The 134,877-nt window shown below is 54.9% G+C and overlaps 10 protein-coding genes across 29 annotated transcripts in view; 3 read left to right on the forward strand and 7 right to left on the reverse strand.

Annotated features, from left to right (window-relative positions):
* The first annotated feature begins 287 nt into the window (after positions 1-287).
* Positions 288-2,038, forward strand: Pcp2 (Purkinje cell protein 2). 2 transcript variants are annotated; one of them, XM_026414970.1, is made up of 4 exons: positions 288-338; positions 912-1,026; positions 1,190-1,314; positions 1,919-2,038. In XM_026414970.1, exons 1-4 carry the CDS (start codon positions 288-290, stop codon positions 2,036-2,038), a joined length of 411 nt encoding a protein of 136 aa, XP_026270755.1. The 2 variants fall into 2 exon arrangements, with proteins under 2 accessions (XP_026270755.1, XP_077651957.1); XM_077795831.1 differs by lacking the exon at positions 288-338 and having other exon boundaries at positions 918-1,041; positions 1,202-1,314.
* A 67-nt stretch (positions 2,039-2,105) lies between these two features.
* Positions 2,106-3,583, reverse strand: Pet100 (PET100 cytochrome c oxidase chaperone). The gene is made up of 4 exons (XM_026414971.2): positions 3,475-3,583; positions 2,731-2,817; positions 2,557-2,589; positions 2,106-2,250 (listed from the first exon to the last, which is right to left on the reverse strand). The coding sequence occupies exons 1-4, from the start codon at positions 3,508-3,510 to the stop codon at positions 2,167-2,169; spliced, it is 240 nt and encodes a 79-aa protein (XP_026270756.1). The 5' UTR covers positions 3,511-3,583; the 3' UTR covers positions 2,106-2,166.
* Positions 3,584-3,791: 208 nt separating this feature from the next.
* Positions 3,792-12,834, forward strand: Xab2 (XPA binding protein 2). Its single transcript, XM_026414954.2, has 19 exons — positions 3,792-3,863; positions 5,051-5,199; positions 5,479-5,602; positions 5,864-6,061; positions 6,834-6,968; positions 7,055-7,219; positions 8,286-8,430; positions 8,837-8,988; positions 9,074-9,193; positions 9,329-9,460; positions 9,546-9,677; positions 9,751-9,864; positions 11,091-11,253; positions 11,332-11,522; positions 11,699-11,821; positions 11,938-12,109; positions 12,315-12,444; positions 12,547-12,656; positions 12,741-12,834. The coding sequence occupies exons 1-19, from the start codon at positions 3,813-3,815 to the stop codon at positions 12,800-12,802; spliced, it is 2,568 nt and encodes an 855-aa protein (XP_026270739.1). The 5' UTR covers positions 3,792-3,812; the 3' UTR covers positions 12,803-12,834.
* Positions 12,835-13,937: 1,103 nt separating this feature from the next.
* On the reverse strand, positions 13,938-28,526 carry Camsap3 (calmodulin regulated spectrin associated protein family member 3). Of its 8 annotated transcripts, none has more exons than XM_026414949.2 (19): positions 28,379-28,526; positions 22,908-23,161; positions 22,261-22,383; positions 22,086-22,181; positions 21,877-21,909; positions 20,932-20,979; positions 20,533-20,671; positions 19,852-19,991; positions 19,684-19,777; positions 19,559-19,613; positions 19,287-19,360; positions 18,899-18,968; positions 17,318-17,540; positions 16,041-16,180; positions 15,638-15,945; positions 15,169-15,268; positions 14,775-14,887; positions 14,577-14,695; positions 13,938-14,492 (listed from the first exon to the last, which is right to left on the reverse strand). In XM_026414949.2, the coding sequence occupies exons 1-19, from the start codon at positions 28,524-28,526 to the stop codon at positions 14,187-14,189; spliced, it is 2,583 nt and encodes an 860-aa protein (XP_026270734.2). In that variant the 3' UTR covers positions 13,938-14,186. The 8 variants fall into 8 exon arrangements, with proteins under 8 accessions (XP_026270734.2, XP_026270730.2, XP_026270736.2 ...); XM_026414945.2 differs by having other exon boundaries at positions 17,318-18,803; XM_026414951.2 differs by lacking the exon at positions 21,877-21,909.
* Positions 28,527-51,891: 23,365 nt separating this feature from the next.
* Pnpla6 (patatin like domain 6, lysophospholipase) lies at positions 51,892-74,980 on the reverse strand. Of its 11 annotated transcripts, none has more exons than XM_077796600.1 (36): positions 74,934-74,980; positions 74,397-74,488; positions 73,825-73,883; positions 73,651-73,719; positions 73,233-73,320; positions 73,017-73,099; positions 72,760-72,857; positions 70,447-70,587; positions 70,193-70,352; positions 69,830-69,910; positions 69,512-69,640; positions 69,179-69,259; positions 68,935-69,097; positions 68,535-68,618; positions 68,014-68,123; positions 67,708-67,875; positions 67,533-67,610; positions 61,884-62,089; positions 61,275-61,406; positions 61,059-61,182; positions 60,583-60,696; positions 60,312-60,387; positions 58,880-59,023; positions 58,648-58,711; positions 58,195-58,363; positions 57,860-58,042; positions 57,628-57,746; positions 57,273-57,429; positions 56,810-56,926; positions 56,657-56,726; positions 56,299-56,415; positions 54,036-54,337; positions 53,140-53,256; positions 52,847-52,943; positions 52,645-52,760; positions 51,892-52,160 (listed from the first exon to the last, which is right to left on the reverse strand). In XM_077796600.1, the coding sequence occupies exons 3-36, from the start codon at positions 73,846-73,848 to the stop codon at positions 52,086-52,088; spliced, it is 4,056 nt and encodes a 1,351-aa protein (XP_077652726.1). In that variant the 5' UTR covers positions 73,849-73,883; positions 74,397-74,488; positions 74,934-74,980; the 3' UTR covers positions 51,892-52,085. The 11 variants fall into 11 exon arrangements, 10 of the variants coding, with proteins under 10 accessions (XP_077652726.1, XP_026270729.2, XP_077652727.1 ...); XM_026414944.2 differs by lacking the exon at positions 56,299-56,415 and adding an exon at positions 56,096-56,212 and having other exon boundaries at positions 58,880-59,020; positions 73,825-73,970; XM_077796601.1 differs by having other exon boundaries at positions 58,880-59,020; positions 73,825-73,970.
* Positions 74,981-75,172: 192 nt separating this feature from the next.
* Mcoln1 (mucolipin TRP cation channel 1) lies at positions 75,173-83,756 on the reverse strand. The gene is made up of 14 exons (XM_026414968.2): positions 83,619-83,756; positions 81,526-81,731; positions 80,585-80,752; positions 80,342-80,507; positions 79,751-79,859; positions 79,427-79,523; positions 79,123-79,222; positions 78,779-78,885; positions 78,514-78,663; positions 78,274-78,375; positions 77,848-77,970; positions 77,236-77,451; positions 75,476-75,606; positions 75,173-75,378 (listed from the first exon to the last, which is right to left on the reverse strand). Exons 1-14 carry the CDS (start codon positions 83,647-83,649, stop codon positions 75,342-75,344), a joined length of 1,743 nt encoding a protein of 580 aa, XP_026270753.1. The 5' UTR covers positions 83,650-83,756; the 3' UTR covers positions 75,173-75,341.
* A 1,579-nt stretch (positions 83,757-85,335) lies between these two features.
* Znf358 (zinc finger protein 358) lies at positions 85,336-89,070 on the reverse strand. Its single transcript, XM_026414955.2, has 2 exons — positions 88,977-89,070; positions 85,336-87,101 (listed from the first exon to the last, which is right to left on the reverse strand). The coding sequence occupies exon 2, from the start codon at positions 87,061-87,063 to the stop codon at positions 85,408-85,410; it is 1,656 nt and encodes a 551-aa protein (XP_026270740.1). The 5' UTR covers positions 87,064-87,101; positions 88,977-89,070; the 3' UTR covers positions 85,336-85,407.
* Positions 89,071-94,259: 5,189 nt separating this feature from the next.
* Saxo5 (stabilizer of axonemal microtubules 5) lies at positions 94,260-103,857 on the reverse strand. The gene is made up of 10 exons (XM_026414931.2): positions 103,765-103,857; positions 98,305-98,364; positions 97,590-98,163; positions 96,583-96,686; positions 96,397-96,497; positions 96,054-96,166; positions 95,865-95,974; positions 95,416-95,617; positions 94,906-94,991; positions 94,260-94,484 (listed from the first exon to the last, which is right to left on the reverse strand). Exons 1-10 carry the CDS (start codon positions 103,855-103,857, stop codon positions 94,260-94,262), a joined length of 1,668 nt encoding a protein of 555 aa, XP_026270716.2.
* A 2,385-nt stretch (positions 103,858-106,242) lies between these two features.
* Positions 106,243-112,189, forward strand: Pex11g (peroxisomal biogenesis factor 11 gamma). 2 transcript variants are annotated; one of them, XM_026414966.2, is made up of 5 exons: positions 106,243-106,320; positions 107,730-107,918; positions 109,337-109,515; positions 111,065-111,127; positions 111,591-112,189. In XM_026414966.2, the coding sequence occupies exons 1-5, from the start codon at positions 106,261-106,263 to the stop codon at positions 111,823-111,825; spliced, it is 726 nt and encodes a 241-aa protein (XP_026270751.2). In that variant the 5' UTR covers positions 106,243-106,260; the 3' UTR covers positions 111,826-112,189. The 2 variants fall into 2 exon arrangements, with proteins under 2 accessions (XP_026270751.2, XP_026270752.2); XM_026414967.2 differs by lacking the exon at positions 106,243-106,320 and adding an exon at positions 106,886-107,169.
* A 1,690-nt stretch (positions 112,190-113,879) lies between these two features.
* Positions 113,880-134,877, reverse strand: part of Arhgef18 (Rho/Rac guanine nucleotide exchange factor 18) — a 21,265-nt gene continuing 267 nt past the window's right edge. Inside the window, exons 1-19 of the mRNA XM_026414969.2 lie at positions 134,765-134,877; positions 133,843-133,955; positions 133,584-133,724; positions 131,840-132,090; positions 130,910-131,035; positions 129,159-129,276; positions 128,080-128,328; positions 127,042-127,118; positions 124,026-124,204; positions 123,130-123,221; positions 121,557-121,739; positions 120,314-120,451; positions 119,749-119,858; positions 118,965-119,021; positions 118,830-118,877; positions 118,254-118,724; positions 117,137-117,470; positions 116,244-116,369; positions 113,880-116,165 (exon numbers count right to left, since the gene is read on the reverse strand). The exon at positions 134,765-134,877 is cut by the window's right edge and continues 267 nt beyond it. Of these exons, the coding sequence (XP_026270754.2) occupies positions 116,005-116,165; positions 116,244-116,369; positions 117,137-117,470; positions 118,254-118,724; positions 118,830-118,877; positions 118,965-119,021; positions 119,749-119,858; positions 120,314-120,451; positions 121,557-121,739; positions 123,130-123,221; positions 124,026-124,204; positions 127,042-127,118; positions 128,080-128,328; positions 129,159-129,276; positions 130,910-131,035; positions 131,840-132,090; positions 133,584-133,724; positions 133,843-133,955; positions 134,765-134,877 (3,087 nt within the window). The 3' untranslated portion in view covers positions 113,880-116,004. The remainder of the gene's footprint in view (positions 116,166-116,243; positions 116,370-117,136; positions 117,471-118,253; positions 118,725-118,829; positions 118,878-118,964; positions 119,022-119,748; positions 119,859-120,313; positions 120,452-121,556; positions 121,740-123,129; positions 123,222-124,025; positions 124,205-127,041; positions 127,119-128,079; positions 128,329-129,158; positions 129,277-130,909; positions 131,036-131,839; positions 132,091-133,583; positions 133,725-133,842; positions 133,956-134,764) is intronic.

The raw sequence follows: 134,877 nt of genomic DNA on the forward strand, positions 1-134,877 counted from the left end.
GTCAGCTCTTGGGGCCTAGTTAGTAAGTGCCGCTGGGTCTGGTGAGGTTCACACCCAGGCTACCCTCCCTCCCACCCTGTGCCAGGCCCAGCAATATTCTGGGCAAACAATTATCTGGATCATCTTTATGGGGCTTAAGCTTGGGTGGGAGCAGATGGGGCATGAGCTGGGGATTTGGGACTAGAGAGGGTATCCACTCCCCCCACATCCTGGTTGTTTAAAAGGCCTTCCTGGCACAGGGCTGGAACAGAGAAGAGCAGAAAGTGGAGTCCAGTGGAAGAACAACAATGGAGCAGGGAGAGAAAGGAGAGGAGGGGGGCTCAGACCCCTCGAGCCAGGTAAGAGCGCCCCACCCCCACCTCAGCTCCTCCAACTCTCAGAGCCTGAAACTGACAGGACTAGTTAATTTGTAGGGCACCTAATTAGCAAGTGAGTCTCCGGGGTCCCCTGACCCATTTGTCACCACATGGAGGTGCTGATGGGCAGGTTTATGAACTGGTCCCTAGCCCCAAGGCAGAGGGCAAGGATCCTGGTACTGACCCCTAGAAGGTGGCAGGTGCTGGGACTTAGGGGTGGCTCCAGAGCCCCATTTTCTTCCTTTGTGTCCCAGACCCCAGCCCATCCCAGTCAGGACCCAATCTAGGACGGCAGGCAGGACGCTGTCACAGGCAGGCCTGTCCCTAGAGGTGGCACCACGTGAAGTGATGCTGCTGGCTGGGGCCCCTGGGGCAGGGACCAGCATCAAGGAAACTCATGTCTCATTCAGAGTAGCTCTGCAGAGCAGCAGATCGACAAGGACCATGGTAAGAGCTGGCAGAGCCAAGAGGGCAGGCTCAGGGACGGGTTGGGAGCCAGCTCACTGGGAGAGAAGGGGAGGAATCCCCCGTCAAACCAAGTGTGTCCGTCCCCAGGCGGGCTCACCAGACCAGGAGGGTTTCTTCAACCTGCTGAGCCACGTTCAGGGTGGTCGGATGGAGGAGCAGCGCTGTTCGCTGCAGGCCGGTCCGGGCCAGACTTCTGAGAGCCGTGAGCCAGGGCCTGGGGATGCTACCTGGTGGTGGGAATGGGGGAAGTACAGTGTGCAGGGGCAGCCTGTGGGGTTCGGGTGGGGGCGGCAGGGAGATGACCACGCCAGGCTCCTCTGGAATCCGTCTATATGTTCATGGCCATGTGTTTCTGCTCCATGCAGAAGACGGCTCCACACCCGAGATCGACAGTCTCATGGACATGCTGGCCAGCACCCAGGGCCGCCGAATGGATGACCAGCGTGTGACAGTCAGCACCCTGCCTGGCTTTCAGCCCATTGGCCCTAAGGTAGGTGATGTTCCATCAATGCTGATGACACCTACCAGGCTGTACTCTCTAACCTTGCTCATCCCTGGCCAGGAGTGAATGGGACCCCTCTCTCATCTCTGTCCATCTTCTGCTGAGAATTCAGTTAAGAAGACCAAGCAAGCCCCAGATACAGCAGACCTGAGAAGGGCTCAAGGTCACACAAGGGCCATTTAGTGTCAGAGCTGTGGCTGAAACTCATGGCTCTTGCCCCTACCCTGTCTGAGGGTTTTAAGAAAGAAAGAGGGAGAGAACAGGCCACCTTCCTGGGGCGACATCTCAGGGAGGAGGACACGGGAGCTCACTCACATAAGGAGCACATCCACACATTCCCACGTACCTATGCACAGCTGAGTTCTGATCAAGACCCCAGTAAGAGCCCTAAGACCTGCCACCTCACACCCAAACACCACCCTAAATGGCAGATAATGAAGCTAAACAGATTTCTCTATGGGGACAGAGGGGGCAGTCACACAGGAGGAGGAAGGGCACGGATTCCCATCAGTACCTTCTCTCCAATGTTTGTGTCATCTCTGACCTGTGCTGCCCTTGGTCCTCCCTCTGGCTGATACCTTCTCATCCACAGGACGGAGCGCAGAAACGAGCTGGGACCCTCAGCCCTCAACCCCTGCTCACCCCTCAGGACCCCAGTGCTCTCGGTTTCCGCAGGAACAGCAGCCCCCAGCCCCAGACACAAGCACCCTGAGGGCCCAAACTGTCCTGGGCCCCACTGGGCCCCTGAAAGCAAACAATAAAACACTAGCACAAGCAACAAGGAACTGAGTATGTGTTATTTCATGGGTGAAGGGGTTGGGACTCAAGCATTTGGAGGCCTCAGGAGCTCTGCTGGGCAGCGCGAAGGAGTTTCTCCTCCCGCTGCTTGCGTATCCTCTCTTTGAATTCTTCTAGCTCTTGACGCTGGAAGTGGGAAAGGGATGGGATGGGAAGGAAGGAGGGGGTACATACTCAGGTGCTGGACCCTCTCCCACCACCCTGTCCCTGGCTTCAGATTTCAGTATCTAAACTGGATGCCCCAGGCCAATTATAGGGAATCTAAGTGAGACCAGCTTCATCCCTCAAGAAGCCAAAAAAAGAAATCATATGCCCTTCTTCTCTCAGTTACCTACCCATGGTTAAGGGGAAAACTTCCATTCAAAATGCATCATGGCTATGGGGACCCAGACTCCTCTCTCCCTCTGATGGGATGAAAAGGAGGTTACTTACCTGGCTCTCCTTCTCAGGTGGCCACAGCTCCCTCTGTGGGGACAAAGTCACAACTGAAGGCACAAGCCAGGAGACTCAAGAACCCCACACCTAGGTCTGGTCCCCAGTACGCTGGTGCCCCACCCACTTCACCAACCGCTTGAATGAACAGGCGAATAATCTCTCTATGCCCACCTTGCGCTGTATGACATAGTCCTCAAACCACTCAGCCTGATTGGAAATCCAGAACATAGCCACAGGGAAAGTGAGGTAGAGTGTCATCTGCAAAGGCAGTGGGTACATGAACAGGGCCTGGGACCATCACCCCAGGAAGACTGCAGTGCCTGGAGGACAGACACACTCTCCGGCAGAATCCAGGACTACCTCCTCATGCTCTCCCCTATGAACCCCAGAACTCCCACTAAGGGTACAGAAAGCCTGGTCCCCATAATCCAGGAGGCTTTATTCCTGTGAGTCCCCTCCAAGTCTTTGTCTCAAAGAACACACAGATCCCAGCAGCAGCACAAGAGCATTTACTACAAAGACACCTTCTTGAGACCTCATTACTCCCCTAATCAGATGCAGGGAACACCTCAAAGCCAGAAGTTCTCAACTTTCAAAGTTCTTAGCTTCCCTAAGTCTAGGAGTCTCCCTGTCGGAGGCGCCCGCCCATCCACCAGTATCTGGAGCTTTCCTTCACTGAGCCGCCTGCCCACCCCCGAGAGGCCCTACTCTTAGATTCCCCAAATCCAGACGCTCCACTCCGACCCCCACAATGTAACGCCCCTCCAGAGTTCCCAACCGTCAAAGTCTCTCTCAAGTCTCCAGTGCGTTCTCCCAGGAGCGGCTCCCTCTTTGGAGTCCCTACTCTGTACAGCTTCGCCCCAAAACCAAGGAAATCTCCCAACCAGTTACCTAACCTACTCCCGAGTCACTGACCCGAAACACCTCCAGCTTCACCCCCATCTCGCTCATCTGGGTCTATAAACCCACTTCCGCCCAAAGCTGACCCCGCAGCAGCTAGACAGCCGCTCATTGGTGTTTCCTGAGTCCCGCTGCTGAAGCTGATTGGCCCATCAACCCCAAGATGACGTAATGTTCGAGCGCCTCATCCCCGCTTCCGGTCGTTGGCTCAGTCCACACGGAAGTCAACAACTCCAGCCTGACGGTCGAGAAGGGTACAGCCAATCGGAAACGAGTCTGGCTCGGAGGGGCGGGCCTTCAGTGGGAGACGTCTTTAAGTGCGCGACCTCGCCTGTACCTGGAGAGCCGGGAAGATGGTGGTGATGGCGCGCGTCTCGCGGCCCGAGCGGCCGGACCTTGTCTTTGTGAGTTCGTGGCGGGACTGCGGGTGGCCCGCGGGAGCGCATCGGGGCCTAGATGCCGCGGGGGATCGGGACCGGGACGCCCGAGGGATTTAGGACAACACTGTGCCTTTCCAAGGACGGGATGAGGGGAATCCCTGACGGGGCCGGATGGTGAAGTCCCAACCGAGCTGGCCACAAGTAAAGATCTAGTGTCAGAACCGGATTCCCGGTGGCCTAAAGAAGGAGCTGCTGCCGAGGCAAAGGGGCAGGAGTTTCGGGCTGGGGGCGGAAATGGGGGGCACGCCGGGAACTGGGGAGAAGGGAAGTTGCATAACTGGATCTTGACCCTGAAAGAACTGGTGTTTGAAGGCAAAGGAACCAGGTCAGGTCTGGTTTGTGGGTAAAGGCTTGCGTTCGGCAAAACATCCTATGTCTGGTTCCAAGTGTTATGGTTTCTGGGGTAAAGGCCTGGTGTGGGGGAGCTGCAAGAACCCTGGAGTTTGAAGAAAGGAATTGGTGATGTGGAGCCTGTGAGGCAACGACCCGCGAGATCCTAAATAGCCAAAGATTTGATGTCTGGAGTCAAGTCTACCATTTTCATCAGATCTTGGCATCCAGAGTTAAGGGCTTCACGTCTGGTCCATACATCTCTTTCTGGAGCAAAGGCCTAATCTCCAAGCCTTGGGGCAGAGTTGAGCTATATTATTGGCTGGTGGGATCTTAGGAGTTCAGCAGTTTGGTGTCTGGTACCGAGAACCCTAGTGACTGAGATAAAGATCTACTCACCTGGCTTGGAATGGTTGTGGCAGTGGGAGCTGGAGGGTCCAAAGATTTGGTGTGTGGCAAGAGGTGTTGTGAGGAGGTAAGGCAGAGACCTGGCATCTGGACCAGGGCCCTGGTATATAAGGAGCCTGGTGATGTGGACCAGCAAGTAGGTGGTGTGATTTGAGAGGGCTAAAGCTTTATGGCCTCATTATCTGGTTTAGATCTCTACTACTGAGAAGTCAGACTAACTGGGCCAGATCATGGGCAAAGGTCTGAACCAGCATCCTGGTGTCTGGGCATCTGGTGATTTGGATTTGATGGTGGACAGTGAGATCTGTGATCTGAGTTTAAATCTGGAGGTTGGGCATAAACCCCAGTGGTGGGCTGCTGCTGCCCTCAGACTCTGAGGGTAGCTCTCTCTTTTCTTTCTCTGGCCTTTGCAGGAAGAAGAGGACCTTCCCTATGAGGAGGAAATCATGCGGAACCAGTTTTCAGTCAAATGCTGGCTACGCTACATTGAATTCAAACAGGGAGCTCCCAAGCCCAGGCTCAATCAGCTGTATGAGCGGGCACTCAAGCTGCTGCCCTGCAGGTAGGCATACCTCTAACTGACCTGCCAACCAGGTCCCATCCCACTTGTCCAGTCATAATGGAACTGGCAAATAGATCCCAGGTGATTGCTATGTGTTTCCATCACTGGATGTGCATCCTCTGATAAGCCACCGCACTTCCCTAATGTCCCAGTCCTTCCCTCTCTTCCTGAGATTTGTCACCCTTCCTTAGTGCCTTTCTCCCCAAAGTTACCTCCTGGGATAGGAGGAAGGGTTCTGTGGGTTCACTAATGAATTGTCTGTCCCTTCCTATTCCCCAGCTACAAACTCTGGTACCGCTACCTAAAGGCACGTCGGGCACAGGTAAAGCATCGCTGCGTGACTGACCCTGCCTATGAAGATGTCAACAACTGCCATGAGAGGGCCTTTGTGTTCATGCACAAGGTGGGGAATTGGGAAAAGTGGAGCTCAGACTCCACAGAGGTGGGCAAAGCAGGAGGGATGAGCTCAGCATGGAAGGGGTGGAGGATTAAAGTCCTGTTGCCTCTGCATGAGATGTTGGTGCAGAGTCAGTCCTGGGATTGGGATTTCTGAGCTCTGCCATATTTATGTTCCAGATGTGATTGGGCCATAAGACCTCTGGCATCTGTGGCCAGGCCATGGAGCCCACAGCTCTGACCTGACCATCTTTTCCCACAATTCCAGATGCCCCGTCTATGGCTAGATTATTGTCAGTTCCTGATGGACCAGGGACGAGTCACACACACCCGCCGCACCTTCGACCGTGCCCTCCGGGCACTACCCATCACCCAGCACTCTCGTATTTGGCCCCTGTACCTGCGCTTCCTGCGCTCCCACCCCCTGCCTGAGACAGCTGTGCGAGGATATCGGCGTTTCCTCAAGGTGAGCCCAGGGGGCTGGTTCCCCAGGTTGGAGTTCACAAATGGTGGTTCACTGGGACACTAGCCCCATGCAGATGTCATCCAGCAGACAGGATATGGATATGGGGAGAGGGCTCCTGGAGGCACCTAGAATTTCTGATTCTTTATTTTCCAAGTAACTTGCTAGCATCTGCTCCACATTATACATAGGGAAGATGCAGGGGACAGAGTAAATAAGATAGATGGTTGTCACCTGCATGAAACTTGCAGTCTGAGTGGACGGGTACACAGGAGTTGACTGTGTGAGCCATAGTAAAACTATGCCATGGGGAGGGCCAAGAATGGGAGATAACAGCTATGGGATGTGTAATAGGCCTTTCTGTTGGGCAGAGGTACAGACAAAGTGGGGGTGGGACATCATTTGCTCAAACTTGGACCATTTTTTACATGGCAAACCCTTTGCATGATGTTGTTTGGATAGGGGCTTGTGACAGAAGCAGTCCTGGTTTGTGTAGAGCAGACCCTGGGAGACTAAACTGCAGCATTCAGGACTGGGGTTGGACCAATGGGATCAAGACTGAAGAAAAGGGCTAAGACCAGACCAGTCAGGATTGAGGCTGGAATAGTGACCCAGGCTGGACCACCTTGGGGCTGGGGCTGGGTCAGAAGGGCAGGCTCTTGGCCAGGAGGACAGTGGTGGGTAGGTGGGTTATAGGAGGCCCAGAGGCAATGGATCAGGAGGGAGGTGTGGCCCTGTGGCGCCTCTGACTCCAGCGGTGTTGGTGGGTCCCCAGCTGAGTCCAGAGAGTGCTGAGGAATACATCGAGTACCTCAAGTCGAGTGACCGGCTGGACGAGGCTGCACAGCGCCTGGCCACTGTGGTGAATGATGAGCGCTTTGTGTCCAAGGCCGGCAAGTCCAACTACCAGGTGGGCCTGTGAGGAGATGGGGACAAGGCAGGAGGGCTCCTCCCTCCAAGACCAAGGCTAAGACTCCCACACCCTGCTCCCTGCAGCTGTGGCACGAGCTGTGTGACCTCATCTCCCAGAATCCGGACAAGGTGCAGTCCCTCAACGTGGACGCCATCATCCGCGGTGGCCTCACCCGTTTCACCGACCAGCTGGGCAAGCTGTGGTGTTCGCTGGCTGACTACTACATCCGCAGTGGCCACTTTGAGAAGGTGCTTGGGCCCCTTAGCCTTGCATGTGGGGCAGGTCTTCCTCTGACACTTGGGGGACATTCAGGAACGTCGGGCATGGGCAGAACACACATGCAGACGTACTGTTTGTGATGTGTATACACACACGCGCCATCTTGATAGAAAGGCCAGGCAGGGCAGCCCTGCAGCTGAACACACCTGGGGCCAGCACATCTGGGTTCAGGATCGGGCTCCTGGCTGTGTGCCCTTAGTCTTGCCAAGCCTGGCTGCCCCTACCTGGGTTCCCTTGCCTGTGAGGAGTTATCTCTGAGGTTCAGCAGAGCACCAAGCAGGTTCCTGATGTGGGGGTCCATCCCTCAGGGTCTTGTGTGCCTGGTTGTCCTTGTCATGGTGCTCTCATCATCGGGAGTGGAGTGTCAAACTTGGGACAGGGGAGTGGGTGGAGCTTTGGGAATCCCCAGAGGGCTGGCTGGGGCTCCTGTGGTCTGAGGGAAGGTGGGAACAGGGCTGGAGTGAGTGAGTGGGGGAGCAGAAGCAGGAGCAGTGCAGGGTGGGAAAGGGGAGTGAGGGCCTTGCAGGCAGGGGTGACTCTTCTGCTCCTTCCACAAGAGTGTCCTGCCAAGCCCAGCAGGGGCAGTGGGCAGGACCAGGCAGGGCCGGGAGTGGAGAGATGGAGCCATGAGGGGGTGGGGCTGGTGGTTGGGAGAACACGAGGTGGAGAAAGGGTGAGGTGGGTGTGAGGGGTACTCAAGAGCAAAGGTGGAGCCCTCTGTGACAAGTAAGGGTGTGGTTCCTGGGGGAGGACCATGGCGACTGGCATGGTGTTGGCCTTACTGGGTACAAAATGCTTTACACTGGTGTCTCAGTTGAGCCTCGAGGTCCCTTTGTACAAGGGCTGTCACCCAGTTTACTGAGGACTCTGCAGCTCCCAGGGCAGGGAGGATGGGAAGTGCTTCATGCCACCCCTCAGAGCCTGCAGGTGCTGGGGCACCTGGAAAGGCCTTGCAGGATCCCAGCGGTGCCCGGGATGGCGAGCTCACGTGCCTCCCCCTGCCAGCGCTTCCCCCTCACTGCTCCCATCCCACAGGCCCGGGACGTGTACGAGGAGGCCATCCGCACTGTGATGACCGTGCGGGACTTCACACAAGTGTTTGACAGCTATGCCCAGTTTGAGGAAAGCATGATTGCCGCCAAGATGGAGACTGCCTCAGAGCTGGGGCGGGAGGAGGAGGGTGAGCCCTGCGGCAGCCTTCGCTGGAGGCACTGAGGATTGGGTGGACCTGGAGGGTGGGGGAGAGGGCGATTCTGATTGGCCAGGACAGGCAGTGAGTGGGTCTCACATGGGGACATCTTCAGGAGGCTCAGCCAGGGGCGTGTGGGGAGAGATGGGGGAGGGAGGGTGGTTAGTGGTGTTGGGGGTCCTGGAGCAACAAGGGCTGGACGCACTGCCCAGGCTCAGGTCAGAGCCTGGCAGAGCAGGGGAGCAGGAGGACTGGTGCAGAAGGAGAAGCTTCCCGAGGGGCTGGGGCTGGAGCCAAGGCGGTTGCTTGGCTGGGGGCTGGAAGGGGCCAGGAGGCCAAGCAGCAAGGCCCACACCCCCACCTCCCTGGCCCTTGTGACCACCTCTGTGGTTCCCAGATGACGTGGACCTGGAGCTGCGCCTGGCTCGCTTTGAGCAGCTCATCAGCCGGCGGCCCCTGCTCCTCAATAGTGTCCTGCTGCGCCAGAACCCACACCACGTCCATGAGTGGCACAAGCGTGTGGCCCTGCACCAGGGCCGCCCTCGGGAGGTATGTACTGGCCCCCTGGCCCCAGCCCGCCCCACCCTCACCTATAGGGCCCGCCCCAGCAGCCTGGTTGACTCTCTTGCCCCAGATCATCAACACCTATACGGAAGCCGTGCAGACGGTGGACCCCTTCAAGGCTACAGGCAAGCCCCACACTCTGTGGGTCGCGTTTGCCAAGTTTTATGAGGACAACGGGCAGCTGGACGACGTAAGTGCCATACTGGTGTGCATGTGTGAGCGGGTGTGAGCACAGCCTCATCTGTGGGTGCACTTGCACGTGCACTCTCATGGTGGGGTGGTGAGATTGAAGGGTCCCAGCCTGTCCTCTGCCTGTCCCTGACAGGCCCGCATCATCCTGGAGAAGGCCACCAAGGTGAACTTCAAGCAGGTGGATGACCTGGCAAGTGTGTGGTGCCAGTGCGGGGAACTGGAGCTCCGGCACGAGAACTATGATGAAGCCCTGCGGCTGCTGCGGGTGAGGAGAGGCGCAGGTCACCGGTGGGTGCAGTGGGCAGGACAACCCCTGAGTGCCCCTCCCACTGCTGCCATCTCCCTTGCAGAAGGCGACAGCGCTGCCCGCACGCAGGGCTGAGTACTTTGATGGCTCAGAGCCTGTGCAGAACCGCGTGTACAAGTCCCTGAAGGTGTGGTCGATGCTGGCCGACCTGGAGGAGAGCCTGGGCACCTTCCAGGTCAGCTGCCGTGGGGAGAGGGGTGGGGACTGCCCAGCCTGGAGCATGCCCCAACCCCTGCCTCTCCCCACAGTCCACTAAGGCTGTGTACGACCGTATCCTGGACCTGCGCATAGCCACGCCCCAGATCGTCATCAACTACGCCATGTTCCTGGAGGAACACAAGTACTTTGAGGAGAGCTTCAAGGTGAGGGCACACGGACATGGAGGTCCCAGACTGGCTGCTCCTAGTGTGGGGGGCACGGTGTGTGTGCTCAGCTGTCACTGTGGTGACCAAGTGTCCCAGAGTAGGGGACTCAGAACAGCAGCTTTACTCTCAAGGTGTAGGAGACTAGAGGTGCGGCAGGGTTGGTGCCTCTGGGGCCTCTCATCTCAGCTTAGAGATGCCTTCTCTCCCTGTGCCTCATGTGTCAGCCCTCTGTGTGCATTTGTGTACTGTTCACTTCTGTTTTTGGTACTGGGGATTGAGCCCAGGGACAATTTACTACTGAGCTACCCACCGAGCCCTTTTTTAATTTACTTTTTTTTTTTTGAGACGGATCTTACTAAGTTGCTGAGACTGGCCTCAAACTTGTGATCCTTCTGCCTCAGCCTCCTGAGTAGCTGGCAGTACAGATGTGCACCACTCCACCCAGCCTCATCTTTTACAAGAACACTAGTCCACAGTAGATCAGGGCCACTCTAACTGCTCATTTGAACTTAGTGCCTTCATCTCCAAACAGGCTTGTGTTCTGAGGTTCTGGGTGTTAGAATGTCAGCATGGTCATGTGGGAGGCCACAGTTCAGCATCTAACAGGCAGTCCTGCCTCCAAGTACATGGGGCAGGATGTTGCTAGCAGTATGTGGCTGTCCTTCCATTTCCCAGGGGACAGGTTATAGGTGGGGGGTTCTTACGTGTCCATGTGTGAGAGGCCCCACTCCACCGCCAGAGTGGTTGGGAATCCCATAAGCAGACAGATGGGGAGGGCACCCTGGGCACCAATGTCTGCAGAGGTCAGGAACCACCTCTACCTCACCTATAATGTCACCTAAGAGGTGACAGACACCATATTGAGACCTGCCACTGCTTCCCCCCCCCCCCCCAGTGGACACAACATCTTTATTTTATTTTTTATGTGGTGCTGAGGATCGAACCCAGCACCCCGCACCTGCCAGGCGAGTGCGCTACCGCTTGAGCCAGCTACCGCTTGAGCCACGTCCCCAGCCCTGAGACCTGTCACTTCTTTATCCTTAGATCCCTGCAGTGCGTTGAGGGAGACAGGGCAGCGCATGTATGTAGGCAGGCTGTGAAGTGGACGGCAGGGGCCTGTTTGCTGAGCCTGAGGGAGACTTGGCAGCCTCCTCCCAGGACCACCTGAGGGTGACAGGGTGGTCAACCCCCTGCACACTCCTACACTTGCTCCCCTGGAACAGGCCTACGAGCGTGGCATCTCCCTGTTCAAGTGGCCCAATGTGTCTGACATCTGGAGCACCTACCTGACCAAATTCATCGCCCGCTACGGAGGCCGCAAGCTGGAGCGGGCACGGGACCTCTTTGAGCAGGCGCTGGATGGCTGCCCACCCAAATACGCTAAAAGTGAGGAAGCTGTGGACTCCCTGGTGCCTGGGGAGGTGTGGCGGGCTGGGCTACTGACCCTCTCCTCCCATCATGCAGCCCTGTACCTACTGTATGCGCAGCTGGAAGAGGAGTGGGGCCTGGCCCGGCATGCCATGGCTGTGTATGATCGTGCCACCAGGGCTGTGGAACCCGCCCAGCAGTATGACATGTTCAACATCTATATCAAGAGGGCTGCTGAGATCTACGGTGTCACCCATACCCGTGGCATCTACCAGAAGGCCATTGAGGTACCCGCCAGCAGGGGTCCCTGAGTGGATGAGGGGCGCCTGGTAGGCAGAAGGATCCTGCACGTGGGGGCTGGGAGCCCACGCCTCATTCTGGAATCCCAGGGTTGGTGACAGTGTTGGGATCCTTCCAAGCCCCCTCTGCCTCATGCCTGCCTTCTTGATTTCCCGGCGCCCAGGTGCTGTCGGATGAGCATGCGCGGGAGATGTGCCTGCGGTTTGCAGACATGGAGTGCAAACTCGGTGAGATTGACCGCGCCAGGGCCATCTACAGCTTCTGCTCCCAGATATGTGACCCCCGGGTAGGTCTGGGGCCAGCAGGGATGGAGGAACAGGCACCGAGGAGGTGCAGCCCAGCAGCTGGCTCACACATGCACTCCTGTCCCCCCGCCCAATCCCTCCTCTCCCACCGCCACAGACCACTGGGGCATTCTGGCAAACATGGAAGGACTTTGAAGTTCGGCACGGCAACGAGGACACCATCAGGGAGATGCTGCGGATCCGTCGCAGTGTGCAGGCCACATATAACACACAGGTCAACTTCATGGCCTCGCAGATGCTCAAGGTGTCGGGCAGTGCAACAGGCACAGGTGAGCAGCTCCATCACTCCCCTGCCATGGCCATGTCTGCACCCTGCTCTCAGAGTACCACCGTCCAACCTTGACCTCGTGGGCCTGGGAGCACTGAGAGCTCAACCTGGCCTTCCTTGCCTCCACTGGGAACTCCTTGGGGACCTTGGGGTGTGTGACATGCCTGAGGGAGAACCACTGAGTGTCTGAACCCCTGTCCCTCCAGTGTCTGACCTGGCCCCTGGGCAGAGCGGCATGGATGACATGAAGCTGCTGGAGCAGCGGGCAGAACAGCTCGCGGCCGAGGCTGAGCGGGACCAGCCCCCACGGGCCCAGAGCAAGATTCTTTTTGTGAGGTGAGGACCTGGGCAGGACAGGGAGCCAGCTGTGCTGGGCAAGGGAAGGCACGGGGGAGGCTGGTGAGGCCCCCTGCTGAAGCAGCATGGCCACTCTCCCAGGAGTGACGCGTCTCGAGAGGAGCTGGCAGAGCTGGCTCAGCAAGCCAATCCAGAGGAGATCCAGCTGGGTGAAGATGAGGACGAGGACGAGATGGACTTGGAGCCCAACGGTCAGTGACCACCCAAGTAGTGGGCAGGCCCGGGGCCGGAACCCCTCCAGGGGAGTAACCCCCCCTCTCCCTCCTTTCCCACAGAGGTTCGGCTGGAGCAGCAGAGCGTTCCAGCCGCTGTGTTTGGGAGCCTGAAGGAAGACTGACCCCTCCCGCAAACCCCCCACAATACAGTCTATTTTTATGTCACAGTCTGTGCCTTCTCCTTGCCACTAGGTGCTTCAAGAGTTGCCAGTTCAGGAGCGCCCTGGCCCTGGGCCCTGATTGGCTGGTGAGGGAGGTGGGGCAGCCGGGCCCCAGGCCAGATAGACACCCTGCCCTCACCCTGCAGAGCCAGTTCTGGACGCTGCATGGCCAGTCCCACTACCACCTGAGGCCTCCAGTCAGGGCTTCCCAGATGCCTCCTGGAGCCCAGAGCCTGGGAGCACCTGACCCCCACTTCCCAGGTCTCACCAACGCCTGCTCACCAGGACTGTCCTGGGGCTCTGCTCCACAGTCCTGAGCTGTGGGGTGTGGGGCGTGGGGCAGGGGGCTCTGGCCCAGCTCTGTGGACTTATTAGCAAGGTGCTTCTGTCCCTGGCAAGGAGCCAGGCCATGTCCGGGGTGTGGTCCTTAGTCCTAAGCTCTGGGAAGCCACAAGCAGGCTCTAAGCTATTAAGGGGTTTTAGGCATCAGGGGACATAATCCGATTTCTGCTTTAGCAGGTCACACAAGATGCTGTGGGCAGGAGGCAGCTGGGGACGTGAGGAGGTCCAGGCTGTTGGATTGGACTCGGGGTAGTCATGGGACCAAAGAGCACTTTAGGCGGTGAGCTGCCCAGGACTGGGCAGTGGCAGGGAAGCCAGGCCCTGCTCGACTTGGGTAGCCACACGAGCCTGCACCTGAGACGGCTAGTGCGATGCCAGGAAGGCAACTGGATCCTCAGACGCAGGGCTCGGGAGGGCAGCACAGAGGCCCTGGCCCTCAGGCAGCAACAGCACAGAAACCAGGCAGGCTGGCTCCAGGGGGAGGCGAGAGGACAGGAGGAGTTGGAAGTTGGCCCTGGACCAAATGCAGGAAAGGCCAATAACAACAGCCACACAGGAGGAAAATGGGGAAGCAGAGGAGGCCCCGGGAGAGGAGCTGGTCATGAGCCTCCTGCACCAAGATATCAGCTGAAAGGCTACTGAACACCCTAGGAGGAGGGGTGTTGGGGCCATCTAGGGGGCAGAAGAGACAAACTAGAATTAGTTCAAGAGAGCAGGAGACCGAGACCCAGCCAACCTTGGGGAGGTGACAAGGCTCAGCTTCTCTTTACATTATTTTATTCAAGAAGGTGGGGAGGACAGACAAGGGGACTGAGCTGAGCCCTGAGTCCCTGAACCTCCCAGCTCAGTCCCCACAGTAGGACCGGACTCAAAAGTTAGGGGGTGAGGACTCCAGCCCCACCCATACAAGGTCGGAGACAGGACCCAGGAATACTGACCAACTGTCCTCCAGGGGGCGGCGGCCAAAGCTCAGGGGCCCAGCCCAGGCACACCCAGGGTGGCGCTATTTGGGGGTGCTGCCGCCCTTCTTGGGAGTGGTGGGCTTCTTGCTCTGCCAGAGATGGCCCTGGATGGTGAAGGCGTCCACGCTCATAGACATGGTCTTGGCGGGAATCTGAGTGAAGCGCTTGCGGTCTGAGTTGTACTTGTAGATGCCTTCCACCATGGCGGGGGTGACAGTTCGGGGGCCATAGCCCGCCAGCCGAGACAGCTCCTCCGTCTCCCCAGACAACGTGTAGAGCGCCCGGAACTGGCAGCTCGAGTCACGGAAGAGGATCAGGAAGTGGTTGGCCTTGCTCTTCTCAATTTCCTAGTGGGTGGTGAGAGCCGTGAGCCAGCCAGGTGGGACCACTGACCCCTCTCCTGCCTGGCAGCTGGGCAGGTGCAGGCTCACCTCAAGAATGCGGTTCTTCTGCGGCTCGTTCACCTTGCCCGCCAGGCAGCAGTGCGACAGGGCGTTGTGGATGATGAACTTGTTGGACTTGGCGCTGGGCTCCTTGTACAGCCTTGGACCTGGAGGGAGGAGGTCAGCAGGGGCGACCAGGGGCCAGGAGGAGCCTGCTGCTCACACCTTGCCTGGGGCCACGCTCACCTGTGTACTCGGGCACTGACGCTGGGGAGGAGGCATTGCTGCCATTCTCCCAGTCGCGCTCTCGGCTTCCGGGCAGGCGGCTGGGGGACATGAGGCCAGATGGGGACGGCGCCCTGCAGCAGCAAAGGGGTGGAAGGAGTGAGGTGGTAGCAGAGGCGAGCCTAGCACACGCAGAGGACACGGACACTGACACGGGCCAGATAGCCCGATCCGTGCTCATCCCTAGGCACCACAGGCTCCAGGGCCCTCGGCCAGACGCAGGCAGCCCCAGCCTCACTGCGCAAGCAAGCGTGCCTCTGTCCCAGGGGGCATCCACACCCAGGCCACGCCCCACTCCAGGCATAGGGGGTGCACACACCCACAAGCTCTGGGCAGTCACCCCACCAGAGCTCACCGCGACGTGGGCCTTTTCACACCGAGGTGATTGGGGGCCTCATTGGCCACAGTGGACAGGGACAGGGTGGACTGAGAGTAGATCTTGCTGAGCCTCGAGCCTGGGAAGAGACCCCACAGGTCAGCCCCACCTGAAGCCCCCATCTACCTGACCCAGCAGCTGCGGGGGTACAGGCAGGCCAGCCCTGCCAAGACCCCAGCCCTCTGCAGCCCCCCAGCTCAGGCCTCCCACACCCCCGCAGTGAGGGGGCTTTGTCCAACACCCCCAAGAGGGCCTCACCAGCCACGGAGGGAAGGCCTCCCCCCCCTGTATCCCCCCAAAGGCAGGGTCAACCCCCTTGGGGACCTTACCACTCATGCCCACCCCTGCCCAGCACCCCTACAGACCCCCTCCCCACACATCCATGGGGCCTCCCCCAGAGAGCCCCAGAAAGGGCCCTGGGCAGGCCCCACCCCCACAGTGTCCTCACCCAGCAGGCCGCGGGCTGGGCTTCGTGCCAGGGCCGAGTCATCGCAGCAACCAGAGCGTGGCCGGGGGGCCCTCCGCCCGCCGCGACCCGGCCCCCCGGTCCCCGTGGCCCGGGGCCGCAGCACCTTATCAAGGTCGTCCATCAGCTTTAGCTGGGCCCGGCGTTCATACTCAAGTCTCGTGAAGTCCCCTCGCCGGGGGCCCACCTCCTCCTCAGCTGGGGCCCGGGCAGCGGGGATCTGGGTGGCCACTGGGGCCACAGGAGCCGTGGGTGCTGCAGGGGCGGGGCCAGGGGCCTCCTGGGCCAGTCTGCAGAGGAGGGGAAGCCAGCAGTCAAAACGGCACGGGGTCCCTGGGGACAGGAAAACCAAAGGCAGGGGTCCCCCAGCCGGGCCCAGCCTCACCTCACAGACTCCTCCCTCCGCTGCTCCTTCTCAGCCTCCTGCCACTGTTTGCGTCTCCGGGCCTCCTCTGCTCGACGCTGCTGCCGCTCTAGGAGGCTGGCCCGCTTTTGAGCCATCTCATCCTCGGGCTTGTCTTCGTCCTAGGGGAAGACACAGTCCAGCTGGCCAGCCCTCCCCTGCCGTGGCTGGAATCTCGTCTCCACTGACCCAGCTGGCCAGCCACTCATCCATCTTTTATAAACGCACTAAAAGGATTTAACTGCCTACTTTACACTGCCCTATGCTAGGTATGAGGGATGGGCAGGACTGTGGCACTGCTCGTGCCGAGTGCTTAACCCAACGGAGAAGACAAGGAGCACCGGGCAGGTGAATACCTCGAGGAGGAGGGTATGGGGCCCTGCAAGTCTACACTGCAGGGAGAGGCCTATCCTACCCTGGGGGCACTGAGGAGGCTTCCTGGGAGAAGCACCCCTGGAAATGACAAGGGCTTAACTGGGCAGGGGTGATGGGTGATAAGAGCCGTTCAGAGAAAGCAAGTGCAAAGGCTCTGAGGCCAGAACAAGCCCAGCAGAGGTGTGAGGATGATGTGGCTGGGATGCACAGCTCACAGGGAATGGTATAGGACACGGTCAGAGGTGAGCAGAGCCCAAAGTCATGGGGAGGACTTTTATCCTAAGAGCCAAAATTGCTGAATGCTCAGTGGAAAGTGAGTGGGATTGGAAGGAGGTAGCAGAGATGGGTCAGGAGGTGACCGCACTGGCTACCATGATGGTCCAGGAAGCAGGGGCCATGAAGAGGAAGAGCACAGGACAGGATCACAGAGAGGAACTGGTCACTGGGAAGAGGTGCCATGGAAGACCTTGCCCTGTCTGTCCACCTACCCACTCCTGCCCATCTGCCCATCACCCACCCATCCTTCACCTACCCACCAACTACCTGTCCATCTGTCTACCATCTAGTCTCTGTCTCTCCACCCACCCCATTCATGTGTCCATCTGGCCACCCACCCCCATCTGACCACTCATACCTGGCTATCCACCCTTCTATCCACCCATACAACCTATCCGTCCATCTACCCAACCATCTACCCGCCCACCCACCCACCTATCCGTGCATCTGTCCAACCCATCTATTTACCCATCTTTCCACCCATCCATTAGTAATGCCCTGTCTGTCTGTCCAACTATCCACCCACCTCTTCCAGGCCCCACGCACCCCAGATGTGTCCTCACTTCCTGGCCCGGCCATTCTGTTCCCCTGTCCCCTCTGTGACTCACCTTATAGAAGAAGCCAAGGCCAGCCCGAGGCTCTCCCTCGGAAGAGGCTTCTTCCTCTAAGGAATCCTCGGCCCCAGGGGGGCTCCCATCGCCCTCCTCCTCGGCAGCAGGCTCTCCCAGGCTAGCCAGGGGGATCTCGATGAGGCCAGGCCTGGCCGAGGGCTCCTCGGGAGGTGTCCCCTCCGCCAGGAGGATGGAGGAACGCGTCTGTACAGGCACCTGGCTTGGTGAGAACTTGCGCAGATGAGGGAGGCTGTCCACGTCGTGGGGTGGGGTGAGCACCCTGGTCAGGGGTGCCAGGCGCAGCTCCGCTGGCCGGGCATGTTTGGGGCTGCGAGGTGCCGGGCTGGGGCCAGGCCCCGGACTTCGACGAGCAGCGGGAGCACGCCGGGCAGGGCTGGGGGAGGCAGCTTTGGGCCCCGCTGTGGGGCCAGGAATGACCCATGCAGCAGGTGGTGGGGCAGGTCCAGGGGCCTCCTGGGGGGCCAGAAGCCGCTGCTGCTGGTCCGTGAGCCTCTGCATGTCCCGCTGCAGTGAGCTCAATGCAGCACTTAGCTTGCTGACTGCTCGGTTGTAGTCCCCCAGGCCCTCTGGGGGCACTGGGCCCAGCTCTGGGGAGAAGGTCACTGACTTAGGCCGTGAGGATGGCTCACCCTGGCCCTCACCTGCTGGCCGCTCGCCACCAGGGGCCAAGCCTGGCTCGGCCTCCGCCTCAGCCTCGGCCTCGGCCTCAGCCTCCCCTGCGGCCTCCCGCGGCTGCACCTGTAGAAAGGCGCTCTTGCCCAGCCGCTGGCGGTGCTTAGCAAAGATGGCCTCAATGCGCCGCTTTTGGGCCTCTATGGCTCGGCGCTTCTCTTCCAGCCGGGCTCCCAGCTCACTCATCTCTGAGCTCAGGGCCTCAGGTGCTGCTGGAGTGGACGTGGGGGACCCTGCTCCGGCCTCAGCCTCAGCCTTCACCAGCTGCTTTTTGCGTTCAGCAAAACTGGTCATCTTCACCTCAGAGTTGGCCGCCGCTGGGGATGAAGCCACCGCCTTCGGAGACCCCTCGGATGGGGCTGGTAGTTTCAACACCTCCCCCGAGGGGCAGGGAGATGGTTTTGAGGGGGCCTCTGGGTGGGACACGTAGACGGGCGCTTTGGCAGGCCCATCAGACAGCGGTTTCGAGGCCCCCTCGGGCAGGTAGGAGGGGGCCAGCGGCGGTTTGGAGAGCCCCTCCGGGGAGTGGAGGTAGAAGCTGCCGTCGGCGGCCCCGTCCGGGAGCAGCCGGGGCTCGGCACTGTGGATGATCTGCAAGGCCTCCTCGATGGTGGGCAGGTCGCCAGGCTCCGGGGGCGGCTGGGAGGGCGGCCGGGCCGGCACGGGTCTCGGGGGACCGAGACTATCCGAGCTGACGGAGCGGAGCAAGACGGGGTCTCCCATGACGACATCCACGTCGCTGTCCAGGCCAAAGGGGGTGCTGAAGGACACAGCCTGGGAGAGGGGACGGCTGGCGGCCAGAGGGAGGGGTCAGCCCCCAGGCCGGCCTCCGCCCTGCCCCGCCCAGCCTCCTCCACTGGCGCCAGGCCCTTGAGACGTGCTCACCTGAGCTGGCGGTTCCAGGCCTTGCCAAGGGCCTCCATGTGGGACATGGACGGAGAGGACTTCAGGGAGCCTGGGGAGGGGCAAATGATCACTGTGGGGTCACTGGGGCCCTGGGTGAGGTCAGCGTCCTCTGCAAGGTCACCAGATGAGTCACTGATGGGTCATTATGTGTCTAGTCAGATGAGAAGTTTCCAGAAATGGGTCCCGGGGGCCCTTTAGTATCATTAAGGGATGCTGAGGAGCCACAGGAGAAGTCCTGGGGGTCACCTTGGGGTGACAGCGAGACCCAGGGCGGGGCCACTGGAGGGGTCATTGAGAAGACATAAGGTCAACTGGGGCAGTCTCTGGGGGTGAGTCCCTCACGGTAGAAGCTGCCCCCATTCCTCACCTGTGGATCCTCGGAGGGGGGACTGGGGGCCGCCAGGTGACAGGAGCGGGTGACGGAAGTTGAAGACAGGAGAACTGCCGGGAGACAGGCTTCAACCTTGGACCCCGTGGCCACCTCGCTCCCCCACTGCCACGTCCCCTCCCCACCTTGCACCCCAACTGCCGCCCCGCCCCTGCTCCCCCCCACCCTCTCGCCTCCCGGGTATTCCCGCCCCCTCCCCAGCCCCTGGGGGGAGGGGGAGAAGCCCACGGATGCACCCCACAGGACCATACCTGCTGCCACTATTGTTCTGAGGTGGGGAGGCCTCAGTGCCCCGGGGGGAGGCAGCTGTGACACAGAAAAGAGGGTCAGGCATGGCGTGGCCCCCAGCCCCACCCAGAGAGCGGCCAAAGCTCACCATGCCCGTCCGGCAGGTCCTTGGCCTGCACAAAGTCAGGCTTCAGCACCTCGAAGCACATGAACATCTCGGCCAGCAGGACCACCAGGTTGACCTGCAGGCGGGAACGGGTCAGCGAACAGGCCACACCTCCCTGGACACCCGCCCAGGCCCCCGAGGCAGCCTTACCTTGAGGGGCGGTGGGACATAAAGCAAGTCCTCAAGGGACAGCGGGCAGCCACGAGGAAGGCGGGAGGCACAGAAATCCTGCACCAGCTGGAGATTGTACAGGCTGTCCGCCACAGACATGGGGTCCTTGAGGCACACCTCTGCAGGGACAGGAGGCCTGGGTCCCCGGCTCTAAGGGGAGGAGGAAGGGGGCCCCGGGGAAACCCAGCAGCCAATACCTGAGGACCTACAATGGGCTGGGTCTCGTGCCAGGTGCCCTCTGGAAGGGGCCTACCAAGACGGACCGTGCCTCCAGCCTTTGACTCTGCCTGGAAGACTACACCCCCAAGAGCTCAACTCGGAAACCTTTGTCTGACCACCCGTCACTCCCTGGGGCACCTCATCCCAAAGGTACTTCTAGATGAATTTATTGTCTCTCCCTGTGTCCACGGGCATCTGTGGGGTCAGGTGAGACGTGTGCCTCTACCTATTCTCACAGGATCCCTGGCACACAGTCCTGCCACAGGCAGAATTCTTTGAAGCCCAGAGAGGTTTAGAAACTTGTTCAAGGTCACATAGCTGATTTCAGAAGCTGCACGCATAACCACCACGTCACCCTGGTCTCTCAGACCTGGGGACAGAAGCCTGGGGGCTGGGGCTGAGGACACCAGGCTTCCAGATGCGGCTGGCCCATTCGCTCACCCTCAAGTCGTAACAGCTGGGGGCAATAGCAGTGGATGGTGGCGGCCAGGGCCGCCCCGCTGGCCAGGTCCTGGAGGCTCGTCACAGTTGGGAAGCAGGGGGCACGACGGGCCACGGCACGGTCCTTGCGGTATCGGATCTGTGGAGAGGACCCAGGTCAGATCAGGGGTCAGGCGGGCCCCCCAGGTCAGCGGTCATGCAGGCTGGGTGGGGAGGCCTGGGGTTTCCGCCACGAGGGGGGGGCGGGAAGCCGGGGGTCCCAGAGCCAGATGGTGGGGGCCAGCCTGGAGCAGGGGAGGGGCAGCAGCGAGAGGCAGAGGAGGTGTCTGCGAGCAGGCAGGCCAGCAGCAGGGGCTGGGGACAGGGACTCCTGGGAGCCAGGAGTGGGGGATACATTACCATGGGGGGTTTGTTCCCCGACTCCTTCAAACAGAAGGCAATTGCGTGCTGGGGGGAGAGGAGCAGCCGTCAGCAGGGCGGGAGGGATGCTGACCTGCGGGCCCCCAAGCCCACCTCCGAGGAGGGGAGTAGTCCTGACCCCTGTCCTGAGCGCTGGCCGTCCAGCTCCCTGACTTGTGTTCCGGCCGGCTTTGGGGACCCCAGCTCCTCCCAGCCATGAGGGACCCCACAGAGCAGCCTCCCATGCAGGGAACCCTCCTCCCATATGAAACCCAGGCCCCAGCTTGAGGAGAGGATGCAGAGGAAGCAAGTAGGCAGGAAGGGAACCCCCCAACCCAGACCCCAGGGTGGGGGTAAGGCGTGAGCAAAGGTGGGGAGCCATCCAGTCCAAAACTCCCCCCACTTTCCCCCTGTCTATCTGTTGCAAAGACAAATTCCATGAAACAGAGAGGTTTAAATGCTTGTGCGAGGACACACAGCTAATTAGGGAAGACAGATTCAAATGTCAAGCTTCAAGAAATGGGCTTCCTCTCAAAGCCGGGATTTTTTCCTTAGGGAAACTGAGTGCCTTGGTTAGGAAGGTTTAAGGCTCTTCCTGTTGGCTGGGGAGATCCCCCGTGTGTCCTGCCCACTGGGTTCAGGATGGATTGGGGTTCCCCCCACTTCAACTAACAACAGGGGTCTGCCCTCTTAGTTAGTGGCAGAGGCTTTGCCCTGGTGACTCACGGGAAGTTCACCGACTGCCAGTTCCCCAGGTGGGCTGGCCCTCTCGGGTAATAATCAAGACTGTACCCTTCCCTTGGTTCACTGGGGGGTCCTCCCCAGCCCCACCCCCTTTGCTCACAGCTAGTGGAAGAGAAGAGGATGCAGACAAGCAGGCAGAACTGAACACACAGACAGCAACAGCAGGGCAGGCAGACGGGGCAGACAGACAGCCCCACTTACAGGAACCAGCTTCCAATACCAGCGCGTGGGGCACTGAGGGGCAGAGAGGGGTACAGCAGGGGCCGGTGCAGGGGAGAGGGCAGAGAGAGAGAGAGAAAGAGAGGGAAAGAGAGAGTCACCTCCAGCCACCCCCAACCTGGTCCTGACCACCCAGCCCTCTGGCAGCCAACCATCCATCATTCTTCAGGCATGCACTGCCCTGGCCTCACCGAGGGCTGCACCGGGGCTGCCCCATCTGCAGGGGCAGCAGGAGACACACGCTGGGCCGCTTCTTGCTCTGTCTTTTCCTGCAGCCTCCTGACAGTCTGGGGGCCAAGGAGAAGTTCAGAGCTCTGCTCGCAGGATGGTCCTGGTCCCCACCCATCCTGGCCCAACCCCACCTACCGTGTCCACCCAGAAAAGGAGCTTGTGCTCCAAGCTGGTCAGAGCCAAAGGACCAGGCAGCGTCTTGGTCCACTCGAAGGAGAAGGCAACCATGAGGGCATCAATAACAGCTAGATGGGCTCCCTGTGGGGGTAAGGGCTAAAGAATGAGACCAGAAGGTAGGGTGGGGGCTCCCTTGGCTAGAAGCTAGAGGCGGAAGGGGGGTGAAGTAGGAGGGGATCAACGGGCCTGGGGGGGGGTTGGTGCGGGTCCTTGCGGGCTGTGGTCCTGGAAGAACCACTCAAAATGGGCCGGGCCTTGACATCAGACCTAGGCCTCAGCACAGAGCGGGCCAGGCAGGGAGGCTTTGGGGCCAGAAGTGTGTCGGGGGGCGGAGCCAGGCCTGGTAGGAGGGGTGAGGGGCGGGGCAAGGCTTGGCAGGAAAAGCCAGCCTGACGGGTGGAGCTACCCTGATGGGTGGGGCTTTGTGGGAGGAGCTACCCGATGGGTGGAGCTTGAAGGGAACAGCTAGGTTTGGTGGGTGGGGCCCCGAGGTGAGGGCCAGGCCGGGTGGAAAGGCCTTGGAGGAAGGTGGGCCCCAGGACTCGGGGTTCAGGGAAGGAACCAGGCCTGGCGGGAAGGACCCACTGGGCAGGGGCGGAGCCTACCATGAGAATGGGCTGGTGTCTCAGGTCAGCCTCGCGCACAGGGCGCTCGGGCAGTGCTGGCACTGTGCCCCTCCGTGCCAGCAGGGCCAGCAGTGCAGAGGGGCTAGGAGGTGTCTCGAGCTGCGGCAGCGCCTGGCGCCAGGCCCGGCAGTAGAGCTCGGCCGAGAGGAGCAGCCGCGTCACCGGGGGCTTCACGTGCTCCTGCGCGTACTGGTCAGTATAGAAGGGCTCCCACAGCTCCGGGGGCACGTGCTCTGCAGGGCATGTGGGAGGGGCATGCCGGGAGTCAGGGCCACAGACACCACTCACAGTGACAGGGCCCCAACTAAGAGGGCGATCTGGGAACCTAGCGGAAAGGAGGGAATGCGAGCCGTTTGCCGCAGGAAGGAATGAGGGTCCTGCGCAGGCAGAGAGGGCTGTGCTGGCCCAGGCCAGAGGCTGGGAGAAAGGACAGTGCCTCACAGAGACGGTGGGCTGTGGGACAGCGAGGGGAGGCCACAGGGAAAGACAAGACCCTGGCAGCCCAATCGCAGAAACCTACCCGTGCGCACCGGGCGCTGGCTTCACAAAAGCCCTTCTCAACCCTAGGAAGCAGCCAGGGCGCCTTACAGAGCAGGCACAGAGAAGGAAAGTAACCGGCCCAGGGCCACACAGCTCTCCAATGCCAGACTGAGAAGCAAACCCACACCCCAGCTTGGTGGCTGGGCAGGGTGAGGTGTGAGGTGGGGGCAGGGCATGGAAAGTGGGAGGTGACAGAGGCCAGAGCTTTGAGGGAACTGAACTTGGTAACTAAAAAGAGGCGGAGGGGAAGAGGAGGAGGCATGTAGGGCTCCAAGGGGCCTGAGGGAAGAGATAGGGGCAATGGGATCAGTGGCTGAGAGGGGAACAGGAGGGACAGCAGGTGAGAGGGTAAAAGCAGAGTGTGAGGGCCTTAGGGACACCCTGGAGCAGAGAACATGAGGGGATGGAGCCTGGAGGAGCGGCGGGGTCATGTCAGAGGTGGCCACCAGAATCCTAGGTAGGGGGCAGAAGTTGGCATAGGCTCCAGGGTGGAGAGGAGAAAGCGTGGCAGATGTGGGGAGTCCAGGAGATGACCGCGGTCAACATGGGGGACGCTGCCCATGCTGCTGTTCCAGGCAGCACATCTCTTTTGGAGCCTGGGGTTCTCCATGGGTCTGAGAGAAGGGGACGGGGGCTTGCATCAGACCAGACCTCTCCCAGGTTGCCCTCTTCAAAGCCAGGCTCCAGTGAAAGGACCCAGGCATCCTCGACAGAACTCCTTCCTGCCACAGCTCCTTTCCCACCTCTTGAACCTGCACTTGACCTTCCCACTTAAGCCCCACCCCTGTGTAGAGCCATTCTTCTCCAGCCTCCTGACAGAAGAGGGATTTCCGGGCTCACTTCCTCCTCCCTCTGCCTCCTGCCCCTTCCCTGCCGATTCAACCCCCTGGACCTGGCTTCTGCCCTGTTTCCAGCCTCCCCGCCACACATCTGGGGCCTGTATGCGCCTGGGCTCTCTGCCCAGCACCACCTCCTTCCCCCTGGGGTCTCTGTATATATACATGGACATGCCTCACCTCACCCCTTGACTGCTTCCATATATCTGAGGACTGTTACCTGCTGCTGCCCAGGCTCTGGGTTCCACTCCCCCCCCCACCACCAAGGATCTTTCATTATCCTCAACATCTTGCTCCAAACCTCCTGCTCCTCCCTGTCCCCATCACAGTGACAAATCACCATTCCTTTTTTTTTTCCTTTTCTTTCTCCTCCTTGCAGTGCTAGGAATGGAACCAGGGCCTCGTGCATGCTAGGCAAGCACTCTACCACTGAGCTTATCTCCAGCCCTTTTTAAATTTTGAGACAGGATCTTGCTAAATTGCTGAGGCTGGATTTGAAGTTGCAGTCCTCCTACCTCTGCCTCCCAGGTATCTGGGACTAGAGACAGGCACCAGTGCACCCACCTTCCCCACCCCACCCCACCCCACCCCCAGGGGTTGAAGCTCTGCCTCTTAGTTACATCCCCAGTCCATTTTATTTTTTGAGACAGAGTCACTAAATTGCTGAGGCTGGCCTCAAACTTGCAATCCTTCTGTCTCAGTCTCCTGAGTCACTGGGATTATAGGCGTGCACCACTGCGTGGGCTCCTTCTTTATCCCCACTCACATCCAATCAGTCCTCTAGTTCAACCCTCTGACATCTCCCAAATCCAAACCCTCCTATCTCCCCAGACCCTGAGATCAGCCCAGTGCACTTCCTGCTCCCATCAGTAAAATGTAACAAGTTTCTTTCCCCTAAGACTTTTCTCAGGGCCTTCAACCTTCAAGATGATTAAAAAAACAAAAACAAAAACAAGTGAGCTAAGCTACTGATTGCCAAAGTTTCTCAAGCAAGCACTCCCTCTGTACCAGTGTCTTCCTTGACCCTATTTGTGTTGTGGGAATGGCTGTCATGTGCATTTTAGGATTTTAACAAAATCCCTGGTCTCTAACTAGATGCCAGCAGCACCTTCCTCTCAGGTAGTGACAACCAAAAATGTTTCCAGACACTGCCAAGTGTCTTCTAAAGACCAAAACGTCACAAGATGAGAAACACTGCCCTATGCTACAAAATGTTTATTGAGCATCTACTGCAGAGCAGAGCTGTCCTATGGAAATACAATGGGAGCCACATAAGTAGTTTTATGAAGTTTTCTAGTAGCTATGTTGAAAAATTAGAAACAAGGAACATTAATAGTGTAGTTTATTCAACCCAATATGTATTCAAAACATTATTTCAACATGTAATCAATAAGACCATTATGAGATATTGAGATATTTCACTTTTTTTTTTTTTTTTGTACCAAGTTGGATCCAGTGTCTAGTTTACCTGACAACACATCTGGATTCAACCAGCCACACTGCAGGTGCTCTCACAAGCATTTGGGGCTAGTGGCTAACCTACTGGACAGCAAAGCTCTGGGGCACAGTGTTTATTTATATTGTGCCCTTCAATCCATCCTGACACTTTCCTTACTCCATTGTTCAGATAAGAAAACCGAGATCCAGAGAGCTGAATTAAACTTGTCCAAGATGGCACAGCTAGTAAACTGCAGAACCCACATAAACTGCTTCCCTCGCACATCTTACTGATGTTCTGATTTCCCAGACTTATTTAACATAGAAACTTTCTTATCTCCAAGTGTGTGCTCTGCTGAGGCCATCTGCCTGCATTCCTGCAGAAGCCTCTCAGTTCTGTACCTCAGGGCCATCAGAACCATTCCTTCCCCAGCCTCAAGCCCCATTGGGCAACAGCACATCTGATCTTGTCAGTTCCCAAACACCTGCTATGGCTCCCCACTGTCCTCAGATCCCCGCCTCCTGAAGTCTCAGAGTCTCCCTCATCTCCAGCCTCCCCCCACCACCGCTGGGACCTGTGCGTTCTTCTGCGAGAACTCCTTGCCCATCCACACCCCCTGCTTTACAGAGACTCCTTCCCCTGGCAAACTCCTACACATCCTTCAAGACTCAAGCTCCTCCTCCTCTGGGGAGCCTTCCCTTCTCCCTCCCTCCCAGGAAGATTTGAGGGATTTCCTCCCCCCAAAGCATCACTGCCAGCTCCACACCGTGGAGCTTATCACTCTAAGCAGCCACGATCCGGTTTCATCCCATCCCCCCTCTCCTGTATCCCTCCCCTGTACTCCACATCCTGAGCACCCAGCACCGGCAGGCACCTGACAAGCACTGGTAGAGTCGCCAAGTTCATGAATCCAGAGCGCTCTGCTCCCCTCCATTTCAGGGAGATGGATAGGAAAGAGGCTGAACTTGACCCTCAGGGTAGTGGCAGCCACCCGAGGGTGTCACACAGCAGAGGGAGCTGGGTCAGAATACAGCAGGGTGAGTCAGAGCATCAGGACGTTAACAACCCCCACAGGAGGATCTGCTTTCTATTCTGTGAAACGGGATAGTAACCCCTGTTCTGTCTCCAGCCAAGGAACAATGAATGATATTCATAGTATTAATAAAAATCACCTTTCCAATCACACCAGAACCAACAGAAACCATTTAGCGCGTACCAGTTGCCAAACACGATGTGATTCCTCGGTCAGTACCTCTTTGATGCCTCCCAGCAACCTTGCCCAAAAGGTACGGGGTCTCAATCCCCAGTGGGCTGTCCTGCCACATGTGTGTACCCCACAAACACTTTCAGGCATAGATAAATAAGTCCATGAAAGCCTTCCTTTACAGAGAGGGACACAGAAGCTCAGAACTGAGATAATTCCTCCCCATCCTACAGAAGCTGCCACTCAAACTCGATTCTGACTTGCAAAGTTAAGCTTTCTATAGCCTCATAACCTTGGATGTGAGGGGGCTAGGCAGTCCCGGGTCCCAATCCTCAATCCTTTCTTCCTCTAGCAAACCCCTGGGGGTAGGTAGGCCTCAGAGTGGGTCATGCATGGAAGGATACTAGGGGAAAGTGGAAGGGACAGGCTGGAGCGGAAGCAGGAGAGGGATAGCTGTCACTGAGACCCACACCCAGAACAGGTTGGTCTGGGAAGGCCACTGAGAAGGGGGATGGGCTGTGCCCAGCCAGTGCCAAGACCAGTAGGCAGGACCAGTGGGAAGGCAGGGCGTCCCCCCACCGCTCCCCGGAAGGCCCAGACCTTAATTAACCCCTGGAGTCCCCAGGGCCAGGCCCCTGCTCCCAGCTCTGGTCTAGGGCACTGGAGCTGCCCAAAATCAAGACAGTGAGCCCAGAGCTTCTCACCCAGAGGACCCACCCGCATTTTCCCCGTAGGGGTGGCCTGGGTTATTTAGATATGCAGGCCTGGGGAATGCCCTAAAGGGAGAAGGCCCTGAGGCGGAGGCCCCCACCCGGGGCAACCCTGGACAAACCCTTTCGCTTTACAGGGCTCGCCTGCCTCCCTGGTAAATGGGGCAATAAGTCACAGCTGCCAGCTGCAGGCCGGGCGGTGGAGGCAGGGGGCTCCCAGAGCTCGCCCCGCCGCCCACAGCGCAGGCAGGGCCGACGCGGGGCGTGTGTCCTGCCGGGGAGCGTGCAGAGCTGTGGACCCCAGCGCTTACGGCCCCGCGGGAGGCCGAGGACAGTGGGGAGGGGGTCATCGAGGGCGCGTGATGTGTGTAAAGAGAGGAGGGCGTGCAAAGCCAGCTGGGGGGTGTGGGAGGCGGGTCCCAATGGCCGGCACCCGTCGACCCCACCCGACCCGCAGATCCCGCCCCGCTCACCTGGGACTCGGGACGCCAGGGTCCCTAAGGGGAGCTGTGCCGGCGCCCCACCCCCATCGCGCTCCCGCAGCCCAGTGGGCAAAGTCCACCGCCCCGGCCGAACAGGAAGCTCTGAGGCCCGGAGCAGCGGGCCGGGGCCCGGGGACCCCTCGCGACCAGGGCTATTGTTCCCACGGCCCTGGCCTCCCGGGCCGGGCGCCCCGCCCCCCGCACCTGCCGCGTCCGGCCCGCCGTCCCCCGGCCGGGTACCTGCGCCCCCGAATGCGGCCCGCAGCACCCACGCCAAGCTCGCAGCAGCCTTGGCCCGCGAGAAATCGTACTGGTCCAGCGACTTGATCTCGGGCACCAGGAAGGTCCTCCGCAGCGGCCCGGGCCCCGCGGGCGCCGCCTCCACCATGGCGGCGCCGGGGCTGCGGGCGCCGGGTCCGCGCTCAGGCTGGGCTGGGCTGCGCCGCGCCGCGCTCGTGCCCTGGCCGGGCCCGCCGCCGCCGCCGTTGCTGAACCAGGTGCGGCCGCAGGCGCGGGCGACGCTGCGTCGGCCCCGCCCCGGGGCGGAGCCCAGGTGCGCTCCGCCCCCCGGACCGGACCCGGACCGGGGCGGGTCCTCTGGTCTGGCCTCGCCTCGCCTGGCCTCGCCTCGCCAGGCTTTGCCTGGCCCCCAGCTGCCGATGTCCAGGGCCCGGCGGGCGGGACTGCAGTGATGGAGGGGGAGGGGCGCTGCGGAGGAGTGTGTGTGTGTGTGTGTGTGTGTGTGTGCGCGCGCGCGCGCGTGCGCGTCTGGGGCACTGAAAAGGATTAGGGACCCTCTGGATGCGTGTGCAGGCCTGAATGTCTACACTCAGATCTGTGAACACCTGCGCGGGCTTGTAAAGACTGGCCAGTAGGCAGCGTGTGCGTGGGTGCACCTGCTTCTAAGGCACAAGAACCTGTGTCCTCCTATCTCTGTGCATCTCTAAATATATTTGGGTAGTGACTTGGAGGACGTCTGCGTGTGTATATGTGTGCCTGAGTGGGACACTGCATGTATGTGTAAGAGTGTGTATATGTGTTTTTAACTCTTGTGTAGAAAGATCAATATTAGGTAGATATCTGAGAACAAAAGAGTGAGGGTATCTGTTTTGTGAGTGTATATATGAGTGTATTCATTGGTGTCTAAATGTGTTTGTACTTTGTATAAGTGTGTGGTTATGTTTGTGTCAATGCAGGAGCATGAAAGAGAAATTGAGAGTGAATGTATGCATTTGTGCAGGAGTGTGGCGGTATCTAGGAGTGTGGATGTATAGTCGTTAATGGGCATATTTGAGAATGTCTTTGTACCTGGGTATCTGCAGTACGTGTTGGGAGAAAGCTCTGATCCTGTGTAGATGAGGACACTTTTGAGTCTAAGTGGATTTGTATATGAGTATGTGAATGTGGCTATGCATACCAGTGTGTGTATACGAGAAACAATTTCTGGGTGTTAGTTTTGTACACATGTAATCAGTCCTTTGTATTCTTAGATTCTACATCCATGGATTCAACCAACCAGGTATTAAAATATTTAGAAACAAAAATGCATCTGAGCCAGCCAGGTGGCAGGTGCCTATAATCCCAGTGGCTCAGGAGGCTGAGGCAGGAGAACTTCAAGTTCAAAGTCAGCTTCAGCAACTTAGAGAGGCCCTAAGCAGCTCAGCAAGACCCTGTCTCTAAATAAAATACAGAAAAGGCTGGGGGTGTTGCTCAGTGGTTAAACACCTCTGGGTTCAGTCTCTGGTACAAAAAAAAAATGCATCTGAGTTGAAAGAACAAAGCATGTACATTCTTTTTTCATGACATTACTCCATAAATGATACAGTGTAGCAACTATGTAGACAGCATTTACATTGTATTAGTTGTTCTAAGTCATCTAGAGGTGATTTAAAACATGGGAGGGCTGCACATGTTCTATGTAAGATTTTGCCATTTTATATAAGACTCAAGCACCTGTAGTTTGGAATCTGCAGCAGGTCCTAGAACCAATCATCTTCAAATACCAAGGGATGACTTTATGTGTGTTTACATGTAAGTGTACCGTGGCTTTGAGTATATGATGAGGGTGACAGGTTTTGTAAGTCAAGAAAGTGGGTATAAATGTTCAAGAATTCCCATTTCTGAGTGTGTTCATGAGAGTGCACACATGCACATTTATCTAAGAAATGTATATTTGTGTACTTGAATGTATTTATGAGTGATATGAATCTGATTGTTTCCATATGAAGGTGTGTGTTATGTATGCAGATATGTATGCACATGAACATAATTGTGTGGATATATTTGTATACATTTGTTTACCATTTATTTGTGTGTTCCATTGTAGTTTTCTGTCAAAACAGCTGTGTAGCCGGGCGTGGTGACCCATGCCTATAATCCCAGTGGCTCAGGAGGCTGAGGCAGGAGGACCGCAAGCTCAAAGTCAGCCTCAGCAACTTAGTGAGGCCCCAAACAACTCAGGGAGACCCTGTTACTAAATAAAATACAAATAAGGCCTAGGGATGTGGCTCAATGGTTGAGTACCCCCAGGTTCAATCCCCAGTACAAAACAAAACAAAAAACCCACTGTGTGACTCTTAGCTGTGTAAAATTGTGAATGCACAAGTGTTTGTGTTTGCAAGTATTAGATCTTTCCAGATCTATAAGTCCAGGTGTGTATACATGGGTGTGACTGTGTAAATAACAAGTGTACACATGTATATGAGTTTGTTCTCTTTATGTATCAATTTCTGAGTGTATTTGTGTGGTTAGAGCTGGGTGTTTACATCTGTGTAAATTTGTGGAAATGCACATGGATCTGTATGAGCATTCAAACCCACAAGGTGGGCTGGGGATGTGGCTCAAGCAGTGCACTCACCTGGCATGCGTGCGGCCCGGGTTCGATCCTCAGCACCACATACAAACAAAGATGTTGTGTCCGCCGAAAACTAAAAAATAAATATTAAAAAAAAAATCAAACCCACAAGGTGACCAGATACATGCATGTGCATGTGTTTTCTGAATATAAACCAAGTATCTGAATGAACCTCTGCATATGTATGTGTTTGTGGCATCTGGATATTAGCAGATGACTGTGCTCAAGTGTATGGGTCTGTATGCCTGAGTGGTTGTGTTCATACATACGTGTATTTTTTTTTTAATTTCTTTTTAGAGAATTTTTTTAATATTTTTTTTTTTTTTTTTAGTTTTCGGTGGACACAACATCTTTGTTGGTATGTGGTGCTGAGGATCGAACCCGGGCCGCACGCATAGCAGGCGAGCGTGCTACCGCTTGAGCCACATCCCCAGCCCCATACGTGTATTGATTTGTATTGAGGTGTATTTATGTGTCTTATACAAGTGAGACTGGGTGGGCAACTTCTGAGCAAATGTAAGTATGTGATCTATAACTACAGAGAGGATTTCGATCACACAGAGGGCTACATAAGTGCTTTAAGATAGAAAAAACATCATGCCTACCTCCAAGACACCCCACCCCAGATGGTGGCCCCTGAGCAGGCCCGGGTTGAAATTCCAGAGTCCTGCTGCCACATGTTGCCCGCGTGTGTTTAGGTGTGGGTCTCATGGTCTAGAGCGTGTGACCAGGCAAGGGTGTGGGTGTGCCGAGAGAGGGGAGCTGGGCGTGTGCCCTCCTGTCTGGATGTGCCTGTGCCAGATTGGGTGTGGGCACACAAAGGGCCAGTGTGTGTGTGTTGGAACACACGTGTGAATGTGCATGACGCACGGGTCGCGTGCCTCGGATCCTGTCCCAATCCCTTCTAGCACCTGAACAGGGTCGTTTCTGCGCCAGGCCTCCGTTTCCCAATCTGCAGCACTTAGGGGGATCTAAGGCTCAGGGCAGGGGGGTTCCGGGCAGGGAAGGGTGCTGGCCTCGTGCTCAGTCCCTTCTGCACGCCAGCTCACACTCCCGTGTTTGCTCTTTCTGGGAAAGTTCCCATGACCTCCACGGACCCGGGAACAAGGTGCCTCCAGCTGCTTGCTGCAAACACTCTAAGGGCGCGAAGAGAACACGCACCTTTTCGGCCCCAGGAGGGGGCTCTGGGCCCAGGCCGCCCTGGGCTGGGAGGCGCAGGGGGCGTAGGGGGTGGCGAGGCAGCAGGAGCCGGCTCGGTGCCCCCGCCCGGGCGCCAGGGGCCTCCTGAGGCCCAGCCCCCACACCGGGCGGACCGGAACGCCAGGCTGGGCTGGACCGCCCCACCCACACGTGGCCCGCTGGAATCGAGGTCCCACCTGCCCCCGGGGGCCTGTTCCTGCGGCGCAGGCGGCCTCAGACACACTGGCTCCCCTGTGCGCGTGGCCCCCTCCGCCCCTCCTCAGATTCCTGCCTCCGCCTCCTCCCTCACCTGGAGCCTCCTGGGGCTCTCACGCCTTCCAGCTCATTAGAGGCCCTGGTTATTAGGCTGGGGGTGGCGATGACTTAGAGGGTTTGTCGACCCGGGGTTCAGGGGTCAGGTCTGGGGGGTGTATGGATCCCTATAAAGTCATCTGCAAAATCCCGACCGTGTGCATTTGGCAGATCTTATTAACAGGTAAGGTGGGTTTATGCGCTCTAGAACTGGCACCGTTGCTTTTAATCCCAAACCCTTAATGGCTCGAGCGTTAGAAGGAGCCTAACACAATGATCTCTCCCCCACACATACCACCCCTCCTGTCCTCTCTTTCTGTCCCCCTGGGGCCTCACTCTGTTGCCTTGAGCCTCTGGCCTCAAGCAGTTCTCCTTCAGCCTCCCTGGTAGCTGGGAACACAGTAGGGGAGCAGACTTTGAGCCCAAGTCCCCGGGATCCCAGGTCCCCTGGTAAACACACGCGCTGTCCTTCTATTCCAAGGCTGGTGTCACCATCTCTAAACATCTGTGATCCTCACATGGAGTTGGGGAAGGGCAATAAATTTGGGGATCTCAGAGAAGAGGAGGTCTGGGGTCCCCTCTTGGTACCTCCAGCCCAAAATGAGCTGTAGGGCCAGGCCACTGGTAGCCCCTCTGAAGTTCAAATCCGTGAGTATTATCAGGACCTCTAGGGACCTCCAGGAGATATGTCCATAATAGGTCAACCTAACTTTTGATGTATGTTGTGGTACATGCCAAGGGCCCTGTCTTTGTGACGCTTGCATTTAGTAGCAATGTACAGCGAGGAAATATGTGAACGAGAACATTTCAGCTAGGGATAAAATTTGGGGATATGGCTAGGGCTGCAGCTCTGTGGTTAAGTGCATGCTCAGCATAGGCCAGGGTCTGGGTTTTGTTTCCAGAACCTTCCCCGTCCCCAAATATGGGGAGGATAGTAAAGCAAAACTAGGGAGATAGAGGCAGCTGGGTGGAGCCCTGCACCGTGGTGGGTGGAGCCCTGCACCGTGGTGGGTGGAGCCCTGCACCCTGGCGGCTGGGGGAAACTTTTTTCTGGAGGGGTAGGGAGGGCAGCCACTGGAACAGGGGAAAGAAGCCTTGGGAAAGAGCACTCCAGGCAGAGGGAATCCCCAAGCACAGGCCCTGGGCAGCGACAAGCTGGCCTGTTCAAGGAAAGCCCTGAAAGGAGGAGCAGAGAAGGAGCTGCTGTACCTTCTTAGGAAGAATTTCAAACTCCTTTTCCTGGGGAAAAGCCCTTCTTTGTTCTGATCCGTAAAAGGCGATCAAGGGGGCTGGGGTTGTATCTCAGTGGTAAAGCACTAGGTTCGATTCTCAGCACCACATATAAATAAATAAAATAAAGGTCCACAGACAATTAAAATAATTAAAAAAAATATTTTTAATTGTAGATGGACTCAATATTTTTATTTATTTATTTTTCATGTGGTGCTGAGGATTGAACCCAGAGCCTCATGTGTGTGAGGCAAGTGCTCTACCACTGAGCTACAACCCCAGCCCTAAAATGATTTTTTTAAAAGGCAATCAAGGTATATTTCTGCCAAATGTGGTGGTGGCACATGCCTGGGGTCCCTGTGAGTCAGGGACCACAAATTCAAGGACAGCCTGGGTAACTTAAAGAGACCCGATCTTAAAATAAAAGTAAATGAATCAATGTGCTGGGATGTAGCTCAGTGGTAGGGTCCCTGGGTTCTATCCCCAGTATATAAAAAATAAATAAATAAAACAAAGCCAAAACCCTTTGGGAAAAAAATGAATATTAGAAAAACTGTCCTATTCAAGAGAAATCTAGGAAACACAACGATTAAATGTCATGTGGGGGCTGGGATGTGGCTCAGTGTAAGTGTTTGCCCAGTATGCTACAAGACCCCGGGTTCCATTCCCAGCGACACACACACAGAGTATGTGACAACCTAAAGGGAGTCCTGGGACAGAATAAGAATGTTAGGGGAAAACTGGAGAATCTGAACAAAGTATGGACCTTAATAACTTTAATAACAATGTATCAAAGTTGGTTCATTGATTGTTACAAACATACCATACTAGCTTAAAATGTTAATCCTGAGTAAAGGAAATTGGAAACTCTGGTGTGTGTGTGTGTGTGTGTGTGTGTGTGTGTGTTGTAGGAGGGCAAAAGGAGAATATGGAGACTCCTAATATCTGTTTAAATTTTTATAAATTTGCAACTATTCTGCATGGCTGGGTGTAGAGCATGTGTCCAATGTGTGTGTTCAGGCCTGAGAACTGCAAACCAAACAAAGTTAAAGCAAAAACTAATCCTTTAAAGGTCTATTAATAATAATAATAATAATAATAATAAAGAACTTAGAAGATATGCAAAACTCGAGCCCAGAAATCCTAAAATTACTGTCACTTACTGTTGAGTTTCTGAACACTTATTATTTCCTGCACTCTCTCATTTGAATGGTGAGCAACAGTTTGAGACCTGCATGGTCTGTGGATCACATTTCAGTGCTGGCACTGGGTTTCTCAATGTCTGGGGACCCAGCAGCGTTCTTGACTATGGGGGCCGCCCTGCACGGTTTAGCAACATCCTGCTTGATGTCAGGAGAAGCCCCTTCCAGTCGTGCCAACCCAAAGTGTCTCCAGATGTGCAAATGTTCCTCCAGTGGGCATAATCACTGACCCTGAAAACCATGCACACATGTAGGTGACAAAGCAAGTCTGCAAATTTGGACAGAAAGACCCATCTCATGCATACCTGTGCATCTGAGGGGGGCCCCCAAGGGACCCATGTTTCAAAGCAATCAACAGCTGTCATGAAGACCATAAAGCTAAAGAGGCCAATCTCAGGGAGTGGTTTCGGAGCCAGAGAGCGCAGGATTCAGTGGATTCAGAATTGACAGGACTTGCCAATTAAAGTACGCAGGAGGGCAGGAGAGCAAGGGAGGAGCCTTGGAAGATGCCCAGATCGCTGCCTTTCACAACTGGGCAGATGGCGGTGCCATGTGCCGAGATGGGGACAAGAGATGAGGGGCTGGGTTGGGTGAGGATGGTGAGTTTCGTCTTGGACAGGTTGAGTTTCAGGTCGCTGCAGGCCATTGGCAGGGGCAGAAGCTTGTCCTCCTCTCCAGTCATACTGAGGGGTAACCCATGAGCCTCTGTGAAGGGATGAGATCCCCCGGGGAGGGACTGGACCCCCATTCCCTCTCTCCAGTGCAAAAACAGTGAGATCTGGAAGCAGCCTGAGATCCCCTGCAGCAGGTGAGTGGATAAAGAAATGGCTGTTCACTGGCACAGCAGTGTGTTGCTCAGTGCTGAAGAGAAGTGGCATCCAAGCTGTGAAAAGACAAAGGACGCTCACGTGCATGTTGGAGCATCTGTTGGTGTCCACAGGGGACGGGTTCCGGCCCCTCTAGCGGATACCCAAATCCGAAAATCCTCAAGTCCCTTGTATGAAATGGCCCAATGTTTGGGCCTCTTGTGTGCTTTAAATCATCTCTCGATGATGCACAACAACCAATGCAATGTCGAAGCTGTGGAAACAGTCGTCACCCTGTGTCACTTAGGAACTGATGACAAGAAAAAGTCTGAGCAGGGTCAGTGCAGGCACAATTGTTTTTTCAGATATTTTTAATCTGCTGGGGGTGGAATCAGAGGCTACAGAACCCACAAAGATGGAGGCCGACTCTATGAAGGGAAAGAGGCCAACCAAGAAAAAGCCACATAGGACAGGACTCCAGCCGCATCGCATTCTGGAAGAGTCAGACTGAGGAGCGGGAAAAGGATCAAAGGTTGCCAGGGGAGAGATGAGTGGGTGGAGCACAGAGGATTCTGGGGGCAGTGGAACCCCTCTGTGTACCATGATGGCGGGGACATGTTGCTGTGTGCCTGTTGACAGTGACATCAAGAGTGAGCCCTGAGGGAACCACGGGTTTCAGTGATAATGATTTGTCCATGGGGGTTCATCAGGGTGACAGATGTGCCACTCAGATATGGGACATCAACAGTAGGGACAGAATGTGTGTGTGTGTGTGAACTCTGTACTCTGCTCAGTTTTGCTGTGAACCTAAAATCATTCTGAAAATGAAGTCTGTCCTGAACACACACTCATGTGGGGACCCATCAACACTCTACCAAGACATGCTCGGGCACTCCTGAATGTGCCTAGTGGTTCTTGCACAAATGCCGTCACGAATACAAACAACTTCACACACACACACACACAAACGAGTGCACACTCAGGATTGGTGTGGGCCGGGGAGAGAGATCCCTGCAAGCGTGCCTGGGTCACTTGCCCGTCCTTGATGGGAAGAAACATTCTGTCCACCCGTGGCCTCTTCCCCTCCCTCCCTCTGGTAGGAGGAGGTTTGGGGGCCAACCGAAGCAAAGCAGTAACTTTTTAAGTTTGAAAGACAAACACCAACCTGGGTGGGGAGAGGAGGCGGGAGGAAGTAGTCGGAGAAAAGAGGGGGTCCGCTGTCCCTGGGCCCTCTGGCCCTTACACGTGCAGCTAAGGGACACAGAGGAGAAAGTGCATCACATACAAACCCACGGCCTTCAGATACGTGAGCTGGCCAAGAGCCTGCAGCTTGGGACCCCCAGCTGCACAGGTCTGCGCTTCCCAGTCATGGTCAAGGCTTGGAATACAGGCGTAAGAGTTAGGGAAATGGCAGCCACAAGGAGAGGGAGAGGTGGGCTGAGAACAGAACCCTAGAGAACCCCAGGAAGGGGGATGGAGGAGGAGGAGTGTCTGGGCTCCTAGAGGAGGCTGGGAGGAGCACAGGAGAGAGAAGGGCCTGGGGAAGGTGGGCGTGGTCAGCAGCACCCAGAGGTGTGTGTTAGAAGTGACCTTGGAGGAAGCCACTGCTCTGTGAGCGGCTCAGGGAGGAGCAGTAGGGAGTCAGCAGGGGGCTGGGGTGCAGCTCAGGGGTAGAGCCCACGTCCAGTGTTTGGGAAGCCCTGGGTTCCGTCCCCAGCTGGACACACACACTCCGCCTGAACCTCACGCCTTTCCCCTGCTCGCCGCCAGGCTGTTCTCTCCCACAGCCCTCTTCTTCCTCCTCACTGGGTGCTCTTTGCCCACCTCCTCTCTCTCCTCTGTCTTGCAGAATTGTAGGGTCTTGGAGATAAAGGAACCTTCAGCATCAGCCACTCCGAAGCTTTACCCAGAGCTCAGGGAGCCCAGCCCTTTGGTCATGTCCAGCCGTCCCTTCCTCGGGGCAGAGGAGGTCCTCAGTTGCTGTTTGTGGAATCTGTTTCTCTGCCCTCCTAGAAGGTTCTCAGTCCTTGACCTTGTCATCCTCTCTGTCACTGCCCTCTCCTCACTTCTCAGTGCTCTATTATGCAATGTGTCCTAGACCGGGATGTAATCATCAAAGTGTGGAGTAACTCATAGCAACCATGGGCTTTCCTTTGGAGTGAGTGCATTAACACAGCACGTACTATGTGCGGGCAGCTGAGGGTATGACCTGGAGAAATACAGACCTCTGTATTCCCTGGAACTTCCGTTCTAGTGGAACCGAGATACCATGAGTCATTCACTATAACTGTGATGAAGGGGTGATGACAGGTACTCAGCATAGCAAGGAGGTCTTTTTAATTTTTTTTTTTTTATGTGGGGTGCTGGGGAATTGAACCCAGGGCCTTGTGAATGCGAGGTAAGCACTCTACCAACTGAGCTATATCCCCAACCCCCATGCAAGGAGGTCTTGATGTTCAATATCCTTGTTACACCTGGATAGATAAAACACCAGACAGATAATGCCAACAAACTGGTGTCTTAGTGGTAGCATCTTATCACAGGGAGGGGCCTTGTGAGATAGGTCGTTGAAGTAATGGCTCCAAATTTATCCATGTCTACTTGTATCCCAGGCTCTCAGTGAGCCTGTCCCCAGGCTGACGTGGGGCTTGGCCGTGTGACTTCCTTGGGCCAGTATAAAATGAGCCAAGGCCTGAGAAGCATTCGCTGGCAGAATAGAAGAGGGGCTATCACTCTGCCCCTAAAGACATTAGAAGGTTAAGGAAGGGACTCTGTCAACACCTCTGTGTCCATAAAGTTGACAATTTACATGACACAGATACGTTCTCTGGTTGGCAAAGCTTACTTCAGAAGGTATAGACAACTGGAATAGTCCTGTGTCTATTTGAAATAATGAAATGTATGATTAAAAAAAAAAACTGGGGCTGGGGATATAGCTCAGTTGGTGGAGTGCTTGCCTCACATGCACAAGGCCCTGGGTTCAATCCCCAGCACAAAAAAAAAAAAAAAAAAAAAAACTACCTACAACTGAGACTCCATGTCCAGATGGCTTCATGGGTGAATCCTACAAAAATACTAGAAAGAAATTATTCTGATTCTACCCAGATTCTTTCAAGAAATACATGAGAGAACAACTCCCAAAGCTAGGAAGGCAAAAGCATTATTAACTTTTGAAATGGATTTATCATGTTTGTTTATTTATTTGGTACTGGAGATTAAAGCCAGGGGTGTTGAACCACTGAGATACATCTCCAATCATTTTTATTTTTTTTATTTTGAGACAGAGTCTTGCTAAGTTGCCTTGAACTTGCCATCCCTCCTGCTTCAGCCTCCCAAGTCTCTGGGATGACAGGCATGTGCCATCATGCCCAGCTAAGGCAGCATCGTTTTATTGCCACAACCAGATAAGGGCTCTGTAAGATAAGAAGACGACAGACCCGTATCCTTCACGAACACAGACACAAACAATCCTAAACAAAATATCAGCAAATGCAGTCTGGCTTACAAATAAATAAATAAACAAATAAGGAAAACACATTATGGTCAAGGGTAGTTTACCCAGGAAGGCAAAGTTGGCTCAGCATTTGAAAATCAGTGATGTAATTTGCAATATTGAGCCGTTGAAATAAGAAAAATCATCATCTTGATTGACAGAGAAAAATAATTTGACAAAGATCAACATTCACTTATGATACTGGATAAATTCTCAACAACCTAGGGAAAAAAAGGGAAATTTCTCTACTAAATATAAAGCATCTATGAAATACTGCTAACACACTGAGAATCAAAGACAGAGTGTCTTATCCTCAGATCCGATATAAGGCAAGATGTATGCTCTTAGCTACATCCAACATTGCATTGGAGATCTGGGTGTGGTAGTGCATGCCTGCAATTCCAGCTACTTGGGAGGCTGAGGCAGGATTATCACAAATTCGATACCAGCCCGAGCAACATAGTGAGAAATGGCTGAAAGTAAAATTTTCAAAAATGGCTGAAGCTGGGGCTCAGTGTAGAGTGCTCACCTAGCATGCTTGAGACCTTGGGTGGCATAACATTTTTTCTTTTCAAAGATACTGTTTAGAAAATGAAACCTATGTAACTTCTAGACAGAACTTAAGGGATTCAATGTAAGAAATTCTGGACCATGTGCATTCTGTAACAAAATCCCAAGTTGGTCACAGAGAGATGAGAAGAATTCATGGAAACTTCCTTCAGATGGAATTCTAAAAGATGTCCCAGCTTACTCTCATCCCTGTCAGTATGCATGAGGAAGGGGCTGGTCAAGTTAACACTCTTCCCTGACAAAAACTCTCAAGTCAAAGCCAACACCATGCTAGGGGGGAATTCACACAAATATTTAAAAAAGAGTTGAGGAAACCCAATATCACCCTCAGCATATAGATTTGTTCTAGAAGTGGTAGTCAATGCAATAAGGCAGGAACCAGAAATAAGGTAATCATGGGAGAAGAGAAACCATTCATCATCAGCATGTTCTCTTAGAAAAGCAACTGAAAATTATTAGAACTAATAAGTATGGCCAGCTAGAAACTAAAGATGAAAACAAAACTCAACTGCTTTCCTAAATACCAGAGATATTTTTTAATTTTTTTTAATATTTATTTTTTAGTTTTCGGCGGACACAACATCTTTGTTTGTATGTGGTGCTGAGGATCGAACCCGGGCCGCACACATGCCAGGCGAGCGCGCTACCGATTGAGCCACATCCCCAGCCCTCAGTTATTTTTTACATGCTCATTCTCAATGGTAACAGGGTAAAATGAATGAGTACACAAGGCATGATGTTAGGAGAGACCTAACAGAAGGTTTGAATTGAGCAGAGAACCAAATCCTGTCATTGAATGGAGAATTCCATAAGGTTTTGATTTTCTCTGAATTGATTTATAGGTTGTCAGTACTGTCTAAACCTGCAAATCAATAATTTTATAAACCTATAAATCAATCTATGTAGGGTCTGGGGGTGTACCACACATGCTGATTCTGCATGAGGCCAAGCTCCAGTAACAAAAGCCTCTCAAAAAAATTCCAATGGGCTTTGGAGAAGGTATTTGGGGAAAGAACTCAAAAACTGATCTAGGAAATGCCTGGAAGAATAAACAAGTAAGAAAGTTAAAATAAAATTTCGGAAAAAATTAATGAAACTACCTGAAAATGATAATGTCAATAGTGTGATAGTATGATAAGGATGAATAAATGATAAAAGAAAATAATAGGGGCTGGGGATGTGGCTCAAGCGGTAGCGCGCTCGCCTGGCATGCGTGCGGCCCGGGTTCGATCCTCAGCACCACATACAAACAAAGATGTTGTGTCCGCCGAGAACTAAAAAATAAATATTAAAAATTCTCTCTCTCTCTCTCCCCTCTCTCACTCTCTCTTTAAAAAAAAAAGAGACAAATGGAAACATAATTAAAAAGAAAAAAGAAAATAATAGACTCTAAAGGGTTTTGTTTTTGTTTTTGTACTGGGGATTGAACCTAGGGGTGCTTAATCACTTAAGCCACATTCCCAGCCCTATTTATATATATATGTACACACACATGCACACATATACATACATACATATACATACGTGTGTGTGTGTGTGTGTGTGTGTGTGTGTGTGTGTGTGTGTATAAGACAGGGTCTCGCTGGTCTTGCTGAGTTGCTTAGGGCCTCGCTAAGTTGCTGAGGCTGGTTTTGAACTCACAATCGTCCTGCCTCAGCCTCCCAAAGGACTGGGATTATGGGTATATGCCACCACACGCAGCTAGACTCTAGTTTCAATCTATGTCTTCATATCTTTCTATGTATAAACTATAGTATAACCCATTAATAAGATTTAATAATATAGTAAGGATGGCATTTCAAATTAGTAGAGAAAAGATGGAATTTTCGGTAATTATGACTTGGGAAACTGCTTTACCATTTGGAGAAAAGCATAATTCCAATCTTATCATAAAACAACAAAAATTCCAGATCAATAAAAAATTAAGAGCATTAAAATGAAGCCATAAAAGAAGTTTGTATAAAAATATTTGCCACACAAATTACCATGGGCTGATATCTTTGATACAGAGCAAATATCTGAAACGAGGGTAGAATCAGCTGGTCATAACAGAGACTATGGTTTGCAAAACCAAAAGCATTTATGAATGGATCCTTTACAGAAAAGGTTAGGAGTGCACTGATGTCAGAGATGACAAAACTCAGAGCCACAAGTCATTCTGCCCAGAGGGTCTACAGTCATCGTCTCATTTAAGAAGGCAGACCACGAAGCTCAGTGTAGTGGTGCAAGGGCATCTGTGCTCCCAGCTGCTTGGGAGGCTGGGGCAGGCGGGTCTCTGAGCCCAGGAGCTCCAGGCAGCCTGGGTGGCCCAGTGAGAAGCAGGGTGGGCGCTGGGAATGTGGCTCAGGGGGAGAGGAGACAGTTCAATCCCCAGCAACCCACAAACACACAAACTTTTAAAAACCTGACCAGTGAGCCAACTTTATCCTCCCGTAACTCAGCTTACTTATAAAAATAAAAAGCAGAGTAGGATTATTACAAGGGTTAAGTAAAAGAAAGTGAGAAACAGAATGAGTCTTGGTCCATAAAATCGCTACGTGACTGTGAGCCATCTGTTTTAGGTTATATCAGAAGATTTTTAAATTGCTCTCCCAGTCTGGTGTGGTGGTGCATACCTATAATCCCAGCATCTCAGGAGGCTGAGGCCAGCCTGGGCAACTTGGGGAGACCCTGTTTCAAAATAAAAAATTAAAAAGGATGGGGATGTGGCTCAGTGGTAGAGGGCTCTAGAATCCAATCCCTGCTGCTGTAGAAACGCAAAAAGAAAAAAAAAATGTGTACACACACACACACACACACACACACACACACACTCATGAGTCTCCTATCTGCTAGGGGTTCTTTCTTTCTTTCCCACACTGGGCTGGAACCCAGGGCCTCGGGCATGCGCTCTCCCACTGAGCTGCTTCCCCACAGCCCCTGTATCTGGTGCTTCCAACTTTTTCTGAAACCAGGCCTTGCGTCCATTGCTGGGGACGTCTAAGCCATTACTACTTTTCTCCAGGGCAACTTGGCAAAATGCACCAAGCACTATAACAAAACCATTCGGTTTTGACCCAGGACTTCCATGTCTAGGCGCCCCCATCACCACCGAGAACATAAGCAGAGGACGCAGGCGCCTATCCATTTATTCCCTCAACCACACACTGGGCCTGGCATGAAGAAGTCATGCAGCTGGGCATGGTGGCAACAGAGCAAGACCTTGTTCCCCCAAAAGGAAGGAGCTGGGGCGGTGGAGCTCCCTGTCATCCCAGCCACTGGGGAGGCTGAGGCAGGAGGATCGCGAGTTCAAAGCCAGCCTCAGCAAGGGCAGCGCTAAGAGCCCCCGTCTCTAAATAAAATACAAAATAGGGCTGGGGTGTGGCTCGGTGGCTGAGGCCCCTGAGTGCAATCCCGCTACCACCCGCACCTCCCAAAAACGGAAGGAAAGAAAGAGGAAGGGAAAGGAAGGGAGGAGAGGAGGGCAGGGAGAGAGGGGTAAACCCAAGAAGTACCCGAGATTCGCACCCGGGGCTGGGGCCTGGCTGGGGCAAAGCATCGACCTGGCGATCCTGAAGCCCTAATGCTGTCCCCAGCACCTCAAACCCAACCCCAAAGGTCCCCTCCCGGCTTCACTGACAACACCCTGGAGGGAGGGTCCCGATTGAAAGGGAAATTCAACTGTAATCCGCACGACCTTTCCTGGGGCCAAGTCAGATGGGGACGCGTCCCCTGCGGCGTCTGGGTCCCCCTCGGCGCCCCTGCAGGCACCCGCCCGGGCAGCGCTGTGCTCTTGCTAACGCCCAGCGCAGCGGGCTCCTCCCCACCGAGCACCGAGCACCGAGCACCGAGCACCGAGCACCGAGCACCGGACAGGGTTCCCCGGGTTGGTTCCCCGGGTGGTTCCCCGGGTCGGAACAGGGGTCTGCTTATTTTTCTTAATGGCCTTCCCACAGTCGCTGCTCCCGCGTTTGTAAAAACCACGCCCTCATTGCCCGCCATCGAAACCCGGTCCCTTTCCCACTTTTGCAAGCAACGACATCACTGCCCCAAATGCCGAGCTGAACATTCATCCTTCGACGCAAACATTCGTGGGGATCCCTGGCTGGAGGAAGACTGGCTGGCCCAAAGGTGAGGTGCTTTTAATTTTTTTGTTGGAGGACAATCAAATTTCCTTTCCCCTTCCCCCAAAAAACTCATTTATTTACCCAACAGTGTGTTAATGGTTTATTTATTTATTTTGCCCAAATCTCAGTAAGACTTGATGGGCTAATATTTTTAGCCTTTGCTAAATTAAGGTGTGAAAAGCAAAATCTGCCTGATGGCTACTGCAGTTGGGCATGCAGTTGTTTGTTTATTGCTACATGTATTTCCAGCTTGTTTACATAATCTGGACGTCAATCCAGGCTATATAGGGAAGCATCATGATGTAGGGGTTAGGCATGAGCAAGCTCTAAGGTTTATAGGCTGTGTGACTTTGGGTAAGTCACATGACTTCTCTGTTTCTTATTTGTAAAATGGAGATCATAATATTAGCTATCCCACAGGGTTGAGGATTCCATTCCTTGAGATATATAAACAGACTAGAACTGTGTTTGGAATGTAGTAAGCATTCAATAAACATTAACAGGGTGGGGGAGAAAAATAAAAAAGGAAAACCCCACAAAGACTGATCTCTGCCTATAATTTGTTGCAAGCATCCCCTTCCAGACTGTTGCTTTATCTTCTTTGTTCAGTGTGTTTTTAACCCATCCAACCTGCCTTGTGTTCATGTCACTGAGTTTCAGTAAGAGCAAACCCAGAACATTTAAATTGAGTGCAAAATAAAAACTGACTATGGGAAAATGGAGGAAACCATTAAGAGAGCTCGTGTCTGGGTGGTGCAATGATTTTGTGTGTGTGTGTGTGTGTGTGTGTGTGTGTGTGTGGTACTTGGGATCACACCCAGAGCTGTGCACAGCAAACACTCTACCTTTGAGCTACACCCACAGCCCTCTGTGTTTCTTATTTTGTCTCACTAAGTTGCTGAGGCTGGTCTCCAACTTGTGATCCTCCTGCCTCAGCCTCCTGAGTCACTGGAAGTACGAGTGTGCACCATCACACTCCACTCCTATGACTTTTTTCTGTGCTTTCCAATTCTTTTTGGTGTGTGTGTGTGTGTGTGCATTTGTGTCTGTGTGTTTGATGCTTGGTTGAACCCAGGGCCTCCACGATGTTAAGCCTGAGCTACATCTCCAGCCTCCGAATGTTTTAGTGAATCTTTATTTCCAAATGAACACACATGACCATTGTTTTTATGTTTCTTTGTTTAACAAACTTATTTTAAGCACACAGATAATGATTTTATAATGAGAAACATACCCTCGCCCCCCCCATCCTTCCCTAAATGTTTTTCCTGAAAGATAAAAAAGCAAGGACCCAGGCTCAGTGGCACATACCTGTAACCCCAGCTATTTGGAGGCTGAAGCAGGAGGATTGTAAGTTCAAAATTAGCCTGAGCCATTTAGCAAGATCCTTTTGTAAAATAAAGGCTGTAGCTCAGTGGTAGACCACCTGTGATGCCCTGGGTTCCATCCCGAGCACTGACTACAAAGGAAGGAAGGAAGGAAGGAAGGAAGGAAGGAAGGAAGGAAGGAAGGAAGGAAGGAAGGAAGGAAGGAAGGAAGGAAGGAAGGAAGGAAGGAAGGAAGGAAGGAAGGAAGGAAGGAAAAGAAAAAGAAAAAAAGAAGAAGAAAAGGAAAAGAAAAAAAGAAAAAGAGCAAAGACTTCATGGCTCTTCCATACTGACTCCCAATTAAGCAAAGGAAACTCCAACCCCGGGGACTGATGCTCAAACAATGCAGCAGGATCGCCCCCTGGTGGCAGAAAAAACGAAGCCGATCAAGGAAGGTGTGGGCGTGTGTCCCTTTGGAAGGACCTGTTTGTTTTACTTAAATCTCAAAAACATCTTTCGAGGCTAGGACTACAATAAGCTAGAATCTATGGGTGACAAATCTGACTCTAGGAGCCAGATGTGGTGGTGCACACCTGTAATCCCAGTGGCTCGGAAGGCTGAGGCAGGAGAATTGCAAGTTCAAGGCCAGCCTCAGCAATTAGGGAGCCTCAAATAGTAAAAAAAAAAAAGCTGGGGGGAAGGGGTTAGGGATGTGGCTCAGTGAAAAATTGACAAATTACCCCTGGGTTAAGTCCCCAGTATAAAAACAAATCTGAGCAGGAGAGGTTATGACCGGTCACCTACAGACAAGGCCATCAGAATCCTCCCCTGTGCAAGCCAGGTCTTTATTGTTAATCAGTATTCTCTGCTCCCCAAAGCCAGTCACCCCAAAAAGAGACCCTGTCCTCAGTTAGCAGTCACTTTCCTTTCCCCTTCTCCAGCTCCTGACAACAACTAATTTGCTTTCTATCTCCAAGACTTTGCCTACTCTAGATAGTTCATATCAATAGATTCATGAAAGAGGTGGTCTTTTATGACCGGCTTCTTTCACTGAGTGCCTTGGGCTTGGGGATCATCTGCACTGTCACATATATCAGAGGGCCATTCCTTTTCGTGGCCAAATAATATTCAACTGAATGGAATATTTGTGATTGGCTTATCTATGCATCCACTGATGAAGCATCTGAGTTGTTTACACTTTCTGATTATTATGGATCATGCTGCTATAAAATTTTGGTGGACATGTTTTCTTTTCTCTTGGGTAATTGCCTGGGAGTGGTGTTGCTGGGATCTCTGTGTAGGGGAGGCCTTTGTTATGGTGGTGGTGGTGGTACTGTGGATGAAACCCAGGAGTGCTCTACCGCTGAGCTACATCCCCAGGTCTTTTTATTATATTTTGAGATAGGATCTCACTCAGTTGCTGGGGCTGGCCTTGAACTTGCAACCCTCTTGCCTCAGCCTCCTGAATTATTGAGATTACAGGTGTGTGTCATAGCACCCAGCTAGGGGTGGTACTGGAAATTGAACTCAGGGGCACTCAACCACTGAGTCACATCCCCAGCCCTATTCTGTGTTTTATTTAGAGACAGGGTCTCACTGAATTGCTTAGGGCCTCACTTTTGCCAAGGCTGGCTTTGAACTTGCGATCCTCCTGCCTCAGCCTTCCAGGTCGCTGGGATTACAGGCATGTGCTACTGCGCCTTGCTTAGGGGAGGTCTTTTGTTGTGGCCTATCAGATGTCCTGGGGCCACACCTAGTTGGTGCTTGTCTCCACCTGGCCATTTCCAGAGACTGGGCTGAAAACGCAAAGAAAACCCTCTTGTGAGTCTGGCTCCTTCAGTCTCTGACCCCACCTCCTGCTGTTCCTGTGGGCTGCAGGGCAGTTCCACTGACCTGAGCTCTGGTCCTCAGCGGAACTCCAAGATGTCCTGGCACCAGATGAGCCTCGAGCTCTGGACACAGAGAGAGGCAGCCTGGGATGCCCAAGAGGCTCCAGCCAAGGCCCATCTCCAAGTCTGCCAGGTGCCCGGAGATGTTTTCTGGGTGTGTGTTAGGGCTGTTTCCTGCCCCTTATGATCCGCCCCATGTGATCTGTTCTGACCAATGAGCAGTGAGCAAAAATGTGCCATTTCTGAGCCAGAGGATTCAGTTGCAATGTGAGGTCCTCCCCAGATGTCTTTCCTCTGCTCAAGTGACCTGAAACAGTGAGAGGGTGGCTGTCCCCTCTCCTGGGGATGATCTACAGTCAGGGTGTTTGTGTGGGGGAGGGTGTGGATGTGTGGTGAGGATGTGACACCTGGGCTCTGCCCACGCTAAGCAGCACTTTACCCCTGAGCTCCACCCCCAGCCCTTTTTATTTTGAGATAGGGTCTCACTAAGGTGCCCGGGTTGCCTTCAAATGTGCATCTTCCCCCTTGGTCTCCTGAGTAGTTGGCATCACAGGCATGTGGGGTCCTTTGGTAGAGTGACATAACCTCACTCATCCTGGCTGATACACCAAACGACGCACATAATGGCACGTGAGTCCAGCCAAGTCTCCCAGGCTAGTTTGCTAGGGCTGCCGCAGCTCACCATGTGGCCCAAACAACACCAGGGTATCATCTCACAGATCTGGAGGCTAGAAGTCCAAGATCAAGGTGTCAACCAGGTGGTTCCTTCCCAGGGCTGCGAGGGAGAATTGCTCTGTGTCTCTCCTCCAGCTTCTGGTGGTTCCAGGCATTTCTTGGCCTGTAGAAGGCATTTCTCCTTATCTTCACACCGTCTTCTTGGTGTCCAATTTTCCTTTTGTTGTTGTTGTTGTTGTTACCAGGTATTGAACCCAGGAGTACTTAACAACTGAGCCACATCCCAGCCCTGCCCCTTTAAAAAAAAAATATATATATATATGTGTGTGTGTGTGTGTGTGTGTGTGTGTGTATGTACATATGTATATATATCATGTTGTATTTAGACACAATACGTTTATTTATTTTTATGTGCTGCTGAGGGCCTCTCACATGCTAGGTGAGTGCTCTACCTTGAGCCACAACCCCAGCCCATCCCCAGCCTTTTTAATTTTTTATTTTGAAACAGTATCTCACTAAGTTGCTTAGGGTCTTGCTAAGTTGCTGAGGGTGGCTTCAAACTTGTGACCCTCCTGCCTCACTCTCGAGCCACTGGGATTACAGGGTGCACCACTGCCTGTAGGGAGCCACCCTAAGGACCTCATTTGAACTGGGATCTCTCTACAGACCCCCATCTGGGGATGCGGTCACACAGTGAGGTCCTGAGCAGGAGACTCCAACACGAGTTCAGTTCAGCTCGTCACAGGCTCCGTGGCAACTCTAAGGTGCCAGGGTCCAGCCCGCCTGGAGCGGAGAGAGAAGGCAGAGGAGGTCGACAAGCCTGAGCAGGGAGGGGGCCTGCCACCCTAGTGGCACACTCGGGCTAGGTCCACGGAGGCCTTCCCCCATGAGGACCCAGGGCTTCCCCAGGACTGGAAACTTCCTGGGAACGGCCTAGGGTGGCAGGTACGTTTGTGATTATGAATCCCAGTGGAAGGGGCTGGGATTCGGTAGCCGAATATTTGCCTGGCATGAGCAAGCCCCTGGGTTCAGTCCCCAGTTCCACACACACAGGATGAATATGAATCCTGGCTCCATGTTCTAATCATTTGTCACTGATCCCCTTTCTGATCTCTGGTTTTCATTTTTATAAAATAGAATAACAACAACACTCCCCACAGAGCTCTTGTGAGAATTCAGAGAATTCATCGTGCACCAAGCTGGGCACGGTCATGAGCCTGTGGTTCCAGCTCTGCAGGATGCTCAGGCAGGAGGACTGCTCGAGTTCAGGAGTTCAAGACCACCTGGGCAACACAGCAAGATCCCATCTCCAAAGCAACCACAAAAAGAACAGGCATGTATCAGCGCGAGGCCTGATGTGTGGCGCGGTCCATAAACTGTTATTGCTATTGTTATTTGTGGCATTAATTTGTCTGAAGGGAGAAGAGAAATGAGGTTGCTTCAGGGTGAGGAGTGTCTCCAATTCCTAGAGCCAGAGACACCTCAGGAACTGGCCGTCTTCAGAGCTTGGTCTCAGCCAGCAAACATCTACCAAACACTTACTCTAAGCCAGGTGCTCTTATACACAAGGTTGCCCAGTGACAGGATTTATAGGGGAGCATCATTGCAGAGACTGGTGATAAACAGGGAAACAACTGTGAAGAAATACTGTACAGGTAGAGAATGGGGGGGGGCAAATGAGGCAGGGGTATTTTTGACTGTGGCTTCAGGCAGTCTGAAGATGTAACATTTGAGGACAGATTTATTCAGTTACACAAAGAATAAAGAGTAAAGGCCTTGGAGCCAGGAATCAAAGGACAGATTGAGGGCAAGAGGCTGGTGCTGTTGGGACATGGAGAGGAGGACGCGGCGGCTCAGCTGGGATGGAGGCATGACCAGGGGCACATCTTGGGCTGAACCTTGCGCTTAGCGTGCTCTCCAAATCCAGAAATCTGGAGGGGCTGAGGATGTTGGGGGCTCCGAAGGAGTGGCTGCGGGGGGCCTTGGGAGTACCTCGGACAGCGCCTTCACTGTCCATGGTGCTGACGGCCACAGAGAATGACAGCTGGTAGGACTTCAAACACAGTGCGGAGTTTTGAGGTTCCTCAGTTAACACCCACCCACCAGATGACCCGGGAATCCCACTCCTGCGCACATCTCCAAAGAAACTGGAAGCAGAAGCCCAAAGAGATACTTGTGGGCCAGTGTTCACAGCGGCATGATCCACACAGGGAAAAGGTGGAAACAATCCAGCTGTCAGCCAAAGGATGAATGAGCACAACAGGGCAGAGCCACACAGTGAAATATGGCTTAGTCACAAAAAAGAAGGAAATTAGCCAGACGTGGTGGCACATGCCTGCAATCCCAGGGGCCCAGGAGGCTGAGGCAGGAGGATCACGAGTTCAAAGCCAGCCTCAGCAAATTAGAGAGGCCCTAAGCAACTTTGTGAGACCCTGTCTCTAAATTAAAAAAAAATAATAATAAAGGGCTGGGGATGTGGCTCAGTGGTTGAGTTCAATCCCTGGCACCCAGAAAAGGGTGAGGGAGGAAATTATGACACACACTGTAAGGTGGCTCAGCCTCAGGACAGGATGCACAGTAGGCTAGCCAGTCATGGAAGGGCAAATGACCCCCTCCTGAAGCCCCCAGAGGTTAGACCAATAGAGACAGAGAGTATCCTGGGGGTGCCAGGGGTTGGGCTGGGGAGTCAGTGCTTAACCAGGGCAGAGGTTCAGTTTGGGAAGATGAGAAAGTTCTAGAGATGGGTGGTGGGGTCAGCTGCACGATAATGCAAACATACCAAGTGCCACCAGTTTTTACACTTAAAATGGTTACAATGGTGCATCAGTGTGTCTATTTTACAACACACACACACACACACACACACCATCCTACAGGACTTCCAAAGCGCCAAAGTGGCCCTGTGCCTCAGGCAGTCCTCGGCCATAGCTCCACTCTGGGCTCAGCCTATGTAGGGCCCTGATTGGAGCCTCAAGGGATCCAGGCTCAGGCTGGGGTCCCATAAAAGTAACACCTGAGAAGGCACAATCACCTCTTCACAGGAGAGATGACCAGGTTTCATAGATTAAGTGACTTGCCATGGCCACCCATGAGGTCAGGCTGGGATCCCCGCAGGCAGCCTGGATCCAGTGTCTTTTTTAACGGAACGGGCAGTGAACCAAAGTCCTGGATCAGACCTCAGCACAGTGGGGACCAGCTCATTCTGTATGACCTCAGATGAGCACACAGTAGGGACAATGCCTGGGAGCCCCTAGAGGAGAGTTCTTGAGCCCTGTGTCTGTGTATATCTGTGTGTCTGTGTGCCCCTGTGTCTGTTTGGGGCAAAGTGGAGCTACCCTTTGGGAACTGACTCAATAGTGCACATCACACACCATTCAGCACAGAGTACCAGCGCACAGTAGGACTAGTCAAGGGTGTTACGGCTTGATTATGAACTGTCCCCAAAGACTCAACCAGATGACTGGCTGATGAGGGCTCTAACCGCATCAGTGGATTAATCCATTTGATGAATTAATAATTAGAATGGACATTGGAAGCTGGTAGGAAGTGTAAGAGGGAGACCTAGTGGAAGGGAAGGAGTCTTACAGGGCATCCCTGGGGACTATATCTGGCTCCTTCCTCTGTGTTTCAGACTTGACGACCTCAAGCTGCTGCACACAGGACAGATGGGCACACAGTAGGGACAGTGCCTGGGAGCCCCTAGAGGACAGTTCTTGAGCCCTGTGTCTGTACCTCTGTGTCTCTGTGTGCCCGAGAGGTGACACACAGCTGCAGGGAGGTGAGCAGCCCTCCCCCACCAGGCCCTCCCTCACCTTAGGCCTGAAGCAACGGAGCCAGCCAGCTGTGGGCTGAGGCCTCCGAACCCATGAACCGAGAGCCTTTCTTCCCCAGGTACTTGTCACAGCAACGAAAAACTGCCTGACCCAGGGGGGCAGAGGCCACAGAAACCTAGCAGGACGGGGTGGGGTGTGTGCGAGAGGGGTCCCAAAGAGCCTTGGAACCCGGTGGGTGCAGGGAAGCATCAGCAGGGTGGTGGGAGGACAGGCTCCAGGCCAGTCCAGACCCCTGGGCACAGAGGGTGGGTAAGGTGCCTCCCAGACCCAAAGACGGCATGAGCTCACTTCCAAGAGGTGAGTTTACTGGGGGGACACAGTCAGTTGAGGGTCATCAGTGCAGCACTGCCCTCCCCTTGGGGCAGGGCAAGTCAGTCCAGTGTGAAGGCCCTGGGGCACCCAGGAGTGTCACAGGCATAGCAGCAGGAGGGGGCGCCAGCTCCCCAGGCCGACCCCAGCCAGGTCCGGAGCACGGGACCCTGGGGAGGTCCTCAAGTGTCTGCAGCTGAGCTGGGAGGCTCCTGGGGCAGGAAGCGCCGGTGCCGGAGGACTGTCTTCTCCTCCTCCTGTGGGGACAGGTCACACAGCCATGTCATCCACTACAGGATCTGATACCTGAGGCTGCTGAGTGCAAGTGAGCATGCCATTCAAGGTTAGGGACACCCAGCTTGAGGCATCTCCATTCCAGCCCAAACTTGTCTCGGGACCCACCCCTCAAAGCTTTCACCCCCCCCCCCCAGGGCTTATGTTGCCCCACAGAAGCCCCAAGATCCTGAGGGTCATCACACACTGTCCAGCAAGATGACGCTGACACTTCATGCTGCGCCCGCTGCCTCTCCTCCACGTCTGTGATCCAGTGAGGGCTACTCAGCAGGTCTTCCCAAGTGGGAAGCCCCACAATGTCACCCAACACGTGGCATTCCCAGCCCAGACCTCGTGTCTGCGGCCGAATAGGAGGCCCCTGGGACAGACAGCACCCACCCACCACGTCTCAGGGCCCCCTCAGCCCCGTGTGGGCCTGGCCTCGGGGCGTGGGCTGCGGGCTCTCACCATCTCCGAGGCTGAGGCCGTGCTGGGGCTCGCGCCCTCGGGGGAGCCGCCTTCGTCCCTCGAGCAGTCGGGTCCCGCGTCCTCCTCGTACTCCGTCAGGCAGTCCGACTCCTCCCCTGGACCGCGGAGTGGGCGCAGGTGAGCCGAGACCGAGGGGCTGCCGTCTCCAGCCCGCCCGCCCCCGGGGTCCCCGAGCCCTCACCGTCAGCACAGCCGTCGGAGACGTAGCTGGTGGGGGGCTCAATCCGCGACACGATCTCCGCCAAGTCAGTGAAGCCAGAGCTTGGGAAGGCGAGCACCTGTGGGCGGCCCTGGTGAGGCTCTGGGAGTGGGGTCCGCGGGCCTGGGGCTCACAGGGGACCCCGGGACAGAGCTCTCAGGAGCCAGTGCATGTTGAGGGGCTCAGGGAAACCAAGGGAGGCACTGAGTCACTTGTGGTCTGGGGGAGAGCCAGAGGAGCCCTAAGGGGAGAGGGTCACAGGGTCACAGGCTCACGTCGGCACGGCGGCTCTCGTTGAGGTCTGTAGAGCGCCGGTCTGTCAGCATCTTCTCGATGACATCGCCCCGGCTCCAGCCTCCAAACACGGCCTTCCCGTACTGGTAGCCCACATCCTGCAGGAAGCAAGGGAGCTGGGGCCATGCCTGCCAACCCTCTGCGTATCCCCATTCTGCCTGCCACTTCTCTGGCCCCTCAAATGCCTCATGCTCTGGGAAGTGGGCATCTGAGATTAAACCTATTTCAGAGTCAGCCATCTGTAGCACACTGGCCCTCATCGCCTGTCTGTGCCCCCACCCATCATTACCAACCTCTCCACTTATTTTCCCCTCAGTTCCATACAGTGTGCAAGGTACCAAATGACCCAGGAGGGTGCGAGCAAAAATATCTCCAGGTCTGCAAATATGCAGGACATTTGTGGATATCACCATCCCCTGTGCCCAAAGCAGGCATCACTAATCCATCACAGCATATGTTCTCTGAGAGCCCAGAAAGGATATTAGACATTTTTACTCAGGGCCTCTGGTCACCATCCAATAGTTAATTCCAGTTGGCAGGGGCTGTGACATATTTCAGGGTCAACGGCATATGATACACACTGCTTATCCCTTTCCCATACCTGTAGCAGGCATTACTAATTGATCACCACTCACATTCCCACCCACACAGAAATGGCATTAGAAATCACTACAGTGCTTCAGGCAGGGCAGCTGGCACATAAGAAGAAACTTAGCTCAAACACAGAACATGCTCAGCCATACTCCTGGGTACAACCACTGCAGACATCACTAATCCACCTGTGATCTCTTTCCCACAGGTTCCAGACAGAGCCCTAGAATCCTTCCCCTCACACTGGTCTCATGCCCAGCAGGCAAGAGTCTCTCCACCGGCTCACATAGATCTGGTCGAACTTCCCGAAGTCCATGGTCTTGAAGCAGTCAATGGGTGGGCGCAGGTACTCGCAGTAGGAGCTGGACTTGACGACCTCAAGCTGCCGCACACAGGACACATACGCCAGGCGGGACTGGATCTCTGCCATGTCTGGAACCTTCACCTTGTCTGCCCAGGGGTTCAGCCGCTTCCATAGCAGCCACCAGCCAGACAGGCTATCCCCATAGGTACTGAGGTCTGTCTCGTCCTGGCTCCCCACGTCGATGGCGATGACTGTTTTGGCACCCATGCTGCGGGCGATGTCCGCTGTGGGGCCGGGGAGTCAGCAGGCTGCTCCCCACCAGGGCCCAGGGCAGGGATGTTCAACCCAGTCCCCCAAACACCATGCAAATGGTCATGCAAAAGGTCATGCAAACGACATGCAAGTGGCATGGAAATGCAAGGTGAGGGGTGAGGGGGGGTGAGGGCCGAGAGGATGGTGACGTCTGGGAAGGCCCCCAAATGGGCCTGGGGCACAAAGACATGTCCTATGGCTACACCCAGCCCAAGAAGACACTGAGTCTCCATCAGACTTTGCACGTTTCTCCTGTGAGCTCACAGTGCTGGGCATGTGTGTCGCATCCACACGAGGTGCCTGCCTCTGGGTGTACCTGCCTCTCTGTAGCCATGCCTAGGCCTGCCTATGTTTGGGTCCACGCGTGCCAGCCCCCCTGTATATGTGTGCTACTGCCCGTGTGTGTGCTGAGGCAGTGGGTAGTCTGTAGAGTGCATCCACAGTTGTGGCAGGAGTGCGTATGGGGCCCGTAAAGAGCCACAGAAAAATAACCCAGCTCTGTGGGCCACCATCTCTGACCCAATGATCCAACCCTGCTGCTGTGGCACAGGGAACAGGTGAACAACTGGGCATGGCTATCCCAATACAATGTCCACCTACAACATGCAGCATTGGCCTGGGGGCCGCAGTTTGCTAGCTCCGGGTCTGTGGGACTGGGAGCCTAAGTGTGGCCAATTCAGGTCTACCTGCGCATCATATTCCAGGGCCATGAGATTTTACATGTGGGGATGGTTACTGGGCATTGAACCCATGGTGCTTGAGTGCTGAACTACACCCCTAGCCCTTTTTATTTTTGAGACAGGGTCTTACTGAGTTGCCCATGCTGGCCTTGAATTTGTGATCCTCTTGCCTCAGCCTCGAGTTAGATGGGATTACAGATGTGGCCACTGCACCTGGCCCAAGGGTGTGAAACTTCTTTGGTGCTAGGGATTGAACCCAGAGGTGCTTGACCACTGAGCCACACCCTCATCCTCCTTTTATATTTTACTTAGAGGGTTTTACTAAGTTGCTTAGGGACTCGCTAAGTTGCCGAGGTTAGCTTTGAATTTGGGATCCTCTTGCCTCAGCCTCCCAAATTGCTGGGATTATAGGCCCCTGCCCACGCCCAGCGAGGGGTGTGAACTTTCTAAATTGTACACCTGTCTGCCTCTCATCTGTACTCATAAAGTCAGTGTGTGTGAAAGAACACTTAACCTGGTCATGTAGGTTCCTAGTTCTATCCACACATGTACACACATGCACGCTGGATGGCGCATTCGGGATGAAGGTGACTACCCTGGCATGTGCAGACAAATGCCATTTCATCCATGCACGTGTTCATCCATGCACACGTCTGTGCAAACATGTGTGCGTGCTATCTACCACATGAACGCATAGAGAACACACGGGCACATATACTTGGTGTGCATGTGTAAGAGTCTTGTTCCCTGCCACGTGTCATGTATTTGTGCATAAACCTGTCCCTTGTGTGTGTGCCTCCACTTATGTCTAACACAACACACAAGCACACAGATGTACCATGTGTGTGGCTGCACACACTGCTATTCATGGGCACATCAGCTATCTGCTCGTGTCTCTGTGTGGGTTCGTGTCTCTGTGTGGGCTCATGTATCTACACCTTGCGGGATTGAGTGTGTCCTGTCTGAGCCCACCTCACACTCCTGCCTGCTCAGGTCTGCAAGTGCGTGTGCCAGCGAGTGCGTGTGCAGTGCATGCAGGCAGCCACTTGCCTGGCAGGTTGTTGATGTAGCCGCCGTCCATGAGCAGGTGCCCATCCTTCGGGTCGCACAGCGGGGGCAGGTAGCCTGAGAGCGTCATGCTGGCACGCACATACCGCCACAGGGAGCCTGCCCATTGGGACACACAGACACAGACACGCACAGACACGCTCAGACACGCTCGGAGGCCCGGCCAGCCCCGTGGGCTCGCTGACCTGGCACGTTGTTAACGTAGCACCCGTCCACCAGCAGGTGCCCGTCCTTGGGGTCGCAGAGTGGGGGCAGGTAGGGGCAGTAGGAGGCACTGGCTCGGACGTAACGCCAAACGCAGCCTGTGGGGACGGCGGGAGGGGGTGAGGTGCCTGGCAAGCCTGCTGGCTCCCCACCCCTGAAGATGGACATACCTGGGGCCTCTGGGCATTAGTGGGTGATGGTTAGTGGTCGGTGGCTGGGCCAGGGTGGACGGTCACTCGTGTTAACAACGTCCCAGACGCTCAGCTGCCCTCCCCTAAATACCCCCCATTCCCACACGGCCACAGCCGTTTTAGCAGGGCCAGGTGGGACATGACCCACCATCTTTGTGGACACGCATGGCTGAGGCTGTGATGTCTGTGGTCACGTTGAAGTACGGCAGCCACAGGTCCTATGGAGACAAGGACCAAGGTGGGGAAGTGGAGGGGACACTCACAGGGAGGGCGGCAGGGTGGGGCGTGAGGGTCAGTGTACCTCAATCTGCTTATCTTGGAAGACACGGTGGATGCTGCGGTTAAAGGCTGAACCGGTGAACATGGAGGTGACAGGGTATGTGAGGTCCAACATGGGCTCCAGCACCGAAGTCATGCTCTAGGGGCCAAACGGGAGTCACTTGGGGTCACAATGGGATCAGGAGTCAGGGGTGAGCCAGGAGCATACAGGGATGGTGACATAGTTACCCCTGACCACTAACAAAGTGGTCACTAAGGGTCTGGATTGCTCTAGCTTGGGGATGGGAACTAGGGTTGCTAGCCAAGAAGTCACAGAGGGGTCACAAGGTCCCAGAGGTATCTCTATATAGGGTCCAGGCAGTGTCCACAAATTAAACCAGGAAGGGTCACTGAGCCTGGAAACCCCCTCCCTACCCATGTCAAGTTATGGGGGAATCACAGGTCTCAGTGTTCCTGGATATAACGACCCTCACCCCAATACACACCTTGGCCCATTCCCGGGCTCGTTGCTTAGTGCGGCTGGCACTGCGCTCCTCTGCGTACAGAGCCCCAATGAAGGAGCCGATGGATGTGCCACCCACCAGGTCAACTGGTACTCCTGCCTCCTCTAGTGCCTTCAGCACCCCAATATGTGAGCAGCCTCTGCAGGGGAGGAGGGGGCAGCTGGAGATCCGCTGGGCAGTGCCCTCAGAAGCTCCCCAGATCCCAACTGCCCCATAGCCAAGCAGCCTCTACCCCTGGGGTTCCCCAGGGACTAAACTCCGCCCCGCAGGCGCCCAGCCCCACCCAACGAAGCCTATGCACAGGCCCCGCCCCTGGAGCTAGCTCCCCACCACTTACCTGGCTCCACCCCCGCCCAATACCAGGGCAATGGTGTTTCCTGTGAGCACCCGCGCCAAGCGGGAGAAGTCGCTGTGCCGGTTTGCGCGCTTGGAGAAAACCTTCTCATAGAGCTCATGCTAGGACAGAGGATTAGAGAATGGCAGCCATGGTCAGGGGCATGGGGAAGGCACAACCCCGCCTCAGCCCCCTACCCCGTCCCCAGAGGCCATGCTCCGCCTAGGGCCCTCACCAGCTTGGCAGGGCTGCGGCGGGAGAAGAGTCGGCGTGGACAGCGCAGATGCAGGTGCCCCGAGCACCAGCTGCGCATGTTGAGCCACTCCACGGTGCGCGTGGGGCCGGAGCCCTCCTCACGGTGCAGCAGCACAAGCTGCTTGAGGGCGCGCACTGCGGTGTTCTCGAGCATCTGTTCCAGCTGCGGAACAGGGAGAACGGAAGGTCACCGTTTTCCCCACTTCTGCCCAGCCCAGCCTGGGTCCCTAGACACCAAGTCACATAGGTACACGTGGCCTACAGGAGGGCAGGGATGGGGTCCTGGTCTGGGGTCACTGAGTATGGCTTGCAGACCTGGCCGAGAGTGGGCTCCTGGTCGCCCAGGCCCACAATGAGAATACAGTCAGCCTGACGCAGGCAGCGCACGGTCCAGGGCGTCAGTGAAGCGTCTGTCTGGTAGAGCACTATGCGGTGCGCATCCTCCTGCTGCGCCAGCCACCCTGACAGGCGGAACTCTTGGATGCTAGGATGGGATGGCAGAGGGTCATCTTGGGACTGTCTGGGGTCATGAACCCTCCCCTCTCACAGATCCCATGGCTCCACTGCTGGGGGGATCCCAGACACCCAGGCCCCCACAATGGAAGTTCACACCTTAGACTGGGATCCACCCCACTGTCTCCCAAATGACCCATGGGTGGGCTGCATGCTCCTTGATTCAAAGCCTCCAACCAGACCAGAGTCTGAGGCTCCAGACGTGTCCCTCACCCTCTTGGTTCTCCTCTGCAACGCCCCCCACCCTCAACACACCTATCCAGCGCAGAGGCTCCCAGGCGTGCCCGGATGATGTCACTGTTGAGGAGGAGTGTGGGACCTAAGGGTAGGTGAAGAAAGAAGGTTAGGAACCTTAGTCAACAGGCTGGAGCCTCTCCCGGGAGAGAGCACCTGTCACTCAGCATGTGGCCCGGGGCCTGTCCCCACACACTCACCCAGTACCCAGCCCATATTCACTGCACACAGCACACCCCTTCCCCTCACTGACCAATGGCTTGCAGAGCGTGCTGGAGCTCCAGTGTGAAGGCCATCATGGGCACCTCAGCACACACAGGCAGGACGGCCACCGTAGACAGGTTGCTGGCTGGGTTGGTGAGTTCCGAGTGTGGGGGGACACCCAGCCCGGAGCCTGCTGAGAACCCAATAGATGAGGTTTGCCATGCAATCTGCGTCTGGAGAGATGGACCTCCTTCTCCATCCTCCCCGTTTACTCCAGGCTGCAGCCCTCCTCCCAGGCTGCGCCACGCCCTGACACCACCACACTGCAGGCCAGGGCTCCAGGCCTGATCCACACCTTCACCCACCTCTCCGGTTAAAGCTTGGACACCTAACCTCCACCTTAGGCAGTAATCTCTTCAATGGGACCATTGCATGACTCTACAACTACTCAGATTCACTGGGGGTGTGTAGAACTGCCATTTCCCCACCCCATTCTGACCTGGACTCCTGCATCCAAACACAAAACCATGAGGAATAAACACACCTTTACCAGACCTTCCCTCCCAGCTTCCCCACTAACATCCGGCACCGAGCCAGCAGCCCCCATTTCTTGCCCAGACCTCACCCACTGCCTCCTCGCTGCTCAGCTCTCCCCTTCTCTGACAGCCTTAAGGTCCAATGCCCTTCAAGGTTCCACACCCCTATGCGACTTGCCCCACCCCATCTCTCCCTTCAGTCAGTCTCCTCCTAGCAGCACTTCGAAGTCACCAAGCCCTATGCACTTCACCTTCCAAGTTCTTTGCCATATCTGGGCCCTGTCTTCAGAGAAGCCTCCCTCCCTCTCCCTCCAGAAGTCAGGCGGCATCATGGTCCCATCTTGCTTTTTCACTGTACTTGTTGGCTCCTGACATCTGTTCTTTCTCTTAATTTTAATGTTATGTCTTTCGTGCCACCATGGCCCCTATCCTCCCAAGGGGGGCCCAATGACAGGGCTGAGGGGGAACTGGGTTGCCATAATGTAGAACCTTAGGCTCACATTTTGGCACAGCGCATTCTCCCAAGTATTCAGGTCACAGAAACCACAGGCTAGGACGGCAGGCAGTGCACCAGGAACTTCGGCGACCACCTCCTAGCACACGCTGAGCCCTATACACCATGGCACGGGCTCCACCGCTGTCACATCCTACGACCCCTTCCTAAAATGGTCAGGATGCGGACTCCATTCCAGGGGCAAACTCATTGCTTAAGACTCTGCCTGGAGCGCTACGGACACTTTAGGAGTCCATAAGAAGCGTCCGGGGTCCAGGGCTCGGTTTCCCAGCATGCACAGGCATCCGAGCTCCAAGCCCCAACAAGCATCGGATCTCAGACTCCACTTCGGGTGTCAATCCCACAAGATTTACGCACTGAATGCCACTTCCCAGCATGCCCTGGGCGCCGAACTACATCCCCCAACATACCCCAGGAGGGTCTGCTCTCACCTGGGAAGGGTCCTTGCAGCTGCTGCAAATTCCCTAGAATTTTCTGGCTTAACAGGTGGATAAGGCGAGTCACAACCTGGGGGTGTGGAGACCAGGGATCCAGTGAAGCCAGGGAGTGACCATGCGGGCCCCATTCTTCCCATTTCTATTGGGGTGTCTGGAGTTCCTGTTACCTGGGTCCCACCCCAAGACCCCCACCCTCAGAAGCCCTGCTTTAGGTCCCACCATCTAGGGCCTCCACTTCCATCTTCCTGCCCACAAGAGGCCACACCTGCGGGTACCGACGTTTGATGTGGCCCAAGGTGCCCTCTGGGAGCTTGGCCAGCTCTGTGTCGCGCACTGCGTGCACCGTCGTGGCTCGCGGCTGCCGGGTCAGCGCCTCAACCTGCGGGCCACGTGCATGACTGGGGCTGCCTGGGTCAGGAGGCCCGGGAAGGGGAGGGGAAGCCAAGCACAGGCACCCGGGGCCTCACTACCCTACCCACAGGGTCCCCCAACATGGAAGTGGAGTGAATCATGTTTCGCCCACTACACATAGTGCTCCGGAGATAGGGACGGGACAGGACAGAGATTAGATTAGATTAGATTAGTCTTCTGACTCTGGCTCTGAACGTACACTGCGAGTGGAGTACGTCAAACTCCTCCCGTGAGGTGGGGAAGTGGGTGACTGCCAACAGAGATTAGGGATGATGGGTACTGGGAGGCCTGGGCTAGGAGAGTGCAGGTCAGGGGTGGGGCCTTGCTCACCACTCCGATGAGGTCCCCACGGCCATACTCCCCCACCAGCTCCTTCTTGCCGCTGCCACGCTGGATGACGCTGCGCAGCCGCCCATTGAGCACTATGTAGGTGCAGTCAGAGCGGTCACCCTGCCTGGGGTGGGGATGAGAGGGGTGGGTCAGGGAAGGTCGGGGCCTTGGCGTAGGCAGGCCTTGAGTGGAGAGCGGGAAGCTGCGGTGCTACACCTGTACAACGCTCGTCCGGCCTCCACCGCCGTCCAGTCTATGGCAAAGTCCATCTGGCGCACAAAGGGCGACATCCTCGCGGCCACCGTGTGCGCAGCGCTCAGCACCACACTGGGCTGTGCACGCATGATCCTGCGGGCAACAGGAGGGTGTGCATGGGCTGGGGCCCCCTGAAACACCTCAGAGGGAGTGGAGAAAGTGGGTGACAGCTTGGGGGTCAAACAGGAAGGGTTCAAAATTATTTTATTTTCAGTGGTACTGCAAATTAAACCCAGGGCCACTGAGCCACGTCCCCAACCCTTTGGTATTTTATTTTTTGAGACAGGGTCTTGTTAAGTTGCTTAGGGCCTCCCTAAGTTTCTAAGGCTGGCTTTAAAATTGAAATCCCCCTGCCTCAGCTTCCAGAAACACTGGGATTACAGGTGCACACCACCATGCCCAGTTACAAAATTACTTTAAAAGGGCCCTGAGAGGCCAGATCTGGGAGCTCCCTTCTGCCCCTCTGGGACTGGGGTGGACAGATGAGGTCTTTGCTTCTCCCACTACTGAGAGGAGTTGGGTTGGGTTGGTTCCAGCGCTCTGCCCACCCAACCCTGGGCCCAGTCGTACTCATAAAAGTCGGACTTGGAGATGCGCAGGAAGGTGCAGTCTCGCTGGGCACGCAGTGTGAAGATGAGGGGTTCCCCGGTGAGCACCGCCAGCTGCCCCACCAGCTCCCCTGGCTGTGCCACGAACAGACACACGTCCTCCGCCTTGTCGATCATGCGCTGGTACACATGCAGGCAGCCCCAAAGAATGAAGTGCAGGCTCACATCCTGTGGGGACAGGGGCTGGGAGATGAGCACAGACCCAGCCAGCCACAGCACTCCCTCCCCAAATCCAGGCCAGTGCACCCAGGGAAGATGAAAGAAGGATATGTTGGGAAGGAAAAATAAAAGGAGGGAATATACTAGATATGAGCAACAGTCTTCCCCTGGTATCCACCTGTAATTAGTTCTGGCACCTGTAATTAGATACCAGAATCCACGATGCTCAGCTGAGTTTCCTATACTAAATGGTAGATGTAGTTCCATCTACCCTGCACACATCATCCCATAGACCTCAATCATCTCTAGATGACTTATAATAGCTAATACAATGTAAATGCCTGCCGTGTAAGTGGTTGTTACACTGTATTGTTTAGAATACAAGCACAAGAAAGGTCTGCCCATGGTCCATACAGACAACTATCATAGGCCTATCTACATTTTTATCCTGGTTGGCCAAATCCACAAATGTAGAACCTGCAGGTAGCACGACTATCTGCCTGAATCAGCACTTGACAGACATTGCCAACGGATCACCAAACTCAATCCAGATTTAAGCTCATTAATTATTTTCTAAACAGTGGGAGGCTATAAAAGCTACATAGGGAAGGCTGGGGATGCAGCTCTAGGGTAGAGTGCTTGCCTGGCATGCACAAGGCTGAGTCAGATCCCCAGCACAGAAAATTATACATACACACACACACACACACACAACTCAATAATAATAAAAAAACATAATCTGTGGGCTGGGGGTGTGGCTCAGTGATAGAGTGTTCTATGTCAAACATGTGTGAGACCTTGGGTTCCATTCCTGGCACTGCAAAAAAAAAAAAAAGATTCATAATTTTAAAATAGGCAAAAGCTAGGAAGAGTCTTCTCTAAACAAGCTATTCAAATAGCCTATGAACACATGAAAAGAGGATCAAAATCACAAATTAGGAAAATGCAAAATAAAACCATAGTGAGATATCACCTCATACCCAGTATGATAGCCAGAATCAGAAAGTGTTAGGATGTGAAGAATTTGGAATCCTCAGCACTGCTGATGGGGATGTGAGTGGCGCAGGTGCTGGGGCAAACAGTCTGGCAAAAGTTAAAAACAGTCTCCCAAAGCTAAAGATAGAGTGGCCATATGAGCCAGCAATTCAAGTCCCGGTATGAAACCAGGCAGAATGAAATGGTATGTCCATGCAGAAACCTCTCCATCAGCTTCACAGCCGTGTTTCCACCACAGCCGGAAAGTGGAAGCTGTTCGTCAACAGGCAAGTGGACAACCAGCACTCCATCCACAGAATGGCTCATTCAGCCAAAAGCAGTGAAGCTCTGACACACGCCACAGCATGGGGGAACCCCGAAAATGCCACACTCAACAAAAGGAGCCTGACACAAAAGGCCACACATTGCATGACTCCATTTTACATGAAATGTCCAGAACAGGCAAATCTAGAGAAAGTAAACTGGCCACACAATTCTGTATCAAAAACAAACAGTTAAGAGGTGTTTTTATTGGGGGGGGGTAAGGTTAGGGTTGGGGGTGTTGAACCCAGGGGCCTTCTACCACTTAACTACATACCTATTTTTTTTTTTTTGACAGGATTGTACTAAGTTGCTGAGGCTGGTCTTGAACTTGCAATCCTGCCTCAGTCTCTGGAGTTGCTGGGATTGCAGGTGTGCATCCTTACTCCTGGGTGTTTTGGGGTTTGTTTTTGTACTGGATATAGACCCCAGGGCCTCCTGAATGCCAGACAGAGTTTGGGGCAAGTACTCTACCACTGATCTCCACCTTAGCCCTAAAGTTTGCCCTTTAAATTGCATGGGAGGTGCATTACAGCTGACTAACACAACCCCTGCCCCCCAATAAAAGTCCTCTTTGCTCCTCTGCAGTTATTGCCCTTGATCCCTGCTCATTTCCTTTTGTTTCTTCTCCCTACAGTACGCTGGAAAAACTTTTTTCCATTTTAATTTTTGGGGGAGGAACCTGGATCTCCCACATGCTGGGCAAGCATTAACCACAGGACGTTCACACAAGCTGTTCTCTGCCTAGAACGACCTTTCCTGCAGCTAAGCAGTTAACTGCTCTTCATCATTTCTCCTTAGCTTGGAGTCCTGAGAGAGGCGCCATCCTAGAAATAGGGGTGAATCCTTAGTTCCTAGAACATCTCCTTTGTAGCAACCAGCCTGAGGACTTTACGAGGGTCTGGGTGATCCTTTGAGTCATGTGTCAGAACTGCAGCTTCCCCTAAGGCGGAGTCCACACTGGTTTTCCCAGCCTCCTGTCCAGTAGGCAGCACAAGGTGTGGGACACAGCAGCTGCTCAGTAAACACAGGTTTCTCTTTCCTAGCATCAGCCTGACCAGCCAGACACCTCCTCTTTCCACCCCTTTAAAAATCAGGAATTGAAATTGCCCTGAGAAGGAAAGATCCTACCCTACCTACCATGCCACCCTGTCTGGCACCCAACAAAGCTCCACCTGCCACAACATTCAGGGGTCCTTGGGTAGGACACAGTCCAAGAGTATACACACATACCTGCCTGCTAGAACCTTCAATGACAGAATTCCAGACCCGGATATACACAGGCACTACCAACAATAGGCTACCACTTGTCAACACACAGAAGTATGTTATGTGCCTGTTTAGTTCTCAGAAAGCTGGTTGTGCTAACAATGTTCACAAGGAGCCTCTAAAAACCCGTTTGACCACAGATCCCGTTTGCAATACAGGCTGAGTATCTCTTATCCGAGATGCTTAGGACCAGAAGTGCTCTAGATTTCATTTTTTTTCTGGATTTAGATATTTAATATATAATTAAATATATTAGGGATTGGACCCAAGTTTAAGCACAAGATTCACTTGTTTCTTACACACTTAAGGTAATTTTATGTGCTATTTCTAAGTTATCTGTCTTGACTACAGATCTTCCGGTGAGGCCAGATGTGAGATTTTTACTTGTAGTGTCAGATCAGGACTAAAAAGCTATGGATTTTGAAGCACTCTGGGCTTTAGATTTTTCGGTGGGGTTCTTTTTTTTGTCTTTTTTTTTTTTTTGGAACTGGGGGTCGAACCCAGGGCTTTTGCGAATGCAAGGCAGACGCTTTACCACTGAGCTACATCCCAGCCCTAGATTTTTCAGGTTAAGGATGTCAACCTGTGTAGAAGCAAATTTTTGCCACACGCACGTTAGACACAGCACTAGTATCCAGGATATATAAAGAACTAAAAAAACACCAAAACAAAAAAACAAAAACAAACAACCCGATCAATAAATGGGCTTTAGAGAAATGAAAATCAAAACTACTCTTAAGATTTTTATCTCATGCCAGTCAGAATGGCAGCTATCAAGAATATAAACAACAATAAGTGTAGGTGAGGATGTGGGGAGAAAGGCACACTCATACATTGCTGGTGGGACTGCAAATTGGTGCAACCAATCTGGAAATCAGTATGGAGATTCCTTAGAAAACTTGGAATAGAACCATCATTTGACCCAGCTATCCCTCTCCTAGGTCTATACCCAAAGGACTTAAATCAGCATACTACAGGGACACAGCCACATCAAAGTTCATAGCAGCTAAGTTCACAATAGCTAAACTATGGAACCAACCTAGATGCCCTTCAATAGATGAATAGTTAAAAAAACTGTTGCATATATATGTAGTAGAATATTACTCAGCATTAAAAGAGAATAAAATTATGTCATTTGCAGGTAAATCGATGGAGCTGAAGAATATCATGCTAAGTGAAGTAAGCCAATCCCAAAGAAACCAAGGTTTGAATATTCTCTCTAATAAGTGGATGATGATCCATATTGGAGGGGGGCTGGGAAAAATGGAGGAACTGTGATTGGGCAAAGGGGAGGGAGGGAAACGGAGGGAGCATGGGTGCAGGATAGATGGTGGAATGAGATGGACATCATTACCCTAGGTACATGTATGACTGCACAGAAGGCGTGACACTACATCGTGTACAACCACAGAAAAGAAAAGTTGTGCTACAATTGTGTACAATGAATCAAAATGCATTCTGCTGTCCTATATACCTAATTAGAATAAGTAAATAAATACTTTTTAAAAATTAAAAATAAAAACACCTGTATAGAGGTTCCATGAAACCATGTGCAGCTGGCTTCCCCACATCAGTGGGGTCACCTGGAGTGGATACTCCCTTAGGCTGGCCTGGGTGTTCTTGCATCCCAGGCATCTACCCACTGGCAACCAGATGTACCACCCATGTCATGACAATCCAAAGTCTCTTGCCACTAGCAAACGTCCCCCACGGGGCAAAGTCTCATCTAGTTGAGAATGGCTGGTCTGAAGTTTTGGAGGGAGGAGGACAGAATGGTCTCTAACAAAGCCTAGAAGATCTAAGCAGGCCTTGGGATTGCAGACCTGCATGGCCTCTTGAGGGCCAGGACAGGGCTGGGTTAACTTCAATAGTGTCCCAGATAAGCAGGGCCTGGGGCCCTGCACTGCTTCAGCCTGTCCCCCAGGGACTGGGAACAGTGGGCTCAGGCCTTACTCAACATCCTCTTGGCAAAGGAGCTCACCCTATGATGAGCAGCTCCAGAAGTCAGCAAGACTGCCCTACCAAGTGCCAGAACCCCAGCCAGCCAACAGGGGACTGCCCACCTCTCCCACCCAGAGGTGGTATTGGGGTATCAACACCTTGGTCATGTCACTTGAAGTGTCACCCTAGCTACCCTTTTCCCCACCACTGTGAGTTGCTGCTAAACTTTCACTCCCTTTCCTGTGATTCTCATAAACTTTGCACATCTCTGAACACTGTTTCTGCTTATTACTCCCATTCTGCAGACTGAGGAAGCTGAGAACCTTCTAGATCACTTGTCTAATATCATACAGGGAGCCAGGACAGAGTGGGGTTTCAACTCTGTGCGACTCAGAAGCTCCTCCTCCGCACCTCCTGACCATGAGATCATGGCCAGGTGGGCTCCCCTTGGTGGGTCTCGGTTTCCTGGGACACAGTGTGGAGGGGTGAATAGGATACACTTTCGCACACCTCCTGGTGCTTCCAGGAGACACTGGAACCCACCCCTGGGGGTGGCTCATGGTTTACAGGTGCTGATTGCAAATCACACCCCTTGATTGAGTACCTATTGCAGCAGGGATCAGGGCTGGAAGCAGACAAGATGACAGGGTGCACTGTAGGATCCTACAGTCAGAAAACACAGGCCATAGAAGAGCCAGGGCAGGTGGGAGAGATCTAGGGGCTGGGGGCCCAGGAGAAAGGCCCCAGGGGCTGGAGGTGAAGTGCTGCTGGGTCCAGAGGACATGGTGTAGGGGAGGAGGTAAAGATCACAGGATCCAAGGGTTAGAGGCTGATCACAGGATGAGGGTCTACCCCATGGAGTGAGGTGTCAGTCATCACGTCAAAGGTCGGGGATCAGGTCAGAGGGAGTGCTGGGGGGTGGGTAGAGGTCAGGGCTCAGTCTCACCTGGTCCCCCTGGCGGGCAATGACGGTGCCAGCTTTGGCGTGATGCAGCAAAACTCGGCTATTGAGGAGGGAGGGGTCCTGGGGAAGGAGAAGGATGGAGAGGGGCACAGTCAGGCCTCCCCTCCCACCACCAGTCCCGGACCTCCCCCCACCCCACCCCGCTCCAGCCACCTACCTCAATCCTCATCAGCTTGGCCAGTTCCCGCTTTGCCGCTTCAAAGATGCTGCTTGTCTGGCGGCCCTGGTAGGGCCCGAAGGGGCAGCCACCGCTGGCTGACTCGTCCTCACAGTAGCTGTACTCACAGGCGCCCGCCGGCTGCTCCCGGGGCTCCTGAGTTGGGGTCTGCATAGGGCAGGGCCCGTCACCTCTGCTGTGCCCTCCTCAGCCTCCCTCCTTGGGGGACGACACCCTTGGTCAGGCCAGACCCAGGCCAGGGTCCCAGAAAGAAACTGCGGGGCAGAGAGAGGAGCAGGGCCCTACCCGAGCAGGGGCTGCCTGGGGCCCCCCAGAGGCCTCTTCTTGCAGGGACACAGAGATCCGGCCACGTTCATATGCCATGTCGAAGTCAGAGCGGGGGCCGCCCTGCAAGCCTGAGTGAACGGGGGACAGCAGAAACGTAAAGACACGGCTGGGTGCGGCTCGACGGTGGACACTGCCCCAGCATGTGTGAGGCCCTGGGTTCCACCCCATGCCACAAAACAAACAAATAAATAAACAAACTCCAGAGTGACCACAGCCACCTTCTAAGACCAACCCCAACTCCATGTGGACTGCCACAGCCAGGGCCGACATGACTAATCGACGGCAGACATGACTTCTCTGCCTCTGCACCCTTCTCAACACAGCTGGCAGAATGTCATCCCAGCGAACACCCAGAAAGAAGGCACCCAAGGAAACACTGTCACATCCCGAGCCCACAGGTTAATGCTGGAGGCAGCCCTGCCTGAATTCGAATCCACAAGCTCAATGCCTCACCCCACGCGGAGTCCCCAGCTCCAAACCTGAGATGTCCACTGGCATGGAGATGCAGCGACTCAGCAGAGGGGCTGGGGGTGCTTCCAAGGATGTGGGCTTCGTGGGGTCCCCTGGGGGAGACCTGTGATCAGACCCCGGCCATTGGAGCCCATGGGTCCAGAGCTAGGATTAGGAGGGGGGCCTGCAGAGGGGTCAGCTGGGAGTCCCTAGGGACTGGGGTAATAGGAAAAGTGACCCCAATGAGTCCTTGAGGCTGAGGTTGGGGATTCCTGACCAGACAGAAGTCAGACCTAGGTACCCAGCTAAGGGGTGCCTGGGGGAACGGAAAGGTTCACGTCGAATCTGCAGGACTCAGTAAAGAATTGGGAGCTGAGGCAGGAGATTAGACTGGGCTGGCCTTCAGTCCCTGGGGGTCACCGTGGGTACCTATAGGTCCAGGCAGTGAGGACCCAGTGGGGTCAGGCGGCCGGCCAGGGGTCTCCCGGGGCTCCTCGGTAGCTGATGTGCTGATCATCCTCTTGGAGCCACGCACTGGGCTGGTGCGGCTTGGGAGGCCAGGGCTAGGGAACAGGCGTAAGGGCTGGATCTCCTGTCGGGACAGAGAGCGGCTTATGGCATGTCCCAGGAGTCCCATCCTGCACCCGACCCACTGTGCTCCTTCTCAACTCACATGACTGAAGAGCTCATTGGTCAGACCCAGGTAGTTGTGAAGCGCCAGGAAGGTGACTCTCTGCAGTCTTACCATGATGATCTGTAGGATGTGAAGGTCATGGGTGGGGCCAGAGAGGGGAGCGGGATGGGCGAGGCAGTTAAGGAGGAGTCAGCAGCTGGAGAGGTCTGCTGCCCAGGAGTGATAACCACAGCGTAAGCGCAGCAGCTCCAGGCCTGCTGGCTGCCGGCTGCTGAGCTGCGCCCCACTGATGCCTGGGACCAGTTGGGGTGAAGGTTAGTGCGCGAAGTGGGGCCCCTGGGGCGTGTGGAGGGAGACTAAAGGCCTGCTGACCTGCACCACCCGCACCAAGCTCTCGGGGTACTTGGTGAAGACGGCAGAGAAGGCCTCCACAGGCAGCCGAAGCACGGTGGAGTCACGGGCTGCCCGGGCAGACACGGTCCGCTGGGGATGCTGGTGACCCTAGGGCAGGAGCAGGCATGAGGAGAGACAAGGCCAAGGGTTGGGAGCCATCTCACCGTTCCCCCAATCCTTCCAGCCAGTGCTTTCAGGAACCACCAGCAGCAAGCATCGGGGCCAATGAGAGACGGGAGTCCTCACAACCAGCCTCCCTCCCAGTCCCCATCCCGCTGCCCACAAACAGTCACTCACAGTGATGACATCCAGGATGCTCAGGAGGCTGTTGACACTGTCTCCAGGGACCACTTCCTTCACGACGCACTCCTTCCCATCCTGAGACACAGGGACCACTGACCACAGGTGGCCTCCCCTGGTAACTGGCATCCCACCCCTGACCACACCACTGGCCCCCTCTGCCCCTACCCCAGTCGTCACTGAGGCCCCTCCCTGAACACACCAGACCTCCCGACCAGCACTGTCACAGATCACCCCAAAGGGCCTCCCATTCCCCACACCCTCCCTAAGATGACCACCTCTGCGGACCAACAGTGGTGCCTGACCCCAGGGTCCATCTCCAGTACCCAGATCCCGTGGTGGCCCGGGCGTCCCACTCACAGGCCCTGGCAGGCAGAGCTCCAGCAGCCCATCCTGCACCACGTAGATGCTGGCATCCGGCTGGCCTGGCCGGAAGACATAGTCGCCCTGGCTGAGCCGCTGGAAGACCATGTGCCGGCACAGCTCCAGGAAGAGTGGCTTCTCAAAGTGGCCCAGCACCCTGTTGGATGGGTGGTAGAGGCAGGGAGGCACAGAGGGTCAGACAGTCCCAGTGCTACAGGCCCCTCCCACGCCACCCTCGCCCCAACACTGACCGGACATTCTTGAGCATGTATAGCACCTCGGAGGGCAGGTGGGAGTTGGCCAGGTCACCCTCAGTCAGGTCAGCCTCCAGCACTGCGGGCGGGGGCTCCTTCCGCTGAAGTGTTGGTGTCTCTTTCTGGATACGCAGGATCCTGGTAGGAGGAGAGGGTGAAGTGGGGAGCAGAGAGAGGGCTCAGGAGACCTAAGGCCCTCCGAGAGCCCTTCCTAGGATTCACATGGAGCGCACTCTGGCCCACTGTCCAAATTAGGCCCGTCACCTATTTCTGTAAATGAAGTTTTGTTTCCACACGGCCACATTCGTTCATTCGCAAATCTACGGCAGCTTTCACGCTACAATAGCAGAGCTGAATAACTGGGACAAAGATTGAATGTGGCTTGCAAAGCCTAAAAGGCTTATTACCTGGCCCTTTACAGAAAAAATGTGTGAACCCTGATATCAAGCCCTGACACTGCCCTTCTACTAGTCATAAGTCCCTAAAATGGACCCTCTAGTTCTCCTGGCAGACCTTGACGTAGCTTCCAAAACATGGGCAGACCTTAGAAAGAAGGTCTGTTTGTCACAAGAGCCCTGAAATTTTGTTTCCAATAGCCACAGAGTAGATTCCCGAAACAGTCTTCCTAGCGTGAGCATGCCTCTGAGGTTGCTTCTGTTACATAAGACTCCAGATACAGTCTCCATATTCTCTGTAAAGATCCTTCAGGTTAAAAAAAAAAAAGAAAAGAGGGGCTGGGGTGGTAGCTCAGTGGTAAAGTGCTTGCCCTGCATGCGTGAGGAACTGGGTTCGGTCTTCAGCACCACAAAAAAATAAATAAATAAAATAAAGATATTTTGTCCATCTACAACTAAAAAAATATTTTTAAAATAAGGGAGAAAAGAAAAAAAAGAATCAAAAGATAAGTTTCCTAAGATACCCCTTCTTTTCGGGTCTCAGGGACCCTGAAACAGCCTCTCTGAGGCCACAGAGATCCCTGGGATAGTCTTCATGACACATGGAGAATACAGATACAGCACCTCTCATCACGCAAGAGGGTCCTTCTCCACAAACTGCAGTTTCTGCTGTGATAGCCCTTCTCCTAGCACAAGATCCCTGAGATAGACTGTCTAAAATCAGCAGACCCATGAGTTAAACTCAGGGATGTAGAGAAATCTGAATACAGTGATTCTTCTGACAAAAGAGATCTTGAACTAGCCCTTTCTCAGGTCACAGAGTTCTGGGATAGCCCTTTGACAGTCATTAAGACATTAGGGTAAACTGGGCACGGTGGTACATGTCTGTAATCCCAGTGACCAGGGGGACTGACACAGGAGGATTTCAAATTCAAGGTTAGCCTCAGCATCTTAGCAAGACTCTTAGCAACTTAGTGAGACCCTGACTCAAGATTTTTTTAAAAAATAATAATAAAAATAAAAAGTATTGTGGATGTAGTTCAGTCATTAAGTACTCCTGGGTTTAATCCTCAGCACCAAAAAAAAAAAAAAAAAAAAAAAAAAAAAAAAAAAATCAGGGTTGCTCCTGAAGGGTGTGCAGACAGGGGATACAACCCTCATGATGTAGAGAAACCTGATATTAGACTCTCTACTGATCCTGGAAAACCTGGATAGCCCTTCTCAAATCACAGGAAGCCTTGCAATGCTATGGCTGGTCATGCTGAGTCCTGGGATGACCCCCTGGTGTGAAGGACCCCATGATGCCAGGACCTCCAAAGCCAGCTCCCAACTTAAAAATATACCTGGAAGAGCCTTCTCAGACACTTTGAGATAGCCCTTTGATGCTTAAGGGGCCCCTTCCTATCATTCTAGTGAAAGAAGTTTTTGAGACAGTCTTCCGAGAAGAAAAATTCCCAAAAGAGCCTCCTTAGTGTCGGAAACCCGAGGCAGATGACAAAGAGATGCCTTGTGATGTATAATGACTGCGGAGATTTTTCTAACCCTTGGAGAATGCAAGCTAGGGGTGGTTCCTCTAGCAGATGACAGAAAGTTTTGAGGTCGACTGCAATAAGCCTTCTAGTATGGGGAGACTTCAGGTGTGGATCCCTAAAAACATGGCAAATAGCCTTCAGAGGTAGCCCTGTGGTTAGGGGAACACCGCTGAGATAGCCTCAAGAACAGAGACCCCACACACGTGTGATAAACAAGAGCTCTGACATGACCTCTCAGAAGAGAGCCCCGGGATGTCCCTCCTATGTGGGAAGATTCCCAAGACAGTCCACGGGGCTCAGCGAACCTGATATCTACACTTTGGTGTACACAGCACTCAAAAGGCCCCTGAGACAGCCCCCAGGCACACCCAAGACAGTCTTACTTCTTGGCAATGTTGAGCATCTTAAGTTTCTTCTTCATACGGGGACGGGAAGTGGTGGAGACAGAGGCGTCCACCAGGGAGGAAGTGGATTGTGACACCTGGGAGAATTAAGGGGAGGACGGGTCAACTGAGAAGAGGGGAGCCAGATCCAGGAGCCCTGAACCAAGATGGGTAAGGGTGTCCACTAAGAAGTGTAAACAGGGAAAAGGCAGGGCCCCTGTGTGGTCAGCGCCGGCCTCAGGGGGTCCTGGACTCACCTTCCGCATAATCTTCCGGCCATAGAAAAGCACTTTGTCCCTCTTCCGGAACCGATACCGGGGGCCTTCGGGGGCTGGGGTCTCTGGGGATAGGAAGGGAGAGGGGCGCTCTGAGCTCTGCGCAGACTCCAGCAACTCCACCTCTCCGGCTTCGGAGACCCGGGCTTTTCGGCTCCCCATCCCACAGTCCTCCCAGAGGGGCCCTCGGGGTCTCACTCGGCACTCGCAGCCTCCGCACCACCAGGAGGATGAGCACGGCCGTGACCAGCACCGCCACTCCGGCCCCGATCATCACGCCCAGCACCTGTGGGACGAATGGCACTGGCTGCGCACCGCATATCCGTCCGGCCGGGCCCTCCTCGGAGGGGGCAAGGACGTCCCGGGTCTCATCCCACTTCGCCTCCGCCCCCGAGGAAGTCGTATTCAGCCCGTGACTCGGTGTCCCCATCTGCAGAATGGGCCAGCGCAGCTCCCTCCCCGGGGGCGCGACTCTTTCCTGCGGCTCCGCGGCTCGCGGTGCACGCCGGGAAACGTAGTTCCGCCGGGAACAGACAAGTTCTCGTTATCGCGGGACCGCGATGGCGCACGCTGAGCACGCTGGGAGTTGTAGTCCCTTCACAATCCCACCCCTTACCATTCCAGTTTGCAGCGGGGCCTCCATTGACTGCTTCAGGCTGGGCAGCAAGTCTGAGAGCCCAGAGTCCTGGGGAATCAAGGAGCAGAAGGAACCCGCGCAAGTCGTCAACCTGAACCTGCCCCTCCCCTGCCTCAGCCCCGCCCTTTGCCTGAGGCCCCGCCCCCTAGGTACCTCCGGCTCGGGTGGCTTCTCCATTCACTTAGGGTTGAGTGGAAGCGGCTGGAGGGGCGCTGGGGAACGGAGGGATAGGGTAAACTGACCTCCCGACCGGGCCAGGGAGCGAGGCGGGTCTCGGCTTCTTTCCTGGCTCCCTTCACCTACGAGTAGGGCCGATCAGACGCCCCGCCTGTCCAACCCCACCCCGAGGCCAAAGGGTAGCCCGGCACTGTCAGCAGCCCGCAGGCAGGTCCCGCCCGGCATGGCCCCTTCCTGCTGGTGGCCCTTATACCGGCGTCTCTACCCTCCGCAAGATTGATCAGTCTTGACCCCGGTCCCTTAGGCTGCATCCCTCCTTCGTACTCCCTACGAAAATCGGATGTTTCACCCCAGGAAACCGGAGCCCTCAAGCTACGGGGTTGAGAGGTCGGCTGGACACTTGGCTCTTGGCCTAAGCCTGTCCCCGGAAGGACCCAGGACCTGGGGCGTCTGGGAATACCGTCGGGGGCTCCCATGGAGGGGGTCTTGGGGTTTGGGTTGGCCTCGAAAGGTGCTAATGGTTTACGCTAGGGTCTACTGTCACGTACCCGAGAAGTTATGGGGTCTGTGGCGGTGCGGAGCATCACTGGGGCTCTGGGAATGAAACCGGCGCCATTGCTGGGAGGCGTAACCAGGGACGCTGGGATTATTGGGGGAGCAATGGAAAGTTACTGCGAGATTCTGAGGAATCCAAGACTACTAATGGGAAAACCGGGAGCTGGGTGGGTACGTTACTGGGGGCCTGGGAAGGACGCTCCTCGGAAGACACAGAGTAATACTTGAATCTTACTGGGACTTTCCGGGGACGTTGAAGGTATTTCTGGCCCCGACAGAATGTTAATAGGAAATCACGGGAATCATCGGGCCCTGAGACGTTCCCTGGAAAATTCCTAAGTGTCTACTGTCCTTCCACCCCAGGCGCACCTGGCTACGGTGCGGAAACATCCGCAAGGAACTAGGAGGATGGGAGCATTAGAAAGTCGGGAACTACCGGACTCCTAACAGGACAGAACTTGGGAAAGCCAAAGCTCTCTAACCATACTCAAAGGGGACGTCCCTACTGGGCCGATGGAACCCGAACTCACCCAGGGGCCGCAACCGGGATCCACTCGGCGCCACCGCTAGCTTTCCGCCCGGCTCTGCTCACGCGGCCCCTTTAAATTATTCGCCTCAGGGCTAGCTCCAGCCCCGCCCCACGCCTCGCTGGGAAGGTCTGGCCTAGCGGGCCGGGCGGAGTCTAGCGGCGCCTTAAAGGGGTAGAGGACCCTTTACCGCTGGGGCTGCCCCCTCCCCTCTAGAAATGAGAACAAGTTTATTTTCCCATTTATTTAACATTCACCCTCTTCCCTCCCCTTCCCGGTGTCCGACCTGACTGGCCCAGGCCCTCACAGGGCCCGACAGGGAGCCAATTCTTAAAAGCAAATTCTGAAAATAAATAAGCAGGGGTTTCCGCAGTGCGGGCGGGATGAAGTCCAGGGGCAGTGGCGGTCCAGTCAATTCACCAACAGCGAACGGTCCTCCGAGGCATCCCTGCAGGAGGGGAGTAGGAAGGAAAAGTGTCAGTTCTCTTTGGTACGCTCCCCTTCAAGCTCGGGCCCCAGTTCTCAACCCTAACAGGGATTCCAACCTTGCGCAGCAGCAGAGCAGGCTGCAGGCTGAGCCGCTCCCGCGTCGGAACTTGCCAGAGGTGGGGCTGTCCTGGCACTGTGCGATGTAGGCTTGGAGCTCGCTCTTCTCTGCACCAGCACCATCCGGGTGCTGGGGAGAGACGCCAGGAGATCCAGCATGAAAGTGGCCCCCAACTCTGAGGCCCTTGAGGTCTGCACCCCTCTCCTGCTATCTGGGTGTCCTTGTCCTGATGATGGTTAGACAGGCTCCCACCTTCGGGCCTTTGCTCTCGCCATGACCTCCACCTGTTGTTTCTTGTTCCCTTGCCCCGACCCACAAGCCTCATCTTGGTCAGTCCTGGTGCCCTCTGCTGCAGGCCCAGACACACATCTATGACGTGAGGCAAACATGGCACACATCTGTGGGCATAGGTCCTGAGCGGACAAATAGGACTTCCAAGAGCTAGAGCAAGGCTCCTGGGGTCTGATGGGCAGGAACATGGCTGTGGGCAGCTCTGAGCATGGGCGGGATGAGGTGGGCAGCTCTGTGCATGGGGCGGGATGGGGTGGACACACATCTGCCAGTGACACAGGACACCACAGGGCCTAGCACAGCCTTTTCCCCCTCAACCTACTACAGACACCATCTCTTCTCCAAGTGTTTCCTGGCTTCTAGGTTTCTCTGCTTGTGACTGTTCCTACCACAGGTGCCCTCTCCCTTGTTTTCCACCTCTTCAATCTGAAACGGAGATGATGGGAATACTCAATTATCTAAGCTGTCTATCAGGGCCGCCATGAGCCGCACTGGCCTCTGGGCACTTGACCCACGGATGGTCAGAGTGTGAAACTGAATTTCCTTTTAGTTCAAATCAAAATTTAAATAGCTGCATGTGGGTAAAGCCTAGTCATGGACAGAACATTCTAGAGGCTTTCTTGTATCCACCCTAATATCAGTCTAAAGCAGGGTACCATCTACCTTCCACACTCCTTCATACCTCTTGTCAGTGGGTCAGTGGCCATTGGACATCCACTCTTGTATCACCATCTTTCCCAAAGACCTTAGACTGTTAAGGCCTGCTTTTTCTTGATGCCCAGCACCCAGCACAGAGCTTGGCTCAGAATACACCCTGGGACATGTTTTCTAAAAGAATCCTGTCCTGTGCTACCCACATGTCCTGCTCTGTTTTCTCTGACCCCTGCAACCTGCAGGAAGATCAGCATTCTTGGCAGTTCCATAAGACACAGGGGTTGAGGGGGCTGGGGATGTGGCTCAAGCGGTAGCGCGCTCGCCTGGCATGCGTGCGGCCCGGGTTCGATCCTCAGCACCACATACAAACAAAGATGTTGTGTCCGCCGAAAACTAAAAAATAAATATTAAAATTCTCTCTCTCTCTCTCTCTCTCTCTCTCTCTCTCTCTCTTTAAAAAAAAAAAAAAAAAAGACACAGGGGTTGAGAGAGTGTCTTGCAGATTCAGTTGGCCCTGGGCTGAACCCAGCTCCACACACAGGAGTTAACACGGGGTGAGCTCCTGAGACACTGCCTCAGATTCCCTGTTAGTAAAAGCAAACCCAGGAACTGTCCTGGCCTGAGCCCATTTTGATGATACTTGGGCAGCCTCAGTCCCACTTGAGCCTCCCTTGGACTTTAGAGTCTCCCACATTCTCTCTGTGTCTTTGCTCAGCCTTCTCTGTCCCCAGGACTCCTTGGTGGCAGGCAGCCACAGAGCTCAGAGCCATGCATATGTGTGGGACGCCCAGGGAGGCAGGCTGGGCAGCTGACCTTGATGGTGTCGTAGGCGCCTGTGATGAGCGCGATGAAGAGGCTGAGCACCATGTAGATGAAGAGGCTGATGAACGAGTAGAGGTAGAGCTGGGAGAAGAGCCACACCAGGCTGCTGCGGCCCTGCTGTGCTTGCATAGCCGCAAACGTCACAAACATGTCATCCCCGTTGATGAGCGAAAACAGGCACTCGGACACCATCGATAGTGAGCGGAACTGTAGGCAGGGTCACCAGGGGTCAGGGGGTCAGTGGGCAGAGGACCAGCATTCATGATGGGGCCCTCGAAGGGTCGTCATGTCAATGACAAGGTCACATAGTAAATGACATATTTCCCCAGGGCTAAAAGGGATCAGCAGATAGAGCTGAGGACAGAATAACTGGGACCAACACAGGATCATCAGCAGGTGTGATGATGACAGTCACAAAGTCAATGTTAGGGCTACTGGGGGTCAAAAGGGACAGACAGCAAAATTGCTACAGACTAGCAGAAACAGTACCAGGGTCAGGGTGGGTGGTTTCAGGTCAGGGAGGTGAGAGGTAAGTGGGCTCAGGGAGGGAGCCGGGGACCCTTGGACTGCATTCACGAGCACCCCATCCCCAGAAGCTCCTACCTTCACGTGGTATGGCCCTAACACGATCCAGCCACAGAAGCAATAGCCCAGGTAGATGACGGCCACACAGCAGCAGAAGCGCATGACACTAGGCAGAGCCACCCGCAATGTGGCAATGAGAATCTGTGGGGAGGATTCAGAATGTGGCCACAACCCAGGGGAGGAAAGCAGGCCATCCTGGGGAGGAGGGTCCAAGGGAGCCCCATGGTTGACCAGCTTATGGACAAGAAGGGGCAGGTGCCCGTGGTCCGGCCCAGGTGCTGGGACAGGTATGTGTATGGTGGGCAGGTGAGGAAGAGACTTGCAACTGGGCACATTCAAGGGCTGTGGCTGCTTTATGTGTGTGGGTGTATTTGGGGGGAATGGTGGTCACTCAGAGGGCCAGATACATTCCTGCCCAGGCCCACTCAGGGGCATGAGGCTCACATTGTACTTGTGGAAGAAGGTCAGGTAGCGGATGACGCCCACCCAGACAAGCAGCGTGGAGGTGCCCAGGAGGATGCTGCAGACGTCATAGCTGGCCAGGTTCTAGGGGTGAGACCAATGTCAATTCATTCAACCCCACCCTTCCTGGGAGGAATGTGGCCCCAGGCAGGCCTGGTGGTGAAGCCAGGACCTGAGACAAGATGGCACAAGGACCCAGGGCAGGGCATGGGCATGACCCACCTTAGCCTCGATACCGATCTTCATGATGGTGCCCGAGATGGTGAGCACATCGCTGGTGACCAACAAGATGTACCAGCCATTGACAAATTCTAGCCGTTCCCACAGGCTGATCACCCGTCCCCGTTGCCGCCACATGAACCCGACAAACTCCTGCAGGAGGAGGTGAGATGAGGGTCCATCCAGGCACAGAAGCCTTGAAGCCCTGGCCCTCAGGGCCCCAGGGCTGGGCAAGATGGGCACTGGCAGAAGGGACCCTGGGCCTCACATTCTGCAGCAGGAAGCCACGGAGCAGTGAGCGAGCACACAGCAGGAAGGACAGAGAGCAGGTGAGGATGACCACCATGTCGAACAGCAGCCGGAAGCTGTTGTCTCCTGCACAGAGAGGATGGTGGGGTCAAGGGTGACACAGGACCGCGGGAGGCTGGGGCTTGAAGCAGGCCAGGGCTGGAGACCTGAAGGGCTATGTGGTCAGGGGACTCAGGGGTTACTCTGAAGGCTGGGGTCAGAATTCCTGGTCAGTGCTGGTCTGAGGCTCGGGGAACCCTGGGCAGGTCGGGGGGGCCCCCAACTGCCACTGGCCTGGGTGTGGTCTGGGGCTCAGGGGCTCACCATGTCTGGAGACACTTGGGTGCTTACACTCCTGGATGTGGGCCTGGGTCTCCAGACGGATGGGGATACGCCCGCTGTGTGCCTTGTTGTCGAATGTGATCTGCAGGGGCCAGGTGGGGCAGGGCAGAGGCAGACTGACCAGCAGCCCCCAGCCCCTCCAGACCTGCCTGATGGACAGTCCACTGGCCCCAGCCTTCCCACCCACACCTTCAGCCAAGGCTCCCCACACGTTCCTTGACCTGGCAAGTGCCAGCTCTGGAACTCAGAAGCCGTGTGGGGCTCCAGATCCCAGGAGGGTCCTCACCAGGACACTGAAGGTGTAGCAATCAGGGATCTCGTTGTTGATGAGGCTCTGGAGGTTGATGGTCTTCAGCTGGAAGTGGATGGTGACGTTGATCAGCCTAGGGGGAGGCTCAGGTGAGGGGAGGGGCCCTGCCCGTCCCTCCCAGTCCCCATGCCAGCCCCCTTCCCTGCTGTGCTGACTCTGCAGCCAGCAGGGGAACTGCTCACAGGGCATCTGTGCAACAGCCCTGCCCCCGCCTGCAGGGAAGTGTCTACAGGTCAGGATGCCAGGCATCCTGTGCCCCCGCCCTCGGCCCCCTCAGCCCCTCAAGCGAGCAGGCAGTACTTGTGGAATTTGAGCGTGAGGTTCTTGTAACTGGAGCTGCCGTCCGAGAGGGCGAGATCGTCACTGGGGGGTACAGGGGGTCTCTCGGGGGGATCCACCTGGATGCAGTCTGAGGACAGGCAGTCAGGGAAGGGCCTCAGGGAGCAGGGCAGGCCTAGGCTGGTCTCCCCTAAGCCCCCGCAGGCTGTCCCTGCTCACTTTGCACTTTGTGCTTGAAAACCTGCTGTCTCCCCTAGGGCAGGGCCCAGGGCTTATTCTCTACAGAGACCCTACTGCCTGATGCTCCATGGACCCCATAAGTTAGAGAACAAATTATATGAGAAAATAATTCCTGGGTTTTTTCTGTCCACGAGTTCTACCAAGCACATTGTACATGTCAAATTATTCATGATCATGATCCCAAATCACAACCCCATGTCACAGATGAGCAAGTGGCAGGGCCAGGATTTTATGAGGTTTGGTTCTTTTACTGGGGCTGGGACCAGGGACTTGTGCAGGCTGGGTGAGTGCTAACCACAGCCAGGCCCTGGGCCAGGATTTGAATCCCAGAAGCCCAGGCTCCCAACACTAAGCCCTGCCCCGATCACTCACCAGTGACAACCATTGGGTCAATGTCAAACGTGTCGTTGGCTGGGTCCACGTGGCCACGGTGGTAGTACCGCTGACAGAGAGCCAGCGCTGAGCCGTTGGCCCAAGGGCCACCCCCACCCTGAACATAGGCGTACCGCCCCAGCGACACCTCGGGCAGCATCAGGTACTACGGGCAGAGAAGGGGAGGCTTCGTTAGCCCAAGGGCTCTGTCACGTGTCCCTCTCCCAGACTGTCCACACGCACCTGGTCCACAGCGTAGAAGATGGCCTGGTACAGCTGCTCCCTGGTGTAGGCTGCGAGGGTGTCATCTGCCCCATCTGAATAGCCCAGCAGGAAGAGGTGTCGGAAGGCGATGGTGTTCTCCTCCCGGAATGTCACTGCCAGCTGGTTGCTGAGCCCGAACAGGATGAGCTGGCAAGAGGGGCAGGGGAAGTTGGCTCTGCTGGGGCAGGGCCTCCCTTGGGGCACAGGAGGAGGAAGAGGAAGGGTGGGCCCCAGAGGCATCCTGGGGATGGGCATCTCTGCTTGGAGTGAAAAATGCTGCCCTCCTCACCCTCCACTCAGGGCCTAAGCTCCATGCCACAACCACCATCATGTCCCCAGGGTGCAGCGCACAGTGGGCACTTGTACATCCCACAGCAGCGGTGAGTGTTCATCACCTGCTTACCAGATGCCTAAACCCAAACCTCCCAGTAAGCACACTACTGGGCTCTTTACCCAGGGTAGCCATAGCCTTGGATCAGAAGCAAGAGCTGAGGGCAGGGGCTGAGCGTGACTCATTGTGGGGTCCCCAAAGCCCAGCACAGGCCTGGCTTGGGGAAGCAGGATCACCTGGTTCGGCCACTGGATTGGTTCTCTTTGAGAGTCCACATGGTGTCAGACTGCCTGGGCTCAAATGCTATCTTCTAGTGCTCAGTCACTCTGTGGCTTTGGACAGGTCCCTGAACCTCTCCGAGCCTCTCTGGCCTCACATATGCAATGAGACTACAGCACTGGGCCTCTGTGAGCTGAAAAGGAGCTGCTGCACGCACAAATCTCCAATGCTCCTGGCTGGCTACTGCATTGTCAATGTGGTTATGCTGTTCCGAGGGATCAGGAAGAGGCTCCCATTCCCAGCCTCTCCTTCCAGGGGAATAGCAGCTTCAAGTAGCGTTTGATTGGGCCACCTGCTTGGCTGGTCTCACCTGCACAGTGACCACCAGGATCTTGACCACCTGTAGCATCAACTTGCAAGGCTTGCGTCCCTTGGCCCGGAACTTGTCACAGGGACTCATGAAAAAGTACTTGAGCCGGCGGCGGAGATCCTCCTCCTCTGAGGGGGTTGGAGGGGCTGGCAAAGCCCCTGAGTGGGTCCCATACCCAGGGTTGGGGGTCAAGAGTCGCTCGGTCTCTATAGAATCAGGAGAAAGCAGTAAGGCCTGGGCAGCTCTACTGGCTACAGGTTCAGCCCAAGGCCTGGGCTACTCCCTCTGCCTTCTTGCCCCTAATCCATGCTTCTGCCAAGGAACAACTGTGAGAGGTCTAAGAAAACACAGAAAACCTGCAACATTTTATGGCTGTACGCAGCGGTCCTTTACAGAGGTGTTGAGCTGGTGTTTTGGATAATCAAAAGGACCAGGTGCAATTGCACAAGCTAATAACCTCAGCTACTCAGGAGGCGAGGAAAGAGGGCCAGGCCACCTAGGGAGACCCACTCTCAAAAAAAAAAAAAAAAAAAAAAAGCCTGAGCTGATTTGTGGTCCCGCTCACCAGCTCAGACAGGACATTCAGCCTTGCTGACCCTTAGCTTCCTCATCTGCAAAACAGAGCAATAATCATCACAAGGAAGATAAGGATTGATGCTTATAAAGTGTTTACCCCGGGGACAGGTACGTGGTGAGCATCAGAGCACTTCATCTATGTTCCTGTTGCGGGTTTGTAGGGAGAAGGAACTGCGGGCACTGGGTTCCCACAGGGTATATGAAGCCCATGGGCTCGTCCCAATTCCAAGCCTCACATTCCAGGCTTCTCTGGACAAACACCCAATAGATGACCTTTGAACTCATCACAACCTGGGCTGTCCTGCTGACACTGTCACAAGCCATAGGCCTGTGGAAGGGGTGCTCTGCAGTAACAGTAATAACTAGAACACATTTGCAGACCACTCACTCCATCCTCACCAAGGGCACTGGTCCTGGAACTCACAGGACATCTCCCTAAGCTCCTCATCTGAAAAGTGGAAGTCAAAAACATTCATGCCCAGGCACAGATCCTGAAGCTGCATTGAATTAGCAAGGCCACGCAGGTAAGGACCACCATCATTCCTCAGTGAGCAAGCGGTGCTGAGCACAGTTCTTCTTTTGAAACTAACAGGAAGACCCAAAGTTTCAGCAAAGGTTGGGGTCACACAGTGATTGTGACATGGTGACCATGTCCCAGAACTGTCCCTAACATCCCCATCACCTCCTTGCTTTTTCTTTCTAGGACTTGGAACCTTGTCTGGCAAGCTGTCAGAATAGATTTTTTTTTTTTCTTTTCAATACTGGGGATGGGATCCAGGACCTTGAACATGCTAGGCAAGTGGTCCACCACTGTGCCACAACCCAGCACAAAAGCCATCAGGATAAGCGTGGGTGCTGTCAGAACTGTGGTGTAGGGAGGTCCCAGCTTCTGGCCTCTCCCTTTGGAGCTTGGATGCGCTTGTTGTTTACAAGCCAGGAGGAAGGGAAGCCAAAAGGCGGCTCCTGCCTTGGCTAGGTAACAGCTAGCCTGCCGCCACCCTACCAGTCCTGACGCCGATCAGGTGTTTCCAGCCAGCTCAAGGGGAGCACAACACACTTCCTCCACATTCCGGATGGGAGAGGACCTCTGAAGAGGTTTGGAAGTTGGGCAGCCACAGTCTGAGTTCAGGGAAACTGCGCATTTGCTTCCTGCGTTCAGGAAGGGAAGCCTGGGGTCTCGCGTGCGGGTCAGAGAAGCTGCTGCCAGCTGTCCCAGTTCCAGCAAAGTTGTGCAATCAGAACTTGGGCTCGGAATGGAAATCCTGGACATCTCGCCACCCAAGTCGGAGAAACCGGCGGCCCGCTGGCTGCCTGAGTTCAGGACCCCGGAGCAGAGCTTGGGTTTGGGAAGGGGGGAAGCTTGGTGCCTGCCCACCCGCCGCCCAAGTTCTAGGAGCAGTCTGCCCACGTCTCTACCGTGGAGCAGCTGAGAAGCCCGCACTGGAGTTGGGAAAGGGACACCCGCAGCTCCGCCGCCCGAGGTCGGAGAAGCTGCCCCGCGCGCCGCCCGCCCTCACCTGAGCCGCGCCGGCCCACCGGGGCTGCCATGCCGGGGCCGGGGCGCGCGGCTGGGCAGCCTGGGTCCGAGCGCCCGCCGCTGTCACTGCGGCCTCGCTCCCTCGCGGCCCCGCTTCAAACCCTCCAGCATCAGCTGACCCGCGCCGCGGTCACGTGACGAAGGCACCCGGGTGTCCACGTGACTGATCCAGTCCCGCCCACTGCGCCACGACGACCCCTCCCGGAGATGCACGCATGCGTGCCTTAGCCGGCGACTCGCGAGCCGATGGCGGTCGTGAGGTCCTAGCGTCACATCCCGCTGCTGGAGAGGAGATAAATGGACTGGCTCTGAGCGCGGCAGTGACTCGCCCCACCCCTGGCTCCCTGTCAGGCCCCGCGTGTGGTGCCACCTTCGTGACTTCCATGTTCAGAGTTTGACCCCTTACCCTCCGCGGCTCTGCAACCCACCTAAGAATTGTTCTCCTTCCTCCCAGCCCATCAGCAAACCAATTTTCTAAACCAAATAGGACCACTTATCGCCCCACCCACCCTTTGTCCACAGTCCGGAGTCCCCCAGCAGTCCTGGCCTGGACCTCTGAAGCCACCTCCTCCATCCTGGCGCACTTCCTCCTGCTACCCGCTGACTCCAGTGTTCACCCAGTAACCAGAAGCACATTCAAAGAATTATTCATATCAGTCCTCTGCCAGAGAACCTGCTGGCGGCTTCCCATTGCTGGGAAACAACTCCCCACCACCGCCTCCCAGTACTCTCCGGTCTAGCTCCCACCTCTGCCTCTAGTTCATCTCTTGATGATCCCAGGGCCTTTACACACTTTTGCACTGGAGCATAATAGTTAAGAACACCAGGCTCTGCAGGGTAGACAATTCAGGTTTAAATCTAGGCATTGCCATCTACCTGCCACTTCTATGTTTTCCAGTGTATCTTAACACTGCGTGCCTGTTTCCTTATTTGCAAAATGGCAAATTACTGGGCTCTCAGGGCTGTTGAAAGAAATAAATGAGCAAATGCAAGATCACTGACAAAGCTGGGCAGCAGTGCTGATTATTCATTTAGTGGTACTAGACCTGTAAAACCCTTCCTCCGGACAGTGTTCATGCCACCTAAATCAGAAGTCTTGTTCTGCTTCTTTCAGAATGTGCCATCCTCTGATTACTTTTGAAATAGTTTCAATTTGAGGATGTGTTTTGTCAGGGTGAGGGCCATACTTATCTTGCTCCCTTGTGGAGACACTAACAATCAGCAGATGTTTGTTGAACACGTAAATGTGCAGCCGCCATTTGCCTAGTGGGCTTCCAAGGGCAAGGGGTAGGCTCAGGGAGCAAATGGGGATGGCTGCTGCCATGGTCCATTGTTAACCTCTATTACAGCCCACTAGACCTGGCCAGAGATTAAGCTAAAGGGAGGGGACTTTGTCAGGCCACCTGCAGGGCAAGTCTCCCCTGACTAGGACCCCCCAACCCAGGCCTGGAGAGGCAGAGTGGTGACTAGTGGGATGGACAAATGTGAGACCTTATAGACAGGGGAAGCTAGGAATCTTGTGGGGTGTGGCTCCAGGTGTATGGTTGGCCTTGGCCACACCCTCCCATCTCTGCTCACCCAGCAACCAGAAGCATCTCCTAGAGAGATGATCCTGATGCCTGTTCCCTCAGCTAGCGGGAAGGGGCCAGGCTGTGCATCAGGGGAGGAACGCAGAAGGCAAGCCACAACGCAGAGCCGGGAGGCAGTGGGAGGATTTTACTAACTGCACAACACACAACTTCCCCAGGCCTGTGGTGCTGGTGTCCCCTTCAGCCATCAGGCCCCAGTAGTGCCCCTTGCTCCTTTACCCACTCTGGGCTCTCACCAGTAGGGAGGGCTGGGCTGACAGTGTCACAGATAGGAGAGCAGGGATCAGGGTGGGACTCAGGGTTGGGGTCAGGGCTGGGCACAAGGTCAGGGTCATCATCATCACTAGGCTTAGGGTCAGAACATTCAACAGGCTCAGGGCTAGGGGTGGATGTGGAGCCAGAGAGAGGTTGAGGGCTGGGATTGGAAAGGGAGCCCAGAGCAGAGCCAGGGTCAGGGCTGCGGCCAGAGCTGGGGCCAGGACTGAGACCCAGGCCAGAACCCAGCACAGACACAGCATCAGGACCCAGGAAGGAGACTTGCCCAGGCCTCATCACGGACGCAGGGCTCAAGCCAGGCCCCAGGCTCAGGCCAGCGGCCGCGGCCGCTGCTGCTGCGGCAGCGGCGGCAGCAGCTGCGGCGCCCTCGTGCACCCGCTTGTGCTTGGTGAGGCTCGACGCTTGGCCAAAAGCCTTGCCACAGAGCTGGCAGCGGTAGGGGCGCTCGCCAGAATGCACGTGGAGGTGCTGAAGCAGCGCCGAGCTCTGCCCAAAGGCCTTGGAGCAGTGCGGGCAGGCGTAGGGCCGCTCGCCGGTGTGGATGCGCAGGTGGTGCTGCAAGTTGGAGCTCTGCCCGAAGGCCTTGCCACAGTGGGGACAGCGGTAGGGGCGCTCGGCGGTGTGTGTGCGCTGGTGCTGCAGCAGCGCTGAGCTCTGCCCGAAGGCCTTGCCGCACTGCGGGCAGGGGTAGGGTCGCTCGCCGGTGTGCGTGCGCAGGTGCTTCAGCAGCGCGGAGCCCTGCCCGAAGCCTTTGGCGCAAACTGGGCACTTGTGCGGCCGCGGGCCGCCGTGTGTGCGCAGGTGCTGCGCCAGCAGCGAGCCGTGGCCAAAGGCTTTGCCACAGACGGGGCAGTGGTGGGGCTTCTCACCACTGTGGCTGCTGCGGTGCTTCAGCAGCGTGGAGCGCCAGCCGAAGGCTTTGCCGCAGGCAGCGCACTGGTAGGGCCGCGCCCCGGTGTGGATGCCACGATGCTGAGCCAGGGTGGCGCCGTGGCTGAAGGACTTGCCACAGTCGGGGCAGCGGTACGGCTTCTCGCCGCTGTGGGTGCGGCGGTGCTGGCTCAGCCCGGAGCTTCGACGGAAGGCTCGCCCGCAATCGGGGCAGGAGAAGGGCCGGGGCGGGCTGGCTGGGGGAGGGAGCACCTCGGGGCTGGTGGCCAGGACTTGGGGGGTGGCAGTGAGGCTGGAGGAAAGGGGGTCCACGTCTGGTGCGGTGGGGCTTAGGGTGTCGCTGTCAGGGTCGAGAACCAAGGGTACAGGGCCAATAACATCTGGATCGAGGTCGAAATTTGAAGACATGGGGTCCAAATCTTGGGGATCGGAACCTTGGTTCCCCAAGATGGAGCCTGGAGCTTGCACATCGGGACCCAGATCCTCTGGGACAGGGTCCAGATCTTCATAGTTGGGGTCCACATCTTCTGAGACAGTGTTGAGGTCTTCTGGATCAGGCTCTGGGTCTTCAGAAACTGGGTCCAGATCCTCTTTGTCAGAGTCAAGCTCTTCATAAACAGGCCTCAGGCTCTTGTGGCCTGGGTTCCTGACTAGGACTGAGCGACGCATCCCAGGTGTGAAACTGCTGACTGATTCAGGGACAGGATCTGCAGATCGAGGACAGAGAGTAGGTAGAAATAGGTTCTGGGAAACAGGGAATCTCTTTGGAGTCTGGGCAGGGATGGGAGAGGGATTCAGCCATTCCCCCATAACTTACTCCTAAACACACTCATGGATCTTTCCCTGACTCTGCAGAAAGACTTCTCACTTGCCAGTCAGGATGTGGTATAGAAGGACCTTGGGTGGGACATGGTGGGACCCTCCCTTCTCAGCCCTGAACCTGGATGAAAGCATGGGACCCCAAACTAGGTCTCTAGTGCCCAATCCCATGGCTCTGCCCCTCTGTCCATCCTGAACTCTTGTGGGGATCCTGTGAAAGAGGGAGTCCTGGCCCCCCTCCTGGGAAAAGGGTGGTGTCAGAGTTCCAGTGTCCTGAGCACATGGCCCAAATTCCTGCCCTCCTCTCACCCAAATTGGAGGTGACAGATTGTAGAAAGAAGGGCCCCTGACTCAACTCTTAGGTGGAAGGCTGAGCTCTACAAACTATGGTTGGAGAATAACCTAGGCACTCTGTGTGTGTGTGGGGGGGGTGATGACATCTGGTACCCCTCCTAAGTCACTGGGGGAGAAGACAGGAGAAGGAGACAATCTGAGTTCCATACCTTACAGCTTAGGGAATACATTCTCTCCTAGAGAGATGATCCTAATGCCTGTTCCCTAAGCTAGTGGTGTAGGGGGGAAACCATATTTGAGACCCCTCCTGATGGGGAAGTAGAAGCAGGGAGATTTAGAGATCCCTTAGGGGAAAGCGGGGGTCAGTTACCAATATGTCTGTTTTCCCAGTTGACTAGAAGATTGTGAATTCTAACCCTTAGCTGGAGAGTAGGTGAAAATAACACCTGGGGATCCTCTGGGTTACTGGGGGAACCCCCAGGGAGGGGAGATTCTGAGCAATGAACCCACAGCTTGGGTGTGGGGATTATGTCTCTACACTTGTGTTTGTTCCCCCCTGGAGAAAAAATCCTGAGCTGAATCCAGCCTCATGGCTGGGGGTAGGGAGAGGTGGGGTGGTGGAGGAAGAATAGTTGGAGCCACTTCAGCTGGATTACCAGTTGGGGGATGTCTTGAGTTACCCCAGGGCTGAGTTCCTGGGAGTGGGGGAATCTCGGGTTCCCCTTCTGGGAAAGGGGACCTACTGAGCCACAACCCCATAGCTGCAAGGGGGTAAGCAAACAAAGAGTGTTGAGCTTCTGAATGCCCCCTCAACCCAGACCCCATAGTTGGAGGGTGGGGGAACTACTTGGGTCCCCTCCTGGATTCCTAGGAGGCAGAGGAACCCTTAGACTGCTTCCAGAGGAAAGACCTCCTCAATTCCCAGCTCTTAGCTGGAAGACGGGAGGAGAAAGCACGGAGCTCCTGGAGACAGTTGGGCCCCTGAATAGCCCTTTGAGAAGGAGCTTCCCGAACTCTAGACCCCAGGACGAGAAGGGGAGGCAAACAATAGCCGGGCCCTTTCCTGGGGTCCTGGGGGCAGAAGGAACCCCTGGGTCCCCTTCCTGAGGAAAGGTCCTCCTGAATCCCCGCACCCAAGCTGGACGTGGGAAACCAATGCCCAGGGCCCCCGCGTGGTTTCCAGGAGGGAGCGTCCTGAGCTCCGCACCCCAGAACAGCGGGCGCCCCCGCCCCTCCGGCTCCGAGGCTGGGGCTCCGGGCCCTCCCCCGCCGCGGCGGGATGAGCGCGCTAGGCCGGCGGCCGCTGGGATCCCCTCCCGCCGCGCCCCGAGCCCCTGGTCCCGGCAGGAGCGGGCGTCTTGCGGGCGGGGGGCGATCAGAGGTCGCCCCCGGCCGCGCCCCACGCGGGGCCCCCAGCCCGCCCCCCGCCTGGTCCCCTCCCGGCCCGGCCCGCTCGCGAGGACACTCACCCGGCGCCCCTCGCCCCTGCCCGGCCCGCCGCGCCCGCGCCGGCCGCCGGCGCCCCCCAGGCCTGCAGGAAGCCCCCCGCCCGCCAGCCCCGCCGGCGGCCCCCTCGGCCCAGCGGCCCCGCCAGGCGCTCCCGGGGAGCGAGAGGGGCCGGCCGAGGGCCGCAGCGGGAGCTGCTGGGACTTGTAGTTCGCCCGCGCCCGCCACGGCCGTCGCCATCGCTGCCCCCGCCCCCCGGGCCAGCCTTTGTCCCGGCCCGGCCGCCCCGGCCGCGCGACCGCGCCTTTGTCTGCGCCGCGCCCGCCCGCGCCGCTCTGGCTACGTCCCTGCGGCTGTCCTCGGGCCCTCTCGGCCCTTCTCTGGCCCCGGCCCTCTCTGTCTCTCTCTCTGGCCCTGCCTCTCCCAGTCCCTAGCTCTCCGTCCCTTTCTCGGTCCTCATCTCTTTATCCCTGTCCTCTGTGCGTCGCGTTGCCCCGTCCCCTCACTTTCTCTGCCTCTGCCTCCTCTTTGCGTCTGTCTCTGTTTCTCTTTCTGCCTGTGTCTGTCTTGGCTTCCTGTCCATGTCTCCGACTACCTTTGTTCAAAAGACAGCAACTGTGACATGGCTGGGGCAGACTCGCCTTGCACAGGAGCGTGGCGAGGCCTCTGAGAAGCCCCAGGGTTTTAAAAACATGTCTATCTTCACTTAATCCAGAATTTCTCAAATTTTTTTTCTTTTTTGATAGTGGAACCCCTCACTCTTTCTGGGTAACACCCTTTTACACCCCCAGGGGAGCAGAGTCTGAGATATTCTCTTTCCCTTAGTGTCTTCAGCCTCCTACCCAGATGACGAGTTGCTGCTGTCCCTGGGGGGCTCCAAGTGCCTGTCTTGGCTGCTGATTTCTGGGAAACTTTAGCCAGGACTGGGGAGGGCTCTGGACACACTACCTGGCAACACAGTTCCCCGCTGGGGAGGGGGTGAGGAGAAAAAACAGCCCCTGGCAGCTGGCAGCCGGGCCATGATGTTCTTTATTAAACATAAACAACGGCCACAGAATATAAGCAATGATCAGACAAGGCCACTCTGTGATCATATCTAAACCAAGATAGAGAGGAGAACACACTGCAACCACAAAAAAATGAGTGCCCACCCTCCTCTCCCCACTAATGCAAATGATGCTGCTTCTTGCCAATGGCAGCAGCGACTCTTTCAATCCTCCCACCTAAAAATCTAAAAATCTAAAAAGCTAAAAATTGCTGAACCCTCTGCCACGAATTTGTTCTCTGCTTCCTCACAGCACATTCTGGAGTCGCCTCAGCTTTCCTTAAAACCACCCAGCATAAGCCCAAATCCTCCCCAAATCCCAATTCCCTCTTCTAGAGGGACCCTAAGGTCCCCCGTGGTGGGTGTCTCCTTACAAAAGAAGCTAAATCATTTTTTTTTTTTTTTGGACTACAGGTGGGTTCCTGAGAATCTTTGGTGTGTTGAACACCACCCACCCGCAAATACCAACAGCCCCAAGCAACCAACCAGATGTCCAGGCGTGTGTCCCTTCCTGAACCTTGTGGGTCTGTGCTGGACTATGGTCCGAGACCTTCCTGCCAGTTCACAGTGGATCTGAATGATCTGAGATGACTTCAGTCGGATGGGGTCTCTGGTGCCTGATCCTGTCACCCCCCAATAATCTCATTAGCAACAGCATGCGTAAGGACATCTGTTGTTTCTCTCTGCTCAGCTCATCTGAGCACCTTGCTTTTGTGGTCGGATCTGTGTCCAAAGCTCCCCAGTTTGATATGAATCTACATGTACTAACAAAGAACATGGCCACAAGAACTAGGTCTGGGATGATGTGAAGTTGGTGGGTTTTGCCCTTCATCGGGGATCATGAGCTATAGGGACTCATCATGTCTGCAGTCACATCCTCGGTTGTTCAGATCAGCCTGGGAAATGAGGCCAATATACACCAGAATGTAGAGGTTACACCAGGAGAGAGCACTGGCTAGATTTGTGCCTGAAGCCCGAAGCCTTCTTTCTAATCTCAACAAATTTCCAGGGTTTTGAACTGGTTTTAGGATTTCTGTCCCTTTCATTCATTTATTGATAAAAATAACTTAAAATGTGGATCTGGCTAAGCAAAGCTGGGCCACCACCTGCATGGATTCTAAAGTGAACAGGGCTCCCTGGGTTTGTGCAGTACACAGACTGTCTGGATGGATATGACAGCCTCGTAGAAGAACATTCCTCAGAAATCTGTTATGTGGAAGAAAAACAGCTAATTAAATTGTAGCCTATTTTATCTTGAAACTCCAATCACATGTCTCCTGAGACTGTGGATTGAGGGACTTTTAACAAAAATATCAGGATGTTGGGATCTGTGGGAGCTTTCATGCAGCCTTCAGCAACGTCTTGGAAGACACAAGCTTTTTTTTAGGCTTCTTATGAAGCAAAAGCTGATATCTGCTCCATTTTGATTATTAAGAGTTCTCTGCTCCAAGTTGAAAGAGTGGACAGGTAATGCTGTGGGAGGTAAAACTGGGACCATAGATAGCTGGGGGACCCTGGTTGTCTCTAGGTCACTCCCAAACACCTTCTACTCTCTCTCCACAAAAGGAAACAATGACTCTCACTAGGAAGAGAAGGTTTGCAGAATTATGCCCTGGGGTATGCTAGATGCTCTGGGCAGGCGCAGATCAGTTGCTAGGAAATGGGGTCCAGCAAGGTTAACCCCAGTCTCAGGGTAAAGTTTGGGGGAACCAAAAATTTCAGAGTGGCCTACTCAACTGGGCCAACCAATCCTAGTACACCATTTCTCTGAGCGCAGTGATTGATTCATGGCTGAGCATGTGACTCAAATGGACCAATCAGCATGTTTCTTAAATTCTACTGGGAGAAGGGGAGGTAGCTCCTTCCTTTGGTGCTATCTTCATCCTCCTTTCCATCATTTGGAGGGAAATAGGATTGGGGGATGGTGAGGAAGACAGTCCAGATGGGGAACCAGCATACCCCATGTTAGACCCAATTCCAGGCCTTGTTTTGTTTTTTTCCTTTCCTCCCTCCCTCCCTCTTTCCTTCTTCCTTCCCTCTTTATCTCTCTCCCTCCCTCTGTCCTTCCTCTCTATTTCCTCCCTCCTTCTTTCCTCCTGTCCCCCCCCCCCCCGTTTCTGCTGGAAATGTAACCCTGGGCATCCGCATGCTGCATGTGAAGCCTAGCACCGAGGCACTCCCAGCTCCCAATTCCAGACATTCTTGTTTCTAAGTCAATAAAATTCTTTTTTGCTTGGACTGGCTAGAGCTTGGTTTCTGTCCCTTACAAAAAAATTTACTTAAGACAATTTTTAGGTGCCATTCGTTGAGCTGTGGGTCAGATAATTCAGGCCCTGTACCAAGCACAGCCACATTTTATTTAATTCTTGTAATCCCTCTGTCTACCAAGGAGGAACTATTGTGTGTCCCCATTTCACAGGTGAGGAAATGAGGAATTTCAGAGCTCAAAACCACCTGTCCAAGGCAGGAAAATGACAGGTCTGAGTTCTGTTGCCAGGTGCTGCGTACACTTGATGAAATTGTTTTCCTTTAAAAGTTAATCGGTTTTCCCACATTCAATCTTATTTTATTCATCCTGGTCCAGAAGCCTTGGTGTGTGTGTGGTGGGGTGCTAAATGTAATAGAGGAATGGATGTAAATTCAAAAATACACCCAGAATCATCCTATAGTGTTTTCCCCTGCTCATTGAACGTTTCCAGTCATGGGCCTGTTCTCCCTTGGCCAGCCACCCCCGGATGCTCAGTTCCATGACTAGGAAATGCTTCCAGTTGTGCTGAAATCCTACCCATTGTTTTTCACCTGGCCTCTGGGCTGCTGGAAACCATCCCTGGAACTAGACAGGAGCACAAGCAACCCTGTAACTGGAGCTACAGAGACCTGAGCTTCCTAGCAGCCAAAGCAGAAAGGAAAGTCTTTCTGTTCTAGTTATCTGGTCAAAAGGCAGACTAGCTTCACCAGAACAGGATGTTCTGTTGCCATGGTTCCCAACCAGGGCAATTTCCGCCACACCTCACCATGGGGGACATTTGGCAATACCTGTTGTGTGTGGGGGGTACGCTATTAACAACTAATGGATCGAGGACACCCTGTGATACACAGGGACAGCCTCCAACAGAGAATTATCTGACCCAAGATGCCGGTGGGGCCGAGAGTGAGAACCCAGATTTTTCACAGCACAACTCGGAGCAGCGTCTTGCAAAATGTCTTCAGAGCAGGCAAGCACAGAAGGGTCCTGTGGCCAGCAGACCCTCTTGGGGCCAGTGTGGGACTATCTATGAGTGCAGCCAAAAGGGCCATCCTGTTCCTGTAGGGTCCCTTGCTGTGCAAACGAAAGCCTGGCCTCCAAGAGCTGATGCCGAGGGGGGAGAGGGCACCTGACCAGGCTCAGGGTTGGCTCCTTGTGGCTGCTGGACGGGGCGCCTTGGTCTTTGGAGGTCTGGCCCCAGGTTCATTCTTTGAAACAGGATTATAACAGCCTACAGCTTGGCCACGAAGGCCCATGCTATTCCAGGTAGAAGTCACTTCTTCACCAGACCCCAGACCCTAAAGGTCAGGCGCTGTCCAAGGTACTGGTCGCTCGGGGGCTTTAGGGCCTGACTCCACCATTTTTCCTTCTGACCTTCTGACCTTCTGACTTTCGGTTGGCTGCACACCTGCCTCCTGGGACCTCACTGTGTCCTTGTGGCTTTTTTTTTGTTTGTTTGTTTTTTCCTGGGTGCTGCTCTGATCTAAGGGCTGGTCATGTGGCCCACCAGGGCACCGCTCAGCTTCCCGTCAGTTGTAAGGATCTCATGAGAGATTTGCTCTTTTGCTCTATTTTACAGATGAGGCTCACAGGGGTTAAGGTAACAGTGACTCTCACTAGGAAAAGACGGTTTACAGAATTATGTCCTGGGGCAAGCTAGATGCTCTGGGCAGGTGTAGATCAGTTGCTAGGAAATGGGGTCCAGCAAGATTAACCCCAGTTTCCCCATAAAGTTTGGGGAAGTCAGGACCTGGAGGAGTCAGGATGTGGATCGTGTCCATCGGGGCCCAGGAGCCTGCATCCTCAACCCCCACCCCAATGCCTGTCACACACTGTGACTCTATACTCTCACATCATTCAGAGTAACCCCAAGGTTTGCCGATGTGTCTGGTCAGGCATGGAACGCATGAGACATTCTCTCCTGTGTGGTTCCTTCCTCTGGTCCCCACTCATCCGAGCATCCTCTTTAACAGACGACTCATGGAATGGGACAGGATGCCATCAAGGTGACATTTACTACTGGCTGGGGCATGGGTACATAGGCATCTGTGGGGCCTGAGGATCTACCTCCCTGCGCCTGCAGCCCAGCTGGCGAGGTGTGCCCAGGGGCACGTGGCTTTCCTGGAAATTCATCATCTTCAGTACTACTGGGCCTTGGTACTTGAAGGGAAAGTCAACCTGGTAGTTGGTTGAGAGGAAGCGCTGTCCACCCAGCGGGGGCTCCAGGTGGCTGTGTTTGCACTGTGAAGTCAGGGTGGATGGTTTGGGAGGGCAGCCTGTTGAATCGACCTATTCTGGCCACCCTGTGGGCCCTGGACCACCCTGGGGTCATCAAAGAGTGGGAACAGGCTCAGCCAGTTTGGGCTGGTGACTGGTTTCTGGGGAGGTGGGCAAAAGGGGCCCCAGTCTTGACTGACCCAGGTACTGGAGAGAAACCAGGGGTGCCCCTGGAATGACGTCAGGGCTGGGGTGATCCCAGGTGACTCTGAGTTAGTCCCCTCAGCTTGAGATTTAACTCTGGCTGGTGAAATGAAGATACCCCCGAATTGATGCTGACCTGACCCTGGCGGTGAGCTAGGGGTGACCCTGACCAGGCTGTGACCCCAGTGGACTTGACACTAACCCGGAGTCCACACTGATTTGGACCCCTCCCCCGTCTCACCTTCTGTAACAACTCTTGGGTCACCAGGGCTTTAGCTCTTCCGTGCGGCTTCAGCATCTTCTGGTTCATGGTTAGAAAATCGAACTCTGGAGATGTGGAAGGGGGCGGCCAAGGAGACGAGGCCTCGGTGATGTGACGGACTGAGGTGCGTGTGGGGGAGGGCTCAGAGGCCAAGCTCTAAGGTTGGCCTGGGGGTGGGGCAGGCCCGTCCAGATGAACTCGGGACAAGACCAGGTAGGGCAGGCTCCCGAGGAGCTAGAGTCCTACAGGAGGAGGGGCTTGCGGGAGGTAAGGGAAGACAAGAAAAGGGACAGGAAGCAGATGGTTGTGCCAGGGGGGACAGGGGGAGGGAGGGCCAAGGCTACCGGGGGTGGGGCAGCCCAGGGGTGGGTTGGAGGCCTAGTCAATTCTGGGTGGGATTAAGCCTTAGGTGGCAGAGCCACAGCTGTCAACCAGGGCAGAGCTGTGACCGGGAGGGGCTTTCTAGAGGGGGAAGGACCACTCCCTCACCACAGGTGCCCTTGGGTAGGTTGCTCTGGGTCAATTGGGGGCTGGGGATCTTCTGTGACCCCTCCACATGCTGGGGGCAATAATAGGAGCCCGTGGTGGTCTGGAAAAAGTGTCCCAGCAGCTTCTCCTCTCCTAGGATCACATGGCTCTTCAAATTCTCGTGGGTCATGTGGCGGCCAGGTGGTTGGGTGCTTGGTGGTACCTGTGGGACCCACAGGAAGCTCCCATGTCCTCCCATGGGTGGCCCTGGAGGCTCCCTCCCCCTCTGGACAGAGCCAGTGAGGCTGGGAGGTGTGAAGTGACTTGCCCTAGATCGTACAAATGGACCCCAGAGACCTTGGCATGTGTGTCCAGCTCACATCCATCTCAGGGCCTTTGCACCTGCTATTTGCTCTGCCTTTTAAGTCTTTTTCCCTCATGAGCCCTGGCACCTCTCCCTACTCACTGACCTGGCCATGGAAGAACTGCATGGAGGTGCTGAGGCTGCCGGGGCCCGGGTGCCAATTTCCTTTCAGGATGTGGGACTTGGGAGTCTGATCCCCATGAAGAACAAAAGGCTCTGTCAGTGATAGAGCAGGAGCTGAGCAGCCGGGGAAAGCTGCCGAGGGAGCTGGAGCGGGGCAGGGAGAAGTTCTCACCTGGCTCCCGGGCGTAGAAGTGGTCGGTCACAGTGGTCCTGCCGTGGAAGAGGCCGTCTCCAGGACGAATATTCACCTGGTGGATGTGAGTGGCGGCCTGAGCCTTGTCGTACCTGTGGGTAAGGAAGCGGGGATGCAACTCCCAGGAAAGGGGAGGAGGGCAACTGCCCAATGGTCAAGCCAGAACGCCCTAACAGTGGATGAGCTGGCCCATCAGTGGGACCTTCCAGCCCAGGATGGAGGCCTTGAAAGCAACTGTTTTAGGAACCTGAGTGGCACCCCCACGTGCTGTGGCGAGCCACGGTCCATATTGGAGCAGGGGAAGGTAGTGGTCCTTTGGTACCTGTCTGGGGGCAGCCCCTGGGGCCTATGGGTCTGTTTCAGGTCTGAAGACATGAGCCCATAGCCCAGCTTGCAGTCTCCAAGTTGCACAGAGGAGGAGGCCTGTGGACAGAGAGGGATGGAAGGCCAAGGCCACCCAGCCCCCATGGCTGCCCTCCCCAGCAAGCCCGGCCCAGCCTTGATTTACCCTCCTACACATTAAGGCAGGTGAGCCCGGCAGGGCCTGGAACTCTCTCTGGTAGGAGGTCCCTTGTTGTTTCTTGTAGCCCCACTTGAGGGTGTTGGGACCACCTGTGGAGGGGAAGAGGAGGTGGGAGAGAGAGGGCAGTGGGATGGATTCCCTGCAGCCTCAGGCCCCCTGGGATCTGATTCCTTGCCTGGGAAGGAAGGTAGGCAGCTCTGACCAGTCCAGAAAACACCAGGATAATAAAGGCAACAGCACCACGAATAACCACCAAGTCCTGAGCCCGGCTCTAGGGTTAGTGCTCTGCACTGCCTTCTTGGGCCTGTTACCTCCTTGTCTTACAGCCTGCCTGAAGTTCAGAGTGGCGAGCAACTTACTTGAAGTCACAAAAACTAGGGGCCAGAACTAAGAGTCAAATTCAAGTCTGACAATCCTCGAGTCCAGCTTGGAGGGACTCTGATTCCTGATGTCCACGGGAAGGACCCCTGGAGTGACAGAATTGGAAAATCACACAGATGGTGGCTAACATGGTTCCACCTGCCAGCTACCCCGCGCAGCTTGGGCTCCTTCAGCTCCACCAGCTCCTGTGAGGTTGGGCCCTGTGATCATACCCATTTTGCAGATGAGAAAAGTAAAGCTTGCGGAGGCCAATTTGCTCCTAGTTACTAAGGCCGTAAAGGCTGGGGGTTAGGTAGGCAACTCAGCAGATTTGTCTGACCTCAAACTAGCATTGGGGACTTCTCTCTGGAGAGAATCCACTCCACGGAGGCAGAAACCGAGGCTCCGGGAGATTGCAGGTTTTCGGAGCCTGGTACTACTGACCGTGGGACTGTCGACTCCCTTTCCGCAGGCGGCCTGCTCTGCCCACCGTGGGATGCTTAGCAGCTTCCCTGGCTTCTACCCGCTGCCCGCTAGCGGCACGCTCAGCCTCAGGGGTGACAACCAACAAGGTTTCCAGACGTGGCCAAGTTTTCCCTCAAATCGCTCCGGGGGCCCCGGCGCGCGCTCACCGAGGTGGTGGCAAGGCGCGCGCGGCGGCGGGCACGCGTCGTGAGGCGGGTAGAGCTCCTGATGCGTGGTGGGCGGGACGCGCAGATGGTCTCGGTCTCCCTGCGGCAGCGAGTCGCGGTCGAAGATGAGGCGCGCGCCGCGTATCAGCTCGCGGGCGTGCGCGGGCTGCTCGGGCCAGCCGTAGGCGGCGCGCGCGTTGGAGAAGCTGACGCCGGTGCGCTCGTCCGCGTGCATGCGCAGGTTGCTGGACTGCAGGGCGAGCGTGCGCTCCCGCGTCTCCTCCGGGGGCTGCACCTCCCGTGGAGTGAACTCGCGGTGCATCTCCGACACCTGCTCCGGTCCGGCCCGGCGCGCGTCGCGTGGGAAGAGCGCTGAGAGTGGAGGCGGCGCCCTCGGCTGCTTCGGGGTGGGGCTCGGGTGGGCCGGGAAGTCCCGGTGCATCGTGGACTGCATGACGCCCCGGTGCAGCCGGGGGTCCGGCCCCAGTGCGAAGTGCGAGGCCTTGAGGAAGTCCAGTTGGGACATCGGGCACGGCAGGAGGGCGCTTGCTGCTAGCACCGGACATTGTGCCACCTGCGAGGGGGCAAAGACACGAGACTGAGCAAGTGGCCACCAAGGACAATGCTGCCTTTGACTCCTTTCCTGACACCAAGCACTCCGCTGGGGGAGGGTGGGGGGTGGCGGACACCAGAATACAGGCCCAGCTGTGCCTACCTCCAGGGAAAGTGGAGGGATGATCATTCGGTTGGTGCCTGCCGTGTGCCAGGCACTGTTCTAGGCCCGGGGAGGGGCAGGTACATCAGTTAACTATCCAGATCAAGAATCTATACGTAAGGCTGGGGATGTGGCTCAAGCTGGGATGTGGCTCAAGCGGTAGCGCGCTCGCCTGGCATACGTGCGGCCCGGGTTTGATCCTCAGCACCACGTCCCAACAAAGATGTTGTGTCCGCGGAAACTTACAATCGTAAATAAATATAATAACATCAGCTGCAGTGTACATTTGGTGGTAATGTGGTGGGGGGGAAAGTCGTGCAGGGTAGAGGGATGGGGGTTCGGTGGGTTACAGGTGTTTTGTTTTGTTTTTGTGGTGCGGGAGATGGAACCGAGGCCTCCCTGGTACTAGACAAACCCTCTACACTGAGCTACACCCCAGTCCAGGGTTGCAGTTTTAAGCAGGGCTCACATCCCCTAGATGACTGCTGGTTAACTATCTGACAAAGCTGGAAAGGAGAAACTTGAGTATCTAGGGGGAAGAGCATCCCAGGCAGAGGGAACAGAAAGTGTGAAAGCCCAGAGACACATAAGGTGAATGAATGAAAACACCATAGCCAATGAGATGGGAATGGGCCCCAGGTCCTGCAAGATCCTGGTGAGAACCTCATTTTCTCAGTATGAAGTTGGGTGTTGGCAGTAGGGTTTAGAACACTATTATGGGGGAAAGTGTCTATCCACAGCTAGTATGTATGGGATTTTCACTTTGCACCCATTTTAATACACTGGACCCTGTGAGGTGGGTTTTAGCCTTGGCTTCATATATGACACTGAGACTCAGGGAGGTGGCCATTTGCCTAGGATTTGAAACCAGGACTGATTCTGATTCTAGAACCTAATATTAACCCCTGCATTCCATGTGCGTCTCACACAGGAACCCCTCTTCTCATCCTCAGCCACGGCTCCTCTCCTTCCCACCTGGGCCCACTCTCGTCCTGCTCGACCCCAGCCCTGCAGCCCCTGCGACTGTCTTGTTGAAGCAGCACGTGCTCCTTCTGTGTCTGCAGCCGTCAGGGCCCTACCGCTTCCCCTCGGGCTCCTCCTGTCTCCCGGCTGCCGGAGGGTCAGACACCTTCCCCTTCCCTTCCTTCTCCGACCTTCAACTTCAGACTCGCAGCCCCTCCACTCAGCCACTTGGGGCTTTCTTGTCTTTCTAAAATAGTTTATGGGAGTCTGACAACTAGGATTGCTGGCCAGGTAGTTTTGAGTATCCTTCCATGTAGGGACAGGGACAAGGACAGAGACCTACCTCAAGAGATGACATGGGAGCTAAGGAATCCTGCACTTGGCCACAGGTGGGACTCTTGGACTCCTTCCGTCCCAGATCTTCCAGAGGACACTCAAGTGGTCCTTCCAAGGGCTCCATCCAAGTGTGGTCTGGCTCAGCCCATTGTGACCAAGAGCTTCCCCTGACCATTCTGTCACAATGGTCCTCTGGCACCCCTGGAGGCAGGCGGTGGGGACCTGGCTCTCAACCCTGCTTCCTGAGGCTTTTAGACATGACTTCTTGGAGCCTCATGAGAGTTAGAACCCACTGAGGAGGATTCGGGCAGAGGAATGGTCGGGGGAGAGTTGAAGGACGCTGAACTTGGTTCTGTGCTGGATGCATTTGTTGGTTGGACTTTTTTTTCTTTTTTCTTTTTTAACGCTGCTGGGGATGGAACCCAGGGCCTCACACCTATTAGGTAGACAAGCATTCACCCCATACCCAGTGGTTGGAAATTTTACTTTTTTTTTTTTTTTTTTGAGATGATCAGACAAATAAAAATAATATACAATACAACAGCATAACAATATGGTACTGTATAGTTGAAAGTTGCTGTGCTGGGGAATCAAACCTAGGGCTTCCCCCGTGCTAGGCAAATACCCTTCCACTGAGCTATGCCCCCAGCCAGAGAGTAGATTTTAAATGTTCTCACCACAAAAACTGTGTGAGATAATGCCTATGTTAATGGGCTTGAGGAGGTCATTGCCCAGCATGCACATGCATCCAAACACCGTGCTGTGTTCCTATGAACAGTGTATAAAACCCACTGTGCGTGCCTGTATCCCAGCACTAAGAGGGCTGAAGCAGAAGGATCATTTGAACCCGGAGTTCAAGGCCTGCCTGGGTAATTTAATGAAACCCTATATCTAAAATTGTTTTTAAAAATTAATGAATTTAGGGCTGGGAATGTGGCTCAGGCGGTAGCACGCTCGTCTGGCATGCGTGCGGCCCAGGTTCGATCCTCAGCACCACATACCAACAAAGATGTTGTGTCCGCCGAGAACTAAGAAATAAATATTAAAAATTCTCTCTCTCTCTCTCTCTCTCCTCTCTCACTCTCAAAAAAAAAAAAAATAGTGAATTTAAAAATATAAGGGCAGGGCTGGGGTTGTGGCTCCATGGTAGAGCACTTGCCTAGCATGTGTGAGGCATTGGGTTCGATTCTCAGCACCACATACAAATACATAAAATAAAGGTCCATCAACAGCTAAGAAATTTTTTAAAAAATTAAAATAAAAATACAAGGGCTGGGGGTGTGGCTCAGTGGTAGAGGGCTTGCCTAGCATGTGTGAGGCACTGGGTTTGATTCTCAGCATTGCATATAAAAATAAAGGTCCATTGACAACTCGAAAATATTTTTAAAAAGGGAGGGGGAGGCCAGGAGCAGTGGTGCATGCCTGTCATCCCATTGGTTGGGGAGGCTGAGGCAGGAGAATTGCAAGTTTGAGGCTAGCCTCAGCAACTTAGTGAGAACCTGTCTCAAAAAAAAAAAAAAAAAAAAAAAAGGAATGTGGATGTAGTTCAGTGGTAAGCACCCCTGGGTTCAGTCCCCAGGACTGAGGGAGAAAACACACAAGAAAGGCAAGAGAGATTTGGGAAACGATAGAAATGTTCTGTATTTGAATGTTATGGTAGATTATATAACTGTACACTTGCTGAAACTCATTAAGCTGTATACTTAAAATGGTGAATTTTTGCCAGGCGTGGTGACACACACCTATAATCGCAACTGCTTGGGAGGCTGAGTCAGGAGGGGATTGCAAGTTCAAAGCCAGCCTCAGCAAAAGCAAGGTGCTAAGCAACTCAAGTGAGACTCTGTCTCTAATTAAAATATAAAATAGGGCTGGGGATGTGGCTCAGTGGTCAAGTGCCCCCTGAGTTCAATCCCTAGTACCCCCAAAAGAGAAAAAAAGGGGAATTTTATTGTATATAAATTGAAATTTTTTTTGGGGGGGGGTACTGGGGATTGAACAGAGGGGTGCTCAATCACTAAGCCACATCCCCAGCCCTTTTAATACTTTATTTAGAGACAGGTCTACTTGAGTAGTTTAGGGTCTTGCTGATGCTGGCTTTGAACTCAAGATCCTCCTGCCTCAGTCTCCTGAGCTGCCAGGATTACAGGTGTGCACCATCACGCCCAGTTGACTGAGAAATTAAAAGCATCAAAACCAAAACCAAATAACGATGTCAGAGTGGCGAAGCTGACGCAGTTCGCGATGGCTCCTTCTCACTGAATTCAGGCTAATCATCATTTTGCCCCCTGGGTTGAGGTCCGAGCACCTGCTGCCAGCTCCTGGCTTTGGTCCAGCCAGACGGCTGCAATTCATACTTCAGCCTAGTCCTGCTGCCTGCTGGGAAAAGGAGGGTCTGGGAGGCAGATCTGGAGCTCACAGGAAGCCGCCGGGATTGAGGTCATTCTGTTACTGCGCATCTTAATCGTTTTTCAGGAAGAAGTTGGAGGAATGCAGCAAGACTAAATCTGTGAAGGATTAGCAAGGTTCTCCTTAGGGGGAGGGGGTCCGTCACCCACGTTCCTGCTCTGCCTGGGTTCAGATGTGATCGCTGAGCGGGCTTGTTTTGTCTTGCCCTCCCAGGGTCACAGAGTGGCCTTGTCTGATGCAGGCATTCCATGGGATTGTTGATGTTGAGCAGGAGGATGTTGGCTGGGGCCCAGCTGTGACGGCCAGACTAGTGCCTAGCAACACCAAGGCCAGCTGTGAAGGCCAGGCCAGCTTGAATCTCTTTCTCCAAGGTCAAGTTCAGCTCGAACCAGATGGCGGGTGCTGGGAAGGCTGGGCAGTGCCTGCAAAGCTCGCTGATGTGTCTCGGGTGCCTGCAACAGGGCCTGGTACCCAGCAGCTGCCCAGAGAAATGCACTGTGGTATCACAAAGTCGCGGGTTCCTGCATGGGCTTGAGAGAAAGGATCCCCCAATTGTGCATCAGCAGAAACTCGAGGCCTCCTTCCTTCTGCCTGCTTCCATCTTGGCTCGGATCTTTTTCTGCTGCAGAAACAGTGACCCCAATTACAGAAGGATGATGCACACAAACTCCCCTGCACTCAAGTCTTACTAGGGACTGGCACTGGTTGGATGTGGGAGTTAAAATTATTTTTTCTTGTGGGGCTGGGTGGGGTGTAGCTCAATGGTGGAGCGCTTGTCTAGCATAAGCCAGGCCTGGTGCACTGCTTGGGCTGTTGTGGGGAAGTCAGGGTCTTAGATGAGCAAGAACAGGGGCTGCTGAAGGAGGGGGCTGTAGAAATAGATGGGTTCCAGGGATCTTTTCTTTGGGGCAGGGGTACCAGGGATTGAATGCAAGGGGCATTTGATCACTGTGCCACATCCCCAGCCCTCTTTTGTATTTTATTTAAAGACAGGGTCTCACTGAGTTGCTTAGCGCCTCGCTTTTGCCCGAGACTGGCTTTGAACTTGAGGTTCTCCTGCCTCAGCCTCCCGAGCTGCTGGGATGACAGGTGTGCACCACGGCGCTCAGCCAGGGATCTTGTTTTTTGGAAGAGTACTGGGGACTGGATTGGGCTGGACCTTCCCATACCAACCGAATCTCCAGTTTGACCATTTAGGTTCTGGTCATGCCACCGAGGTGAGTTCCTGGGTTGTGCTGAATGATGTCACATAAGGATTCAGGATGTGGTCCTACGGATGGGCATTTAGATTACGGCCAAAATGCTTCTAACTGGGCATTTACTTGTTGCCATTCCCTCCCAGCTCTAGCTGTGGCGAGTTCCAACCACATGCCTGTAGTTGGGAGTGGACAAGTTCTCCCGGGGCCATATGGAGTGTGAGAAGAGAGCTGAGCCCTGCAAGCAATCCCACTCATGGAGAACCACTCTGTGCCAGGACAGACCAACGTCATTGCCCTGGTGGAGTTCATGATCTGTGGAGGAGAGACAGGCAACTAGAAAAATAAAAAGAACACGTAGTTTGTTTTTTAAAAAATTTAAAAAAAATTTTTAGTTATCAATGAATCTTTTATGTATCTCTATGTAGAGCCGAGGATCAAACCCAGGACCTCACCCTCGCCAGGCAAGTGCTCTCCCACCGAGCCACACTCCAGCCTGCATTTGGCTTTGATGGCTGCTGTGGTTTGGGAGCTGCTCGTGCGTCCTGTAAGGGCCCACCTTATTGCAGGCTTGGCGGGCAGGGCAGCGCGATTGGGGGCTGCTGGGCCCTTTGGCAGTTGGGGCTTGGGGGACCCCTGGGTCCTTGGGCATGTCGTCTGAAGGGAGTTCTTGTGGGATTCTTGGTCGTTCTCCGGGGAGAGTTGTCTTGAAAGGAGCAAGCCTGGCGCCTCCCATCCTCTGGCCTCCAGCCAAGGCCATTGCCACGATGTGATGTCACTGAGTACAGAGCCAGTGCCTGGCCCTGAACCTCAAAGCTTAAAAAAGACCCCTCTTCTATGATGCAGATGATTAATTCGATAATGCTAAAGGCCGAGGAGGATGAAACCGCAGGTGTGATCAGGCAAGCTCTCCTGAGAAAATGACATTCAGGGGACATTCAGAGGAGGGCAGCATGGGAGCCACGCAGTGTCTGGGCCAAGGGAACAGCAGGGCAAAGTCCTGCGGCAAGAATGTGCAGTCATACATGTCCTTAGGGTAGCGGGTGAAGTTCTGAGATGGTGCACTCCGCGTGGACAACAGTTGGGTGGTTCTTCAGAAAGTTATGCCTGTCATCCCAGGAGGCTGAGGCAGGAGAATTGCAAGTTTGAGGCCAGCCTCTGCATCTTAGCAAGGCCCTCAGAAACTTAGAACCTGCCTCAAAATAAAAAGCCTTGGGGATGCATCTCAGGGGTAAAGCTCTCCTGGGTTCCCTCCCAGCACCTCACATACACAGAGCAATTCCACTCCTAGATAAATACCCGAAGGAACTGAAAGAAAGTAGTCAAGCATGGACTTGGCATGAATGTTCACAGCAGTTCTGTTCATAATAACCAAAAGGTGGAAACAGCCCAAATGTTCACCAATGATGGGTGGAGAAGCAAAATGTGGTATAACCATCCAGTGGAATATTATTCAGCCTCATAAAAGAATGAAACTCTGGACCATGCTACAGTGTTGATGAACTTTGAAAATGTTACACTCCATGAAAGAAGCAGTACACAAATGGTCATCGTGTTGGGCAGCTTGCCAGGACTGTAACAAAATACTTGAGTCAACTTGTAAAGAGGAAAGGTTTCTTTTGGCTTATGGTTTCAGGGGTTTCAGTTCATGGTTATTTGGCGCCATTGGTCTGGGTGACATAGCAATGTCATGGTGGGAGCATGTGGCAGAGGAGGACTGTTCACCTCATGGTGGCCGGGAAGCAGAAAGATAGAGAGGAATGGGAGGGTTCCAATGTCCCTTCCCAGGGCATGCCCCCAATGACCTAATTTAGGCCCCACCCCTTAAAGGTTCCATCACCTCCCAATAGTACCACAGGCTGGTGACTAAACCCTCAACACAGAAGCCTTTGGGGACACCTCTCCAAACCATAGCAGTCACATATTGTCTGATTCCACTTATATGAAATATCAAGAATAGGTAATATGAATAGAAAAAGCAGACTAGTGGTCACCAGGACCAGGGACTATTTCGCATGACTGCTTAATAGGACCACGGTGCTGAGCAAGAAAAATAATTTTCCTTCCACCCTTAGTTCTAAGCTGAGATGGACCCTGTAACAAAAGAATCAACTGGAGAGAAGTAAACATTAACACGGGTATCTCAGGCATAGATGGGCGACACCCAGAAAAATGTCATTCTCAAGAGGTGGGTTGGGACTCTGATTTATAAGGCATCATCAACCAGGAACAGTGAATTTTTAGAGAGGTGACAAGACAAGGGAGAAGGACTTGAGTCTCTTGTGGTGGCAAATTATGGGTAGAAAGATAAATGGCAGCTAAAGGACAGTTAGCAAAGTTTGTTAAATAGAGTCCTCTGGTGCATAAGGACCAAAGACGTCTGTAGTGATGGACTCTTGTCCCTCCTGGTAGAGTGGGAGGACACCTTTGTAAACTTATCTTCCTTTCAGGAAAAGAGTGGGAGGGCAGAGAGTTTTCCTGTGTGCTTTTGTCTTTAGCTCAAAGGACTCCTCCTGCCAAGGCGGCATGTTTTGTGGTGGCATGTTCTGGTCTCCTCTGAAGGTCTCCTTTGGGACTGATGAAAATACTTTGAAACCAGTGAGGGCAGGTGGGGGCACAATCTGTGAATGTACTAAGTGGCACTGGATTATACATTTTAAAATGGTGGCCTTTACGTTATGTGAACTCCACCTCAAAGAGGGGAAGAAAAAAAAAAGGAAATGGGTGTTCACTTTTTTGAGAAATTTTGGGCGAGCTAATCCATGGTTTTTGCACACAATTTTGAAATGCCCTGTGAGTGGGCAGCTGATCAGGCCGCCATGGGGCAGATGACGGCCAGCTGGCTCATCCGGTCACAGGCCCGGGCGGCACACACGTGGCCGCCAAACTTTGGCAAAGTTGGGTGGAACAGACAAAAGTCCAGATCGGGGACAAAGGGCAGCGGCCGCGCCTGCGCAGAGTGCTCGCGGGCCGCTCGGAAGCTCCTGGGACGCGGTCTAGCCCCGCCCCCTGGCGCGGCGCGCTGACGTCTCGCTGACGTCACGGCGGAGTTGCCATGGCGGCGCTGAACGGTCTGGCGTCGGCGCTGGAGTCTTACAGGGGCCGCGACCGCCTGGTGAGGCTGGGGCCGAGCGGGGCCGGAGGCCACGAGTTCCGTCGAAGTTCAGAGATGGGGCAACAGAGACCAGAGAGGGGACAGGGTCGCTCAGGATCGTTCACTGCCAAGGCCCTGCCTGAGCTAGACCCAAACCACGCCCCCTAAGGGTGGACATACAGGTTGTTCCTGCCAAACCACTGCCTCATTTCCCTCGTGTGAACCCTTGGGATCTGATCAGCCACTGAAGTTAGTTCCTGGGTTGTCCTGACGGTTTTTCTTCTGGGGACTTAGGATGTTGCAGGGCTTCCCCCGTGGCTGGACATTTAGGTTCTGACCACATCCCCTCAAGTTGAGCATTTAGGTTGTTTCAGCCAACTTGGTACCAGGGAGCCCACAATGGCCAGGCCCCTACTGTAACCTAGCCATTGTGGGTTTCATCCAAGTCCCCTGTAGTTTGATCATTTAGATCGTCCCTGCCAACCCATCCTGACTGGACATTTACTAACCAAGCAGATTCCTACATTTGGATATGAGTATCTGACTAGGTCATTGTAGTTGCTTCTTAGATTGCTGTGAATGATCTCAGCATTTAGAATGATTCAGGACTCCCCCTATGTCTGGATTTTTAGGTTCCAACTAATCTTCTCTAATTAAGCGTTAAGGTTTTTCCATCCAAGTCCCTTAGGTTGGACTCTTAGCTTGTCTTGGCAGTCCCTCCTAGGTAGCATGTAGGTTGAACAGGGTGGCGAGGCAGATAGGTTCCAACCAAGTCCCCTATGGGTGAATGGTCAGGTTTTAATACCTCCTAAGTTGGACACTTAAATGGCAGTGTTTTGCCATTACACCTGGGCTCAAAAGGAATTACAGGTAAAGTAATATGTAAAACAACAGGAACTAGCAGTTTCTGAGAAGCAAATGAAATAATGAAAGACATACTGGTGGTGAACCTGATCTCTCTTGTGATCCTCCAAATCACTTATTGAGTGGGCCCTTTGTCACTAAAGTAATTCAAACAAATTACTGTCCTGTTCACTGGGTTGAGACAGGTCACTTGCTCCTAGCTTGCAGCCCAGCTAAGGGCTTTGCCCAGCCAGGGAGATGCAAATGTACATTCCAACCTCCCCCTCCTCTGGCCTGCTGGGCAAGGAGGACCAAGGAGGTGGGAAGTAGTTTTCTTTTCTTTGTTCCCATTACCACTGTCCCCAAAGGCTGTGCCTCTCAGTGACAAGAGCCAGGACTCTTGTTAGACTCTCCTTTTGGACCATTGTCCGGTGGTTTTCCATTTGTCCTGCTTTCCGACTGAGCTTTTGTTGGATGCTTGTTGCTTTTGACTTTTGCACCTTCAGTCCTGCAGGGCCGGGGCCCGAGCGGTTGGTCCAGTGCAGCTCAGGAGCAGGGCCATGTTGATCGCTTCTGGTTTCCCACAGATCCGAACGCTGGGGTACTGCTGCCAGCTGGTTGGCGGAGTCCTGGTTGAACAGTGTCCTGCCAGGTCCGAAGTGGGCACACGCCTGCTGGTGGTGTCGGCCCAGCTCAGCCACTGCAGGACCGTCTTGAGACTCTTTGACGACCTGGCCATGTTTGTCTACACCAAGCAGTACGGCCTGGGGTCAGAGGTAACTGCAGGGGCTGTAGGGAGGGGTCCCCACCCTTGGGAAGCCTGTGGCCTTGGGCTCAGCTGGTGTTTTATGGGCTTGTCCCAAAGGGCTCCCTGTTGGACAGTTTATTATCTTTTAAATTTTACTTTCTATTTTGAGATGATCAGATGTTCTCATTTTAATTTGAATTTTATTATTTTTAATTTTTTTGCAGTGCTGGGGTTGGAACCCAGGGCCTCATACTTGCTAGCAAGAGCTCTTCCACTGAGCTACATCCCCAGCCCTTGATTTAAAAACAAAGCTTGCTTGTTTGTGTGACCCATGAGTATATAATCCACCATGATCTCTGGGACCCCAGAGTTCCTCCTCAGAGGAGCTGTGGTCAGCTCCTCGTCTCCTTGATGAGATTTCCTGTACCTACGCAGGCGCAAGTGTGTTGTTGCTAGTTGGACCGTTTACTCTGTTCTACCACTTATCGTTTCCTCCGAACAGTTCAACTGGGAGGCCAATTCTGATCCCTCCAAACAGGTCTCCTGTTTTCTTTATGGCCATCTGGTATGCTTTGTGCATCTGTTGCTTCTGCACTGAGCCTGCTTGGCTGGGTAACATACAGGTAGTTACTCTGGACTTGGGGGCAGAGGTGCTGGGGGTGGAGCTCAGTGCACAAGGCTCTGGGTTCAAATGCTGCACTGCAAACAGAATAAAAACCCAAAGAACAAACATGTGGGGCAGGTGGCCCAGCATGGGGCAGACGGAGAGCTCCTGGGGGCTCTGTTTCATCTGCCAGGAGGCCAGTCCTTGCTTGAGGAGGAGCGAGGGGCTTCCATCTGCAGTCTGTGATGTGAGGTGCTGAGCTCCTGGGTTTGGGGAGGTGACACAAGCCTTGCACTGTTGTACTGGCCTGGCATGCAGCTGACACTGGGGTGTGGCAGCTGGTGTTCATGTCCCACTGCACCCTCCTCCCCCTGGTCCCTGCATGTGGCCTTCCCTGGCCCCCACCCAGGGTCCTGCATCAGAGAGCCTCAGCTGAGCCCTGTGCAGGAACTGGAAGCCTTCACGAAGGCAGGCTGGTGCAGGTGTGTCCACTTGGCCGAATGTGGGAATCCCCGAGGAACTTAAAATACAGATCCACGGACAACATCCCAGAGCTGGCGTCGCCTGCCATGGAGGCAGGATCCTTAGGGCTGGCGTTGGGGCATGGGCTTTTTAAACCCCCTGGGGATTCCATGGCCCAGCTGAGTTGAGACCTGCTGCTCCGAGCAGAAACGAGCCCTGGGACCCGGGCCGTCCTCATCTGCAGCAGCTGGCCATGGACAACCTCTGGGCCTGGGCATGATCCTGGGACTGTGTTGGGGAGAAATGGTGCCGCGGCCACAGCCCTGAAGTGGGCAGTGTGTGTGTCTGACTGCGGGTCCTTCATCTCCCTGGCGCTGCAGGAGAAGGACGTCTTTGTCCGCTGGCTGTCTGTCCTGGGCAACGTAGCTGACCAGCTCTACTATCCATGTGAGCACGTGGCCTGGGCCGCTGACGCCAAGGTCCTCCGCGTGGACTCTGCCAGATGGTGGACCCTGAGCACTGCCCTCTGGGGTTTCTCCCTGCTCCTGGGGGTTGCCAGGTGAGTGACATCAGCCAGAGGGAGCCCTGTGGTCCCTGGTGGAGTCTCCTCAGCAGGGCTGCGGTGGCATTGGCAGGCTGCCTTGGCCTGAGGGTCTGGTCTCCAGCTCTTGGAGTTTTTCTCTTTTTTGGCCACCCTGCCATGTTTATTTCTAATAATTGCTGTAGTAAATGTAGCTTTAATCAGAAATTGATCATGTCACAGTCCTGCAGTTAGAAGGTCATGTTTCAGCTGGGATCCGACACAGGACTCACTGAGCTAAAGTCAAGGCCTCAGCGGCTGGTCCCACCTTTCCCAGCTTCTAGAGGCACCTGCAGCCCTTGGCTTGTGGCCCCCTCCTCCATCTCCAGGGCCAGCAGCAGCATCTTCCAGATCTCTCTGACCCTGACCCTCCTGCCTCCCTTTTTTGAGGATCCTGTGGTGAAGCTGGGCCCCTTTGATATCTGGGATGACCCCCATCGTAGGGTACTTCATCCTTCCTGCAGCCACACATTCACATGTTCTGGGGACCTCTTGGACAGGGGGCTGTGATTCTGATGACCAGATCCAGGAAGGAGAAGGAACTAGAGAGGCGGACGGCAGGGTGACCTCTCCCTGGACGCTGACTTCTGCTTGCTTTGTCAGCAGAATCCCCAAAGGAACAAGCCAGCCGTTTCCTGACTGCCTTTGTGCTCTGAAAGCTGACGGTTTCTAGAACCTCACAGTAATGGGTTCCTCCTAAATGTGTTCCTCTGCAAATTTGCTGAGACAGTTTGTTCAGAACCCCCTGGCCTAGAGAAGACCTTGAGGAGCAGGGTCCTCAGTCCCCGTGTTAATGATGGCCGAGAAGCCCCAGATCCCTGGAGTGAGGAGGAGCCATCCCTAACCTCTTGAAGGGAGGCTGAACCTTCTTTGTTCTGGGGACAGTGTCTGCATCTGCTGTCACTTGTCCCAGGATGAGGCACATCCTTACCAATGCCCTGACAAGGTGCTAGTTGTCCACAGTCTGGAAACCAGAAAGATCTTCCCCCCCAAAGTAGGCCCCCGTTGCCTGGGCTCGAGCAGCTCCTTCCAGTCTCGTCTTCGTGCTGCCGGCACTCTGTCTCCTCATGTTCTGTTTGGTGGCCGTGGCTACCCCTTGATCTCAGAGGTCCCCTTGAGGTCGCTGTCTGTGGGTGCAGCCCTGCCTGTCTCTCCCTATGTGCTCAGAGACTCCTGGGCCAGGCTCTGGATGTGGCAGAGGCTGTAGGTCAGAGGGGGACTTGGCTCATGGCCTTTCATCCCTGGGCAGGTCCATGGTGTGGCCTGGGCAGCGTGGGGCTGTGTGACCTGTCCTGGGGGCTTCTGAGGCACTGCCAGGGGCGGAGCTCTGCCCTGCAGGCACAGGACCCTTGGTGGCAGGGAAAGGGAAGAGCGCTTGTCCCAGAGCTCAGCAGACTCTGAAGGAACCTGTGGCTGTAGTAACAGGTGGCAGAGGCCCCCCAACCTAGGTGGCCTCGGGGAGCCAGGCCCTGCCCCACCAGGGTACCTGCTGCTCCAGCGGGTCTCCCTCTTGTCTCTGGTGTTCCAGGTCCCTGTGGACGGTGCTGAGGCTGAGGCAGAGGCTGAGGAACCCCATGGCCAGCCTCACCAGGTAAGCCTGGGCCTTGCCGGGAAGGGCCCCGCTGGGCTGCTGGTGATCAGCTATCCCCTCCCTGGCCCGTGTGTGCAGGCCACAGGGCCTCACCTTGGCCTCTGGGTGGGAAGTAGAACCTGCTAGAGCAAGGACCCAGGGCTGGGTGCTCAGGGCTGTGCCCCTGGCTGGGAGGATGATCTCGAGGCAAGATTTTGAGGACAGTAGCCACTGTCACTGTCATATCTTCCTAAAACCCTATAGCCCCCATACCACCTCCCCACCTGTCTTCAGGGAGTCTGGAGTGTGGGTCTGAGGCTGGGGGCTCCCTATGGGGGAGTTGGGGGTCAGACCCTATGGAAGGTCAGGATGGCCTCACCGCCGGCCGTTCCCTCTCACAGGCAGGCTCCGTCCCCTTTCCAGTCTGGGGCCTTCCTGGGGCGAGGGGTTGGGCTGGCTGTGAGTGGCTGCTTTGCTCCCACAGTCGGCTGCCCCAGAGCAAGCAGAGGGCCATCGAGGTGCGGATGCATTCGGAGGTGCTGACGCTCCTCAGCAACCTGGCTGACTTGGCCAACGCCGTGCACTGGCTGCCACCAGGTGTCCTGTGGGCCGGCCGCTTCCCCCCGTGGCTGGTGGGCCTCATGGGCACCATCTCCTCCCTGCTCAGCATCTATCAGGCGGCCCAGGCTAGTGGCCAGCCCGAGGCTGCCAGCCCCTGACGTGGTGTGAGGAGCAGGTGGATGCAGCTGGACCCGATGGAGGGCCCCTTCCCACAGAGCAACCGCCAGCCAGGGGATGCGTCTGTGATTGAGCAGCCCTGGAGCAGGTGCATAGGTAGGGAGGGAAGAGGGGCTGGTATGGGGACCCTCGAATCCCAGCCAGGGCCTTGGTGGGAAAAGCTCTTCTCGGAGGGCCAAATGGGGAAGACCCCAGGACTCCCAAGCCAAGGCAGAGCTTGGAAAGGCCCTGTGTGGGCCTCTGCAGAGCCTTGTGTCTGCTGGCCGGGTCCTATATGCAAATGAAGACAAGCAGGAGAGACACATGCCATGCTTCGAGTGGGACCTTGGGAAAGCTGGAACGAGAATCAATTAAACATTCTGGTGCTGGTGCTCAGTTCAAGTGTGAGATGATTACACTGATGGCTCCTGGCCCCTCGCCGTCCCAGGTCCATACCCACTGGCTCTCTCACCAGCAGACACAGCCCAGTTGGAACCTCACTTCCTCAGCTTGCCTTCCAGGATGCTGTTGGTCCCACAGCTTCTCTCCGTCTCTGAGTAAGTGCTGCCCACTCACCCTGGGCAGCCTTAGCCCTGAGCGCCCTTCCCTGCAGCCTCAGATTTTGGGACAGAGATGCTGCTTCCTGCCAGGCCACACCCATGCCACACCCTCCTCCTGCTCACTGTGGCTCTGGTCTTACACTTAACTCATATCACGTTGACGGACCCACGGCCACTGAGGTCCATTTGGGCCATTATGTGCATTTCATGGGCTCTGACCTGAGGCTAGGCCATGTGAACTGGTGTCACACCATGTGTGCCACACCATGGAAATGTGGTGGGCTGGGACATGTTCGTTCTCTAGTCTGAAGGCAAAGAAGGATGTTTGAGTCTGCACACCCCTGGGAAGACCCTGGGGCAGTGTGTGTTCCCTTGAGCCTCATGTGGCACAGACGCTCCCCCTTCCCTGTCCCCAGGCCAGGTGCCCTGCCCTGTTAATCTGTGGGCCAGGCCCAGTCAGTCTCCATCCATGCGGGTGGGTGTGTGTCTACCCTGGCCCTTAGCACGGGCACCAGGGAGATGAGGGGTGGGGTCTTGGCAACACCCAGTAACCCCTCTGCAGCCTCAAACAGCTCAGACCTGGAAGGGCCTCCGTGTGGTGCCTGGCCACAGGAAACCAGAGAAGGAAAGCCAGGCTTAGGCATACAAGCTGGACCAGAAGGCCTGGGACACTGACCATATGGGGTGCAGGCACAGAGCAAGTAGGTGCTCCCAAAAAGGGGGCCCCCTTCCCACTTCTGAGGGGTCCAGTGGCTCTTCATGTTTTTTTAGTTTTTTCTGTTTGTGTTGAGGACAAGACCCAGAGCCTTATGCTGAGCCCACGTCCTGCCACTGAGCCACCCAGCCCTCTGAGGTTGACAGCAGCACACTCCCCCTGCCTGCCCCTCTCCTGCTCCAGGTGCACGGGCCAGTAGTGGTTAGTGGATTCAGTTGTGCAGTCACCCCCACAACCAGCCGAGAATGTTTTCACTCCTTGAAAAGGAACCTTGCACCCTTAGCCATCGCCCGCTGCCCTCCTTCCCCCTGGGCTTGTGACCACTAATCCACCGTCTGTCTCGGAGGCTGGTCTGTTGTGGCTCAGTAGCTCTCAACTTCAGGGCTTGGCCCCTCTGTGGACCCCGAGCACAGCCTTCCTTTGGAACATCCGTGCACACCCCATGGTGGAGGACTCGACCTCTCAGGAGCCCGTGCACTTCTGCAGAGGAAGGCCTAGGGGCACCTCAGGAGAAGGGGCTTGTCAGGCAGATCTCGGGGGACAGCTGCGGTTGGGGGAACTTAGCAGGGGACAGACCCAGCTCAAAGTCCCCCAAGGGGCTAGCATCCCTGTGCCTGGACTTAGCCCCACAGCAGTTGTACAGATGGCTATCACCTCCTGCCTGCCCCTCCCCTGCTTCCCAGTGTCCCTGAGGCCACACTTGGACTAGAGATAGCCCCCCCAAACTCCCAAGAACAGCCACTTAAGTCAGAGATCATCTTAGACACTTTTATTGCTAGAATCTGGTCTTAAGTTCTAGGGTGGTTCCCAAACACCTGGTGGTAGAAAACATATCACTGTGAAGTAATTGTCATGTTGGCTAAGGTCATGGTCACGATCACCCAAGACCACAAGCATGGACCCACAGAAACGGGGAACTACGCAGCCACCAGCTTTACAAATAAAATTGGGCTCTACCCAGGAGTGACCGTGGGTGTGGTAAGAGGGTGAACCAGCCATGCTGCCCTACTGCGTGTGGAGCCTGACTGAGCCCCCCCTTCCCTGGCCACCTGACAGGGAGGCCCCCTTCCTGCTGATGGTCCGCTGTGTGGTTGGGCAGAAATTCCTTGCGCTTGTCTAAGTTCAAGGAGTCCTCATGTCTGGGTGGGTGGTCCAGACAGACGGGCTGGGAGGCCAGCCAGTGCAGGAGTCCAGGAATGTTCTCTTCGCGATAGAGCAGGAATTTAGCCTTTCTAAAGTGCTCCAATACGTCTCAGTACAAAAATACAAAACACTGATTATAAACATGGCACAGATGAGATCTGGTGGGTCGGGGACACTGGGGACACAGGACAGCACTGCTGATGGAAAAGGACCAGGGTGGGAAAAGTCAAGGTTCTCAGAGGCCAGAAGCCTGGAGAAGAGGTTGGGACACCACACCACTCACGACAACTGTTGCTTTCAGAACCCTGCTAGCCACTGGCTGGGCCCTGGCTCCTGGTCAGTGCCTGCACCTGCCCAGTCCCCTCCTGAACCTGGGACACTAAGCAGGCACCTTGGCTTCAGGGAGCTGATGGCAGGCTGCACAGGTCCTAACAGTTTCCCCTCCTCTGTGCCCACCTGTCCCTCAGTGGTGGAAACGTCCCCCAGCTTACTATGTTGGGCATCATAGGGGGTGACTCTGCTGAGTTCCCCACTGAGGCTCCCCAGGACACTGGCCCTGGCTTGGGCCCAAGTGCCCCTTTCTGGGAACAAGAATGACCAGCCCAGGACCTGGCCCTGCTGTCAACCCTTCCAACGTGGGGAAGCCTGGGCTGTGGGGCAAGGCTGGCAACGCGCCCCTCCTGCCCTGGGCAGCCAGGCTCTGCTTTGGCTGCAGCTGGAATGTGGATCTGACCATCTGGGCCACCCCTAAAAGCCCTGTCCCAAGTCCTCTAGGGGAAGCCGACTCCAGGCTGCAACAGGCCAGTGCAAGTGAGGCGCCCCAAGATGGCCCCCTGTGCACCTGCTGGCAGCCTCTCCAGGCATTCCCTCCCATTCTGGCCGGGCACAGCCCAGGGGCTTCTTCCTAGAAGCCCCAGGAAAACCTGCCCATTTCACAGGAGACCGAGGACCTCTGCTGGGGTGCCTGTGCCAGCGCCAGCCCTGGCTGAGCCCGAGGCTTGGTGCCCTGGATGGGCTGAGCGGCGGGGACGGCAGGTGCCCTCAAGAAGCAGACCAGCGGTAGGGAAACCTCTGTCAAATTAAAGGAGCCATGCCTGGTCGGCCCCTTCAGGACGAGCTTCCGAACCCACAAAACATGCCTGAAGTGCCATGGCCGCCCCTTCCCTCTGGTCCTCGCTACTCCTGGGTGGGCCCTGCCCTGCCCTGCCCTGCCGACAGAGGTTCTTGGTGACCAGCGTGGAAGGGGCTGCTTTGGAGGGGGATTCTGCCTGACTCGCAGACACACACGGATGCCATGGCCCCTCCTGGTGCCCTCACGACTTGACTCACTCAGTGCTTCCGGGTACCTGTGGAGCCTGGCCTGGCCAGCGGCTCCTCAAACCCAGGCCTGGCCTGTCCTCCAGCTCCTTGGGCCCCCTGGCACTCCTCACTGCCTGGGCAAACAACTGGGAATTGACCTTTCTCCTACCCAAAGGGGTGCTACGGCTTAAAACAACTCCTTGCTTTAGTTGGTTCAACTTTCCATTAAAAACTTTCTTTTATGTATGAATAAAAAAAGAGGTTTATGAAATTACCCAGGCATTACCACTAATCCTACAGACAGCCACGAGACCCGAAGCACCAACAGGCTGACCCAGGCCAGATGGACATCAGGGGTGTGCCTGGGCAGGAGAGGACAATAGCTGGGCAGGCAGTCACCCCATGGGGTCCCCAGAGACTCAGGGTAGACAGGCCAGAGGGCCTGCCCCTGGAGCCACAGCCCCTCAGAAGAAGATGACGTCTTCCTTGCTGGCTTCCTCCCTGGTGGCCTGTAGTGGGGAGGGAGCCGGGGGCACAGGCGGGAAGGGTGTGCCCCCAGCCTTGATGAAGAAGGCCTCAGGAGGGATGTCGGTTGGGGCTGGACTCGGGGCTGGGACGTAGGAGTCTGGAAGAGAGAGGGGACCGGGGTGTCAGATGTCACCAGGTGCTGCAGACTGCCCCGCTGCTGGGGTGCTGGGCTCACCTGTGGCAGGCGTGGAGCTGTGGCTGCTGAGCAGGATGGGGCTCAGTGACCGGCGATTCCGAGAGGTGGTCTCGTCCTTGCCCATCAACTTGTTGAGAAGCAGCTGCTGCTTGAGGTCGAATGAAGCTGGAAGAGGGAAGGAGCTTGGGCCCTGCGGCAGGCCACCTCAGGACTGGGAGGACGCTGGACCTTCCCCACCTGACAGTGCCCAGGGCGGACCCTCAGAGTCAGCCATCCTCTGGACAAAGGGAAGGCACTGCTTTCGGGGAAGTATCCCTTTCCAGTGACCCTCATGCCCCAGAGGTCACAGGACACAGGCTCTGCTCCTTAAGATCTTGTCTCAGAACATCCCTAGTTGTGACCTGGGGAATACTTCCCAGTGGGCAGGCACGGAGGAGCTCCTGGGCTTACTCTTGGGTGGTACTCATTGCAGGTGCCCGAGGGTAAGGGACTGTGCCTCCCTGGGCTGCAGCGTCCCCCTCTGTTAACCCAGGACACTGTGTAGAGCCCTTGGCACTTGTCCTGTGCTCTAGCTACATGGTCCTAAGTGAGCAGGTTGACTTCTGGCCTGTGACCCTTGGAAGCTCCCGTCCCCCATCCTACTGTTTGAGGCCTGTTGTGGGAAAGCACATGGAGCCTGGCTTGCCATTTCAATTCTGCTTGAGAAAAAGGCCTCCATTTGGAGGGGAGGCCCTGGCATGTCACAGCTGCACCTTCTGGTTTTCCGCTGGCACCCTCTCTAGGTGGCACTAGTATCCTGCTTTTGGTCCCATTGAGCCCCTATAGTTTCTCACAAGTTGCCCATGGCTGGACCTCCGGGTCCAGGGGGGAAGGGGCACTGGAGACAGCCCACTTCTTGCAGGCCCAGGCTTTGGAGCTGGGGCTGGGCTCACCTGAGCTCTCCGAGCGCTGGGAGCCCCTGCTTTTGCTGCCCTTGTCCTTGCTGCCCTTGGTGGAGGCGGCCAGCTTGGTGGGGATCTGCTGCTGCACTGCCGCCTGCCTCTGAATCTGGTTGGTGGTGCTCAGCAGCTGGATGGGCACGTCACTCTTGGTTGGCCGGCTCTCAGCTGGGGCACTGTCCCGGCGGGCCACCTCAGGGCGCTCCACATACTCGGGCCCAGCACCGGATAGCAGCAGGTTCGCCCGGGTCCCAGGTGTTTTAGCCAAGGCCAGGGGTCCCTCTTGCCCCTCCCCGTTGAAACTAGGAGGGTGGCTTGGCGGCTGGGCCTGAAAGAGTGACAGAAGATATGTCCCAGTGCTGCTGAATCTGCAAGGAGTTCTCCCACGGGGCCGCTCTCCCTGATGTGCACAAGGGGCCTGCCAGGCTGAGGCCCTGGGGGGCGGGGAGGCTCTGGGGGGACAGGGAGAGCCAGGCGATGGGGAGACGGGGCTGAGACGGCTGATCCCTGCACCTGGTCCAGATGGCCCCTGGGATGTCTGCTCTGCATGCAGAGCTGGGCTCAACCTGAAGCTGTGCACACTCATGTTCACACTCAGCCACACATATGCTCTCTCACACACGAAAGTCACATTCACATTTATGCTGCTTATACAAACTACTTCTTGAAAAAAAGAAGACATCGACATTTACTATGTTTTCTGCTGCAGTGTGCAGATACACTTTTACAGCTATCTCACATGTGTGCACACACACATGCTTGTACATTCACTCTTTAAAAATATTTTTTCAAGAGGATGTGGCTGTGTCCCCCAGGTGGGTCGGTCCTCCGGGGCTCAACTGAGTCTTTTGCCTTGGCCTCCCCAGTGCTGGGCCCACAGGAGTGCCACCACGCTCACACGTCATCACTATGATCTTCATCTGCAGTGCTACAGGTAGGATGCAGGGCTTCACGCGTGCGTGGCCAGCCCTCTACCACCGAGCTGCACGCCCAGCCCACACATTCACTCTTACACCAGATGCTCATGTTTTCTGACATTCGGTCTCACACCTGCAAGTGCATGTGCCAACCTGATACCCCAAAAGTCCAATCTCACGAGGCTCTGGCTCACCTCCACCAGCGCCCCGGGCGGTAGTGCCCCTGGCACTGTGTTCTGCTTCTTGAGCCTCCGCTGCTGCTCCAGGCGCTCGCGCTCACGCTCTACAGCGCGCATGCCCTCGCGCAGCCGTTCTAGGTCTTGCTGGTAGGCCCGGCGCTGTCGCTCCAGCTCTGCACGTTCATGGTCCAGCTGATCACGCAGCTGCTGCGCTTCTCCTTCCCGCGCCTGCAGCCGTGCGCCTGCACGCTCCAACTCCTGCCGTTGGCGCGCGCATTCCCGCTCCCAGCGCTGCTGCTCCTGTCGCAGCTGATTCTGTAGCTTCTCCACGTCAGCACGCTCTTCTCGCTGCTTCTCAAAGTTGCGCTGCCGCTCCTGCTCCAGCAGCAGGTTCCCACGCGTCGACTGCAGTCGAAACTGCTTCTCCCGCTCCTGGATGGCTGCCCGCTGCATCTCCACGTAGCTGTCCTGCTGGGCGATGACCGCCTGTGGACAGGGTCAGAACCGGGCCTGTGAGAGCCACGTCCTTGCCCAGACCCAGATAACTAGGAAAGGGCAAGTGTGGCTGGTCCCTCCCTGACACCCTGGTACCTGTAGGCTGAGGAGCAGCTGTGATAAAGTCTGGATCCGCTGGACAAGCTGTGGAGAGAAAGGCAGATTCTGGGTTCTGTCCAATAGCACATGGGGCCTGTGTGCCATCCCCAAGGTGGACCAGATGCCACCTACCTCTGACTCCAGGAAAGTGGGCAGCCGGGGGCTAGTCTCTGAACCTGGCATCTCCACCTGCAAAGACTATAGCATCAAACCCAGAGCGTCTAGGACTAATTCAAGGAGGTGCAGTCTGCCTGAGATCAGCAAGACATTCCCTTGGCATGGGCAACAGAAAGCACCCAGGGCTGGGCCGCTGTGGGGGGCAGTCTTGCTGGCTACCTGACATGCCCATCCGGGTGTCTGCAGAATGAAGGTACAGGGCAGCTTTGGAGGTGGGAGACAGCCATCACAGTCCCTGGGAGCGCAGGCCCACATGTGAAGCCTGTACACCAGCTCCGGGCATGGAGGAGAGTCCAAGCCTCAGCTGGCCAGAGGCAGCTGGCTGTGGCCTCTGAGCCCAAACCTTGGCAAGGACAGACACGTGATGGGCCTTCTGAGTCAAAGGAGAGGGAAGAGCCGGCGAGACGTGGGCACATCTGGTAGGTGTTACTATACCTGTGCCGACAGCCTGAGGCTCCTGTATGGGGTTTCCGGCCTGCTGATGAAGCCATGCCTATGCCCTGAGCCTGTCCCCTCCCCGCCTCCCTCCTGGAACACTGGCTGCCTTTCCCAGGGGGCTGCAGGACAAAATTACCCGGCTACATGGCAATCAGATCAGAGAACCTTAATTTGCCATAAAACGGCAGCACTTGGGGAAGTCACCATGACAGAGAAACAGACAACCCCAACAGCTGATGACAACTACAATGACTTGGACTGATTCTGTATGGAGTGAACAACATCCCCAGAGGTCACGTACCGCCTGCGGTGACTCCTCGCAGCCCCCAGGGACATCTCCGTTTCCAAGCTTCGAGTCTGGGCTGCTAGCAGGCCCTCGCCAGCTGCAGACTTTCTTCTTAAAACTGCCATCTGGGAAGCCCACGCCAGGCCTGTGAGGCTGCTGTGGATCCCATGGGATCTGGAGCCCTCCTCTGCCCTCAGCCCTGCCCAGTAGGAAATCCATGGTGGCTTCCCCCACCCCAGTACTGAGATTTGAACTCAGGGCCTTGCCAGTGATGGGCAGATGCTCTACCACTTAGCCACATTCCCAGCTTTTTTATTTTCTTGTTTATTCTGAGACAGGGTCAGTCTTGCTAAGTTCAGCAGGCTGGCCTTGAAATTCAGTCCTCCTGCCTTAGCCTCCTGAGTTGCTGGGACGACAGGTGTGAGCCAAGGCAAGGGCTTCTGTAGCACAGAGACCAGCAGAAATGGCTGGGCCGGACTGGGTGCTGAATGTTCTGAGAAACAGTGCAACCTCAGAGGACACTCAGACCTGTTGCTAACGAGCCCCTAAGGTAGGCGGCAAGGCAGGAGACACTACTTACTCTTGCTAGGGCTGCCCATGCTGTCGTAGCCTCCGAAGGTCTCAGCCCTCCGAGGCAGGCCTGTGGAGCCACCTCCCTCTTCTGCTAGGCCACTGCTGCAGCCCAGGTGCCTGCAGATCAGGTTCTGGATACCCTCGACTGTGGAAGGAGACAGGAGGAAGGAGTCACACTGTGGAGGCACGCTGGGGGTGTCAGGGAGCAGCTGAGACCCCGGGGAGCTCACTGGGCGATGGTCACCCCGCCCACTGTCTGATGTGGAATTCCAGTTTCCAGCCCAGATTTCCTGCACTCCCGGTGCTTCCTGCACTCCCTCACTTCTGGTACTGCCACCAGGACCTGCCAATCCCTGTCTAAGTGAGAGGCCAAGGCCAGGAGTGGCCACAGGGGAGGGCTGTGCTGGCTTCTCATGTCCCTCCTGCTAACCCACCCAGGCGCTGGCTGCAGTGACCAGCCTCCACCCAGCCTAGTGCAAACGTGAGCATGGCTATGCTGTGTCATGAGGGTCACACAGGGAGTAACTCTTGGGGAAGGGGCTTTCCACATACAGCCCTCTAGGACCAAAAGTCTGGCCAGCTGAAGAGGTGGAGAGAACATTCTAGGCCCAGGTGCAGAATATGCAAGTGTCCTCAGGGGCCAAGGACAATGGCTACTGGAGAAATGGGTGGAAGGACACTGTGGGTGCAGCCGGAGGGAGAGAGACTGACCCCCATGCCATCTGGTTTCTGTTCTTTTCTTGCAGGAAAGCTACCAAGGACAGGGCTGTGCCTGTCTTGTTTGCTGTTGAAAGAGTGGTACGATGCTGGGCCAGTGGAGGGTGCAGCGGCCACGCTGGGCATGTTGGGAGCTCTGCTGTGCTCTGAGGGCTCGAGCAGCAGGCCTGGCCACGGCCAGCAGAAGGGCAGAGCATGCGTGGAGACAGGGAGCACCTCACTGGCCTGCGGCCTTTGCCATGGCTACTAGTGCTGGCAGCTGCTGGGCTGGGGGGGTTCCCTGAAACGGCCCGCCAAGTGTGCATGTGTGTTTTCCTGGGAATAACTCAGAAAGAAGGGGGGCCTGTATCAGTCAACTTCAGATCCCCAGGGCTGGTGGGGGCACCTGGAGAGTGTGTGTCAACAGAAAGAGAAAGTGTGTGTCTGCAGTGAGGCACCGGGACCTGGGTCAGGCGAGACAGCCTCAGGCCTGGCCTGGGATACCAGAGCACAGCCCCTCCCCACACACTCGGCAGGGTGGGGTGCTGACTGACTCTCATTCATGGCCGATTTGAGGATCTGCTCCCCCTGCAGGGTCTCCGAGGCATCGCCTCCACGGAAGAGTCCACGCGACTGGGCTGTGTCCTCAAGTCCGCTCATCTCTGCCATCTCCAGGTAGATCTGCTGCTTCTCCAGGAGGCTCTGGGCGATCAGCTGGTCTTTCTGGCTCAGTCGTTCTGTGGAGGGACATGGAGGAGGTGGTCAGCTGGGTCAGCCTCCCCTGGACTCTGTGCCCTCGGATCTGGGGCCAAGCAGGAGGACAGAGCCCACCTGGAGGTGCTTCCCTGCAGGATACACTCGAGTTACCACCCAGCAGAAAACAGCAATTAGCATGAGACGAAATTAATGCAGATGGTCCTCCACTCACAATGGCTCGACTTGTAGCAGTGTGATTTAATAACGATGCGAAAGCGCTATGTGTCCCGTGGGAATGTGTCTGAGCCTTGATCTCTCGTGCTTTCCTGGGCTAGTCTCTTGTGAGCTGAGCAGGGGCAGTGGCCGTGAGCAGCAGCTCCGGGCACAAGAGGAAACAACTAAGATGTGACAGTGGCCCTGTGGCCGGGCTGCGATGTTTGGCAGCTCGAGTGTAAGCACAACATTACTGGGATGGGACCCCAGCGTAAGCCGAGGAGATCCGCACTATGTTAGGTGTCAGGCCTTCTAGGGTTCAACAGGATTCTTTCCGTCTTTCTTTTGGACATTAATTAATGCTCTCAAATTTATTAAAATAAATAAAGTCCTTAAAGCCCCTCTCCCCACAAAAGAAATAAAATATAGACTATTAAATTACATGTACTTATCGCCTAACTACCACTTAATCAAAGAAATAAATAACACAGTGAGTGGGAAGGAGGAAGGGATTGTCGAGCCCACGGGCACTAGGAGTTGCTCGGGCAGTCACCACATCCACCTCTCACAGAATCTGCCTCACAGGAAGGAGGACACACCAACACCGTGTGCTCCATCCACCCTGGAGCACCCCTCCGCCACCAACAAGGAGTGAGATTTTGACATGTCATGATGTGGACGGGGCTTGAAGACACTGTGCTTGGTGAGGGAAGCCAGGTGCACAAGGACCTGGCTCCACTGACCCGAGATGCCCAGAATGGGCGTGTCCACAGATGGGATGGGGACTGGTGGTGGCCAGGGGCTGAAGTGACTGCTAAGGGGTGTTCTGTTTTCAGGGTGAAGAAAATGCTCCAAAACTGGTTGCTGACCTCTGCGTGCTTGCACCTCCTTCCTGAATGCAGACAGGTGGGTCTGGAAGGGACTGGAGGCCCCGAGGTCAGCTCTCTCCCTTCCCACACCCCTGCAGAGACCAGGAGGTCTCTGGGACATCACTGCCTTGTCAGCAGTCCCCTTCCGAAGCCCTCGCAGAGCTGCAGGGCGTGAGTGGCTCACAGCAAAGTGGCTGGCTGTGTGGTGGTGAGATCCTCCACATCCAGTCTCCACAGAACGGAACAGGGACGCCTCTGAGGGCTGGGGGCTCAGGGCTGGCTGTCTCAGGAGGGCTTTGCAGAGCCATGGCCACACAAGGGACATGCCCATAACGCTGACACCCCATACCTTGAAAGTCCCGGAGTTTCATGGCACGGGCCTCAGCGACCTTCCGCTCCTCCTCGACCTCACTGAAGGGTCCCTCTTCCTCATCGGGACAGCTACAGAGAGAGGGGACATACAGAATTAACTGGTGGGCCTCTGACACTATGCTGGCTCTGTAGATTCAGCTGCTAAGAGTATCTCGGATTTTCGGAGTGGTTTTCCCTCAGGGAACTGAGGGAATGCGTGTGGTCTTTAAGTGTCGAGAGTGTAACCAGGCAAGGGTTCCAAGTGTCCAGCTGTACCCTCAAAGAGGCTGCTACTGGAAAGTGCTTGCTGGGGACCGCTAGGCATGGGAGGCTGAAGCTTCTGAGCATCGATGGAGCTTGGAATAGGCTGAGGTGGTGAGAAGCCTCCAGGCACCTGGAGGGGGAGCAGGGAGCCGGCTGAACTGCCTCCCCCTGCCCATCTACCAGGCAGACCTGGAGTCAGGCGGGTAGAAAGAGGAGGGCGTGGCATGGGTGGAAGAAGGACAGGAAGCCACAACCTATGGCAACGGTCTGGTCTCAGACTTGTGTGCAGGCAAAGCCCATTGTGTTTGGCCAAGTGGCCCATGAGTGCAAAAAGGTCCAGGTGAGATCTGCTGGCCCTTCAGCCCTGCTGGCCAGACACATTCAGGCCTTTTTGGCACCTGAGAGGTTGGACTGTTGTTGGAAGGAGCTGGAATGGCACCATCTTTGAGATGGTGCCATTTTTGAGAAGCAGATGGACAGAACATCTGTGGGGGATGGGAGAGAGGAAAACAAGGGCTCTCTCAGGGACCGCACAGGCCATTGCTGACTGGCCGAGGCTCCCTCAAAGCCCAGGGCATGAAGTCTGGAACATGCACCCGTGTCGGGGAGGGAGACCCTAGGCCCTCTCACCTCTCCACGGCCTGGCGGATGTGGGTCATCCAGGAGTTCCTGTCCTCTTTGGAGCTGGTGTAGATCTCATACATCTCAGGTCCTTGCAGGGAGGCACTGATCAGAAACATGGCCTTCTCTTCGTTGGCCACTTCCCTCACGATGAGCTTTTGTAGAGAGATGACAGGTGGCTTCGAGTCCTGCATAGGTGGAGGGGAGGTCACATTTTACCTGCTGCATCCAAAGCAGGACCAGAGTCTCAGGGTTGGGGGCGGGGGACACAGAGGGAAGCCATGTGCCCTGTTTCCCTGCAAACAACCTGAAACACAGATATTTTGCCAAATGGGGAAAAACACTACTGCAATGATAGCCTAACATCCTTTTAATGTGTCAATTTTATCTTGCTATGTTGTTGCCCAGGCTGGTCCTGAACTCCTGGCCTCTAGTAACCCTCCTGCCTCAGCCTCTGGAGTAGCTGGAACTATAGGCACAGTAACAACTTAAAAATAATTAGTAATACAGGTACATTCTACAAAACTCAGGACACAACATTACACAGTATGGAACAACAACAAAAACTCCTCATCTGTTTTTTGTATCACAGGCCACCCAGAGCCAACCAGTCCTCCCAGCCCATTGGGCACTGGTGAGAGAGAATGCTGTAGCAGACCAGTAAAAGCACCTCTCAACTGTGCCATGAGCTCAGCTGCGTCCCCAGACCTGCTGAAGTCCTAAAGTCTAGGACATGACAGAACGTGGCAGTATTTGGAGACAAAGATTTATCAAGTACTGTGGATCCCACTTCAACATGACTGTGTCTTCAGTAGAAGAGATGAAGACACAGACATATATAGAGGGATGACTCTGTGAGAACAAGGGAAAAGACAGCATGTACTGCCAAGGAGAGAGTTTCAGAAGGAAGCAATCCTGTGCACACCCTCATCTTGTACTTCCAGCTTACAGAAAGTTGAGACATTAAATTTCTCCAGTGTGAATCACTTGGTCTGTACAGGCACATCCACAGCGGCCACAGCAAACACATCCAACCATCCCTTATTGGGGGTCTGAATGTTCCCTGGGGGATCTCAGCCCATTTGGACCAAAACTATTAATTTCCCCAGGCCTTGGCTTTCCACCCTTGAGAATGTTCTCTTCATAACCTGTAAGATACGGTCAGGACAGCACCTGCCTGTAATCCCAGTTATATAGAAGGCTGAGGCGGAGGATAGCAAGTTTGAGACCAGCCTGGGCAACTTAGTGAGACACTGTCTTAAATTAGAAACAACAACAACAAAACCAAACAAACAAAAAAAGACGGGATGGAGCTCAGTTGTATGGCACCCCTGGTTTAATAACCAGTAAACACCCCCTTCCCCCAAAAAAGATATGGTCAGGAGCATGTGACTACACAGCCAAAACAGATATTCAAAGAAGCTCCAGCACCTGCCAATTTCCAAACTGCAAAACCACACACATATCCACCAACAGGAGAACGGATTAATAAAAGACCGTTTATCTAAGTTGTCTGGAAAGAGTCAATAGAATGTAGGATGGCTATAAAATAGAAGGAGCAGGCAGCCACTAAACACCATGCCACAGGGTAAGAGATGCACCGAGGAGGGAGCTTCAAAGTGTATTGAGCAGGAATAAAAAAGCAGGTTGTAAGAAAATATGAAGCTTGAAGATGCAGTGTTAAAATACATGCATTTATCACTGGAGACCCAGCTGTCAGCAAGCTCCAGTCCAAGGCCAATCTGGCCCACTGCCTGACTGTGTAAAAGGGTTTTATTGGCATGTGGCTTAGTACATACTCTCTACTGTGGTTTCCAGAGTGCAGTGGCAACATGGAGTGGTCACTGTGGACGCCTGTAACACCTACAAGGCATAAAGCTCGGCTGAGCAGACCCCCTACAGTAAAGACAGTCAAGTCGATGTCCCTGGGTGACAGGATTATTCTGATTTCCTTTTTTGTGCTTTTCTGAACTGTAAAGGTTTCTGAAACAAAGTTACACCCAGATGAATATGGTCTCCCTGCCCCTATATTTTTGGGGTGCAAGACATGCTACTTTATATCTCACTCCTGACCAGAGCCCCCACCTCTTGGGATACACAGTGGCCCATTTAGCTAACTACAGGACAAGGCAGGAGACCAACCCCCAGCAGGGCTGTCCTGGGATGCAAAGTAGGCACACAGAGCCACCCAGGGCAGCGGACTGTCCTGTCACGTCACCCTCCTGTGCGGGCATGGCAGGCTCTGAGGTGCATGGGTCAAGGCAGGAAATCTGTTTGACAAAACAGCCTGACACAGCTGCAAGGGGTTGAGATGGGAAGCACAGGGCCAGGTGGCAGTGGGGGACTTCTTGAGAAGCCACTGAGATGGAACACAGGGCTGTGCACATGCCAGGCAAGCGTTTTGCTGAACCATGGCCCCAGCCCCTGAGAAGCCACCTTACATTTTGGGGGAAGCTATGTGATTCTACGGTTCAGTGGTGAGAGCCTTCTTTTCCAGGTGACCTGGAAGCCAATGGCTTCCTTACACTTTTTAGGGGCTGGAGCCCCAGGAAGGCTGGGCCTGACCTCCTTGCCCTGCAGCTGGGTCTGTGCTGTGAGATGCCAAGGTGTCCTGGGCCAGTGTTGGGGTAGGGTTCTGGGTGACACAGCCGGGCGGGTGCTGCTCCCCTGACAAGGGTGTCCTGGGGTCAACATGGTCACAGCTCACAGAGCAGTGGCTGCTTGGGCTTGCATCTAATAACAGGGCCTGTGCGTCCCTGGGAAGAGGGAAGGCTCCCCCGGCCAGGATTCTGGCGTTTGTGAGTATCCAAGTCCTTGGCAGAGGAAGAACGTGCGTGGAAACAGAATGGAGGTGGAGAGCCTGTGGGGATGGGAGCCTGGGCCTCGTCAGGAAAGGGAGGGCCTGGGGTGCCACAGTGCAGCCTTCTAGTGGCACTTCCTCTCCTTGTCCCCTGCCCCCTCCTTCATGGCCACACCCACCAGATCCCCACAGACAGGACCTTGTCTGGAGACACTGGGTACGCACCACAGAGGCAAAGACATATTTTTGGTCCTTTTCTTGTAGCAGTAGAAGCACGTCGGTCAAGAGGACAGCAAGGACATCTGCAGAGAGCACAGAGGGGGCGTCTTAGAAGTTGTGCAGCCACGGGTCTCACTGGGAAGCCCAACAGTCACTGTCTCTCCAGGAGGTCTCTTGCATCAGACCTTTCTACTTGAGCCTAGAAGTCTCCTGTCTAACTCACACCCTCCCATCCCTCTGGGTTTCCATATTTATCACCAGTGAATGCCGGAGTCCCCTCTTAGGTATCCCTTTAGGCTCCAGCTGACAAGGTTCAGAGCTGAAGTCAGGACTCCAGCCTCACCACCAGGCCATCATGACAGGTGGCTGTCATGGCCGGGCCTGGCCTCGGAGCTGCTCTAGCTGATGGCTCAGTGTGGACGAATCTTGTCATGCTCCCTGCCCAGGTCATCCAACCATGAGCTGCTGGTGCCCCCATCCTGCCCCCTACTGCAGTGACTAGGGAGGGCTTGTCTCCGTCGCCTCATTCTCCAGTCCTGCCTGGTGCCTTGTCTCTGGATGAACATCTTGCATCATGAGGCTTTTGCATATAAGTGCAAATCCTGAATTGAGGTATATTCACATTGCAGGAAGCACAAATATCACCTTCTGGGAGAGCCATTTTTGATACCACTAGCAAAGTCAGAAATCCTTTTTCATCCAATTCTCTCTCATTGCAGTCTGCTGGTTCTTTCAAAGCATTTACCACACTTTTAACCACTTTTTTTTTTTTTTTTTGGTAAATGTTTACTTGTTTCTTTTTCTGTCCCACATGCTGAAGCCCCAGGAGGGCAAGGGTCACATCTTGTGAGATATATTTGTACCACTTGGCTTGGTGCCAGTTCAAGATGGCACTCACCAATCCAAGACAGTGCCCATCACTCAAAGAGGGTGCCCACAAATTCAAGAGGGCACTCACCAATCCAAGATAGTACCTGCCACTCCAAGACAGTGCCCCCAGTCCAACACGGCCCCCACTAGAGGTGGCCAGGGACAGAGCTTTACCTTTCAAGCGCCCTGAAGTGGTCTTCCAGCACAGCGTGCCCTCCAGATGCAGCTGCCGCTGTAGCATGTCCTCCTTGCGGAAGGTGAGTCCATTCTTGAGTTTGCTGGAGGACTTGAGGTCCATCTTCCCTGCGATCTCCCTGAGGCGCTGGCCCTTCTCGCACTCACTGACCTTGGCATCCACTTGGGAGATGATGTCTTTGATGAGGTTCAGGGCTTGAGTCAGGTCTTCGTGGTCCTCGGTGCCAGCTGCCACACACAGCACAGTTAGCACTTTCTTTTTCCGTGCTCAAGAACATAATGGAAATGGCTTCACTAAGTAGATGGGATCTGTGAGGTACATTCCCTGGGTCAGAGGAACCCTCAAGAATTACCTCCCAACTGTAGTTTCTGAGGTAGAAATGGGTCTCCAAAATACATGCCATAGCCCAGAGTTTCATTTTTACTCAGGTAGAGCTTCTGTCAAATGTGGAAGCTAAGGCGCAACTTAAGTGACAACAACTGCCCTGCGTGGCTCTCTGGTCTCTCCTTGGCACACAAACTCCTCCCAAGTCCTCCAGCTCATCCTAAAAGATTCCCTCCACCTCCTGCTGTCACCTGGAGCTGGCCCATCCTGCTCCGAGGATGTGGCAGGGGAGCTTTCTCATTCTCCCACAGACCAAACCGATGATCAGCACTGCCCGGCCCCGAGAACTCCCGGGCTGGCTATCAGCCCTTTCTCTTCTGTCCCCTACAGCTCCAGGCTCCTCACTTTCTTGACCCTGGTCATGTGACACTGAGGTCATCTCCAGGCATGTCTGGACAACCCAGGAATGACCTGGTCTCAATCCATTTATCCATGTCACAGATTCTGACCCAGCGCCTTCTGTGGCCCAGTTTACACTAGGGGTGGTGACGAGCGGAGGAGACCAGCCCTGCCTTCATGGTGACGACTGCCCCACCCTCCTCAGGTGGGAAACCCCAACACCCAGCATAATGGGTTGCCAGGGGAATTTGTCAATCCACTGGTAAAACCTGCATCAGGTGGACAGGGACCCCTGCCCTGCTGTGGCCCCTGGGCATGGCGTGTGCTTCTCTACCTTCTGTGTTCTGGATGATACGCTCCACCAGCACAGGGTATTTGGTGATGCGTTGAGTGACCAGAAGGATGCACTCCTGCACACCAAGCCGCCTCACGATGGAGAAGCTGCCGACTTTCTAGGAAACAGAAAGTAGAACCGCTCCGCGTTAACACCTCCTCTCCCGGTGACTGTGCCCACCAGCCTCCAGGACTGGGGTGCTTTCCTTGCCAGCTTGCTGGGATCTTCTCCCTGCTGCTTTGTTGGGGACACACACTGGCCATCTGAAAGCACATACTGGATATACAGAAGGCCACACAAGCAAAGGTGACCTCGCCTTGAAAGACCAGTTAAAGAGAAAATGAGGTCCAGTCATGGGGCAGTTGTGGGGATCACCTGTTGAGCTGCTCACCACGTGCACACACGCATGCACACGTGCACGTCAGACATGCATGCTCGGCTGTCATTCCAGAAGCTCCTGGAACTAGCCTGGGCATGTGCCTTTGTGGTAGAACGGGCTCCCTGGTGGCTGCTGATGCACACACACCTCTGGCTGATAGTCTCACTTCCTGGGGGGTAGAGAGCAGTCTCCTGTGCTCATGGAGCATTCCGCGCATTCCGTGGATTAGCGTCACTACTCTTGTGTATTTTAGGAATGCCGGCAATAGCAAAGAGCCACTTCCACAGCACCCAAGTGTCCTTCTGGGACTGTGACAATCTGTGGTTGCAGGTTTCATGGGAACTCTCTCCATCGCCACCCTCTGCCCTCTTTCTAGATGGCTCATGCTGTCAGATGGGCCATTTGACAGCCATTGCTGAGTGAATTTTGGTCTGAAATTGCTCTTTCCCTTTCAAGTCCATCTACTGAGGGGATCATGGAGCAGATTTTTTGTTTTGTTTTTTTCTTTTGAGATGGGGTTTCTCGCTATGTCACCCAGGCTGGCCTTGAACTCTTGGGCTCAAGTGATTCTCCAGCCTCAGTCTACTGAGGAGCAGGGACTTTGAATGTGAGACACCAAGCCTGGAACAAAATTTAAATGCAGATCATTCTTAATTTCAGCCCATTAGTTGTTGAATGCCACTTCAGAACAAAGTCCTGAGGGCCCAGGGAACAGACTGTAGAGCTGTTCTGGAGCTTGGAACCAAGGGAGCTGGGGCTGCTGCAAAGGCAACTGTGGATGAACTGCGTGGCCTGACCTAGATGCCGTTTCTGACTTACTTTCTTTCTTGTCCCTCTTGGATACTGGGGATTGAACTTAGGAGTGCTTAACCACTGAGCCACATCCCCAGCCCTTTTTATTTTGAGACAGGGTCTTGCTAAGTTGCTGAGGCTGGCTTTGAACTTGTGAGCCACTGGGATTATAGGCATGCATCAAGGCATTCAGCTCCTAAGTGCCGTTTCTGGGACATGGGAGGTGGGGAGAGTTTGACTCCATGGACTGTGGCTGGGTGGAGGGGGTCTGGTTCTGAGTTCAAGTGGCTGTACACTCTCAGTCAAGGGAATCCCATGGGCCTCAGGGGGCAGGCGGGGAGAAGATGGAGTTCAGAGGAACTTGTGCCTTGCTGGAGCCTTTGCACGCAGAATGGGGTGGCTCTGCAGGGCAGTTCCCAGGGTGGGGCGGCCCTGTGAAAGGACGCTTGTGTCACCCAAACCAAACCAGACTGTGAAAACCATTGCTTTATAACAACTTACTATTTCTGAATCCAAGATGTTACAGTTTGGTGGAAAACAACCACAGCAAAGAAGTATTTTAAACAACTTTTTTTTTTACCTTGATCAAGTTTTGAAATTTCTTGTTTTGTTGCAGCAACAACTTGTAATGACTGACGGCTTCATTGTGGCCGCTGCAAAACACACCATATTTTTCTTTCATTCTCTCCCCGTTTTCACCTGAAAACTAATATGAAAGAGGATGGAAATGTCACCAAAATGAAACCTGGAATCTGCTACAGAATGTTTTCACCTAGTCCACCTGATTATGCTAAAGTGAATACTGGATTGACTCGCAATTTCACCTTTTAATACACCCACCACCAGGGATGTGCTTGCCTCGGGTGTCTAATGATAAGGTACCATCAAAGTAAAACAAGAAAACTGTGCTTTAGGGCTTTGCTTCTCACAGATGCTGCAAAGCTTGCAAAGATTCAAGAAGAAAAAGAAATTTAGGTCAAAAGATGTTAGGAAAATAAAAATATTACTTGTAATTTTACATTTGTTTTGTCTTACAGTGCTGGGGTGGAACCCAGGGCCTGTGTGTGCCAGGCAGGTGCTTGCCACGAAGCCTCCCGCTGGCTCCTAATTCCTACTGCCTGACCTGGGACACTCTGGGCAAGCAGTCTGGGGTCAGATGATGGGTGCTGCTGCCGCTGTCCACCTCTGCCTGGACTCTGCAGGCCTTCTATGGACAGCCCTGGTCAGAACTATGTTTCTAGCCAGCAGAAACAGCGATTAGAATCTCAAAGCAAAAACCAAACAACAGCCTAGAAGAGCACAGCTCTGAACAGTGTCCAGATAGACATGTTGGCTACTCTGGCCTCTGTGCTCCTAGGACGTGAGCTGTAGGCTGGAGGGGAGGGCCCAAGGCTGTGTATTATCTGGAATAGCCATGCAGATAAACCAGAGCCTTTACATTCTATTAATAGAAGGAATGAAGATGGGGCGGGGACTCACGAGGCACCACTCCGGTCACAACGGTGCCCACCTGCTGCACCAAGAGGTCCCCGATTTTCTGGATGATGTAATTCCGCTCGCTGCCCTCCTCCAGAGCCTCCCGGCGCCGCTCCTTGAGCCGAGCCAGGAAGTGGCTGTGCATCTCCAGCAGGTCGTCTGCGCAGGGGAAAAGGCGGCTGATGGCCCGGCCGCCAAACTGCAGCTCCTCCTGGAGGGCCTTGGAGTACACCTTCAGCATGATCTTGAGGGTCCGCACGTGGTGTGCCTCTGTCTGCATCAGCTCTGTGGGGTGCAGACGGCCAGCAGGGCTTACCCACGCGGGCTCCATGGTCCTGCTGGGCACTGGTGGATGCTGCCTGCCTGCCTGGGTGGGGCTGGCCTGGAAGCTTTCCACCTCAGTCTGCCTTTGTGGCCTTTCTTGTTTATCTTTATATATTTATTTAGTAAATGAAGCTTATTTTTTTCTACCTTTATTTTATTTATTTATTTTTATGTGGTGCTGAGGACAGAACCCAGGGCCTCGCGTGTGCTAGGCAAGCGCTCTACCGCTGAGCCCCAGCCCTAGCCCCTTATTTTTTAATTATTATTATTTTTTAAATTTTTATTTATTTTTTCAAGTCAGGGTCTCACTATGTTTTCTAGGCTGGCCTTCAATTTCTGGGCTCAGGTGACCGCCCCTGCCTTAGCCTCCTGAGTAGCTGGGACTGCAGGTATGCGCCTATGGCCATTCTTATTGCCCAGGCCTCCCGTCCTCCCCTGTCCAGGGCTGTGGGAATCCCAGGCTAAAGGAAGCTGGATAAAGAGAGGACCCAGGAGATGCATGCCTGAAGTCACAAAGACCTTTCAAGGCTGTTTCCAGCAAGGCGGTCATTCTGAGCTGGGCACAGTGGTGCACGCCTGTAATCCCAGTCAACTTGGGAGGCTGAGGTGGGTGCATCACAAGTCTGAGGCCAGCCTCAGCAACTTAGTGAGACTTTGTCTCAAAGTAAAAAGGACTGGGGATACAGCTCAGTGGTGGAGCATCTCTGGGTTTTAGTCCCAGTACCAAAAAAAAAGATGGTTGTTCTAAGGAACTCCATGTCTGTGGTCTGTAGTGTAACACACCTCTGTGTGTCTGTGATCAGACCAAACTGCAAAGGACTGAATGTCTGTGCTCCCCATTTCATATGTTAAAACCTTACCCCAAAGTGATGCTATTCAGAGGTGGTGCCTTGGGGAGGTGGTGAGACCACAAGAGTGCAGTCACCGAGGATGTGATTTGTGCCCTTATGAAAGGGATGCAGGGAGCTCCTGCCCCTTCCACCTCGTGAAGACACAGTGAGAAGGCTCCACCTGGGAACCAGGAAGTGGACCTCACCAGACACCAAACATGCCTGCGCCTTGACCTTGGACTCTCTCTGAACCAAGGTGAACCCAGTGAGCAATATACTTCTGTTGTTTACAAGTCACCTGGCCTATGGAATTCTGTCAGAGGTACCCAAATGGACGGAGACAGCCACCAACAAGGTAAGAATGAGTCAGCCCTGGGCATCTGGCCAGGCTCAACTACAGGGACCTGTGCTAACAAAGCCCTTCCTGGCCACCTCTTCCCCAGGCTGGAAGGCAGGGCTGCCCTGGGGGCGGGGGCGCAGAGGTTTAGGGTTAGAGTTAGGGTAACGCAGAGAGGGTAATGTGGCCATGGAGGCCAGACGCCCAGATGGAACTAGGGAGCAGAAAAGGAGAAAGATACAAAGAAAGAGAAGCAATGGGCTTGGGGTGCGGTGCTGGCCTCCTACCGTACAGGACATCCTGTCTCTTCACCACCTCTTTCTTCTGCTTCTTGGCATAGGCCAAGTCTACAGCCAGGCTCCAGGACTCGGCCTCAAACTCGTGGGTGTCCGATTCGACTTCGCTTCTCAGCGAGGCAGTGTAGGGATCTGAGGGAAGGACGGGGGCTGCTGGGGGGGGGGGGGTCAGAGCCTGGCAGAGCCTGGCCAGCACCTCCCAGTATGGACGGGGACCATGTGGCAGCCTCAAGACTTGGGACCAACTTACCTTCTACAAAAACATACTCGGTATTGGAGGATGTGAGTGCTAGGGAGTCATCAGTTGCCTGCTTGAATTTTAGAACCACAGAGTCAGCTTCATCCATCTCTCCTGTGGCTGGTCTATGTGGAAATAATCACAACCACCATTTCAAAAGGTTGAGTTGAACACACACTCCCCAGTCTATGGAGGCAAGTCAGTTTGCTACTCCACCTGATTAGATGTGATCAGAGAACTTTCCGGATTCCAGTAGAGGCCTTTAACTTGGTCACAGGTCATTTTTTAAAATAGGAGACTACTGACCTACCACCAGGACTTTGTCCATTACAGTGACCTAAATGGCCAGGTCCATCTGAGGGGTGTGATTTGTGGGCTTCCACTGCTGGCCACCAGAGCCCACCAGAGCCCACGGAATTCTATCTATGGGACTTAGAAGGACATAGCCTCACAATGGAGGGTGGGAAGACAGTCTGTTCATAGAGAAAAAAGATAATTGGCTCCTTTCTCCACGAACTCATGGAGAGATCGCCGCAAATGCACTGGGTTTCTGCAGTACTTTCTGCCCCAGCACTGCTGAATGCACACCCAGGGGCCCTCAGCATCCTGTAGAGCCGGGCAAGGCCCAGAGACCGGGCTGTAGGACTCGGCATCAGCATCGTCTTGAGCAGTAAGAAGCCCTGTCCAATGAGAGCCAAGGGTATTAAGCAAACTGGCTCAATGGTGGCCAAATCCACCCCAGGACGCATCATTTTCTAAAAGCAAAAAGCAAGAATCCTGAAAAAGCAAGTGTTAATGGGAACTTTGCCTGGGGGGCTACCCTGCAGATTCACACAGACAAGAAATGTGCCTCCGTTCGTAGAAGCCACTGATGAGTGCCACCCATTGCCCCATCCTTCCCTCTGCACCTGGTGGCAGAGAGGACCTGGCTTACCCGAGTCGTGCCCCAGGTCCGGCCGGGCTTGGTATTGGCTGGGGACCCCCTTTCTGAGAGACCGTCATGCCGACATTCCTGGATGAGGCCGGGCTGCCATCAGACAGAAGGCT

The sequence above is a fragment of the Urocitellus parryii genome, chromosome 3 (genome assembly GCF_045843805.1).
Source record: "Urocitellus parryii isolate mUroPar1 chromosome 3, mUroPar1.hap1, whole genome shotgun sequence".
Taxonomy (NCBI): domain Eukaryota; kingdom Metazoa; phylum Chordata; class Mammalia; order Rodentia; family Sciuridae; genus Urocitellus; species Urocitellus parryii.

Excerpts from the sequence above, each read along its gene's own strand:
- Camsap3 (XM_026414945.2), bottom strand. The coding sequence starts at position 28,526 with ATGGTGGAGGCGGCGCCCGCGGGGCCCGGGCCGCTGCGGAGGACCTTC. Across the intron at positions 23,162-28,378 it reads GGCCGCATTCGGGGGCGCAG|AGCACGTGCCCCCGGAGCTG; the intron begins GTACCCGGCCGG and ends CATGCCCTGCAG. Across the intron at positions 15,269-15,637 it reads CCCAGCCCGCGGCCTGCTGG|GCTCGAGGCTCAGCAAGATC; the intron begins GTGAGGACACTG and ends GTCTCTTCCCAG.
- Saxo5 (XM_026414931.2), bottom strand. The coding sequence starts at position 103,857 with ATGCCCAAGGACCCAGGGGTCCCCCAAGCCCCAACTGCCAAAGGGCCC. Across the intron at positions 96,687-97,589 it reads CGCGCCTTGCCACCACCTCG|GTGGTCCCAACACCCTCAAG; the intron begins GTGAGCGCGCGC and ends TCCCCTCCACAG. Across the intron at positions 94,992-95,415 it reads CCTACCCAAGGGCACCTGTG|AGTTCGATTTTCTAACCATG; the intron begins GTGAGGGAGTGG and ends CCACATCTCCAG.
- Pet100 (XM_026414971.2), bottom strand. The coding sequence starts at position 3,510 with ATGAGCGAGATGGGGGTGAAGCTGGAGGTGTTTCGG. Across the intron at positions 2,818-3,474 it reads TGAAGCTGGAGGTGTTTCGG|ATGACACTCTACCTCACTTT; the intron begins GTCAGTGACTCG and ends CTGCCTTTGCAG. Across the intron at positions 2,251-2,556 it reads CACCTGAGAAGGAGAGCCAG|CGTCAAGAGCTAGAAGAATT; the intron begins GTAAGTAACCTC and ends TCCCACTTCCAG.
- Pnpla6 (XM_026414939.2), bottom strand. The coding sequence starts at position 73,464 with ATGGGGACACCGAGTCACGGGCTGAATACGACTTCCTCGGGGGCGGAG. Across the intron at positions 67,611-67,707 it reads CCAAGCTGATGAGGATTGAG|GACCCCTCCCTCCTCAATAG; the intron begins GTAGGTGGCTGG and ends CTCCTTCCCCAG. Across the intron at positions 61,407-61,883 it reads TCCAAGTCCGACTTTTATGA|GATCATGCGTGCACAGCCCA; the intron begins GTACGACTGGGC and ends TGTTGCCCGCAG.
- Mcoln1 (XM_026414968.2), bottom strand. The coding sequence starts at position 83,649 with ATGGCAGCCCCGGTGGGCCGGCGCGGCTCAG. Across the intron at positions 78,376-78,513 it reads AGATCGGTATCGAGGCTAAG|AACCTGGCCAGCTATGACGT; the intron begins GTGGGTCATGCC and ends TCTCACCCCTAG. Across the intron at positions 77,452-77,847 it reads TAGGGCCATACCACGTGAAG|TTCCGCTCACTATCGATGGT; the intron begins GTAGGAGCTTCT and ends CCCTGCCTACAG.
- Pcp2 (XM_026414970.1), top strand. The coding sequence starts at position 288 with ATGGAGCAGGGAGAGAAAGGAGAGGAGGGGGGCTCAGACCCCTCGAGC. Across the intron at positions 1,027-1,189 it reads GGGCCAGACTTCTGAGAGCC|AAGACGGCTCCACACCCGAG; the intron begins GTGAGCCAGGGC and ends TGCTCCATGCAG. Across the intron at positions 1,315-1,918 it reads TTCAGCCCATTGGCCCTAAG|GACGGAGCGCAGAAACGAGC; the intron begins GTAGGTGATGTT and ends TCTCATCCACAG.
- Pex11g (XM_026414966.2), top strand. The coding sequence starts at position 106,261 with ATGGCGGCGCTGAACGGTCTGGCGTCGGCGCTGGAGTCTTACAGGGGC. Across the intron at positions 106,321-107,729 it reads ACAGGGGCCGCGACCGCCTG|ATCCGAACGCTGGGGTACTG; the intron begins GTGAGGCTGGGG and ends GGTTTCCCACAG. Across the intron at positions 109,516-111,064 it reads CTGCTCCTGGGGGTTGCCAG|GTCCCTGTGGACGGTGCTGA; the intron begins GTGAGTGACATC and ends CTGGTGTTCCAG.
- Xab2 (XM_026414954.2), top strand. The coding sequence starts at position 3,813 with ATGGTGGTGATGGCGCGCGTCTCGCGGCCCGAGCGGCCGGACCTTGTC. Across the intron at positions 5,603-5,863 it reads CCTTTGTGTTCATGCACAAG|ATGCCCCGTCTATGGCTAGA; the intron begins GTGGGGAATTGG and ends CCACAATTCCAG. Across the intron at positions 7,220-8,285 it reads GCAGTGGCCACTTTGAGAAG|GCCCGGGACGTGTACGAGGA; the intron begins GTGCTTGGGCCC and ends CCCATCCCACAG.
- Znf358 (XM_026414955.2), bottom strand. The coding sequence starts at position 87,063 with ATGCGTCGCTCAGTCCTAGTCAGGAACCCAGGCCACAAGAGCCTGAGG.